This window comes from Mauremys mutica, chromosome 1 (genome assembly GCF_020497125.1).
Source record: "Mauremys mutica isolate MM-2020 ecotype Southern chromosome 1, ASM2049712v1, whole genome shotgun sequence".
NCBI classification, from domain to species: Eukaryota; Metazoa; Chordata; order Testudines; family Geoemydidae; genus Mauremys; species Mauremys mutica.
In genome coordinates this window covers 308,339,101-308,471,423 of record NC_059072.1, presented here as the reverse complement: position 1 = coordinate 308,471,423, position 132,323 = coordinate 308,339,101, and the positions used below count along the sequence as shown (strand labels likewise).

Below are 132,323 nucleotides of genomic sequence, written 5' to 3'. Positions count from 1 at the left end.
CTTGTAATGTAAGATTGGTATATTATGGTATGAGCAAACCTTTGTAGGAAAAAAAAATCTCTACAAAAACTTAACAAAGTTGTATAATTGACTAGAAAGGGGCCCAAACACCCTTAAACCCCAGGACAATTCAGAACTGAGTCATAAAGTCACCAAATGGCAGTCATTTTCATGACTTTCTCATCTCTTCCTTATGCAGGTTCCTATACAGCACCCATCATCCTAAAGCTCAAACCCTTGAGCCACACAGCCCTTGGGGACAAGTTTGGATCCAGATTCAAACTTTGCATCTCCACTCTTAGTCACTGCTTATGACCCAGTCCTGCTGCCAGTGAAGTCAATGGCAAAACGTTCATTGTTTTCAGTGGAAGCAGAAAAGGGGCCTTTAAGGATCAGCTGACACCTCATGGAAAAGCTCTGAATAATGGTCTATTTAATAACAATCCTGCTGGTGTCATATTTTGTGCAGTTTAGGGGAGAGGGTGAGCAAGGCTCTTCTTTCTTCTTTTATTACTAGGTCAGTTTACGTCAAAGCAGGGTCTTTATTCTTTAGGAGCTGATCTGTTCCTGAAGCTTAGACCCCACTTGAAGTCATAATCCTTTGTTGGTGACATCACAGTCATTGCCACAGTGACCAAAGTGATGTCACAAAAAGAAGATTACAACTTTAAATGCGGAATAAGCCTCAAGAGGAGACAAACTCCTAAGGAACTAATATCCTGTTATTATATAAATGTCCCTAATAATTATATAATTGTATTAGGAATAAAAAAAGAAGAAAAGATGTACAATATAATGGTATTGGCAGAGATGTTTCTAAATGTTCAAAGTTTTCCATGAGAATCAGAGTTTAACTCAGAGTTTTCTTATATCTAAAATTCTATATAGTTTTTCAAAGTTTTATATTACTATTTAGCTTGTTTAATCAATTGCAAAATCTCTTCAAATTTTAAAATTATTACATTTTAAATCAAAAGGAAAACACAAGTTCTGTACAATCCTTAACTTGCTATATCCACTAGAGAATTACATAGCAACACATAAGTAAAATATACCTTTTATCATTAGGGACTTGTTACAGAATTTGCACATATGTATGTATAAAACTATTCTCTAAAGGAAAATATGCAAAAAGAAACAATCATTGCAGCTTTTTATGAGCTTTTATGAGCATACAAAGATATGTATATAGAAAATACAATCCCATTCCACAGGCAGTACCAGAGACTGATTGTATAAGCTATCTGATTATTACATTGTTTTATTTGTATAGTAAATAGGAACCATAATAATGGAAAATTAGGACAAGAATAGCCAAGATGAAGCTTCTCAGAAAGATATTAATTGCAATAATAATAGAATAATTTAGACATCGCTATATAGTTTAACAAGCCCAGGATAATTTCAGAATCTTTACTAAGAACATTCTTTGCAGATGCCCCAATACACTGGATGGTGTCAAAGCATGGTTATCCATGCTCAAATAATTATTATAAGTTTCTACTTGGGAATTTTAAAATTGATTTTTTTTTGCTTTGTAATGATAAGATTAACTTTAAAAAGATTTTACACCAACACTTCTAACCACATAGTCTGCATCTCCAGTAGCTTTTTACATTATGCAAGTAGACATTTAAGGTACTTAATACTTTCTAACCTCTAGTGCCCTATTTACACAGAGACAGGCAGTCAGCATGGATTAATCTGATCCTAATTAACCTCAAACTCTTCTGATATTTGGTCATTGCACAGTAGCGTGCTGCCAGGTACGCAGAGGTAAACTGAGCTGGATTATCTGCCAGTGCATGTGCTTCATGGAGGGAGGTCTAACACTTGGTATTGTGAATGAGTTATGTGCACAGATGGTTTTAAATCGAGAGCATGGAAATTGCTGTGCAAGGTTGGAGCCACAATAAACTGGAAACAACTGCTTGTCTGGCCTCTGCCTAAAGTCCTTTTATCTTTCTAGGTTACATTTTTATGTGTGGCATCTATCACTGAAACAACTAAACACAGCACAAAATCAAGAGCACAAAAGCTCACAAAAAAGGCATTTTCTTTCCATTTCTTGGGGGAAAGGAATGTGATTTTGTATGGGTATAATTTTTCCTTCCTTTTTGCCTTCTTTCTTTAAGTGTGTGTGTGTGTGTGAGACATGCTTTGATCTGAACTCTGCCAGGCTTCACTTTTGTCTGATTTCTTCTGGCGAGGAGTTCTACAGCCAGGATCACAGGCAATGTGAATGATATCTTTCTTACAAATGGAATATATCTCTGTATATTTTATGCTAACAGAATGGCACTCTCTCTATATACATATATATACTGTGTGTGTGTGCGTGTGCGTGTGTGTGTAGACCCAGTATATAGATAATGGGTGCATTAAAGATAGCATATTAGATCTATGGCCAAACTGCACTTCATGGCAATAGCAGGGATAGATCTCACATCCTCCTGCTTCAAAGGACTTGAGCTAAAGGAGAATCTCTGCAAGATTAAACAAAGTCAGGACTATTCGGGTCTATGATAAAGTAAAATTCTAGCTACATTGTTGCTCAGCACAATCTTCAGTTTCAAACCACAGGTTTACAGGAGAATTTCCCTGACGTGTCAGCAATACGTGTCTCCCACATCCCAGGCCAGTGCTTACCCACAAGGCCTCTCTTGCCTTGTTGTCAGGCCTTTTGACACCTCTTCCTGAATGTAAAACCTCAGGTTTTCAATTCGAATGCTGACATTTTGACACCATTCTATTTTCATGAAAATGTTCAAAAGATTTTGTTTTTCATTCCGGAACAAAAACAAATGTCAGAACCTTGGAAGTTGCTGTGAAACGGAATTGTCCTCCTCCAACCAACTCGAATCATAACAGCCTGAGGTGACCCGTCCTGAGGGCTCAGACAAACAGTTCTGAAGAGGAAATTTCTGCCTATGTAATGGACCTGGATTGCATCAATGGCAGGTATCTTCAAAACATTTCCTGGGGCGGGAGAGACTTCCCCGGAAGCAGACCCTACATTGTAACTACATATTTGGTAACCAGCTAGAACTTTCTGAGGAAAACACTATAGAGAGGCTAGATTCAGGCATCACTAAAAGAAGAGGAACAGGGCTCCTGTGCTCTATGCCTGACTCTCATGTTAACATTGTGTCTGGCCTTGGGCAACTTAGAGACTGGAACCCATAACTATAGGCTATATAAGTGATTTAGAGAAGCAATAAATACAAAATACATGCAGTACTTAGAATGAAAACACATATAATATTTGCATTTGCACACAGCTTTCTTATGCCATATTCATACAAAAACTGGTTGTTACCTACAAGGAATAATTATAAGCAGGGGCAAAATACAAGCTACAATGCAAGCTAAGGCCCAATCCTGCAAAGACTTCCACACATGCTTAACTTTAGACACCATGAGTAGTCGCATTGACTGTTGACTTCATTGGGAATACTCACAGTTAGGGTGACCATCTTTTCAAAAGGCAAAAGCGGGACAAATGCAGGAGCCCTGCCCTCTCTGTGGCCCTGCTCCCTCCTGCTCCGCATCCCCAGCCCCCCGTGTCCCTCCTCTTTCCCCAAGGCCTCATCCTCCTTCCCTGCTCCTCCTGTTCCCCCAGCGGCCCCGCACCCTGGCCAGACTGGAATCTGGACCCCGCCCATGGTAAGAGCTGCCCAAGGAGTCCAGGCCACTATGGGGAACCCCGGATCCTTTACCTGCCCTGGGCAGGGAGCCAGGGTGCCTGTGTCCCCCTCCTTGAGACATGCTGCCCAGGGCAGGTGGAGGGTCCGGGGCTTCCCACAGTGGTCTGGGCTCCCCGGGCAGCTCTTACTACTGCCTGGCTCTGGCTTCTGGCCTGGCCAGGGGCAGAGGAGGAGCAGAGGGTGGGGCCTCGTGGCAAGTGGGGGCTAAAGCCCACCTCAGCCTCCCCCACTGGGAAGAGGCTGGCGCTGCTCCTGAGCCTTGGGCAGGCGTGGAGTGGCAGCACAGGGAATCCAGGACAAATGCTGTCCTGGAGTCGTTCAGCCTGGGACTATCCCGCCAAATTCAGGACAGGTGGTCACTCCACTCACAGTGTGTAAAGTTAAGCATGTGAATGTCTTTGCAGGATTGGGGTCTAACACTGTTGTTAAATCTGTTCCAAACAGGAAAGTCAAAGACTGACTCATGCATCAGAAGTATGTGGTCACAAACCTTCATAAATAAAACGTACATTTCCATCTACTAAAGTTTACTCAAGTTCATGCTCTTTTTATGATCATCACTTAAAAATAGGGATTGTTGAGAAATACTTAAGTATTAGGAGAACAGCAGAAGTAAAACAATGTCCAAAGTTGCAATAACTCAACCATTTTCTGTCTCTCTTATTTGCATGCATTTGGGCTAATTTCCAGATATGAAATTCCTTTAGAAACAGCTGCATTTCCTTCACATTTCCATAGGAGCAAAGCCTAAATCCAGCCTGTTCTTCTGCAAGTGCCACTTCCATGTACCTCTTCATTCTCTTCTGCAATGTCTTGGTGAATGCTTTTTCCAGCACACTCAATGAGCTGATTCCTCTATAGTTCTTACATTCACTCTTATTTCCTTTCTTATTTATTGGTACTATTATCATTTTACCCCATTCACTTAGCACTTGCTCTTGCTTGTAAATCTTGTTGAATAGCTTGTGCACTGCCTTTACAATGTGTTTCTCGCTTGTTTGCAACAGCTCTGAGGTTTTGTCACTTTCTGGTGCCCTTTTCCTTTTCACACTTTCTATTGAAATCTTTACTTCTTCTAAAAATTTTAGCATCTGCTCTCCCTCATTTGTACTGGGAAGCTTCTCTAGGACCATTTCATCTACTGTGTTCTGCATGTCATGAAGCTCTTCAGAATATTCCTTACATCATTTATTTTTTCTTTTTCATCATCAATTATTTGCCCGTGCTTCTTTCACTGCCAACGTTTTCAACTTCTGTGTCCCACTCAGTTCTCTAATCTTGCAATACAGTATTGCATTTATCTTTCCATAGTCTTCTGCTTATTTACATTTTTCATTTATCCAATTGTTATTCGCTGTCTTCACTTTCTGTTTTCTAGTCATACTGTTATACTCAGTTCTTAGACTTGCATCTTCCTTTTTATTCTCCTGCCGTTTCCTATTCTTGTCACTCAACTGCAGCACTTCATTCTTTGATTGCTTTGATTCGGACTGTAGCCCAACACTAGTTCAGCTGCTCTTGTAATCCAGTTTTTTACACTCACTATTCCATGGCTCTTCAGCGTTTGGTTCTTCTTTCACCGGAGAGCTGATATTTTTCCATATGGCTTCCTTGTATTCTTTCCTGGTATCTGGCTCTTTCAATTTGTCCACATCATAGATCTTGTTCTCAGTACTTTTTCAGTTTTTCTCAGGCTCAACCTCATTGATGACAACAGTAACTTATTATCTGATCTGTTATTGGCCTCAAATGATCTGCATGACAACACACCTGATTTCCATTTGCAATTCACAAGTACAAAATCTATCATGATCTTCGTTTGCCCATCAGGTCAGTGGCGGATTACTGCACAGGTCCATAGGACCCAGGCCCAGGGACCCCAGCCAATCTGGGGGCCCTCGTAGGAGTGCTGGAGCTCTGGCACCGCCCCCGCTCCTCCTCTTCCCACCCGGGGCCCTGCCACCCTGCTCCTCCTCTTCCCCCCGAGGCCCTGCCCGTTGGCTAGCCAGAAGCTTGAGCCTGGCAGTAGTAGGGTGAGCATTTCCCCCCGCTCCCTCATGTGCCGAGCTGGCCTGAACTCCTCCCTCCCCCTTCATGTGGAGCTGGCCTGAGCCTCTCCCTCCCCCGCTTGCCCCACCGCTCCCCACTGAGCCCCTTTTTGGCAAGACTGGGCATTTGTCCTGTTTGTTCTTGCCAACTGAGGATCAGCAAATGGGCAGGGGCCCAGGGGGCCTGAGAGCAGCCCCTGGTCCATGTCCTTACCCACTCCCAGGGCAGGTGGAGGGACCAGGGCTCCCCTTAGCAGCCTGGGCTCCCTGGGCATCTCTTACCCCGGCCCTGGCTTCTGACCAGGCCAAGAGGCGGAACCTTGGGGGGAAGGGGAGGAGCAGGGGATGGGGCCCCCAGGCTGGGATTGTTTGTGTGCATGCGGGAGCCCAAATGTTCGTTGTGCCGAAGGCCCCAATATATCTTGATCCGCATCTGCATCAGGTGATACCCAAATCCATTTCTTCTGCAGTTTTCTTTGTTGAAATAGCCTATTTGTTATCACCAGGTTGTTAGGCTACTAAATTTCTGCCTTTCTCTTCTTTCAATTTCTTCACCAAGCCCAAATCTGCCTATTGCTCCAGCTCAGGAATTCCACATCGATCTTTCGTGTTAAAATCTCCTATCGCCAATACCATGTCTTGTCCATAAGCTTCTTGTATTGTTTTCTGTAGATTGTTATAAAATTAACCAATTTCTTCCTTGTGCCCCCACTGAGGTTGGTGCATTGTGAGTGCATTGGATTTGATTCTGAATTCCACCTTCGGCATATCAGGTTAAATGCCGTAAGAGCCTGGCTGGCCTTTGGCTTTAGCACCAATGTGACTCTGTCCTGGTGTCCATCATCTTTTCTTCCTGATGTGCGCACACACGTACATGGCCAGTTCCGAATGGGATTTTACATGCCATAAGCTGCTCACAACAGAAAGGAAGAGTTCTTCAGCATGTTTTTGTTTCCCATTCAAGGAAAATGTTTATCTTGTTGCCTGAGAGGATTCCCCCCGGGATTGAGATACAATAGTCTGGTAATGTACTATATACAGTGTACAGGATATGATTCCCTTTCTTCTTTCCAAATTCCTCATGTAGTTCTCTAAAATGAACATTTCCTGCTCTTTGTGACACATCACAATTCCTGATGCGTCTGACGAAGTGGGTATTCACCCACGAAAGCTTATGCTCTAATACATCTGATAGTCTTTAAGGTGCCAAAGGACTCTTTGTTGCTTTTTACAGATCCAGACTAACACGGCTACCCCTCTGATACTTGATCACAATTCCTGTTGTGCGTATGCTTATTATTCCAGCTTACACAAATCTATTATTTGTTGCCCTGAGTGGTCTCAGTTTCTGAAGTCTCCTGTTTTCTTTCTTATTTACTTTGCCTGTTGTATGCCACACTTGAAGCCATAACACGTCTCTGATATTTTAAAGTATCATTCATCACTGATATTGCTGAGGTATCATGGATCATGTTGATGGACAGAGCTGGGCATACGTACTTGATATATTTCACTGCTTAAAAAACGATGGTTGATCTGGCCCTCTGTGTTGTCTACTGATAGAGTATTTCCTCTTGTGTTTTCCAAATGCTGTCTTTTGTACCCATTTCTTTAGAACTTCAGCTTCAGTTTGATTTCCACTGTTAATATTTCATTTTCCCTCTGCAATGAGTTCTGGAAACTAATGTTTATATCTGGGTTGCTGCTGAAAGGGAGTAAGACAGCCAGCCAGCAATAAGCCATTTAAACATCAAAGTGTGCAGATTCTGATCCAATCTACATCTTACTGAATCGTGTGCTATGATAAATTGCAGGAAAGAAACTCAGTGGACAGTCCTATCTTTCAGTACCTCTTCTCATTAGTTAAAGAGACTAATAATGCTAGTATTTAAAAACCAAGGTCCCACAGAGTCACACATGGATATAATAACTGAGTGAGCCATAAAAAATGTTTTATGCTCCAACTCCCTTCTGCCCCTTCCTTCATCTCCACCTCACTCCACACTTTCCCTCTCACCCTCCTCTTTCTTCCCCTCCCCCCTTCCTTTGTCTTCCTGTTTAGCTTATCCCTGCCTAACAAAATTCAAGCAAAAAACAAGGTGGGGCAAACATGCCATTTGCTGCCATCACCTAGATCACTCTGCATGTATGTTATACTCCTTTTCCCTAACCTGCTGCGATTGTCTCATCTATTCAGATGGGGTAGGGACTTTTTCACAGTTTGTTACAGTGCCTCACACAATGGGGCACAATATTGGTTGGTCCCTCAGTGTTACTGTAATAAACATGACAATAATAACAACATTAAACTGTTACTGTTCTAGATTATAGTTATGTATATTTTCATTTGTTGCATAGTCACGTTGGAATTGCAAATCTTATCACTTTTCATTCTACTCTCAGTGTAGTGCAGGGATCAGCAACCTTTCAGAAGTGGTGTGCAGAGTCTTTATTTATTCACTCTAATTTAAGGTCTCGCGTGCCAGTAACACATTTTAACGTTTTTAGAAGGTCTCTTTCTATAAGTCTATAATATATAACTAAACTATTGTTGTATGTAAAGTAAATAAAGTTTTTAAAATGTTTAAGAAGCTCCATTTAAAAATTAAATTAAAGTGCAGCGCCCCCCCGGACCGGTGGCCAGGATCCTGGCAGTGAGAGTACCACTGAAAATCAGCTTCTGTGCCGCCTTTGGCACATGTGCCATAGGTTGCCTACCCCTGGTGTAGTGTAAAGACCAGAGGGTAATCGGCTTTGGGATGTGAAGTATTTCCGTTGTGAAAACCATGGCTTACTGTCATCACAACTGCATCTCTATAGTGGCCTGATCCAAACCCACTGGAATTAATGAAATGATTCCCATTAACTTCAACGGACTTTAGAACAGATCTTTTCCTCCTTATTTGTACAATTTTGTACTAATAGTTCTTAGACTGCAAGGTCTCAGTTCTGCAAACCCTCGAATAAGGGTCTGTAATCAGACTACCTGTGAGAGAAAGGATTTCTCTTGTGAGTAAGGACATGCAGGACTAGATCTTGAAACTGTAATTCCATCTAGATGTTCTAGTGCCATAACGAACAACAAGAAAGAGGGCTTCAGTTGTTCGTGCTTATCACCAAAATGCCATGAAGGGTTACATTTAATATATTCAGATTTGTATTGATACATTAACATGTCACTCAGTGAAAAATCTTCACTCCTGCACCAGTTCTTGTGCTCCCCTTTACATCCCCTCCCCCCCTTAAGCATCTCAGAGCTTCCTTCTCTCATTCTCAACTTTAGCATATTCCATTGGATTTTTTAAATTATTTACATTCCCAAATGTAAGGAGACTTGTCCCCTTACTAAAACTCAGTGGGGGTGTTTTGGTTGGCTAGCTCCCAGTACCAAAACAAAGGGGAGGGGTCGAGGGGAAATCAGGACCCTGAGACTGACAGCCACCAAGAACAATGGGGAGAGGCCAATGCTCCAGGTCAGCCTGATTGACAGGGTGGGGAGGCTAATCAGGGAGTCAGGAGGCCAGGGGTCCAGTCGTCCATGTGAGCTGGAATTGCCTGGGTCAGCCAGAGTGGGGCCGAGCTAAAGAGAAAGCAGGGGCCTGAGCTGAGCTGGGGAGCAGAGCTGTGCCAGCCAGAGAGGCCAGAAAAGCAGCCCAGGAAGCAGGTCAGTGCTGGGAGCAAAGTCACAGAAGCAACCCACAGAGCAGACTGTGCTGGGAGCAGAGCTGTAGCAACCAGAGCCAGAGGAGCCAGGGAAGCTGCCCAGAGAAGCAGCCCAGGGAGCTGGAGGCAGAGCAGCAGCAGCAGCCGTGCTGAGGCAGAGTGGAGCAGGAGCTGATGCAGAGCGGTGGGGCTGGGGCTGGGGCTGGGGCTGGAGCAGTCCGGAGCCAAGGGCAGTGGGCAGCTGGGAAGAGTGAGGGGGACCCTGGCCAGTGGGCCAAGCACAGGGAGACGCCCCCAGCCAAGAGGCCCTGCAGGCCAGACTTGGAGTGGGATCGTAACCCGACGGGGCAGGAGCGACGCTGGGAAGAAGGGTGCTGCCACCCAGAGCCTGAGGGCGTGTGGCCACCGCCAGAGTGAGTGTCTGACCCGCAGCGTCCCTGCACCACAGCCAGGGCCTGAGAAGGGGCCTGGGACTTGTGAGGAACAGACTAAACTTCCCTTACATCCCAGAGACGCTGGTTGTGATGTTCCCGTGCCACAGAGCAGGGTTATGTGTTTTCCTTTAACCTTTCCCATTATTTCCTTATTTTTTTAAACTGATTGTTGTTTAATAAATTGTATTTGCTTTGAACTGTATGTACTGATCAGTGGGGCAGGGAAGCATCCAGCACAGAGAGAGCACCCTGGAGTGGGGACACCCTAGTCCCTGCCCTAAGTGACCATGACAAGGTTGGGGGTCGAGCCCCCCCAGGAATCTTGGGCCCAGTCTTGTTAGAGTTATGAGGACTCTGCCACACAGCAGAGTGGAACGGGTCAGGGAGGCCTCTGGGTAAAGGAAGTGGGAGCGAGGACTCAGATCCGTTCGCTAGCCCATTTCACCGGCGTCGTGTATAAGCCAGGAAAGTTCCCCACAATAGCGGGACCAGTCCCTCGCTTACACAAAGGTACATTGATGGTTATTATGTCCATTTCTGATGCCATTTGCTTTTCACTTCAAATAATAAATATGGATTCACACACCCATTTCTATGGGTCACCTTATATAATAAGATCAATTCCATTTTTTTCACCAAACGATGCTGCTGGACTTCCTGATAAACATACCAGCGGAGATGGCCTTGGACAACAATCTGTCTCAATTCTGCTACACTATTCAGTTTTGTCAAGCTGAAGGCTAGCAGGCATTACAGAGTATATATCTATGCTTCCTGTTTGCTATCCAGCAATGAGTCTGTATTGTTCAGGCAGCAAGCAGAGTCAGGCAATTGTCCTAGAAATAACACAGGTGTGCAGCAAAAGAGACGGTTTAAGTATCGTTTTCTGATTAACAACAACAACAAGCAGTAAAGAGAGTCAATAGAGTAGCACATGCAACAGGGGAAATTTTCCATAGTGGTGAGCTAGGATGTCACTGTGTGATGCTCATTATTGTTAAAATGCAAAGTCTTGTGTATTGTTCAGCATGTTAGACCTAAGTTATGTGGCAAGCTCCCTCGTGTTTAGTTCAATGGTGCCTAGGGACTAACTAAGGATGGGGCCTCATTGTGCTAGGTGCTGTACAAACACATAGTAAGAGACAGTCCCTGTCCCCAAGGGCTCACAATCTAAATAGACAAGACAGCCACCGGATGGGAAAAGGGGCAGAACATGCAAAGAGAATGATCAGTGTGATGGTGGCAAATTGTATTTTAGTGCCTCGGGGGGGCGGGGCTAATTTTGGGGGGTTGGTTTTGTTGAAAGAGGATCAGCTAACTGAGAAGACATGGGAAGGGAGATGGGACAGGAAAGGGGGAGGAGAAGGAAGAGGGTATGAAGGGCAGGTAAGACACTGAGGTGAAGAAACTGAGGGAGTAGGCGGAAGTAGTGAACGGTCAATCAGTACAGGGCAGAAAATGTCCAGTCAAAACTGCAGAAGATGCTTTATGGACATCATCCATGTCCAGCAACTCTTGTTATAAATCCAGCTTTTGTTCTTGCTGACTTCAATTTCTTTAGCCCCTGGGCTAGCTCCTCCCTACTAATTTCTTCTTCCCCCAGCTCACATGGCTCGGGGGTGGAGGGCCCAGCTTGGGTCCTAGTGTGTCTGGAAGGAGGAGGAGAGGTATCTCCCATGCACAATTCTGGGTCCAGGAGTGTTGAGGTTGAGGGGTGGTCCGGGCTGGACCCCGTCTCTGGCCCCCATGGTACAAAATCTGCCAAAGCTGTGCTTGTGCTTCTACTGGCTTCAGATGATTTCAGCGTCAAAGCTGCACTGAATTATGTTTCATTTGGGGAGAAGGGGAGAGTTTAGGAGCCACCTCTTTCTGCAAGACTCCCCCATGCCCGCAAGAGCTGTAGCACCTTCTGCTGTTGGCTACCCGCTACCCTGCTCCTGCAAAGCTGCAGGAGAAGAGTAGCTTGCTGCATGCTTCATACCTTCCCTGGTCTCAGTGATGACAAATCCCACCCTGCCACCTATGTGCCCTTGGAGAGAAAATCTGGCTAAGCTCCTGAGCATATCTGTCCTTGTTGCTGCCTTTACTGTGGAAGGATCTTCCTCTTGTTGACCTCCACTTTATAAGTAGAGCAGCCTGGGAGCTAGCACATGAAATTAATCCCCAACCCCCCTTGTGGAGAAACCACAGAACAACAACAATAAAAAGATGGGAAGGAGGCAGAGAGGCAAAATGGCAGATAGAGAAGGTCAAGAGCAGATGTAGCATTTTTGTGGATTTATGGGGCACCAGCAGGGAATTGTGGCAACTGGACAAAAACATAAATGTATGCAACTGCTCAGCCACAAAATCATTACTTTAAGCTGGGCTTTGTCCTGTCTAAACAAAACAAAACCAGCCCTAGAAAAGTCACAAGTATGTTATGAGAACACTAGTACTTGTGGCACCGTAGAAACTAACAAATTTATTTGAGCATAAGCTTTCGTGGGCTACAGCCCACTTCATCGGATGCATAGACTGGAACATACAGCAAGAAGATATTTATACATACAGAGAACATGAAAAGGTGGAAGTAGCCATACCAACTGTAAGAGGCCAATCAATTGAGATGAGCTATTATCAGCAGGAGAAAACAAACTTTTGAAGTGATAATCAAGATGACCCATAGAAGGTGTGAGGATACTTAACATGGGGAAATAGATTCAATTAGTGTAATGGCCCAACCGTTCCCAGTCTCTGTTTAAACCTAAGTTAATTGTATCTAATTTGCATATTAATTCAAGTTCAGCAGTCTCTCTTTGGAGTCTGTTTTTGAAGTTTTTTTGCTGTAAAAGTGCCACCTTCAAGTCTGTCACTGGTTAGAGAGGTTGAAATGTTCTCCCACTGGTTTTTGAATGTTATGATTCCTGATGTCAGATTTGTGTCCATTTATTCTTTTGCGTAGAGACTGTCTGGTTTGGCCAACGTATATGGCAGAGGGGCATTGCTGGCACATGATGGCATATATCACACTGGTAGATGTGCAGGTGAACGAGCCCCTGATGGCGTGGCTGATGTGATTAGGTCCTATGATGGTGTCACTAGAATAGATATGTGGACAGAGTTGGCATTGGGCTTTGTTGCAAGGATAGGTTCCTGGGTTAGTGTTTATGTTGTATGGTGTGCGGTTGCTGTTGAGTATTTGATTCAGGTTAGGGTGCTGTCTGTAAGTGAGGACTGGCCTGTCTCCCAAGATCTGGTCTCCCAAGATCTGTGAGAGTGAGGGATCATGTGTGTTATGTATGAAGTATGTTATGTTAGGTGGTCGTCCAGCTCTGTACCTGGGGCAGCAGAGTTGCCCGGCAGCATCCCAGGCGTCTGAGCAGCCCTCTTCAGGACAGCACTGCTCACCCTAGTAAGGGAGGGGCCTAGAAAAGGTGGCCTAAAAATTGCCTGCCCTACAACAACTGGCCAGCAAGCCGCGGCTGGCAGTTTAACCCAACCTGTGGCCAAAACCAAAAGAAAAAATTGAGGAAACTTACCACTGGTGTATGGAATGTTCATACCCTCATGGATCGAGAAGCTGTTGCAAGACCTGAGAGAAGGACAGCTCTCATTGCTCGAGAACTAGCCCGCTACAACATCGATATAGCGGCATTAAGTGAAACAAGATTGCCTGGGGAAGGTTCCTTGAGCGAACCAAGTGGTTACACCTTCTTCTGGAAGGGTAAGACTGAGACAGAGGACAGAATACATGGAGTTGTTCTGGCAATAAAAACCTCATTGATGCATCAACTCCCAGACCTTCCAGTGGATATCAATGAAAGATTGCTGAAACTACGCTTCCCACTAAATGCCAAACGTCATGCCACCATCATCAGTGCATATGCACCCACTCTAACATGCTCTGACAACTCAAAGGAACAATACTATGAAGCTCTCGACAGACTGATCAAGGCCACACCTGTAACAGACAAACTACTCCTACTTGGAGATTTCAATGCCCGAGTCGGAGCTGACAGCGAGAACTGGAAAGGAGTAACCGGGCCACATGGTGTAGGCAAAATGAACAGCAATGGACTACTCCTTTTGAGCCTTTGTTCTGAAAATGACCTGACCATTACCAACACTCTGTTCCAACAAGCAGACAAATACAAAACTACGTGGATGCACCCTAGGTCCAAACAGTGGCATCTGATAGATTATGCCATTGTCAGAAGGCGAGACATTCGAGACGTACTGATCACCAGAGTAATGCGAGGTGCAGAGTGCTGGACAGATCACAGATTAGTCAGGATATCTCTTCAACTTCACATCGCTCCTTCTCGGCACAAACGCCCTAAGCATGTGCGACCTGCTTTCAACATAGCCAAACTGAAGGATGCTCAATGTTTCAACAATTTCCAAAAGAGTCTTGATGACAAACTGACATCCCACAGACAATTGATCGGTACTGTAACTGAAAAGTGGGACCAGTTTAAGCAGATAGTTACTGACACAGCAATAACATCTCTTGGACCAAAGAAAAGAACACATCAGGATTGGTTTGATGAGAACCAAGAAGAAATATGCTCAGCACTGGAAGTAAAGAGAAAAGCCTTTATCGAATGGCAGAATGACCCCTCCTCAGTGTCTAAACGGGACCATTTCAAGTACCTTCAGAGCAAAACACAGAAAGACCTCCGTCAGATACAAGACAACTGGTGGGAGAGCAAAGCCAAAGAAATTGAGCACTATACTGAGACTCATATCTCAAGAACATATCTCAAAGATGTTCTTCAGTGCTATTAAGACTGTCTATGGATCTTCTAAACCAAGGACCAACCCATTGCTCTCATCAGACAACACAACGCTGATTAAAGATAAAGAAGGCATCAACGAAAGATGGCGAGAACACTTTAGCAACCTTCTCAATAGACCATCAACCGTGAATAATAATGTCCACAATGAAATACCACAACAACCTGCTCTGACAGATCTTGACTTTCTGCCCACTATAGATGAGATTAAGAAAGCTGTTAGCCAGATGAGTTCAGGAAAAGCTCCTGGAAAAGATGGGATACCAGCAGAGATATACAAAGCAGCAGGTCCAGCAGCACTAGCAGCGTTCCACAGCGTGATCATCAGCATCTGGGAGGATAAAAACATACCACAGGACCTCCGCGACGCTACTATTGTCTCTCTTTTCAAGAACAAAGGCAGCAAAGCAGAATGTGGAAACTATAGAGGCATATCCCTCCTCTCCGTTGGTGGGAAGATCATCGCCCGCATCATCTTGAACCGCCTAATAGCCAGTATTTCCGAGGCAAATCTACCTGAAAGTCAATGTGGTTTCCGACCTGGCCGGAGCACAGTTGACATGGTGTTTGCTGTCAGACAAATACAAGAGAAGTGCATTGAACAGAATATGCACCTGTATGCTGTCTTCATAGATCTGACAAAGGTGTCTGATACCATCAACAGGGAAGCCCTTTGGACCATTCTAACACGACTTGGCTGCCCAAGAAAATTTGTCCAGATTATACGCCTTTTTCATGACAGCATGACAGGTGAAGTATTGTCTGATGGAGCCACATCAGCCCCCTTCAACATTACCAATGGCGTGAAACAAGGATGTGTTCTCGCTCCTGTCCTATTTAACCTGTTCTTTGCATGCGTCCTTAACCATGCAATGAAAGATCTGGACCAAGGTATATACTTGAAATACTGGCATGATGGTTCACTTTTTGACCTCTGTTGCCTGAATGCAAAGACTAAGACAGTGCAGAAACTCCTTCTTGAGGCACTCTTTGCCGATGACTGTGCCCTCATGGCTCACACTGAAAATGATCTTCAGCACATTGTCAACAAGTTTGCTGAGGCCTCGCAATTTTTCGGACTATCTATCAGCCTCGGAAAGACAGAAGTTCTTCATCAACCTGCACCTGGATCAAATGCTTCTGTCCCGAGTATCTCCATTGACGGCACTCAGCTTAAAGTGGTGGAGAACTTTAAATACCTGGATAGTGTCATATCCAGTGATGGATCACTGGATAATAAGATCAACGCACGAATATCCAAAGCAAGCCAGGCACTTGGCTGTCTGCGTGTCAAAGTTTTAAACCACCACAACATCCGGATGTCAACAAAACTGCTTGTGTACAGAGCTGTTGTTCTCTCATCTCTTTTGTACGGGTGCGAAACATGGACACTATATAGATGTCACATCAAGCAGCTCGAAGCATTCCACATGTGCTGCCTCTGCAACATCATGAAGATCCGCTGGCAAGACAAAGTGCCCAATCTCGAGGTCCTTGAGACAGCCCAGATGACAAGCATCGAAATGATGATCATGAAGTCACAGCTACGTTGGACTGGTCATGTCAGCCGCATGGATGCCAACAGAATCCCCCGCCAGCTTCTGTATGGTGAGCTCTCCCAGGGCATCCGGCATATAGGTTGTCCGCAGAAACGTTACAAGGACACCATCAAAGCCAATCTGCAGTACATCAGTATCAAACCTAGGGACCTTGAGGATGCCGCCAGCGACAGAACACAGTGGCGTGCAACAGTTAGAAATACCTGCATCGCCTTTGACTGCATCCACTGACCGGCAACTTCCCATGTACCATCTGCAGCAAAATGTGCACCTCTAGAATTGACTTGTACAGTCATCAGAGGGCACACCATGAGACCAACAATAGATGATCTGCTCAGATTTGTCATCATCGGATCGATGGACTACCAAGAAGATGTTATGGAGAACAATGGGGGGAGAGGGAAAACCCACCAAACCCTCCCCCAGAATTTTAGCAGAAAACATGCCCAAGTCAGAGAGTCAGAGCACATATTAGTTGCAAATATATTGTGTGGTTCTGATTTTATTTTTAAGACAAGTTGAAACCAAATTAAATCCATCCAATTCACCTGTAAGACACAAAATAACAAATAAGTTCTTATAAAACGGGTACTAGACCTTGTTTTCTTTCCTAAATTACTTGTTTTTAGATTTCCTCTCATCTCACATCACATCTTTATATAAAGCGAAGGAACACCTTGTACAAGTACTGTTTGTTGGTAGGACATAGGAAGACAGCACTACATCGGTTACATTTGGGTCACATTTGGGAGATTATCTTTGTACAAGGAGGGCTAAAATTTCCATTAAAAATGACAGTTAAAGATGTTCAGAGGGTTATTGAGCTGCCAGTACTTTTATTTTTTAATTGCAAAAATTGTGGAATTTGTGACAACCTGCCAGCGTTATGCATGATACGCAAGGCTCTGTTAATAGCAGATGTGCAGTTAAATCCCAAGACACAGCTTTGAAAATTGACCGCACTTAACGTAATATTGTACACATATTACAATAATGTGGTATGTTAGCAAGATAAATATTTTTTTATGTTCTGTTGTAAAAACTATGACGCAGACCAGTTTGGTTTGAAAACCAATCCGGTTGCCCTGTCTATGTTTTGGTAGTTAAAGGGTGACCAATAAAACATAATGACAATACGTGCGCTTGTCTCCAAATCTGCTAGCAAAGAAAAATGAAATGCAGAACTAATACAGCATCAGGGCAGACAGATCTGTTTTGTAAATCAGTGAAATGTTCTCCATTGCTCTTTTGAGAGAATATCACCTCGCAGCACTTATTTTGAATAGGTCAGCAATTGTTGTGACACTTAATAGGGAGTGTGCTGAGCTTTCAATAGAGAAAACAATGATCATCAAATGAAACTACTAAGGAAAGCTAGGACCTTGTCTTCATTCGGGATCAGGTATATCAAAAGAACCTACTAGTGGATAGTTTGGAGGGATGTCACTATTTTTTTTCCTATTACAGCTTCACCTTGCAGTGTTATATTTTTTAAAACAACCACAAGATGGCACTGGCAGCTTTCACAGACCATATTCAGTTGCTTCCTGCTCAGGTTCCATAAGGCAGAGTAGCACAGTCCGCAGAAACCCTTATATCATCACAGAACAGTACTGAAACATTCTGCGGTCTTTGAGATACCTGAACTCCCAGAGCTAATTCCTAACCTACAATAAGACTGGGAATTTTCCTAGTTGTCACTATGACTCTACTGAGTGATCAGTCAGTTCTAATAGATTGGAATAGGTTTGCCAAAGCAAAACAATTCTAATTGGACTCAGTATTAATGGTCAGAAATTTTCATTTATGACAACCACATTAGATTTTAAATGCCTCCATTGAGCAAGATATTTCGTATTTCATGCATTATATATTCAGGAGAAATTTAATTAAAATGGACAATTAACTTTAGTTTGAGTCATATATAATTCAAGCGACTCAAAAGAGGAGAAGGAAGGAGCCAGTATAATTTTGGAATTGTCTAGAGCTCCAGCTGTCCTCTCTGTGGCCTGATTTGCAAATGACAAGTGCATGGGTGGCACGTAATGGAGCTGAGGGGAGAGGGAGAAAGGGGATTTGGGTCTCCCAGAAAAATCTCCCTGCGCCACAGCCCCAGGGATGGAGGAGCTATTGCTCCCCGCTGTGGCCTTGCAGCCACAGTCATAGGCGCCGACTCCATGAGTGCTCCGGGGCTGAAGAACCCACGGGGGAAAATTAGTGGGTGCTCTGCACCCACAGGTAGCCAAGCTCCCTGCCCTGCCCTGCCCCCCTGACTCACCTCTTCCTCCACCTCCTCCCAGCGCACCACGTCTCTGCTCCTCCCTCCCTGCCTCCCTCCCAGTGCTTGCTGCCACCAAACATCTGTAGCAAGCACTGGGAGGGAGGGGGGAGGAGTGGAAACGTGGTGCGCTCAGGGGAGGAGACGGGTCCGGGGCAGGGATTTGGGGAAGGAGTCGAATAAGGGCAGGGAGGGAGTGGAGTTGGGGCGGGGACTTTGGGGAAGGGGTTGGAATGGGGGCAGGAGGAGGCTGGGGGCAGAGGGGGGTCGAGCACCCATCGTTGCCAGAAGAAGTCGGCGCCTATGGCCACAGTGAGGGCACAGAGCTTTTCCGGTCTCGGGGCCGCAGTGGGGGTGTAGGAGTGAGTAGGAGGGTGGGGCCTCAGGGGAAGAGGCAGAGTGGAGGAGGAATGGGGGAAGGGGAGGGAGGAAAGGAGTGGAGCCATGGCGGGGCTGTGGATGGAAGGAGGTGGAATGGGGAAGGAGCTCGGAGCTCCGTGCTCAGAGCTCCAGCCAGGGCAGAGAGCTCTGCTGCTGTCCCAGCCAAAGCTGAGAGCTCAACCCTAGCCAGGGCCAAGCTCTCAACCCCCCCCCCCATCGTGGCACCTACTGAGCTCTTCGCTTTCCCCCCTGCCCCAGCTGGGGCCATGAGCGGGGAAGGTTGAGCTCTGTCCTCGCTGCCCTGCCCAGGGTCACGGGCGGAGAAGGTGCTGAGAGCAGCGAGCAGGGGCAGGGCCTTGGCCAGAAGAGGCCGGGCAGGGGGCTAGTGTCCCAAGGGGAAATTTCACCTGCTACCCATAGACAAGTTTTTTTTCAAATCATGAGGCTGACGTGTAAAAGCAGTCAGATACCTCACCACCCTGTGCACATGAAGGATGTTGCTTTCTAGGGCCTGGTCTACACTACGCGTTTAAACCGAATTTAGCAGAGTTAAACCGATTTAACCCTGCACCCGTCCACACAACGAGGCCTTTTATATCGATATAAAGGGCTCTTTAAACTGATTTCTGTACTCCTCCCCGACGAGAGGAGTAGCGCTGAAATCGGTATTGCCATGTCAGATTAGGGTTAGTGTGGCCGCAAATCAACGGTCTTGGCCTCTGGGCGGTATCCCACAGTGCACCATTGTGACCGCTCTGGAAAGCAATCTGAACTCGGATGCACTGGCAGGTAGACAGGAAAAGCTCCGCGAACTTTTGAATTTCATTTCCTGTTTGCCCAGCGTGGAGCGCTGATCAGCACGGGTGGCGATGCAGTCCCAAATCCAAAAAGAGCTCCAGCATGGACCGTACGGGAGATACTGGATCTGATCGCTGTATGGGGAGACAAATCTGTTCTATCGGCGCTCCGTTACAGAAGATGAAATGACAAAGCATTTGAAAAAATCTCCAGGCTATGATAGACAGAGGCCACAGCACAGTGCTGTGTGACAAGCATAATGGAAAGCCAAAGAATCAAATGGACGCTCATGGAGGGAGGGAGGGGGGACTTGTTGGGTTTGGTCCTGCTTTGAGCAGGGGGTTGGACTAGATGACCTCCTGAGGTCCCTTCCAACCCTGAGATTCTATGATTCTATGACTGAGGACTCCAGCTATCCCACAGTCCCTGCAGTCTCCGAAAAGCATTTGCATTCTTGGCTGAGCTCCCAATACCTGAAGGGTCAAAAACATTTTCCCGGGTGTTTCAGGGTGTATGTCGTCAATTTACACCCTTCCCCCCCCCGAAAGAAAAGGGAAAAAAACGTTTCTCACCTTTTTTCAATGTCACCCTATGTCTACTGCATGCTGCTGGTAGATGGGGTGCTGCAGCGCTGAACACCAACATCCCCTTCCCGGTGGCAGACGGTACAACATGACTGCTATCCATCGTCATCATCAGCCCGTGAGTGCTCCTGGCTGGCCTCGGTGAGGTCGGCCGGGGGCGCCTGGGTAAAAATGGGAATGACTCCCGGTCATTCCCGGCAGATGGTACAGAACAGCTGGTAACCGTCTTCATCATAGCAACTAGAGGCTGAGCTCCATCAGCCCCCCCAACTTTCATGTCTAAAGAAAAGATTCTGTACTGCCTGGATTATCATAGCAGCGGGAGGCTGGGCTCCTCGCCCCACCCCCTTTAATGTCCTGCCTGGACTATCATAGCAGCTGGAGGCTTCCTCTCCCTCATTTTATCTCACTAAAAAGTCAGTGTTTCTTATTCCTGCATTCTTTATTACTTCATCACACAAATGGGGGGACACTGCCACGGTAGCCCAGGAGTGTTGGGGGAGGAGGGAAGCAACGGGTGGGGTTGTTGCAGGGGTACCCCCTAGAATGGCATGCAGCTCATCATTTCTGCATGATCTCTGGGGCTCTGACACGGAGCGGCTGTGCTCTCTGGTTCTCTAGTACACTTGCCCCATATTCTAGGCAGGACTGACTCTATTTTTAGACAAAACATAAAGAAGGGAATGACCCGGGGAGTCATTCCCATTTTTGTCCATGCGCCCCCGGCCGACCTCAGCGAGGCCAGTCAGGAGCACCCATGACAGCAGCAGACGGTACAGAACGACTGATAACCGTCATCTCATCCCCAATTTACAATGGCATGGCAGACAGTGCAATACTGATGGTAACCGTCTCTGCTACCTTGCAAAGGCAAATGAATGCTGCTGTGTAGCACTGCAGTACTGTGTCTGTCAGCAGCATCTAGTACACATACGGTGACAGTGACAAAAGGCAAAACGGGCTCCATGGTTGCCATGCTATGGCGTCTGCCAGGGCAATCCAGGGAAAAAGGGCGCGAAATGATTGCCGTTGCTTTCACGGAGGAAGGATTGAGTGACAACATTTACCCAGAATCACCTGCAACACTGTTTTTGCATTGGGATCTCAACCCAGAATTCCAATGGGCAGGGGAAACTGCGGGAACTATGGGATAGCTACGGGATAGCTACCCACAGTGCAACGCTCCGGAAATCGACGCTAGCCTCGGTACATGGACGCACACTGCCGAATTAATGTGCTTAGTGTGGCCACGTGCACTTGACTTTATACAATCTGTTTTACAAAACCGGTTTATGTAAAATCGGAATAATCCCGTAGCATAGACATACCCTAGGTGTCTCTTGAGCCATTTTTTCCTGGCAGAATGACAGAAATTTTACAAGATCCTGAGCTAATGCAGTACAGCATACTATATTCATTGCAGAGGCAAATATGCATCTAGTGTTTAGTTTATTATAATAATTTCTGTCTCCAGTGTCCGAAATAGATTGCGGTTCAATCAGCTTTATATTGGGAGAGGAAAATCAGGCAGGACCAGAATAAGGTGCAAAGCCAAGTGGCTGCGTTTATTTGGGGGAAAGTTACAACCTGGGCCAAGGGAGAGAGGCAATTTTTTAGCTGGGATGTTGTTAGGCAATATAAACAACCCAAAAATCATTAACAGTACAATTCTATACTGCTCACTGCACCACACTGGATAGGCAGACACACCAATCACACAAGATGGGAATTGGGTTCGTCAGGGCGGTGCCCGGTGCAACACAGGAAAGAGACCCACAGGCCACTGCCTCAACTGCCCTTGCTTTCATACTAAGGGTAAACCCAGAGTGTGGTGCGGTTGCAGTTGGGCAGATTCCACTCACACAGACCGCGGGGACAGGAACCCCTTGGTCAGCTAATCCCCAGGTGGAGACAGCTCCCAGACACAAACACTCCGGACAAAGACAGAGCAGTGACTCACACACTTAAAACAGTTTACAATAAACAATTTATTAAAACCTTAGAACAACTATACACCTAGGCAATTGTGCAATTATGAGCTCAATACTTTAATCCTTAACACTGTGTACACACTTGGTACTGAGTTAGGAAGGGGGAAAAAAGGGGAAGCTAGGTAAGCAAAATGTCAGAAATTAGCAAGCAAATACCACACTCCAGGCGCAGCTGACCAGCAGAGCAGACACCAGAAGCATGACAAGCTGATAGAAATAGATCCAAAACGATAAATCCAAAGCGATAATGAATCCAAAACGACACGACACGAGCTAGCTATACCGGGAGGAGACCCTGGCTGAAAGGTTGATCAGGCCCTTCAGCTGACACGCGGATACTCCACGACAGATTTTGGGGGGAAACCTAGTTTTATAGAAAGGGTCTCACTCACTCGTGTCAACATCTGATTGGTCCCTGGTTCCCCCTCCCTCCAGGCTTCGAGCTGTTGCCCCCCACGCCGGCAGGATTTGCACACGGCACACTGGGGTTGCTGGGCAGAATTAGGTCTCTGCATACAGTACTCTGGAGTTGCTGGGCAGAACTAGCCTGACCTCCAGACGACCGGGCCCAAAAAGAGCGGGAAAATGCATACTATGGAGTTGCTGGGCAGAATCAGGTCTTTGCACACTGCACTAGCCTGACCTTTAGACGGCCCAACAGAAAAAAAAAACAGGAAAGTACACACAGCACTTTAGTGTTGCTGGGCAGGATTAGGTCTCTGCCCTTTCCTATGCAACAAGAACCTGGTCCAAGATGGAGGCTGCCTTGTCCTTTTAACAGGACAAGATGGCCGTGGACCGACAATTGGCCATACAGAGCCATAACTGCGTATCAGGTTGCGACATCCAGCACACCTTGTTTTATCAGAGCAGATATGCCACAATGCAGGAATTCTAATTAGGGCTGTCAGGCGATTAAAAAAGTAACCGTGATTAATCGTGCGATTAAAAAAATTAATTGTGATTAATCGCACTGTTAAACAATAATAAAATACCATTTATATAATTTTTTTGATGTTTTCTACATTTTAAAATATATTGATTTCAATTACAGCACAGAATACAAAGTGTACAGTGCTCAGTTTATTATAATAAATATTTGTATTGTAAAAATAAAAGAAATAGTATTTTTCAGTTCACTTAATACAAGTACTGCAGTGCCATCTCTTTATCATGAAAGTTGAACTTACAAATGTAGAATTATGTACAAAAAAACCTGCATTCAAACATAAAACAAGTCCACTCAGACCTATTTCTTGTTCAGCCAATCGCTCAGACAAACAAGTTTATTTACATTTGCAGGAGATAATGCTGCCTGCTTCTTGTTCACAAAGTCACCTGAAAGTGAGAACAAGTGTTTGCATGGCACTGTTGTAGCCAGTGTTGCAAGATATTTACCTGCCAGATGCGCTAAAGATTCGTATGTCCATTCATGCTTCAACCACTATTCCAGGGGACATGCATCTGTGTTGATGACGGGTTTTGCTCAATAACAATCCAAAGTAGTGTGGACCAACGCATGTTCATTTTCATTATCTGAGTCAGATGCCACCAGCAAAAGGTTGATTTTCTTTTTTGGTGGTTTGGGTTCTGTAGTTTCCGCACTGGAGTGTTGCTCTTTTAAGACTTCTGAAAGCATGCGCCACACCCTGTCCTGATCAGATTTTGAAAGGCACTTCAGATTCTTAAACCTTGGGTTGTGTGCTGTAGCTATCTTTAGAACTCTTACATTGGTACGTTCTTTGTGTTTTGTCAGATCTGCAGTGAAAGTGTTCTTAAAATGAAGAACATGCTAGGTTATCATCTGAGACTGCTATAACATGAAATATATGGCAGAATGCAGGTAAAACACAGAGCAGGAGACATACAATTCTCCCCCAAGGAGTTGAGTCATAAATTTAATTAACGCATTAGTTTTTTAAGGTGCGTCATCAGCATGGAAGCATGTCTTCTGGAATGGTGGCCAAAGCATGAAGGGGCATACGAATATTTAGCATATCTGGCACGTAAATACCTTACAATGCTGGCTACAAACGTTCCACACAAATGTCTGTTCTTTCAGGTGATATTGTGAATAAGAAGTGGGCAGCACTATCTCCCGTAAATGTAAACAAACTTGTTTCTCTGAGTGATTGGCTGAACAAGAAGTAGGACTGAGTGGACTTGTAGGCTCTAAAGTTTTACATTGTTTTGTTTTTGAGTGCAGTTATGTTAAAAAACCCAACATTTGTAAATTGCACTTTCACGACAAAGAGACTGCACTACATACTGCACTATATACTGCCGTGTATGAGGTGAATTGAAAAACACTCTTTCTTTTATCATTTTTACAGTGTAAATACTTGTAATAAAAATAATATAAACTGAATACCGTACACCTTGTATTCTGTGTTGTAATTGAAAGCAATACATGTAGAAAAACATCCAAAATATTTAATAAATTTTGATTGGTATTCTATTGTTTAACAGTGTGATTAATTGCAATTAATTTTTTTAATTATTAATTTTTTTGAGTTAATGACATGAGTTAACTGCAATCAATTGACAGCCCTAATTCTAATCTAACAACAGTACTAACGTAGTGTAAATAGTATTGAAAAAGTGATAGTAACATACAATATTATCCATATCTACAATTGCAGGGAATGTTTTTATATTGTTGTAAATCAGAGCTATTGCAGTCAATTAAAGATTGCACACATCCTGTGAAACCCCCTAATTATGGCCCATCCCCCAGAAACTCATGGACCTAGTCAGATTACAAAACATCTGTGCAGGTAAATCCGCCCTACCAAAGGTCATGGAATAGAAAACCCAGTTAGAGTCTGATCCTGCTCCCATTGAGATCAATGACAAAACTCCCACTGGCTGGAATGGAGTTGGATCAAGCCCTTAGTCACCATAACCTCTCACTAACCATAGCCATCCGCACCCTGACACAGGTGTCAGTAACGTTTCCGTGGTAAAAATGTTGAGGTCCGTGGTAATTTTTCAGAAAACCGAATGACTGAACGGCATAACTCCTCTCACCGCCAATGTCTATCACTAAGTACAGTAATTTTGTCATATGTCTATCATGCAACATGGTGGTGCCAATCCCTGTTTTGACACCAAAGTGTCCACTCCCTCCAGACTGCCACCACAGAACTCTATGTCTCTGATGAACTGTGTAAAAACAGGAAGGAAAAAAAATTTGAGTCGGCAGGAGGAAAGAATCAGGCATGAGGAATTCTTGAGAGCCTATGCCCTGGTGATGAAAGAAGCAAAGAAATCCTATCTTTCCTCCACCATAGCAGCAGCCACTAATTATGCCCCACTGAACTATTCAAAACCATGCGTGCAGGGGACTGGACTAGATGACCTCTCGAGGTTCCTTCCAGTCCTATTATTCTATGATCACAACAGCCACATTCCTCTGGACCAATGTCAGGTTCAAGAGTGCAGGACACTGGATCTGAAAAATCAATCCCAAGAGATCAGGATGACCATGAACCTCAGCACCTTCAGAGCAGAATGCAAAACATCTACAGTGGCACAATGTTAAACTATAAAATACAGTAAAACTCCCTAGATATCTTTGTGTATACTGTGGAATTCTGGGATGCACTCAGATCCCACGATGATGAGTGGCTATAGACAGATAGAAAGACTGTCATAGTGTAATTGTGGGACAAAGACCAAAAAATGAAGGCCATATAAAAGAAAATGTCATCACTCTGACCAACAGGGAGGAATTGGTTGCAAATCTGAAGGTTGAAGTCAGTTTAGGTGAAAGTGATCATGAAATGACAGATTTCATGATTCTAAGGAAGGTGCGAGCACAGCAGAATAAGGACAATGGACTTAAAAAAAGATTAGCTGAAATTACTGCAAAGTGGGTGCAAAACCAGTTGAAAGACTGTACTGAAAGAGTAGTTATGAATGGTTCATTGTCAAACTGGAGGTATGCATCTAGAGGGGGCCTGCACTGGGTCTATTCTAGGTTCAGTACTATTCAATATTTTCATTAATGATCTAGACAATGGAGTAGAGTTTATTCTTATAAAATGCTTATAAAATCTGCAGATAACACCAAGCTCAGAGGGGCTGCACGCACTCTGGTAGACAGGATTAGAATTTAAAATGAGCTTGACAAATTTGAGAATTGGTCTGAAAACAACAAGATGAAATTCAATATAGACAATATAGACCTCTCAAGGTCCCTTCCAGCCCTAAATTTCTATGATTCTAATACAGGAGACAAAATTAAGTTGGATTCATGTATGTAGAATTTTTCATATCCTCTGTTAGTCATTTAGCTTTACTGGGATAAATACTACTCTTAGGAAGGAAAACATCAAACACGTAGCTACAAAATGTGGAATAACTGCCTAGGTGGTAGTACTGCTGGAAAGGATCTGGGGGTTATGGTGGCACACAAACTGAATATGAGTGAACAATGTGACAAAAAAAGGCTAATATCATTCTGGTGTGTATTAACAGGAGTGTCATCTGTAAGACATGGCAGGTAATTGTCCCACTCTGCTCAGCAATGGTGAGGCTTCAGCTAAAGTATTGTGTCCCATTCTGGACACCACACTTTGGGACAAACTGGTGAGCCTTCAGAAGAGAGCGACAAAAATGATAAAAGATTTAGAAAACCTGACCTATGAGGAAAGGTTAAAAAACCTGGGCATGCTCAGTCTTGAGAAAAGAAATGTGTGTGTGTGGGAGGACCACTGCAGATATATTAATGGCTGGTATAAAGGGGACAGTGATCAATTATTCTCCAAATCCACTGAAAGCAGGACAAGAAATAATGGGGTTAATTTACAGAAAGTGCGATTTAGTTTAGATAATAGGAAAAAATTCTAACTGTAAGGCTAGGTAAGCACTGGAATAGGCTTGTAAGGGAGTTTGTGGAATCCCCATCACTGGAGGTTTTTCCGAACAGGTTAGACAAACACCTGTCAGGGATGGACTAGGTTTACTTGGGCCTGTCTCAACACAGTGGACTGGACCTGATGACCTCTCAAGGTCCCTTCTAGCCCTACATTTCTGTGATTCTAATACACGAGACAAAGTTAAGTTGGATTCATGTATGTAGAATTTTTCATATCCTTTGTTAGTCATTTAGCTTTACTGGGATAAATAATTTGCAATAAGAAAAGAGAAATAAGACCTGTTTGCAGAGGTAAAACTGAGTCTAAAATAAGAGACATCTCTTGTATTTAGGGCTGTGTTTATTTTATATTTGCTCTATTGATCAACATTGCCCAGAAGTGATGTGCTTAGGTCTGATACAGTGATCTTTTGAAATCTGAGGAAGGCCTCACTAAAGTAACCAATAGGATGCCACTGTGTTTAATAAATGAATACACAGAAGTTTAAATACAATTAACTTTCTGTCTCTATTTTATTTGATAAAAGCAATACATGCTGGCATGGGAGAAGAGAGGAAGTTAAGGAGAAATCTGCAATTTTCTACTGATTCTGTTCATAATATAACAAGTTATATGATACATAAGCAAAATGCCATAGCATGAACCTTGTGCATCTCCAGTCATCCGGATAAGTTCAACTCCATTTTAAATTATAGAAAAGGGAACTAATGAAACTTATTTTAATTGAAACACTTCAAAAAGCTGGCTTTTATTTTTGTAACATAAAAGGTTTCAGTACAATAATATTATTCCGTTTCCTCTCAGTGGAGCATTTTGTGATTCCAAAATTTTGTTACACACCCCATGAATTATTCATACAGAACTTAAAAAATTAGAACATTATTTTCCAGTTAAATATCAGTAAACAGAGTAGAAGTACTTGGAAGAACAGAACCATCTGAGACAATATAAATTCTCTCTTCTGAGTCTGTTAAAATTAATTTGGCTTCCTTCCTGTATTGGTTTACGTGATACAGTCTGGAGTTTAGATGTTCCCATTCCCGTATATTAACATTAGTTGCTACTTGGTAATTTGCTATCTTGTGCTAATTTGCAGCCTTTCAACATCAACAATACTTCTGATAAAGCCAGGCTATTGCATTCAGCTATGCTGAACTCCAGTCATAAGGCACGCTGTAGATTGACAGATATTTCCAAGTCTTCCTTCCAGCTTCCATCAGGAGTCTGAACACTGACATGGTTCCAGGAACAAATAGACATGTCAGCTGAAGTCAGTTCTCTGAAGATCTTTTGATTCCATGTTCTGATGACTTTTTGTAAGTATTATAAATATTTTGAATATGCTTTTTCCCAAGTAATGAATGATAAAACACTTTTTTTTACAAGATTGAACCAATTCGTTCCTGTTTATTGTCATATCTGAAAGTAGCTAGTGTTGGCAAAATGGCTTCACAATGTTATTTCATCATTTATCTTTGTGCCACCACAAATTTTAGAGAAGAATATTGTGCCATTAGTCTAAACCAGAGGTGGGCCTGAGGGCCACATCGGGGAATAGAAATTGTAGGGTGAGCCATGAATATTCACAAAATTGGGGTTGGGGTTGGGGTGTGGGAGGGGGTGAGGGCTCTGGTTGGGAGGGCAGGCTGGGGCTGGGGCTGCGGATAAGGAGTTTGGGGTGCAGGAGGGTGCTCTGGGCTGGGGTTGAGAGGTTTGGAGAGTGGGAGGGGGATCAGGGCTGGGGCGGGGGCATGGGGAGAGGCTCAGGGGTACAGGCTCTGAGTGGCGCTTACCTCAAGCAGCTGCTGGAAGCAGTGGCATATCTCTTCTCCGGCTCCTACGTGGAGCCAGGCGCGGCCAGGCGGCTGTGCATGCTGCCCCATCCGCAGGCACTGCCCCTGCAGCTCCCATTGGAGCACTTAGAAACCGGAGCGGGGTCATGGCGCAGCTTCCAGGAGCCATGTGGAGTGGCCCCCGAGCCAGCACCTCAGCCATAGCAGGTCCGAGCACCAGAGTGGGGCAAGTCCCAGACCCCGCTCCCCAGTGGGAGCTCGCAGGCCGGCTTAAAACGGCTCCGGCCCGTAGTTTGCCCCCCGCCCCCCCCGTCTAAACCTATTGGGCCTGATTCTTCACTGCCTTGCACCTTGCATAGTCATTTGCCAAGTGAGTGCAAAATGCTACCATTCTGATCTGGTAGTGTTCTACACATATTTTGCCCAGCTGTAAATAATTACATATAGCCCATGACAGTGTTGAATCACAGGCCTACTGTGCTCCAACAGTTCTGAGACCCTGCAAAGGATCCTGCAGCATCGAGTCGCAGAGCTTGGGCTCCAGCTGAAGTCTGAATGTTTACACTGCAATTTTTAGCTCCACAGTCCGAGTCAGCTGACTCAGCCTCTGAGACTCGATGTTGCAGGTTTTTTAGACATACCCTAAAGTCTGACCTAAACCCCAAGACTCCCATTGACTTTGATGGGCTTTGGAGCAGGCTGATAGTTGGTAAACATTCAAACACCATGTTAAATCCCTCATTCATGCTGTTTCTGCTTCCAAGCATCTCTGAACTGGGTCGTTTATCAAAAGTTGGAGTGAACCCAAACAGCTCTGGGTGGTAGTGGTGGGGAAAGTGCTGATATTCAACTGGGTGTCCAGATCTGGAATAAAATCCTATTTTTATAGTTAATACAGAAGACAAGGTTTCCACACAGTTCATGTTGTCTCAGTAGCTGACTACAGGCAGGAAACTCATAGATGAGGCAGATGCCCCATTCTCTATCACTGTGGGGGGAAAAAAAGGCAAAAAATGCCAAACAGCATAAAGGAGGGTCAGTGAATTGACTGCCAATTCCTTCAAGCCTTTACTGTCAATTTCCTGCCTTTTGTGGATTTGGGTTACAACTTTAATGGTGTTTAAACAGAATGATTTTATATTTATTTCTTCCAGACTGCATTTTTTTTAAGGATGGTTTGTAGAATGGTATAAACTGTATATTTAGTTGGGGGTTAGAATGGAGGTTTCTGGAGCTGTTCCACTCTCTTATGTAACTATTTATTTAGGCTGTTTTAAAATGAATAGTATTGTTCTGAGTAACGCTGCTGAGTAATACACACAAGATCATTTTTCCTCCCTAGTTTTATTTACTGACTGATCAGAGTGGATCTTCTGCAGCTGTACCTGTCTATTGATTAAATACAGATTTGTATACACTACTTTAAACCAGATAATGTTCTAAGTGCCTAGACCAGAACAGCATTCAGTGTCAGTAGTGTTTAACATAGAGATATATTGTCAGAAAAATTTGAAATAGATGGTAAAAATCCTTATAAAGGTACTTAGCCATTTCTCAGACTAATGGCTTCTCCATGTAAACACTTTTCCAAAATATCAAAAGTAATTACACCATAACAGCTTGCCACATTATACTGTACCAACTTACCAAAAAATGTAACTTGATAAAAAGGCCAGTACAATTCTACATGTTTTTCCCTTTAGATAAATTAAAAATTCAGACAACTTTGGCAAGAAATTTGTTTTACACAGAAATTGGGCTGGGACCACCAATACTATGTTTATGTAAGAGGTGAATTTTTTACAACCAAAATAACAAACCCCTAAAAATAGGGAGCTGCAGTGCATTTTTAACAGTGGATCACCCTGCTCCCTTCCCATATGATGAAAAACACTTTTGACTTGGGGGGAGGAGGGGAGATGGGGAGAAAAGGTCCTCAAAATTCCCCTCATGGCATTTTCCCAAAACCAGTCCATTAGATTGGGGATGTGGTGTGGGTTCCTTCTTCCCCATGGGGAGAGAATGTCCTGTTTGTTCCAAGTCTGCAGATTCTCAAAGATCAGCTGGAGGCCTGTGTCTCTACACTGGTTCTGGGGCCCTCAGCATCCTTGTCTGGCTCCACTGGAGTCATGCTGCTAGGGTCTGCCCTTTTCATAGCTGCCTCTGGAACCTCATAAAGGAGGTGGGGAAGGGTTTGTCAGCATGGAGAGAGCTTCTCAGAAAAGTTAATGCAGCTTGAGGTTGTATTTTCTTTTCAGCATCTTTACAGATACTTGTCAGGGAAAGGAGGGTTACCATGTGCATCCCTGGGCACTTCCTGCTCTACACGCTAAGGGTCAGTCTCCCAAACCCCCTTCTCCAGAGCTGAAGGACACTGAGCACAAACCCCCCACCTGCACAGCTATGGACAGATCTACACATTGAGGATCCCCTCCGCATGAATCCAGTGGACACAGTCTCACCTGATATTATAGGCACCCATTACAGTGGTGTGTGAGAACCTTTTACAACATTTAGCACACAGTGATGTAACACCCTCCCCTCAGGAAGGAGCAAGGAACTTGCCAGCCCAGATGGCTCAGATGGTGGAAATGCACTGCTGTAATTCACATATGCAGAAATTTACATTAAAAGGTTCAGCATGGAGAAAGCTCAGATGTAGAATTCCTCCTCGTTGGCTGGAGAGCCTGGATGAATGCTGCCAGGTGTTTTCCTATTATTCAGAGAACGAGGGGTTGCTCTTGGTGACTGTCTGAGTTGGCAGTGAGATGCTAAGGGGGATGCTGAAGATGACAAGAAAGAGCTGGAAGACCACTCGGAGAGAGATGGAAGTGAACCACTAGGGAGCTCAAGGGTACTGCACATGGCTGACAACGGCCTTCCCCTAGAGACAGCCTGTTTAGATCTACTGACACTTTGCCTTTGTGAGGGAAGAGTAGCTTCCAACTCACTGCAAAATCCATTAAAGGTAGAGTAGGCTGAGACCACGGACAGATCTGAGAAGGACAGCTTCATCCCTGTGTCGACATCAGTCTCCTGTGAACCCTCCAAGTCCTCAATGTTAAGCTTGGGGCTGCATTTCCATGTTTTTAACCTGTTCACAGGTGACTCAGTATTTAAATTGTGGAACGGTTCACTAAAGTTAAAGGAGTCAGATGCCAGAGAGGAGCTTGTTGTGGGCAAGCAGAACAGAGACTTGCTTCGCTGAAATGACCATGAAATGCTGGAGGCACTACTGGATCTTCGGGTGAAGTCTCCTCGGTCACCATTTCTCAAGTCCTGCTGGGAGATGCCAAGGTACTGACCAAGGCCATTTGCCCGATGCAGCTTGATTTGACCAGCTGAGTTCAGATGCTCACTAGTTTGATCGGGGGCAGGTCCGTGACTGTGAGGAATGTAGCTTGGTGAAGGAGTGAAACAGGAATCCCTTGAAGATGGGAAATGAAGCTTGTTCTGCTTAGCAGACTTCCTATACCAAATACGTGTCTGCTGTGGGAGGGGGAAAGAAAAGAGGAAAGACCACATTAACACAGACTTGGCAATTTTACAACTGTAAGTCTCCGTTGTTGAACCGTTACTGCATGTAACTATAAAGCAGACTGTCACTCAGTACAGTCACAGTAAATATTTCACTTTAATAATAAAGAGAAAGCTCTGTGCCAAAATCCAAATATTTATATAAGGGGTCCTTGGAGGAAAACAAAAGTGAATTGGCCTGGAGCTTTAAAACTGTCCTGCCTCAGAGGGTGAATTCCATGAAACAGTGAGATCCTGAGAAAGACACTCATCTCTTGGAAGACAGGTGAAATTTTAAGACTCTAGGACTGTAGCAAAATTTTCAGGTGAGCTCTGAGAATTCTCTATGTAATAGTCTAGATGAGATTTCAAAATGCTGAGCTCAGAAAGACCCTTTGGAAAGGCATCTAATTTTATTCCAATTTAAAAAAACCTGGCTCTTTACTTGTTTTTTATGTCTCATCGGACAGTCAGTAAAAGCCTGGATTGATTGATTGATTGATTACATACTTAGTATGTGAAAAAACAAAACTATAGGAAATTGACATAAAAAAATCTCTGAAGCTTGTGTGTTGACGCTCAGGGCAAAATTGGATGGGTGAGAGGAGCAAGCTACTCCAGCTCACTAGGTTTTCCTTTTTATCACAAAATCCCAGAGTTTTTCTCATTCTGAATTTTAATATATTGATTGGGTTTTACTTAAAAGGTTAAATAAATCAAAGAAAAACTGTTTATTGGTATTTACAAATTCAACCAGCATGGACTTTTTAACTAATACAGATTATTATACGACTTCATTCATACTCTACTTCCAGCATTTCTTCTTTTAGTAAAGGTAGTTGAAGATGAATAGTGTAAATGCCAACCACTGTTACTGTTCTTTCTCCATTCATTTCTTCTCTAAGGGTGCTGAGAAATTTGCTACATTCTTCCTTTTGATTTTGACCGCTGACGTAAACCCAGAAATCTCATTCTCCCTCTTTTTCTCTGGAACTCACCAACGCTTCTGCTTCTCTCTCCATCCAACTAATCCCCTCCCTTATATTTTCTAGGAATGAAAAGGGCAGGTTACTTACCTGTAACTAGAGGTTCTTTGAGATGCGTGATCCATATCTGTATTCCACTGAGGGGATTCAAAATCTGTGCTTCCTGCGTAGCTTTTGTCACTCTTCTGAGCCTTGGAACAACTCATTCCTCCATGGCTGGAACTCGTTGACAGGGCAACGTCCTTCTTGGACTTGGAGGAAGACTTATGGCCATGCTTATGCGCATGCTTCCATGACTCATGGCTAGGTCCTTGCATTGGGTCTATAGCACTGGTACTGGCGGAGCCAGATGGAGTTTCCGTGGTAGGGGGGGCACTCTAAGGTTGCTCAGGCTGATGGACAGGGGGGATTCCCTGGCCAGGATCTGATTTTGGCCCCATTGCAGCCTCCATGAGGTGATTTTTGAGGCAAAGAGCTCAGCTTTCCCATGTACGGACAGGGAAGGAGAGGAAGATACTGCACCTGGATGTGATGTGGGATTTCCCCAAACAGTACAAACAGCACCGGTGCTCGTCACTGATGGAAAACAAACGAGGGCAGGAAGCCTAGATTTTGAATCCCCTCGGTGGAATACAATAGGGACCATCACTTGAAGAAGAACTTCATGGCCATCAACAGCCCTTTCTCCCCAGCCTTCAACCTCAATTCTAATGATAGAAGGGCACCAATGCCACCACTGTCATCTTTAGCCTTGCCCTCATATCATTACCCTGAAACACTCCAATTCTTAGTGTCAGTCAAAACCAGTATCTCCCACTCTTTGAAAAACACTCACGTCACCCTTCTCTTTTAACATTGCCCTATCTCCAAGATCTATTGTCTGAGCAAGGGACCCTTCTCCCCCCACTCCCGCCCATCCCCCCGACTCCTAGCAAACCTTTTTTGAATGGTTAATTACTTCCTGGATCCTTCTCCTCATATTAGTTATTTCAATATGGCTTCAGCAGTTTGTATTTAAATCACTTCTTTTGAAAGCTTTACTGGAATTTCTCACATGATGCAAAATACCAAATTTTGCCCCCAGATATGCTTACATGCAATTCCCACAGACTGCAGCAGGAGCTTCACACACATCCAAAGTGAGAATTAGGCCCAAATAAGCCAATACTTTATTTATTGTCCTCCACCTCATGACTTAACACAGCCTGGTTCAAATACTGTACCGCACAGATAGTGTATCAGAACTGAGAAAGTATCTCACCTCTCAAGCTTCCACATCCATTACTAGACAGCTTGCAGACTTATTCAGCAAATACCTTAGTTGTTTATACTTTAAATGATATTACTAGATACATTTTAAGAATTTTAAGACGGTAACAACTGGAATTTAGTGTAGATAGCAACTTACTGTTACTTTAATGCCTAGACAACCTCCAAGCATGGTTGTTGCTCATTGCTCACTACTGCACACCCCAATGGTCTTAGAGGCAAAGATGTGCTGTTTAAATCTTTCATTATCTATTACATTGATTTTAGAGGTAACAAGGTACTTTCACATCTGCAAAAAATTGTTTGCTCATTTGTAACTGTCCATGCCAAGGGTGCGTTATGGGACATAAACCCTGTTGAGTTCTTTTATGTATTGTAGATGAATACACTAACACATGAAGCTATGGTAATTCATAATCCATCTTTTCATCCATCATAATCCATAATCCATCCATCCATAATGTAATAGGCTATTCTTCTTAATGCCATACAGAACTAACAATCTTTGACTAAAATTAGCTATGGTACTGTACCAGCTTCATTAATAGATAAGGGATCAAGATTTCAAAAGAGTCAAACAGAATGGCTCAAATTGAATGGTAGTCAATGAAGTTTTACCAGAGATGAATTTGGAGCTATATTATTTTTATTCATGCAGAAGCAAGCTAAATTTTAGAAATTATGCAGATGCTCTTAATAGGTGTATATTGATGAAAAAAACATCAATTTGTATTTGAAGACATTTCTGGATAGCCTACCGAATGCAGTATTTCATTTTCAAGGACACAAACAAATTATCTCATCACTTCCTGTGTTTGTGCAGGAAATTATTTTGTTATATTGTTGTCCAGTATATGAATACAGTTTACACTCACTAATGGTTCTGATTTTCTCTGCAGAATTGTTCTACTGTGAGATAAACTGCATGGCAAACAGATTAAGTAATTAAAAATTAAATAGGTGATAAATATTTAGACAAAACATGCACTGGTAGAAACTGAAGCAAGGCTCAATGGGACTCCCCGCAGGTGTTAAGAGTCCTTATTTGTGGATTCCTGGACTGGGGCCTTTGAAATATTAGATCACAAATACAGTTATCAAGTCAAATGACTTGTACTAGAAGATCTAAAAAATGCTTTGGGGGACAGATCTAACATTGGCAAAGAGGATGGTCTTATCGATAATGCAAAGGACTGGAAATCTAAAGGACATATGGATTCTACTCTTGCACTGTGACGTCTTTGGCAAGTTACTATATCCCTGGCACCACAGTTTCTTTATGTAAAAATATTTGTAATAAGATGACCTATAATTTATGGGTCACATTTTCAAATACCCTCTTAAATTATACGGGCAAGTGCAATATTTACTAGAACACTTTCAGAAGCCCTTTATCCCACATCATGGAAAACCATCCTAACAATGAGATTTATTATTAGACTGTATAATAATCTCCCAAGTGAAGTAGTGGAAATTCCATCTCTTGGCACATTTTATACCAGACCGGAGAAAACACTAGCAAATGTAGATTAGAGGATACTCCTCTATTGGTAGAGAGCTGGATTAGATAAATGAATAGGACTTTTCCATCTCTAAATTCTGATTTGCTGGAGATCACAGAGGGAAACCATATTTTAGCCTGGATTAAAACTCAGGGGAAATTGGCTCTCACTCCTGTGTTGAGGTCACTACACCATGCCTCTACTTACTAGCCAACTACTGTATACAGAGAGCTAGGCAATTTGCTGTTCCTCTTTGCTTTTACCAATTAAATGTATATAAAAAATTTAAAAAATAATAAAAGAATTGGAACCCATTTTCAGAATGTGATGGACCAAAATGATACATGAAACATGAACAAGAGAGACTCATCTTCCTCTGCTGTTCTGACCTTGGAGAGATGAAAATAGAAAAACACTTGTTTTTATCTGTTAAAGTAAATGACATGGACATCTCAGATGTTCTTTTTAGCATAATGCCTTTATATTCTCCACGTGGGGCAGATCTTTTGTCTGACTTCAGAAGCAAAATCTCATACTTTTTTTTTCCTTCAGCCTCCTTACAGTTTGCTTTTTGCAATGCCCATTACCTCACTGCAGACTGACAAAGCACTGTCTGGTATATCTGTGCTGCTTGTATTAGAAACAAAAGCTCCAGCTACATTGGAAAAGGATCAGCCATCTGACAGAACAAAAACTCTGTGTACAAACTGACACGCCACTTGTGCAGCCCCTAGAATACCAAAAAAGGTTGATTTTGATTGAAATTCCAAATAGAGAGGATGATATATCTGTCCACACCATCTAAGCCTTTGCATGAATACCCATAAGAGAACAATTGTTGATTGAACAGATTAGCTTTATAGTAAAAAGTAATGTATTTTTTAAACCTAATGCTTGGTTGGTTACCCATGCTCACTGTAGTCTTCACAAATCTTCATGAAGTCTATGGGAAATTACAATCTCTCCACATCAAAACAGAATTTTTGAAGGATATTCAGTCAAACATTCAGAAATCAAGGAAACAAGTTTTAGTGAAAGTTACAGAGATCTACAGAGTCTATGTTATTAGGGCCTCCTACATCTGATGAGAGAAGAATCCAGGGCTGCTAGTTAACGTTTTGCATGTTGACAGAAGAAAGGAAATTTTCACCTTTAAAAAAAAAAAGATTTCTCTTATTAGTCATTTTTATTTCAGTAGTTCCTACAGGCCTCAACTGAGACCAGGGCCCTGTACAAACACAGAATAAGGGACAGTCCCAACTACAAAGATCTAAGGGGATTTGATAGCTGCTTTCAACTATCTGAAAGGGGGTTCCAAAGAGGATGGATCTAGACTGTTCTCAGTGGTAGAAGATGACAGAACAAGGAGTAATGGTCTCAAGTTGCAGAGGGGGAGGTTTAGGTTGGATATTAGGAAAAACTTTTTCACTAGGAGGGTGGTGAAGAACTGGAATGGGTTACCTAGGGAGGTGGTGGAATCTCCTTCCTTAGAGGTTTTTAAGGTCAGGCTTGACAAAGCCCTGGCTGGGATGATTTAGTTGGGTTTGGTCCTGCTTTGAGCAGGGGGTTGGACTAGATGACCTCCTGAGGTCCCTTCCAACCCTGAGATTCTATGATTCTATGAAGGGCCAGATTTTGACACCCTTCCTCACACCAATTAGTATCTTACTCCGTTAGATGGGCTGTTGTATTAACTTCGATGGAATATATGGACCCAAAGAGTCAAAGGTGTTAAAATGACTTTGTCAGCGATCTCTGCCTGCTTAGTACCATGGCGCAAACATTATTACAAATCTGTTAAATCCTTTATTAAAGATACAGAAAAGAAGGAAACAGTTCAGCATTTGACATGTAAAGTATTAAAGATAGTAATAACTGTCCTTTGGGGGGGGCGGGGAGAGGGAGGAATAAGAGGTTAGCTGAGATAAACTAGAGATGTTACTGCTGTTGTTGTTGGAAGTCTGATCAAGTTTCCTAGAAGACAAAACAAGGCAAATACACACAAAAGGGGAGAGAAAAGAACAGCAAATATAGAAAATGCAGCTTCGGTCTCTGGTTGACTTTCACGTGCAACCTCACTGATGGCAAAACACAGGCATGGCATTTAGTCTTATTAGCCTCTCTGAGATCTGACAAACTCGTATCAGCACTAAGGTACTTAGAGCATTGCTTTTAGTTTCCTCTCTGGTCAGAGAGTTTCATCAATGTTGCAAAATGTCCAGTCTTGGCTGGCTAAGGCAGACTCTTATTAGACAAGAAGAAAACAAGAGAGGGATATGAAAAAGAACAAAGTGAAGGAAAAGGACACACATGGGCAGGGATGACAAAATCTCACATCCCAGCTGATGGTTGGGATTTAGCCAGAGCCAGTGGAGGAGGTGATATCATCAGGATCCCACTCTCTCTCTCTGACCCAGTCCGGTCAGGACATCTCTCAGGATCAGGGCAACTGAGGCTGAACAGTGTCATGGTAGATCCCGGGGTTCCAGGAAATGGCAGGGTGGCAGCCATGATGGTGAAGCTCGCTCCTTCCTTGTCTTTCAGTCAGCCAGTATCCACATCCGTCCGCAATCCCCCCAAAGTCTTTTCTTTTCAAGAACCCCAAAAAGCAGTGGTGTGTGTGTGTGTGATGGAATAGCCCATCCCCTCATTATTTTGTTTACTAATTAGGCTTAATTCCCAACACACCAATATTGGTCCATTGATTTTTGATCCCACACTCTTCTTGTTTACCAGGCATGATCCTTGAGTTATATTAGTAGGCCTCTTTGTTTGGACTAATTCAATGTCTGTCTCCCTTTTGCACCTTTCCCCATCAACATTTGTTACAGATTATTATGACATTTTAGAAACTTTCACTCACTTTTTACAGCTGAGCTCACAATTACAGTAAATTTGTAGTCCCAGTCATCATAATAGGAATCTTATAACATTATATATGTACACTGGCTTCTTTTGACTATATGTTATGTTTAAAATGGCATTCGATATATTGATATTCTATTTAAGGTAATTTTTTAAATAAAAAGATATAAAAGAGGTTGTCTCTCACTCATGGTGAAGGACAAAATGGCTGAAAGATCACTTCCTGTTTTACTTAGCTTCCAAGACCTCCGTTTAGGATTGTGTGTTTCTATTAAAACCATCACTGATACTAGAGAACCCACAAACATCTAAGGCAGAAAAGGCAGAGCACATCTTGCAGGAGAAACACTGAGAGGACAACATTTTTTAAAACAGGAGGCAAAAGTTAGGTTCTTATATCTGTAATTAGACGTGTCTTATTGAGTCCACTGTTATACAAATGGTCTGTCGTTTTCAGCAACATGTCCAACACATGCCTATCACAAGATGTGGTGTACCTCATCCAGTGCACTAAATTCCCCAATAAAAATGATGTGGGTGAAACCAGACAATCACTACGCTCTCGAATGAACTCACACAGAAAAACGATAAAAGATAAAAATACCACATCACCTATAGGGGAACACTTTTCACAAAATGATCACTCCATATATGACCTCTCAGTCCTTGTCCTCAAAGGAAACCTACACAAAAGATGAGGCTAGAAGCTTAAATTCATAACTTTACTAGATACTAAAAATCTAAAGACACTAGATTTATGGCTTAGAACAACGATCAATAAGCCACTAATCCCCTTTTTTGTCTTATGAGTGCAGGAGTGTTAAGAGGACACTTCACCCTCAATGGTCCCTTGAAATATGTGTTAGCTATTTATGCTAAACAATCTGTTCCACCTTGTATTTAGCTGTGATGCTCTGAGTACCTTTCTTAGACCTGAAGAAGAGCCCTGCGTAGCTTCAAAGCTTGTCTTTTTAACCAGCAGAAGTTGGTCCAATAAAAGATATGACTTCACCTACCTTGTTTCTTTAATTTTTAGCACACTAAGAAAATAAAGGAAACTTTTGTAAAGGCTATTCTTTTTGTCCTTCTGTCCAGTCAAAATCCCTCCTTGCCTTCCTTTCCTTTTACTGTTCATCAAATTTGTTCTATCCACTTGCACCATTAATTTAAGGTGTCTCATACTTTTCTTTAATCACCATCCTTTAGTTTTGTTCTGCAGAAGTCGTACTTCCCCACCTTTTTTGGCAGCTGTCCTTGACTTTCTATTTCCTTTACACCTCCTTTGATTTCTAGTTAGTTTGTTCCCCTCTCTTCCCTTTTGTTCTTTTAACTGCAATTGCTCAGACTTTGAAAATAGAAATGCACTCTGCTATTTATCTCAAAGTGTTTGTAGCTATACTGGTTTTGAAGAACACAGGCAAGATAGATAAAGGCAAACATTTTACTGGATTAACAAATAAATTGTCATATACAAGCTTCTGATCCCTTTTTATATAGTACAACTTATTTGATATTCATTTAGCTCAGTAACCTTAATTCTTCTTGTCTTTAAATATTTTGTACTGTACATATTTATCATGGCCATACAGAATGCCTTCATTTACATAGGTGGAATACCTCTGCACTCACAGATTGACTTTTGGGAGTTACACTGAAATGCTTGACAGTTATTTACTGAACTACTACATACATTGTAAAAATTCAACACATGAAAATAATGACAGAACCAGTACTGATCATAGACAATCTTGCTCACACTAAATCCAACAACATATCTACCTTTGACTTCAGCTGGAATAAGATCAGGCTGTTTGAGTTAATTTGAGGAAGCAGACAAAGCAAACATGCCACAACAAAACATTTTTGGAGGGTGTTATCTTCGCAAACAAAGGATATCAAATGCCAGACTCATCCATTAATACTTTTTTTTCTTGCTCTTACTTAATCTAAGCTTCCCAATAATTGCATTTGCAGAATGGGTTATGAGGATGGATCAATCTTACTGGTTGGCAGGAGTCCCAACCCCTGTAAGTATACTACAAGATACACATAGGTCACATTGCTGAAGTATATTAAAATCTCAGTCACATTAAATACTTTCTTATTATTCTGAAGTATAGATTTATGATTGGTGTGTATAAGTGATACTTTTGGCATGTGGAGATAATCAATTGAGTATGTAGCAATCAAAAAATATTCTTGTTATTAATAACACAAACCTATATGCAAGCTGAAAAATATTAGAATGTCATTCTGATGGGAGGTGAAAATTAATATGGATACTGTGGCAATAGCCATGGAATGTTTAAACCCCTGTACAGTACCCTAAGCAAAGACATTACAATTTTTTTCATTCAGTGTCATTGTGCTGTAAATTATTGTAGTTGGAAGATTCACTATTAAAAACTGGAATCGGAGAGAATTTCACTGTTCAAGAGATTACTAATGGGATATGGACCCTTTAATCTATAGAAGAAAAGCAGTAAGTGAAGGTGATCACAAGTGGTTACCACATCAAGGTGGTTCGTGGCCATTCTGAAATGAACTGGTTATCCCAACCTAGTGCCTAACCAGTCCAAATCACAAAAACCAGTCCAACAACTAAAATGAGTGTCAGTCTCAGCAGAAAGGCCAAGGACTGGATGGTCAGGAAGAGCGAATTGCCTTCTCAGCTGCAGTCCGACTTGAGGCACCTATGTGGGGCAGTGCCGTTGCTGCCAGTGGAGCAAGGGGTAGAGCTACCGCATAAGTGGGATCTGCAATAGCGAGGTGCACGGGTGTGGTGATCTTGCCAGTGAGAAGAGCTACGGGCACACAGCCGCTACATTGCAGAGATGGTCTGCGCACACTCAACTCTGCAGAAGTGTGCAGAGGACAGAAGGAGATATGGGTGCTCAGCAAGTTCAAGCAGAACTTCCCACAACTGTCCGCATCCTGAGCTCCACGAAGCAAAAGGATCAAACCTATGGTGCCTGTTCTGTAGATAGAGAACTTCAGTAGCAAGGGCACCTTTCACAAAGAAAATTCACTGTAAACCTCCCCGCTTTAAAATCGGAATGATTACATTCTTCTAAATGTAAAGGTCTAACTTTCCTTGATCTGTCCCATGGATTTTTAAAAATAAAGTGAAAATTAATAGTGCATGAGGGCTATTTTTATTGAGCAGAAATATAAATCAGAAAATATTTAAGAATAAAAGGTTAAGCGTCAGGAAACCTCTTTAGTGAAGCAGTGGCTTTGAGGCACATGGTTAAGCAAAAAGCCACAATGTACATTAATGTAACTGTGAAGCTACATACCTCTGTTCAAGCTGTTGTATGTACAGTAACTCCTCACTTAACGTTGTAGTTATGTTCCTGAAAAATGTGACTTTAAGCAAAATGATGGTAAGCGAATCCAATCTCCCCATAAGAATTAATGTAAATAGGGAGGGGGTTAGGTTCCAGGGAAATTTTTTTCACCAGACAAAAAACTATATATTATATAGATATACACATAGTATAAGTTTTAAACAAAATGTAATACTGTTCACAGTTATGATGATTGTGAAGCTTGGTTGAGGTGGTGAAGTTAGAGGGTGGAAGAGGGTGCGATATTTCCCAGGGAATGAACTAGCACTTGGGCTGAGCCCTCACAGGTTAACACATTGTTGTTAATGTAGCCTCTCACACTCTACAAGGTAGCAGGAATGGAGGGGAGGGGAGAAAGCATAGCAGACAGAGACAGACACACACCTTGTGTGTGGGAGAGAGAGAGAGATGCACACTTCCCCTTTAAGTAAACTGACCCACTCTTAAGTGCAATGTCTTTTTAAATGGATCAGGAAGTTGAGACAGCCAGCTGCTGCCCCAAGCTCTCTCTGTCTCTCTCCGTCTGTGTCCCCTCCCTGCTCTATATGGAGAAGGGGTAAGTGGGGTGCAGGAGCAGGGGGACACCCTGACATTAGCCGCCCCCCCTTTCGCCCTCCCCCGCACAGCAAGCAGGAGGCTCGGGGAGCAGCTCCAAGGCAGAGGGCAGGAGCAGCACATGGCAGGGCTGGTTTTATGCCAATTCCACCGATTCCCCGGAATCTGGCCCGCGCTGAAGAGGGCCCCGCGCCTAAGGGGGCCCCACTCCGGGGGTCTTCGGCGGCATTTTGGCGGTGGGGGGACCTTCGGTGCCACGCAAGACCCGGAGCGGACTCCACGCCACCGAAATGCTGCCGAAGTCCCGGACCGCCGCTGAGTATTCCAATCGGGCCCCGCGGGTCATAAAGCTGGCCCTGATGGCAGTGTGGGGAGGGACAGATGAACTGCTGATTGCTAGCCTGCTGGGTGGCTGTAGCACAGGGAACTTAGGGGAATGGGGAACTGATAGTGGGGCTGCCGCTCCACCCTGGTTCCAAGCCCCCACCAGCTAGTGCAACGGGCCGCTCTTCCTGCAAGCAGTGGACAAAGCAGGGGGTTGCCAAACGAAGTTAGAAGGGAGCATTGCACAACTTTAAACGAGCATGTTCCCTAATTGATCAGCAAGGTAACAATGTTAACCGGGACGACTTTAAGTGAGGAGTTACTGTATCTTGATGAAGAGTGCAGTTTTGGAAAGCTTGTTATTTGTTATTCTATTTAACTCAAGTGACTCGAACCAGCCTTATAGTATGGGTACTGTGCCTTTCATGACCTTTCCCCTCCGAGTGACCAAACTCTCCACAGAATCTGTCTATGAGCACATGCAGCTTGAGATGAGATTGAGAAGGCAGATGGCACGGAGCATGTCTCCTAAACAGCTCAGATTGCTTCTCTGCTTCTTTCTCCTTTTTTCTGGGTCTGATAGCTATGCTGCAGAAAAAGAAGATTCCTGGGCCATCTATTGAGGTGCAGTTGGTCACCCAGTATTTTAATATATATGTAAGAAAATAATTTGTACCATCAAAAATTCTGTTTACCTCTAATAAAGAGCTAGTCACTAATAGCTATTTTATAAAGATGTGTGGTCTGGGTATTCATGTTTCTTATAAAAATTGCAAAAACGTGCACCTTTAGCTATCACTTCACAATCTTTCCCTGTTCCACACTTGGCTTATCTCAGTCTCTTCTTTGCCTAACATGGGGCTAAGGGATATATGAACATCATGGTATCACCTGCAGCTGCATTGATTTATATATTTTTACATCCATAAAGATTTTATAAACTCTCTTTTTAGCAGTATTTTCTTGGGCCTGCCTACCAGGATATTGTTATGGAAGCCCCGCCCTTTATTTGCTGTTCTGGGACAAATTAACATTCTTGTATAAATTAACAAATATGTTTCTGTTTCATCATATACAAAATTAGAGATGTTGGAGAATACCTGCAAAAGGATCTTATTCCCATCATGGTCTTCTGTTTGCCACCTGCCTTCACTGATTGGGCTACAAGGATTGGGCAAGAGAGGAATAAGCTGTCCAACATCTACTCGGAATTCCAGCACCGCTGACTCTGTAGGGGTTGGAATCTGGCCCTTAGGGAGTCTTTTTAAAGAGAACTGAATGTCTATATCCATGTTAGAATAGACAGGAAAGACACAAAAGTCCGCCTTTTTCTGACACACCGGTCTTTTCAGGATTAACTGGTACAGTTTCATAATGTCAATAAAGTTTTCATTCCTGCAGTATATGGCAAAGCGGATAATTTCTCTCCCATAATGCACTGGTCGGATGGCCCACAAAGGGGTCCCATGGGCCAAAGTGAAGAAGTCCTGACTGCATGGCATGTAAGGGAGGAACTTGCCATGCACTCGTTCTGTATGGTGGTAATGCCAAGGTGGTCTCTGAAAGGTTTCATGGAGCTGTAAGATTGGTTCTTCTCCATATTCCTCCTGCAGAAACAGAATGACTGCAAGGGCTGGCTGAGAAACAGCAGCCTTACCAGACTTCCTGTGCTTCCTTGAGACCCGTCTTTCTGAGACTCGGAACAACTGGAGGTCTGGATGGATCCATGCTAACAGTTTATCAATGGCTTGCTGGAGAACTTTGGATTCACCAGGGTCTGCGATGATATGTATACTAACAAGGAAAGGGTCCTGATTGTCTTCCACAGAAAGTTCACCTGATAGTATAAAAACAAAATCTGTATTAGGTTTTAAAAATTATTTAGCAATTCCCTGTATTGTGTCATGATTTATGTAGGTTTTGAAGGAGGAATACATTATTCAGTCATTGCCCAATCTCGGGTGGCTGAACACCACTTGTCCCTCGAAGACAGTCGGTTACAGTTACAGTGATTTTTCTATATCAAGCTTGCCTACAATAGTCAGTAATATCTAGAGGTAAATATAGCCATAAATAAAAGAACCTAACAGAAAACAAACTAGTATTTATACTACTCAAAATGGGCTAGGCACTGTACATTCCTGTGTAGAAAGAGACAGCACCTGCCCCAAAGAGTTTACAGTCTGAAGGGCAAAAAACAAAGAATTGGGAGAAAGTGATACAACCAACAAACAAAATGGTCAGGATCAAAATGGATATCTGGCTTGTTCATTCCATGTTTTTGTTTTAATTTGTGCCACCTGGCTTTGTGCATGGAATTTACACAATGGAATTCTATCATCTTGCAATTAGCGTTTCCCACCAAGTTAGAGTATTCAAGGGGCCTGACGGTAAGTATCAGAAGATTTTATATACTTAGTGAAGATGTATCTGCTTAGTAATAGGAAGTAATACAAACATCATGGTATTCAAAAGCTGAACATCATTCAGGCAAAAATTACTTGTTACCACTCAAGCACATGAGGGAATCTCTATGATGTGGTCCCTGAAATCTCCCTGATTACATAGAAACAGGTTGGGCTAATACCAAGTGACAGCTGGTTGGAGGTCAGTGGAGACATTGCCAATTTCACTCTGTTGAAGTTGTGTGTGAAGAGAGGTGTATGTAAGCAGAGACCCCAGACAGCTCAATAAATCACTTGGCTAATTTAGCTATTTAGTTGAAATTAGGGCTGTCGAGCGATTAAAAAAAAATCAATCACAATCACGATTAAGAAAATGGAACACGATTAATCGTGTTATTAATTGCACTGTTAAACAATAGAATACCATTTATTTAAATATTTTTGGATATTTTCTACATTTTCAAATATATTGATTTCAATTGCAACGCAGAATACACAGTGTACAGTGCTCATTTTACATTTATTTTTATTACAAATATTTGTACTGTAGAAAACAAAAGAAATAGTATTTTTCAATTCACCTAATACAAGTACTATAGTGCAATCTCTTTATCATGCAAGTTGAACTTACAACTGTAGAATTATGTACCAAAAAACTGCATTCAAAAACAACAATGTAAAACTTTAGAGCTTACAAGTCCAATCAATCCTACTTCTTGTTCAGCTAATCGCTCAGAAAACATTTTCAGAAGATAGTGCTGCCTGCTTCTTGTTTACAATGTCACCTGAAAGTGAGAACAGGCGTTCGCATGGCACTGTTGTAGCCAGCGTCACAAGATAGTTACATGCCAGATGTGCTAAAGATTCATATGTCCCTTCATGATTCAACCACCTTTCCAGAGGACGTGCCTCCATGTTGATGACAAGTTCTGCTCGATAACGATCCAAAGTAGTGCGGACTGACACATGTTCATTTCCTTCATCTGAGTCACATGCCACCAGCAGAAGGTGGTTTGGGTTCTGTAGTTTCTGCATCAGAGTGTTGCTCCTTTAAGACTTCTGAAAACATGCTCCACACCTCATCCCTCTCAGATTTTGGAAGGCACTTCAGCTTCTTAGGTTGAGTGCTGTAGCTATCTTTAGAAATTTCACACTGGTACCTTTTTTGCATTCTGTCAAATTTGCAGTGAAAGCGTTCTTAAAATGAACAGCATGTGCTGGGTCATCATCCTAGACTGGTATAACATGAAATATATGGCAGAATGCGGGTAAAACACAGAGCAGGAGACATACAATTCTCCCCCAAGGAATTCAGTCATAAATTTAATTAATGCATTTTAACAAGCGTCATCAGCATGGACGCATGTCCTCTGGAATGGTGGCCGAAGCATGAAGAGGCATATGAATTTTTAGTGCATCTGGCATGTAAATATACCGTGATGCCGGCTACAACAGTGCCATGCGAACACCTGTTCTCACTTTCAGGTGACATTGTAAATAAGCGGGCAGCATTATCTCCCGCAAATGTAAACAAACTTATTTGTCTTAGTGATTGGCTGAACAAGCAGTAGGACTGAGTGAACTTGTAGGCTCTAAAGTTTTACATTGTTATGTTTTTGAGTGCAGTTATGTAACAAAAATAATCTATATTTGTAAATTGCACTTTCATGATAAGGAGATCACACTACAGTACTTGCATGAGGTGAACTGAAAAAATTTTTTGTTTATAATTTTTACAGTGCAAATATTTGAAATAAAAATTATATAGTGAGTACTGTCCACTTTGTATTCTGTGTTGTAATTGAAATCGATATATTTGAAAATGTAAAAAAAATCCAAAAATATTTAATAAATTTCAATTTCTATTGTTTAACAGTACAATTAAAACTGCGATTAATCATGATTAATTTTTTTAATTTTGTGATTTTTTTTAATCGTATGAGTTAATTGTGGTTAATTGACAGCCCTAGTTGAAATGGTTCTCTTTATTTGTTACTCTGATATTACCTATACGCATGAGACTGAAGTGGAGGCATAATGCCTACATATGGTGGATTGACCAATAGTTCCTAAGCTTTTAACTGTGTGTACCACATTTTAATAGCAAGATTAGTTTATGGACTGTCTCCCCGTCTATTGGCGACTGTGTGAACTCCTTCCCTGCAGACTGGTAACTGGTATGTACAGCATATACCAGTCATGCATTAACCTACAGGAGATTTGGGCAAGTTAAGCTGATGATCAGAAATATAGTGGCAGCAAAGTTCTCGTATCTCTGTCATGAAATGGGTGATGAGAAGTGACTGTGCCAAGTGGTTAATGGAAGAGAACAATAAAATCAATCACGGTCATAATAATGTAGAAGGGCTCTCCTGCAGAGAACACTGCAAGTGCTATTGCTCCAAGGTATCTATTGCTGATGTCCCTCTACAGGGTAGGGGGAACAGTGACTTTGAAACAAGAAATGGGAATGGGGACAGAGGGGGAAGGAAATCTAATAAAACCAAAAAGAAAATAAATGTGGATTAGTTATACAATCACACTTTTTTCTAAGAGCGGAATGCAAGATGTTCAAATCTGTTCTCCCTCCATTTCCTTTGACAGCATTTATGTAACGAAGACTGCAACAAGGGACAGGCCTGATATTTATGCAAATAGATGGCTACAGCTTTGTAAGAAGCCTGGGCAGAAGGATGTGAAGCAAAGAGCCACCGTTCCTGTGGGCTGCTTACTTTGCATAAAAAAAATTACTGAGCATGGCCTTTCTGCCCTCTTGCCGCTCAGCGTGGTAGAGGGGTACTGAATGGTCTAAAGCATTTTTCAAAAGCCAAGCTTTGTGAGAACCAGCAGTAGCATTAGTATTCCAAAGCCATCATCAAATGTACCCGTCAGCACAAGATGCTAAAACAAACAGCCTCAGAGGACCACCAGTGTACAGCAGAAAGCCATCATTAGGAGCTAAAGCTACGTATACACCAGAGAAAATCATCTTTTGTTGGACTAGAAGAAACCATAAACTAAGCCAAAGGGGGAAATGAGTGTAACTAATAAAAGCTGAAAGAGCTTCCGTATCAACTTTACATTAGCAGGGACACTTCTACTGCAGTACTGGTCCTACCTTTATACCTGCAAAAGACAGTCTTTTCATTAAGGTAAGAAAAAACAGTAATATGAGGACAGGAGTTTGATGAAACCTCTCCTAAGCTGATTACATGGTGTGAACTTCTGTGCTATTAGCAAGGCCTTCTACTTCAGCTTGCACCTATCAAGAAAGGGGCAGGGAAAGTGCCACCACTTCTCAAGTTAGTGCAATTCAATTTGCCCTCTGGTAAATTGTCATAGAAGCAAATTAAAGTTCTGCATATATATTAGGCTCTCTGTGCAACTGATTAAACCCACCAACAACAAAATGCTGAAACATTTATTTGAACCTAAACCATACAGTTCTCACAACTGTTCTATTTTTTCCCCATGGCAGATGGGAATTGTTTCCTTTTGGGGTGGCAGAAACATTAAAATTGCTAAAAGGGAAATAGTATCAAGATTTAAATAATATTTATATATGTTTTAACTTATCTGTTAACTTGTGTTACTACCATCAGCTGGAAGACTTTGAACTGAGATAAGTTAGCAAACCGAGAGCCTGATCCCACAGGGGCTGAACACCCTCAATGCCCATTAGCTTCAATGGGAGTTCAGGGTGCTCAGCATACTGCAGAACTGGATCCAGAATTTTTCTTTTTCCACATGTACAGCTTGATATTCTGTTGCTGTTTGCTTTGTTTAAACTATAGATGTTTGTTTATTTCCTGGGCAGAGAAACCGGAGGTCTCATAATGGTAAGGCAGCAGTCCAATCTTCCCTATATTATTTCATCAGATATTACAAGTATATCTGGTGAGGAATTTTCAGCTGGAATGATTTTCTGACAGAAAATGCAGTTTCCACAAAAATCAAAACTTTCTATAGAAAATTTTTGATTTGGCTGAAAATTCTTGATTTTTCCATCAGGAAAATTGAAATGAAATATTTCATTTGGGGTCAGTTCAACATGAACATGAATATTGTGTTGTTTAAACTGTCCCCATTTTTTTCATTGAGACACAGGTCAATAAAACATTGAATTGCATTTTCCTATTAGTTTAGTTCTGGGCCCCCTTCTCTCCTATGGGCTGGGCTCCCTGGAGAAGTATGAGTCCCATAAGGTGAAGTGTTCATTTCAGTCATGTGAATCAGATGATTCTGGGTGCATTATGGGAGATGCAGGCCAACCTGGAGAGCCTGGTATATAGCAGGGGAAAGGGCGCATCATGCTCCAGAATTACAAATCCCGTAAGGCAATGTGCCACCATAAGAAAATGCAGTTTAATGGTGAAATGTCTTGAAACTGCATTTTGGGAATGTTGACATGTTTCACTTGGATCAAAAATATTTCCAAAAAAAAAAAAATTTTGGAATTTCCGTTCCACAGGAAATTTTGTCTTTTCATCCCATTTTGGAACACAAACAAATCCTGACAAGTTGAAATTTCCCCTGATCCCACAGGGGCTGAGCGCCCTCAATGTCCATTAGCTTCAATGGGAGTTCAGGATTCTCAGCATACTGCAGAACTGGATCCAAAATTCCAAGTTTTGCTCAACCCTAGTTACGATATTGACACTTTGTTGGAGTGTTTCTTGAAAGATGTACAGTTAGGCACAGGTAGAAAAGTTATTTTATCAACAAATTGCATCGTGTTATGGATCGCTGTGAGAGAAGTGGTCAATGGTCATCTTTGGCAGTGGCATTACATTGTCCTTTGATAAATCACACACTACTAATAAAGCAAGCAAGAGGGGATTCACCAGCTCCTCCTTCTCCCTCTCCAGGTTAATGGCTTCTGACAAATGAAGTGTGAGCAGTGAGCAGTAATCTGTTCCTCATCAGGCTATCCTGTGTCTGACTCTTTATATAGCCTCAAAGGGGTATATATAAATATGTGACCTGACCTGGCCACAAGGCTGAGTCACAAGAAAGGGGCAGACCATTGCAGGAATGCCTGTTAGCAGGCATGCCAGGAAAGAAGTGAGCCTGCCACACCTAGGTTCAGCCACCAAGGGCACCTGTGGTGAGTGAACTCCTTCACACAGGCCTTTATCATTTTTGCCTTGACTGCAATATCCTGCTCTTGTTTTTCTGGCACTAACCTCAGCCCACTCAAATCCCTTCAATAGGCTACTGCCAAGATCATCTTCTTGGCTTGATATCCTAACCACATCACCCCCTTTTCCAAGTCCCTGCCCCTTCTCCATCACGTCAAATACAAGCTTTATGGCCTTACCTTTAAGGCCATTCACAATGTAACTGCTCCCTACATATCCATTTTTGTATCTCATCTGGTCATGCTCTCTCCCTTCTTCTTCCGCTTTGCCAACAATGCCAGCCTTGACTGCCCAATCGACTGCTTCACCAGCTAACAACATCACACTTTCTTTCATGCCATGCATTCTGTGAGGAACACCCTTCCTGAGCTAAGGGCTACCCCACCGTCCTTCAAATCCCTTCAGTTCCACTTCTGTCATTCCGTTGCTAAATTGCTAACTCAATTGCAAGGCAGAGAGCCAGTAGGGATTGTCCAGATCATTATATCTTAAAAATAAACGAAAACAAAACAAAAAAACCCCAAACAAAAGAACCCCCCAAACTCAACCTTCAAATTTTGTGCATAGGTCTCCTATTATTATCCAGGGTTCAAAAAAGAACTACATACATTTATGGCCAGGATGGGCTGGGATGGTGTCCCTAGCCTCTGTTTGCCAGAAGCTGGGAATGGGTGACAGGGAATGGATCACTTGATGATTAACTGTTCTGTTCATTCCCTCTGGGGCACCTGGCATTGGCCACTGTCAGAAGACAGGATACTGAGCTAGAGGGACCATTGGTCTGACCCAGTACGGCTGTTCTTATCCTCATCTTTTATCCCCCACTCCCTGTTACACCCTCTCGTTACATCTTCTCTTTACAATCTAAGTTAATTCCATGAGGAAAGAACAACATTTTACTTGGTGTCTGGATAGCACAATGAGGCTCTGACCCTCTCTGGGGCCTCCTGTAATAAGAATAAAATTAAGGAGTGGGGGCTTGTGCTCTTGCACAGTGGCAGAAGGTGAGCAGTCAAAATATTTTGTAGCCTCCAGTACACACCTCCTTGTGGAGCGCTTCCAGCTCCCTCTCCTGATGCAGAGTCAAAGATTCTTCGTCTGCACTGTGACCTCCTCCTTCAGTTCTTACTCCTGAGACAATGAGCTCGCTCACTCCCTAGTGCAACAAATCACCATCCTCAAGCCTGCTGCTCTCCCTGCCCAGACAGCCACACCTCCTTGGTTATCCTCCACACCAATATGCTGCTGCTGCAGCACTCTGTACTGCCAACCATGAGTGTTAAAAAAGAATATATGAATAAAGTCCCTAAAATTACGAGATTGGCATAAAAATAACGAGATTTAAATAAATACATAAATATGGCTTCTTTTTTATTTGTCTCTTTGTTTTTGATCCTTTAGAGCACAAAGGAGGCACAAGAATGAGGACTAGGAACTTAGTTTAAAAAAAATAAACCAGAGGATCCTCACAAGGCTCCAGCTGCTGGGGCTTTAAGAAAAATAATAATGATTTCAAAATTCACAATAGCAACACTAGCTCTGAGGTAACACTGTTTGCTTCCCCATACACCTTTATGCTTATGCTACATATTTGTTTTGGGCTGAACTTCAGGGTAATGGTTCTCAAGGTGTTTTGATAAACTTGTGGTACTCATCTTCTGCTCACCTGTTGCTCAGGATTGGAAGGAGGTGCAGCATGTTGCACATGTGTGTGCATACCTTTTTGCACTACATAAACCCAAATTTGGGACATGTTTCATTCTGACTGGCTACACCAATTTTCCAACCTCCTATACATCCCCAATCCCTCCCTCCACAGCTCATTTCTGTCTGTGCTAGACACACCAACAGTGAACTGCAAAATTATAGAACTCCCAGATTGTGTCTACAGTTTCACAAAGAACCCCCATCAATGGGAGGTTGATGGGATTCTGAGTTTCTGCAGGTGTTACATGTTTACAATTCAAAGCTTGCAAATCAGTCCGGTGCAAAAGTTAATGGAAACTATGTAAACTGGAATTGTGACAATTACCACAGGGGATTAGTAATGGGATTTAGAGCCTTTCACCCCTAGGCTGCCAGTTTGAATCCCCCTAAAGTCAATAATGACTGAAGTTTGCTAAAATATGAGGATAGTTTAGGAGTCTCTGTCCAATTCCCTTTGTATAGGTGCCCATTTCACAAAACGGAGAAATCAAAAAACATAGAATCTCTCTTTCCTAACAGATGTCAGAACTTGATGTCCAGGTTCCATAACGACAGCATGGCCTCTTTATCAAGACAGGCTAGATGTTTTAGACCAGAGGTCGGCAACCTCTAGCATGTGGCTCGCCAGGATAAGCACCCTGGTGGGCCGGGCCAGTTTGTTTACCTGCCGCATTGGCAGGTTTGCCAGACCGCGGCTCCCACTGGCCGCGGTTCACCGTCCCAGGCCAATGGGGGAGGCGGGAAGCCACGGCCAGCACATCCCTCGCCCGTTCCGGCCAAGGGAGCGCGATCGGCCAAACCTGCTGATGCAGCAGGTAAACAAACTGGCCTGGCCTGCCAGGGTGCTTACTTTGGCGAGCCGCGTGCCAGAGGTTGCCGACCCCTGTTTTAGACTGTCCTCCAGATGTTGGGTTGGACACTCTTCCACCACGATTTACTGTCTGCTATGGTTCTCCTCAGTCACAGAATGGGGAGGAAACCAGCCCAAGCTACTGCATGCTTGTGGTAACTCTGGTTCAGTCAGCAAGTAATCTGTTGAGTCGAGTCCAGGATCTACAATCAAGTGAAGGCAGGTGCAGCAATGGACTCCTGAATTTACTTAGTGTGTTATACTCTCTTTCCTACTGATGCTTCTAAGGGCGCAATTTTTGGCTACCTGGTGATACTGATCATCCGTTCATGGTAAAGGATCAGCAGCTCTTTTGTCCAAGAGTGCATGAGCTGCTGTAACAAAGGGGAGCTGACAGCTCATCCATGGTGCCATATCCCAGACCACAGGAATGGGAGTCATCCTCTGAATATATCTGAGATTGGGGCACTAGCCAACTGGAGATGTAATAGGCTGGTTTCGCAGCTCTCCAAGCAGGCTTAACAGGAACAACATCTCACTGCCAGTCTGTCAGAGCTATGTGTGCTAGCACATACAGACCGCAGGTTTGTGTGTAATTCCAACAGCCATTAATGACACGAGTGGCCAAACTCAGCTCTGTGTCGACAAGCTGAATCTGGCGGCTGCAGCCCCAGACTGCAAAACAGTATTCAGCTGGAGCAAACATCAGTGCCAATACATAAGTATGAAAGACCACAGGATCTGCTCCCCAGGAGGTTCCCAAAAGTTTTCATATCAAGGTGATATGGAAAGAGATCTTCATTTTCAAGCGTTCCAGGCCGTTTGACAGGCTATGGTGGAGTTTTACTCCCAAGTAGGTGACAACTGGATGGAATGGCAGAGGCCACCCATGGACATGGATCAAGACGGGTTGATTGGCAAAATAATTGTTTAGAAGACAAGTAATTGCCACTGTCACAACCTGCTTTAATTGGTGACTTTGTTAGCAGTCTGCCCGCAAAAGCCAAGAATTGGCTCTCTTTCTCTCCATCTGGATACTAAAATGACCTCATTACCTGTGGGCAGTTCCCATGTGAGAGCTGAGTGTGACAGCTGGGGTAAACTGGAGAAGCTTGAGAAACTTGCCCTGCCACCCTTCATACTATACCTTTTCTGTGGAGAAATAGGGGAGCTGTCAATTCAGCATCTTTCATAAGCACTGAAGTCACACAAATGAAAAGAGAGATGGAGTACTCAAACAGATCCTGTTTCTGCAACCTTTTTCACACTGGTGAACAGTGTGTTCAACGGGACTACTTCTATGAGTAATTCCACATCAACATGAGTGACAGTAGAACAATTAGGCCTTAAAATAGCAGCTTGTCTTGTTTTTAGTTAAGGGTTTTGCAAAAATGTAGAGAAGTCTGTTAATTAAGTAGTAATTTATAATTAGTATATTTGTTTTGATTATTAGGTAACATATTTATTTTAGAATTGACTAGAGTTGCATCATTTTTAGTGGGGAATAAAAAAAGCTGAAAGACAATGAAGTCTGGATTCTGACCAACTCCAGATTTCCACTTCAGAAGATTTAAGGTTTGCAAAAATGTAAGTCCCTTCCAGTCATAAAATTTTTCCAAATAAAAATATGAATTGCTATACTTGGCAGAAACCCAGGATACTGATCTTTGTTATATTCCAGTTCTCTATTTCAAGTTCGCAAGGCATACTAATTCAGCAAAAAAAAAATCCATTAATAATCTCTCAATAAATTCAAAACTGTACAATTTATATGAGCTTTCAAAATGCATCCAAAGAGTTAATCAGAGTCCTTGCACGCTTGCCTTCAGTTGTTTGATTTAATATGTGTGTGTACTTTACTAAAATCTAGTTCACAAGTGAAACAGAGTTTTTCAAAATTATGATTAAAAAAAGGATAGAAAGTACATTGCCTTTTAAAAAATAGTTTGGAGCTGTGCACACTTACGTTATTGCTCAATTTGGCCCAAGAGCTAACTCTGTACACTGCATAATGTCATCAAATTGGCCAAGACATGGTCCCATGCCATAAAATATGTTTGTGGTAGTGCCTGCATAGGTAATCAATAGTTTGTTTACAAAAAACAACAAACTTCTTAGAAGGAATAATAATGGAAAACTATTCTGGGGCACATAAACCTCTCAGCTAATAGGACTATGCCATGAAATAGACACACACGCACCTTAGCTGATGGGAAAGGAAAGCAGTAACAGAAAGCATGCTTTGTGACTGAGGGCCTAATTCTCAGCCCTCCGACCGAGTCTCATACATAGTCTGTATGTGGAAAAAAAACAGACCCTTTCCAGGGTATACAGTCCAACTGGACCTATCCCAGTACCCTGCCATTGGTATCTCTGTAGCCCTCCCCGGGCTCAGTCTTTAAGTAATCCTAATCCTGGAATTGAGACGTGCCCCCGGGGGCTTCCTCCTGGGGGAGACACTCTTCACCTGCTCTGGGCCCTTCTGGTCCCAGCTCTCTAGCTCGGCCACTAAACCATCCAATCCCCTTCTGGGGGTTTTTCACAGTTCAATAATCAGCCCCTTCTCTGGGCCTTCTCAACTCCCTTCCTCAGGACTTAAGCCACTTCCCTAGTGGCTGGTAGTGGGGACCCAGAGCTGCCCACTACTCCAGGCCCCAGCACAGGGACCCTATGAATGGCAGCTACGTACTGCTGCATTCCCCTTAACTAGTCACCATGCTGCTACAATAGCCTGGGACACTTCCCCGCAGCCCCAGCACCTTCACAAATGCTTCACCCTTACCATAGGGCTGAAGTCTTTTACTCTGGCCCAGCAGCCAGCCAGAAGCTCTCTCTTCCTCCCCCGGTCCCTGCCAGCAACTGATCTGTTCATGGTCCTGCCAGACAGAAAGACAGTGCTCATTCCTCCAGCTCCAGTCACCAACTGACTGACTCCTCGGGCCCTGCAGCTCCTTTTATGTGAGCCTGTTGGGCTCTGAATGGGTGCTCTCTGCAGCCTCTCTCATTGGCTGCTTCCCCCGCAGCTAGTCTAGGCAGCGTGGAGAACTTCTCTACTGCTCCTTTCTGGGGCAGGGTGTGGTAGGATCCTGAGGCCTCCAGCCAGGGGCCTGTGGGCCTAATATACCCTCTCTCACAGGGGAAATCTAAAAAATCATACGTGTTTATCACGTATACTAATTCCATTTCAGCTAATATCCCGGGTGACAATTCAAAACAGAAAGGCTCTCCTTGTTTACAAAGTAAAGTTATTTTATGGCTTAGTTCCTAAAAGACTCTAGTTGCTGTACTGGAAACAGATGATGAATATAAATATACACTCTGCAATTTGCAAGCATTATTCTTTAAAAGCTAGTAATACACTTTTAAAAAATGGAATATTACATTTCTAAAATAATCATTAATTCAGCTATTAATTTAAATCTTTTTTCCTGTTTCCATTCAAGAATGGATAATTTATTTTAAAAAAATGTTTAAAATGTGAACTGGTTCTGAGACTCTAAAAAAAGTCTTGTTCTCAGAAACAGAATGACAAAATGAGGGAAGCTGGCTAATACAGATTGAGTACACACAATATTTAAATAAAATTAAATCCCACATTGCTTAACATAAGCTCTGTTTTTAATGGTGGTGGTGCTGAATACATTTACTTCATCATCTATTAGAATCAAGGCATTTTGAACAGTTATTGCATTTTAATTAATTAAATTAGACCAGATAACCCAGATACAACAAAGGGCAAGGAAAGAAATGGATAAGTTAGCAGCTAAAATTTGTTTAAATCTCAATTATACACTATTACTTCACTGTGTTTCAGTCTTCTCATCCATAAAAAACCCAGAGGAACAAGGATTCTTCGAGTGCTTGCTCATATAGATTCCAATTAGGTGCGCACGTGCCGCGTGCACAATCATCGGAAGACTTTTACCCTAGCAACACTCGGTGGGTCGGCTGAGGTGCCCCCTGGAGTGGCGCCCTTATGGCGCCAAATATATGCCCCTGCTGACCCAGTGCCTCCTCAGTTCCTTCTTACCGCCCGTGACGGTCGTTGGAACTGTGGAGCGTGGCTTAGCTGATCTCCACTTCCCTAGCTCTTAGTTCGTTTATACCGGTAGATAGTTGTTATAGAGTAGTAGTTAGTACTTTCTAGTTGTAGTTAACAGTAGTTATTGTCTTTAGTGTACATAGTACATAGTAATTGGAGGTAAGCGGTTTCTCTCCTTCCCTCCTTCCTGGTACCCAGGCTCATGCCTAAGTCTCCGGGTTTCAAACCGTGCTCGGCCTGCCTTAAGCCGATGCCTATGGGAGACCTCCACGACTCCTGTTTGAAGTGCCTGGGGGAATCCCATCAATCAGATAAGTGCTGCATTTGTAAGGCATTCAAGCCCAGGACCAAAAAGGAGTGGGACTTTCGCTTGAAGCAGCTCCTCATGGAAGCAGCACTTAGCCCGATGTCCTTGGCCCCGCACCGAGACCCGGCGCCGTTGGTCTGAAGCACGCCTCCGGCACCGGAAACAACAGCTTCGCGACCTGGCACTGGCAAAGACTCCCGGCACTGGACGTCTCCAGCACTGCTACCAATGAGGCACCGCTCGCTGTCTCCGGGACCCAAGAAGCAACACAAGCCGCCTGCTGCACCTGTACAGTTGCTGGCACTGCCTGTGACCACCTCGGAGCAGCGTCCTGTGCTGGATCGCCCCGTGAAGGCTCCAGTTCAGGCACTATTGAGTCCGGTGCACATAAGCTCCCCAGTGCGCACCACGGTCGAGCTCGGCCTGCCTTCTACCCTGAAGACTTTCTCCACAGCACGCGACCTGATTGTGCTTACTGAGCCGGGACCGTCACAACCTTCGGTACCACTGGTGCGGGCTGTTCCCTCTATAGGGAAGCCCTCCATGATGCGCCCTCCATCGCAGAGCGAGATGGCTACGTTGCTCCCGTTCAGTGCAGCATGTACTCTTGGGTAGCAGAAAACCCTCTACTAGGTCCATGTATCTGGCCAAGTGGAAGCGTTTCTCCTGCTGGTCTGCCCTGAGCAATACTGTCCCTCTGGAGGTGCCAGTACCTACCATCTTAGACTATCTCTTGTCCTTGAAACAGCACGGCCTGGTGATTTCATTCATCAGAGTACACCTAGCAGCAATTTCGGCCTTCCACCCGGGAGAAGATGGGCGCTCGGTTTTCTCCAATCCCATGGTCAGCAGGTTCCTCAAGGGACTAGAACGTCTGTACCCACAAATTCGGCATCTGACCCCTACGTGGGACCTCAACCTGGTCCTATCCAGACTCATGGGTGCCCCGTTCAAGCCGATGGCCACTTGCTCGCTCCTGTACCTTTCCTGGAAAACAGCTTTCCTCGTTGCCATCACTTTGGTGAGATGTGTGTTGGAACTTCGAGCCCTCACGCTGGATCCACCGTATACAGTGTTTTATAAGGACAAGGTACAGCTGCGACCCCACCCCGCCTTCCTTCCTAAGGTGGTGTCTGCCTTCCATGTCAACCAAGACATCTTCCTTCTGGTCTTCTACCTGAAGCTGCATGCTTCTCAACAAGAACAACAGCTGCATTCCCTAGACATTGGCAGGGCCCTTGCCTTTTACATCGAACGAACAAAACCTTTCAGGACGACGACCCAGCTGTTTGTAGCTGTGGCAGACCGGATGAAGGGCCTCCTGGTCTCCACACAGTGCATCTCATCCTGGATTACATCATGCATCCGTGTGTGCTATGACTTGGCTAGTGTCCCAACTATGCACCTTACCGCCCACTGCACTCAGGCTCAAGCTTCCTCCTCCGCCTTCCTGGCTCATGTACTCATACAGGAAATCTGTAGGGCAGCAACTTGGTCATTAACTTTGCTTCCCACTACGCGATAGTGCAGCAGTCCAGGGGTGATGCTGCATTTGGTTCAGCGGTCCTTCACTCCGCGACATCTCACTCCAACCCCACTGCCTAGGTAAGGCTTGGGAGCCACCTAATTGGAATTGATATGAGCAAGCACTCGAAGAAGAAAAGACGGTTACTCACCTTTGTAACTGTTGTTCTTCGAGATGTGTCGCTCATATCCATTCCAAACCCGCTCTCCTTCCCTTCTGTTGGAGTAGCCGGCAAGAAGGAACTGAGGGGGTGCTGGGTCGGCAGGAGCATATATCCGGCGCCATAAGGGCGCCACTCCAGGGAGCGCCTCAGCTGACCCACCGAGTGTTGCTAGGGTAAAAGTCTTCCGATGATAGTGCACGCAGCGTGCGCACACCTAATTGGAATGGATATGAGCAACACATCTCGAAGAACAACAGTTACAAAGGTGAGTAACCGTCTTTACCAGCTGCAAGGATTAGTCTTGCTAATGGTATGTATGTAGCGTTTTACAAACAAGTATTTTTCCCAAACCCTAAAACTATAAGTAAATTCTAGATGTCCTCAAAATGGTGTAATACAAGAGAAATCCTTAAAAGACAGTAAAAAATCTCTTAATAGAATAGTTATTTTTGATAGCATGGAATATATTAAATTACAAGACAGCCAAAGTTAATTAACAGGAATTCTGTAAGGAGGATGAGAAATCTGATGAATATATAACCTGAAAGAGCAGAATGACAAATAACTTAATTCAAAGATACATTTTTACATGCACTTCAGGATGGACATTCTGTATCTGCAGAATGGCTCACGTGATAGAGAATCTGTGTGCCTTCCAATGGTCAATTCTGGATAAAATAAGTGTGGTAAATTGAAATGAGATTGATATGTAACAAATATGCCACTTATTTGCCTGATGGAAATAAAAGATTTCTCCATGGTCCATTAATATGACCAGGCAAATGACAAGGTGACATTGTCCTTGGTGCACAGCAATATTAAAAATCCTATTGACTGCCCCTCTACATGGAAAGAAAAATGCAAGTGGAAATAATAAAATTATTTATTTTTATGGGACTAAGATTGAATTGATACATTGGTAAGTTACATAAGTGCTTTCTCTGACCTAACTAATTTATCCTTTTAAACAACAATAAAAAAATTGTACAGTTGCCTTTAGAGACAAGTCAAAGCTTCTACACATACCCCTCACCTGCAAAGAAGTGTATGGTCTGATTTCGGTAGTTCTGAACATTCAGAAAATTCCGCGGAACTCAACTGATGCTGCAGAAGTTTAGCACCTTAAAAAAATCACTCACGAAAGTCCAACATCCTTGCCTTTAGCATGTTGGTAACCGGGCAAATATATTACAAAGCTCTTAGAAGCTACAGATCAAAAAAATACTTATTCAAGTCCATTCACCTGCAAGGGCAAACTATGCTCCCAACAAAAAATGTGTCAGGTATTAAACTTCTACTACATTGTGTGTTTTAACTGTGTGTCATTTTATACAGCTTGTACATACCCACATGAACACAATTTATTGGAGCAAACAGGATTTGACACACACCTACTTTGTGTTCACTTGGAAAAAAAGGTGTATTCTTAACTCAAGTTAGCGAACTTGAGGTAAAATCCTAGTGATAACAAGGCAGTTTGCAGTTTTCACACATTAGCAGGCCGAATGAAACCGAATAAATGAAATTAGCAGGCCGAATGAAACTACAAGCTGCCTTGTCTTCACTAGGATTTTATCTTGAATGATTTAAGGATATGTTCTTAACTTGAGTTTATTCCTAATGAATACACTACCATACAGGTCAACCCACAGAATACAGCAGAAGAGAGGAAGTATGGTACTACAGTGATGAGTGCAACAGAAAAGCCTGTAAGTAATGAGATCATCAGATCAGAATAAGAATTTATACTACCTATGTAACTCAAGCCAGTCCCACACCCCTCAGCCTCCTCACCTCATATCTTCTAAATAAGAAATTACTAAAGATAAATTAATGTAAGATTTCTATTTGTGTATAGGTGCTCAGGTCAGTGGAATACTTCAGAACATTTACTCCAATCAAGCACAGTGTAAAAAGTAATATTAATCTACTTGAAGAACATGCATTTACATGTGGGTTCTGCTCTCTTGATGTACGGAGTGTGATGCATGTACATCACATATGGGAAAAATAAATCTCTCTCTTTAATGTAGACTTCAATGCTACTTTGGGAAACTAACTTCAGAAATCTGGCATTGTCAAACACTGGACTAACTTAATGGAAACTGTCTTAAGAACCTCTATTTTCAGAGATCTTCTGTCATTGGCACAGCTCTGTCCACTTTATTATAAATAGTGCATGTGGGTAAGCAGTTAGCATGGGACCAGATTAACCTTCCTTGCTTCATTCCTTGGCTTTAACCATTTGGACAGCTGTCACAAGCTTTTAAAATAATTTTCAGCATGATTTCAGCTGAATTTGGATTTTCAAGGAAGACCTTTTCTGTAACCCTTAATTCAATGACAATCTTTCTACCTACTTACTCGCAGTATTTTGGAAGCTGCAGCAATGATACTTTCATATAAGAAAACGTAAACCAGGAGACTTAAATATACAATTTTCTTCTGCAAGACATTTTTATCATCTTTCTTGCGATAACATTAGAGTGGCATTCAGTATCCTTACTGTAGTTAGGGGGTTTCTTACAAGCCAAATTTTGATTGTTGGCGAGGAAGAGGAGCAATTTGCTTACTTGTTTTTGATTTACAGCATGGGTTCTCAATGCGGACGCTGCAAAAAAAAATACAGGGGGTGGGTCACAGTTAGCCTTCCATTCTTTATGGTTAGATGGGAGGGGAGCCTTACCAGCATTTTGTCTGTTGTAACATGGCATGAGGGTATGGAAAAGGTTGAGAACCACTCATTTAGAGATCAGATATACAACTTGTGACGCTCTCTCTGGGTGCCCAGGGCTCGTTATTCCCCTATCTCCAGTGAGAGGAAGACATGCTGATACTTAACTGGGTGTCAGCTCCCTGACACCACTAGTCTGTTAACCACCCAAACAATCTCCTCAGGGCTCTGCCAACCTTTACTTTACCCTGCAGGATAACAACAGGTGGGCCACAACTCCCAATCCCCTCTGAAAGCATCCCTTACCATGTCCAGTCCTTACCCACTGGACAGTCACAGAAATTCCCAGACAATCTGTCTCCCAGGAATAGTGCACACACCAACTTGTTTGGTTCAACTGAGGCTCATCTCAAATATAACATCACAGCACTGAGATACATTTATAGTGAAAACAATGATAAGTGTATTATCAAGAGCTAATATTTAAGAGTCAGTGAATAAGGATAATAGAAACATATAGATCAAAATCATAAAACACAAAGCTGGGTCTACACTAATCAATGGTTACCCTTCCTATATAACAAAGGAGTTTCCCCCCCAAGGATTCAGTCTTTTGCAGAGCTCACTGGTTTTCTGGCAAACCAGGATCCAATCATTCATGAACATCCCTGCTGTTCATGCCTCCTTGCATTCTATTTATATTTTTCAAAGTTCACACCTGCCGCACAACCATGGTATAGTCTCCAGTGTCTTCCCATCCCCCTGTTTACTATGTATGCAGATTTGGCTTCCATTGTGTTGGCTCACAACTAGGGCTGTTGATTAATCGTAGTTAACTCATGCAAATAATTTTTAAAAAATAATTAAAAAAATTAATCATGATTAATCACACTGTTAAACAATAGAATACCAATTGAAATGTAGTAATTATTTTTGGATTTTTTTCTACATTTTCAAATATATTGATTTCTAGTACAATACAGAATACAACGTGTACAGTGCTCACTTTAAATTATTGTTGTTACAAATATTTGCACTATAAAAATGATAAACAAAAGAAACAGTATTTTTCAATTCATTCATACAAGTACAGTAGTGTAGTACTCTTTTATTGTGAAAGCACAAGGTAAAATGTAGACTTTTTTTGTTACATAACTGCACTCAAAAACAAAACAATGTACAACTTTAGAGCCTACAAGTCCACTCAGTCTTACTTCTTGTTCAGCCAATCACTAAGACAAACAAATTTGTTTTACATTTACAGGAGATACTGCTGCCTGCTTCTTTTTTACAATGTCACCTGAAAGTGAGAACAGGCATTTGCATGACATTTTGTAGCCGCATTGCAAGGTATTTATGTGCCAGATATGCTAAACATTCATATACCCCTTCATGCTTTGGCCCCATTCCAGAGGACATGCTTCCATGCTGATGATGCTCATTATAAAATAAGGCGTTAATTACATTTATTACTGATCTCCCTGGGGGAGAACTGTATGTCTCCTGTTCTGCTCTATCCACATTCTGCCATATATTTCATGTTATAGCAGTCTCGGATGATGACCAGCAGATGTTCATTTTAAGAATACTTTCACAACAGATTTGACAAAACACAAAGAACAGGGTTTCTCAAACAGGGGTCGTCGCTTGTGTAGGGAAAGCCCCTGACGGGCCGGGCTGGTTTGTTTACCTGCCCTGTCCACAGGTCTGGCTGATCGCGGCTCTCACTGGCCGTGGATAGCTGCTCCGGGCCAATGCTGAAACAGCGATCCGCGGCCAGTGGGAGCCGCGATCAGCCGGACCTGCGGACAAGGCAGGTAAACAAACCAGCCCGGCCCGCCAGGGGCTTTCCCTACTCAAGCGGCGACCCCTGTTTGAGAAACCCTGGCAAAGAAGGTACCAATATAAGAGTTCTAAAGATAGCTATACCATTCAACCCAAGGTTTAAGAATCTGAAGTGCTATCCAAAATCTGAGAGAGATGAGGTGTGGAGCACGTTTTCAGAAGTCTTAAAAGAGCAACACTCAGATGCGGAAACTACAGAACCCAAACCACCAAAAAAGAAAATCAACCGTCTGCTGGTGGCATCTGACACAGATGATGAAAATGAACATGTGTAGGTCCTCTCTGATTTGGAGCATTATCAAGCAGAACCCATCATCAGCATGGACATGTCCTCCGGAACAGTGGTTGAAGCATGAAGGGACATATGAATCTTTAGCGCATCTGGCATGTAAATATCTTGCAACGCTGGCTACAACAGTGCCATGAGAACACCTGTTCTCACTTTCAGGTGAGATTGTAAACAAGAAGCGGACAGCATTATCTCCTGCAAATTTTAACCAAACTTGTTTGTCTGAGTGATTGGTTGAAGTAGGACTGAGTGGACTTGTAGGGTCTAAAGTTTTACATTCTTTTATTTTTGAATGCAGGTTTTTTTGTACATAATTCTATATTTGTAAGTTCAACTGTCAAGATAAAGAGGTTGCACTAAAGTACTTGTGAATTGAAAAATACTATCTCTTTTGTTTTTACAGTGCAAAATTTGTAATAAAAATAAATATAAATTGAGTACTGTACACTTTGTATTCTGTGTTGTAACTGAAATCAATATATTTGAAAATCTGGAAAACTTGAAAAAATACTTAAATAAATGATATTCTATTATTAACAGCGTGATTAATTGCAATTAATTTTTTTATTGCATGATTAATCACGATTAATTTTTTTTAAGTCGCTTGACAGCCCTACTCACTATGTTTAATATACATAGCCAACAGCAAGACAGGTGAATCGTTTCCTTTGTCTGGCAAAACCTGTTTGACAACCCTGCCTGGGACACACTTTTCTAAAACTTTTTTTCAGTACATACACATGACTTCTTAAATATCATTCAGACATACATCTCACAACAATTAAGAGCTTCAGTATGACATAAGCTTTTATTAGATACTTCACTTGACCCTCTCTGGATAAATTCGGTGTAGTGAGTTTGTCAGCACTGTCAAGAGTTATTGTTACAGAACAGTGATCCCTTTGCGCCTGTTGGCACTGAGGGGTTCTTACAGTCACACAATTATCAAGGTATGAGACATTTAAACAAAACATTGGTGTTTTTCATAGCCACATGCTTAACTTTAAGCAAGTGAATACAGCATGTACTTAAACTCTTTGCTCAAGCAGGGACTTTTGTACTCATCTTAGAATAAGTCAGTGATAGAGCTTGGAATTGAACCTAGACTTCCTACACCCCACATTACAGCCTTAACTACAAGGCCATCATTCCTCTATGACCTGGAGTCAGTCACTTCATGTGTCCATGCCTCAATTCTTTCCTCTCACTCACCGTCTGTCTTGTCTAGTTAGATCATAAGTTCTTTGGGACATATCTGCACATACAAAAATAATTAAAGACAGTCATTTCATCTCTAATTCCCAGGAGTCTATATTACCACACACTATGACCTATCTCAGGGTCCCTAGCACAATGGGGACCTCATCTTGGTTGGGGACTCTAGAGGCTTGTAATACAAATAATCAATAACAACAACACAATAGCTTAGGAGATGTTTCCAGGCATTCTATGCCGAGCAGTGGTGCAGCTTTCCATGCTGTATATGACAGACAGGGCTTCATATACATCTTCTGATGACTGGGAACGGTCAATAGGAAGGATGCTGGAACCAGTGGGTGAGACGTGCTGCTGCTGGGAGTAAAAGAGGTGGAGAGCTTGCAGGCTGCAAATGGTCAGAAACCACAGCCAAACCTGGAAGGAGTTGGGAAAAGATGTACAGCTGGGACGGCAAATCAAGGGCTGAGTTGAAACGAGTGATGCTGACATTGCTTGGGGCAGTGGAGCCAAAACTAGACACTTTCTTCCTGTATGCAACCATGAGTTCTTCCACTTCCAGCCTGGTGGAATTTGATGAGCAGAAACATGGTTTTAGCATAGCTGCATACTGCTAGTGGGTGAGTAGCAACGACGCGTCTGTAAGTCACACAGCCCGTGAGAGGTTATGGTGCCCTTTACCCCTAGCAGTATGTCACAGACCAGGATACAGGTGAAGAAGATACCTTCCTCACATTTTCCACAGAGTTGAAACCTTCACTCTCAGCCTTTTGCTGCAACTTTATAAACATATTCTGTGAGTTCTTAATGTTGACAGAGGCTGCAGACAGACTTTCAGATTACTTGGTTCCAATTTCCTCTCCCCACATTTTAATTAGTTTTCTTTTTATAGTAACAACTTTGGGAAGTATCAGAGGGGTAGCCGTGTTAGTCTGGATCTGTAAAAAGTGACAAAGAGTCCTGTGGCACCTTATAGACTAAGTGGGTATTCACTCACGAAAGCTTATGCTCCAATACATCTGTTAATCTATAAGGTGCCACAGGACTCTTTGTAACTTTGGGAAATGCATCATGCTACCGTAAAGCCCACCGTGAAATTATTTTTACAATAGTATTTAGCACAGCTTCTCACTAGCCATTCTTAAAAGATGTGTGGAAAAATTAGAAACAATATGGAAAGAGATTTCTGCTTATTGTAGAAAAAGGAGGGTGAAATCTGCAGAGATCTCTTCATTTGCAGCAGGAAAAAAAATCCATAAAGTTATTCCTTTACATGTCTGCTGAGACATCAGATGCAGGTATATACATATTTAATACAGAATTTAATGCATTTGACAGCTGGTTTGAACCAACTGAGCTTACAGTGGCAGCTATCTTAGGGAGGTTATTTTTTTGACATGGGTCCTTAAAGGCCAAGTCAAAACCATGCCCCACTGTCTCAGCTTGGTTTTCATCACTGTTAGCAGTTATGTAAAGATAGCCAGGCTTTGAAGTGACACAAGAGGAGGAAGGCCATCTCTCTCTGTATGCTATCGTTTCTGTCTGCCTATAAATACATGCACTACTGCAGCTCCTCGAGCCTGTCACCACACTGTAGGTTATCTCTGCAACCAGAAGGGCTAAAGCTTTGTCTTTTAGTGAAAAGATCTAATTCTGGAGAATACACAGAAATCTGCTGAGATTTTGCTGTGCTGTATGTATATTTATTGTCTCAATATAGTGCAAACTCCAAGGAATTAGAGGTGAAAGAACTTGTGAGGACAGTGACTCCATCCTCCAGTAAGTAAAGGGCATAGTTCTCAGATACTAAACTGATCGTACACTTTCTTTTCCAAAAAGAAAGAAAAGGCCTCCTTTTCTTTCTACTTTTTCTTTTGGCAATGGATGCTGAACAGAATAGAATTTCTCTTAGCTGGCAATATAGAAACCATCTGGTCTGGCCTATCAAAGTGAAGGGGAGAAAAGGGAGGCAGAGAAAGAGACAAAATCAGAGAGCAGAAAAGAGAGAAACTATGTTTGCAAGTGAATCATTAAAAAAAAAATATGACAACCTCTCTCTTCTAACTAGTGGTGTGGGCGTGTCCTCCCTGGATGATCGGAGCCACAAGGAGGCCTGGTCTACACTACAAACTTAGGTCAACAATTTAGGTAAGCCATGTTAAGTTGATCTAATAATGTATGTGTCTACACTACCGAATCCCTTCCGCCGACCTAAGTGGCCTGTAAAGTCGACTTCTGTACTCCACCTCCATGAGAGGCATAGCGCTTGATTCGACATCCGGGGTTGACATGGGGATAGCGTAGACACTGTGTTGCGTAATGTGAATGAATTGGCCTCCAGGAAGCGTCCCACAGTGTAGCACAGTGACCGCTCTGGAGAGCACTCCACTGCATGTCAGCCAGGTACACAGTAAACAGCCGCTCCCCTGTTAAAGCCCCAAGAACTTTTGAGTTTTCATTTCCTGTTTGACCAGCATGGAGAGCTTGACAGCACAGCTGATCATGGAGACTCAAGGCTGCACACGCGCTTCAGCCTGGAGTACACAGGAGATGGTGGATCTTATTGCTGTGTGGGGAGAAGAGTCTGTGCAGGCAGAGCTTCTATCCAGCAGAAGAAATGCTGACATCTATGCCAAGACTGTGCAGGGCATGGGGGAGAAAGGCTACACCAAGGACACACAGCAGTGCCACATGAAAATAAAGGTGCTTCGGCAAGCGTACAAGAAGACAAGGGTGGCGAACAGTCGTTCTGGTTCTGCTCCACAGATATGCCACTTCTATGAGGACCTGCATGCGATTCTCAGCAGCAACCCCACCACTGTCCCAAAACGCTTCGTGGATAACTCCCAGGAACCCCACACGACCTCGAGCAACAATAAGGAGGACATTGTTGATGAGAAAGAGGAGGAGGAGAATGTGAGGCAGGCAAGTGGAGGATCCATTCTCCCTGACAGCCAAGAACTGTTTTTAACCCTGGAGCCCATCCCTTCACAAGAACAGTTGGTGGCGGAGCGTGATGCTGGGGAAGGTACCTCTGGTGAGTACAGCAAGTACCTATCTCCTAAAAAGGCTGTTTATGTGCATGGGGATAGCCCGTGAATTCTCCATGGAGATCTCTAGGAAGCTTTCATGGACGTACTCTGCAATCCTTTGCAGATGACTTTTGGGAAGGGCTGCAGTAGGACACTTTCCCATGCTACTCCAGTATTAACTCTGCTGGCATCATTGCAGCACACAGCATTGCTGCATAAGACCAGGTCTGTACCCAGATGCTTACAGCATCTACTCCCTTGTCGCCTCTGTTACCCTCAGGAGAGTGATATCACATAGGGTCAGTTAGGGAAAATGGGGCACATTTTCAATGCTAGCCCTTAAATCACAAATAATTCACCCTTTGGTGAAATCTGGGTCACAAAACCATGCTTTCCCAAACATGCCATGGTTTTGATTGGAAGGGATCACCATGTATTGCAAGCAGCATTGAAAAAGTGGGGGAGGTGTCGGTTGCCTGTTTGTCTCCCTTCCCCCACAAGCCAGTGCTGGGGGGCTTTACACTGGTGTCTATCCTCAAGCACCATCCAGGTTGCTAGGGGAAACGGGGCTTTTCTCAAGTTCCAACCTGTGATCCCAAGGATGTCTTCACAAAAGCAGCAGCACAAAACTGCTTGCCTATGCCTCATGGACTTACTCACCATGGCTGGAGCAGCAAACCGACTCTTGCAATAGCCAGTGCTTGTGATTACATTGTGGCTTGCAGTGAAGTGTATTGAGGGATGGTTTTTTTTATAAAAAAAAAAAATTAACCTTGCACCAGAAACAATGTATGCATTGTCAGTGCTACCCTTGTGCTTTGCAAACCTTGTCTGTAGGCGCCTCCTCCACACCAGGACAGAGACGTTCCCAGATTAGAAGGCAGAAAAAGAAGACTCAGGAAGATATGTTCAATGAGTTAATGCACATCTTTGAGAGTGACAAGACAGAGCTCAGAGCATGGAGGATTACACTGTCCGAGAATCTGGACAGGGAAGACAGGAGAGCATGCAGGGAACAAGAGCATGCCACGCAGGAAGAGAGGCTGCGGATTATGAAGGGGCAATCAGACATGTTGAGGTGTCTGGTTGATGTTCAAGAAAGGCAGCTGGATGCTAGAGTCCCTCTGCAGCCTATACTGCTGCCATCATTGCCAAGTTCTACATCCTTCTCCCCCAAACACCCTAAGAGCCAGGAGGGAAGGAGGGGGGAGAGGTCAGTATCCCTTGCACACAACACCAGGGGAGGGTACAAGGACCAGAAGGCACCCATTCCCACACCTTTGACTGTTATTGCAGTGCATCTGTAAGCAAGCTTTCCTTGTTTCCCCCTCCTCCCCAATGTTATCAGCCTTTTGCCTCAGGTTATCTTACTTTTCTTTGCTGTCCCTGTGTATTTGTGTGCATAATAAAACTTAACGTATTGAGGAGAAAAGGCTCTTTATTCATTCAACACACGGAGGTTGGTGGGGTTGGAGTTTACAGGGGATAAAATGCAATGGAGGGGACAGTTTGGTAAGGAACAACAGAGATAAGTGTCACATTACTCTCGCTCATTGCTGAAATTGTTTTTCAAAGCCTCACAGAGACACAGAGCCCTTTGATGTGCTCTTATTGCCCTGGTGTCTGGCTGCTCAAAACTGTCTGCCAGGCAATCTGCCTCAACACCCCACCCCGGCGGAAACTTTTCTCCCTTTGTTTCACAGATATTATGGAGCACATAGCAGGCAGCAGTAACAATGGGGACATTGCTTTCACTGAGGTCTAACTTAGTAAACAAACAACGCCAGCGACCTTTTAAACATCCAAAGGAACACTCCACCACCATTCTGCACTTGCTCAGTCTATGACTGAACCGGTCCTTACTGCTGTCCAAGCTGCCAGTGTATGGCTTCATGAGCCATGGGAGCAAGGGGTAGGCTGGGTCTCACAGGATCACGATTGGCATTTCAACATCACCAATGGTTATTTTGTACTCTGCAAAGAAAGCCCCTGCTTGCAGCTTTCTGAACAGACCTGTGTTCCAAAAGACGAGTGCGTCATGCTCCTTTCCCGACCATCCCATCTTGATGTCAGTGAAATGGCCCCTGTGATCCACCAGCACTTGCAAAACCATTGATAAGTGCCCCATCGCAGTTAGGGAACCCTATCACGGCAAAACCATCCACTATGTTCTGCACATTTCCCATAGTCACTATCCATCTTAGCAGAAGTCTGTTAATGGCCCGGCAAACTTGGATCACAAGAGCTCCCACGGTAGATTTACCCATTCCAAATTGATGCCTCACAGACTGGTAGTAGTGTGGTGTTGCAAGCCTCCACAGAGCTATCGCCACTTACTTCTCCGCTGTCAGAGTAGCTCTCATTTGAGTATTGCTGCACTTCAGGGCAGAGGAAAGCTCTTCACACAGTTCCTGGAAAGTGGCCTTACACATTCAAACGTTCTGCAGCCACTGATTGTCATCCCATAGCTGCATAATGATGCAGTCCCACCAGTCAGTGCTTGTTTCCCGGGCCCAGAAACGGCGCTCAACTGTGTCAAGGTGATGCATGAACGCTGCCAGCAACTACGAATTGCTCCGGTCTAAGTCTTCCAGCAGGGCTGCTTGCGTGACATCACATTGTTCTGCATGGTTGCTCTTGTATCAGCTGTGTAAATACTGCAGGATAAGATGCAAAGTGTTTGTAATGCTCACAACAATAGTGTACAGCTGAGTGGGGTCCCTGTTTATCGTGCTATGGCATCCGCGTGGATAACCCAGGCTTATGAAAAAAGACACCAAAAAGGCTTAGCTTGTTTGCCATTGATTTCAGGAAGAGAGGGAGGGAGGTAAGTGCATCATGGGAGGCTAACGCCATATTCCCATAACCACCCATGGCAATGTTTTGATCCCATAAGGCATTGCAAGCCCAACCCAAAATTCCACTCAGCTATGTGCACTGTGGGATAGCTACCCACAGTGCAGTGCTCTGTGCGTTGATGCAAGCCTTGATAGCGAGGATGCACTCCGCCGACACAATGAGCACAGTGTGGACATGCAAGATTGACTTGCTTAAATTGGAGGCTTGTAGTGTAGACATGACTGGAGATACAAACACCACACGATTAGGAGTAATCTCAAATGTATTGAGACTTTTACTGTTCCTTTGAGAATGGATGTTGTAAACTACTGCAGTGAAGTGTTGAGATGGTGGTATCAGCTATGACTAATGAGAAACCTTTAAACAAATACAAAAGGTCCCTCTCCCACATGTTGGGTAACCTAAAAACAATTTATTTTCATTAGTTAACTGACTGCAAGAATTTATGGGTCTTGAACCATGGGCCACAGGTCACACTTCCATGCCACCACCGGACAGCTTCAGCAGAGCCACTGTCAACACACCAGATGTACTGGTAGACCAGTCACTGCAGGACTGGTTCTGAGTCTCAGTTCAGATTCATGGCTCTGACTCTGGTTTGACCCTCGGCTCTGGCATCCAGCTTCTGACTCTGGTTCTGACACTTGTTTTCGTTTACTAGTTCCTGACTCCTGCCCTGACTGCTAGGCCTGACTCCTGCTCCAACCACAGGACCTGATCACCCTCAGCCTGGTTCCTGACACCGACAATTTAGATCATGTTTCATGGGTCTCAACTGTGATGCTGGCAAACCAGGTGCCAGCTCCTGTCAAGGCACTCGTGTTTCAACTGAACACTGACAAATATATAGGTATTATTAAAATATGTTGAGTTATAAATATGTGCTTTATGTTTAGACTTTATGAAATGCTTGTAAGATGTTGTATGCATTAATCTCACATATCTGTATCCCATGTTATAACGTAATATTTAAGTGTTTGCATTGTAATTCTCTGCAACTGTGTAAATCACTAGACTTTTTCTAGTTAGTAAATCTTTAGATAGTTATAGCCAATTCTATAATAAACTAAGGGTAAGATTTTTGTCATGGTTATTTTTAGTAAAAGCCATGGACAGGTCACAGGCAATAAACAAAAAATCATGGAAGCCGTGACCTGTCTGTGATTTTTGCTGCTGGAGCGCCATGATTATGCCCCCCCGCCCCCACCACCACCCTGGTGGCTGGGATAGGAAGCTGCAGGGTTCTCTCCCTCCCACTCCGCACAAGGCTGTCCCTGGTTGCTGGAACACTAAGGAAGGCCCCCGGAGGAGGCTGTCACCTGTCGCTGGAAACCTGCAGGGGGACCCTGAGGAGGCTGTTGCCTGACCCGGAATTCTTGCCGGGGCCCCACTGGCTGCCAGCTCCAGGCCCGCGGACCCAGGGGCTGAAACAGAAAACGTCACAGAGGTCTCTGGAAGTCACGGCTTCCATGACCTCCATGACATAAACGTAGCCTTAGCTATAAACATTGTCTTTGGTGTGAGATCTGAGGTGCAACTGACCTGGGGTCAGTGACTGGTCCTTTGCAACTCGAAGTAACTTGAATAGTGTTAAGAATCCTGTGGCACCTTATAGACTAACAGACGTTTTGCAGCATGAGCTTTCGTGGGTGAATACCCACTTCTTCAGATGCAAGTATTCACCCACGAAAGCTCATGCTGCAAAACGTCTGTTAGTCTATAAGGTGCCACAGGATTCTTTGCTGCTTTTACAGATCCAGACTAACACGGCTACCCCTCTGATACTTGAATAGTGTTGTGATTTTTGGTGTAAGAGACCATTTATCACAAAGGCAATCTTACCTGGCTGGCAAGACAGATTGGCGTACCTAAGGGAACTGTCTGTGACTCCATGTTAAGGCTGCTATAGAGAGTCTGAGGAGTTTACACTTGATACTTGGTTGGTGATATCTAAGTATCGAATTCACAACCAATTTGGGGTTTATGTCCTCAGGGGCAGCTCCAGGCCCCAGCATGCCAAGCGTGTGCTTGGGGCGGAAAGCCACGGGGGGCGCTCTGCTGGCGCCACGAGGGCGGCAGGCAGGCTGCCTCCGGCGGCTTGCCTGCGGAGAGTCCGCTGGTCCCACGGCTTCGGTGGACCTCCCGCAGGCGTGCCACCGAATCCGCGGGACCAGCGGACCCTCCGCAGGCAAATGGCCGGAGGCAGCCTGCCTGACGTGTTTGGGGCGGCAAAATCCCTAGAGCCGCCCCTGTGTGTCCTGCTTCTTAACAGTCTGCTTTGAGGTTGGTACTCACGTTCTTGAGCCACTGCCTGCCAGCTTGACACTAGACAACTGGAGGTTTGGGGTGTGGAAGCAGGTCTTACCCCCCTTTCAAGGATCTGTCCCCATCAGAGCACTCTCTTTGGATGTTACTTGGAAAATGCACTTGCACAATCCCGTCCGTCTAGCAGGAGCTCTGAGCCCTCTGGACAAAGCCTTCTGGCCCTCCTTTTGGGCTCTCAGGTGAAACAAACAAACAATCCAGTCAGCAAAAGAAGTTAAACAAAGGGGCAAAGAAAACCACTAGCCGGAATATGGGTCTCTCCTTTCTCAGAGTCCCCTGGGACTCCAGCACAAGTTATAGTATACAGTCTCTTCCCCCTCTTAGCAGACGGGATCTGTTTTCCTTTTTGTGAGGGCAAAGGTGCTGTTGGTTATCAGACCTCTTCCAGGGAGCTGGGAAACTTAACAACCAGCTCCCCTCCAGGGCTGCTCACTGATGAGTGGTGCTCCCTTCATCTAAGCTCCCTCTTTATGCCTGGCATGACTCGTAGGTGCAGCAGGGCATGGCTACTCAAGCCTACAGCAGCTCCTTACCCCTTCCATATTGATGCAGGATTTATACTGCTTGTTTCCCATCCACTCACCCCTAAAAAAGTAGGGATTGCATTAATAAGGGAAACACTGAGTTTGGAAAAGCAGCTAGTTTATCTCACTTGATTAAAAGGGGACAAATTTAGTCATGGTACAAAACCACCCATTAAAAAGAGATTCAACAGCTAGTATTTTTACACTCTAGCGCATGAATGCGCACTCCCTCCCCTGTCCCAAAAACATTGTCTATACCCGTGTTTTTATTTTCCCAAACCTAATTCCTGATTAAAAGCAAGGTTTGGGGTCACCCTGCTGCTGCTGCTATCTGGGCCACAACAGAGCAGGCTGCATGCAGGTAATATTCCAGCTCCAATGCTGTCACATTGTGTCAGGTAAGAGTAAATTCCACTCTCTATCTCCTGTAGTACAGCTCCAGCTAAGAAGATATGGGGGGAAGGGGAGACCTCAGACTTACCAGTGAGATCTAGGGGCAGATTTTCAAAGGTATTTGGGCAACTAAATATGCTGCTAGGCACCTGGTAGTATTTTCAAAAGTGCCTAAGCAGGTTAGGCACCTAATTTCCATTGACTTCAATGGGAGTTACGTATCTAACCTGCTTAGGCACTTTTATAAATCCTACTAGGCACCTATCTTCATGTTTAAGCACCTAAATACCCTTTGAAAATCTGTCCCTTAGAGGACAGTGCACTATATGTGATTTGGGATGCTTGTTTTCTGTTCCTGACACACACCTGCTGTGTGACCTTGGGCAAAGCAGATCACCTATCTGTGCCTCTGTTCCCCCCTCGCACCGTTCGTTTTCTCTATTTAGATCAGGGGTCTCAAACTCAAATGACCCCGAGGGCCGCATGAGGACTAGTGCATTGGCCCGAGGGCCGCATCACTGACACGCCCCCTTGCTGCCCCTGGCCCCACCCCCAATCCACCCCTTCCATGAGGCCCTGCCCCTGCCCTGTCTCTTCTCCACCTCCTCCCCTAAGCGCGCGCAGTTTTAATAAATATATACACTCAGTAATGCACCTCACTCAAAGGACAAAACACGCACTTAGATTTACTGCCTAAGGCTCTGGGAGGGAGTTTGGGTGGGGGAGGGGGTCTGGATGCAGGCTCTGTGCTCGATGCAGGCTCCAGGCTGCGGCAGGGGGTGGGGGTGCAGGCTTTGGGACGGAGTTTGGGGATAGGAGGGAGTGCAGGGGTGAGGGCTGTGGGGCTGAGGGTGAGGGGTACATGATGCAGGAGGGGGCTCAGGGCTAGGGAAGAGGGTTGGGCTGTGGGGTGAGGGCTGTGGATGAGGGGTTCATGATGCGAGGGGGCTCAGGGCTAGGGAAGAGGGTTGGAGTGTGGGGTGAGGGCTGTGGATGAGGGGTTCATGATGTGGGGGCGCTCAGGGCTGGGGCAGAGGATTAGGGTGCGGGGGGATGAGGGGTTCATGATGTGGGGGCGCTCAGGGCTGGGGCAGAGGATTAGGGTGCGGGGGGATGAGGGCTCTGGCTGGGGCTGAGGATTAGGGTGCAGGGGGATGAGGGGTTCATGATGTGGGGGTGCTCAGGGCTGGGGCTGAGGATTAGGGTGCGGGGGGAATGAGGGCTCTGGCTGGGGCTGAGGGTTTGGAGAGGCTCAGGGTAAGGGCAGCCTGCCTTGCCAGTACTGGCGGAGGGCAGGCACTAGGACCCTGCGGCAGCAGACAGCAAATCTGCTGGGAGCTCTCCGGGCAGCAGGCAGGGGAGAGGCGCGCTGCGTTCTGTCAGGCAGGGACGCAACACAACGCGGCGGAGGGGGGGGAACACGCGGAGGGGGGGTGGCAGGCGGGGGCTGGGACCTACTCCAGGCAGGGTCGCGGCGGCGGGGGGAGACCTGTGGTGGCCGGGGCCGATCCAGGCAGGACCGGGGGGGGGGGGGGCCGGAAGAGACCCAGCTCCAACTATTGCTGGAGCAGGGCGCCCAGCCCTGAATATTGCTGGGGCCCGGGCCCCACACAAATATATAACCTGCCGCCCATGCCCCCCGGCGGGTCTCGCTTCCCTTCCCGCCCCCCCAGCCCGGCCCCGGCGGGTCCCGCTTCCCTTCCCCCGGCCCGACCCGGCGGGTCTCGCTTCCCTTCCCCCCCCCCCCACGGCCCGGCCCCGGCGGGTCCCGCTTCCCTTCCCCCGGCCCGGCCCCAGCGGGTTCCGCTTCCCTCCCCCACCCCCCGGCCCGGGCCCGGCGGGTCTCGCTTCCCTTCCCCCCCCCACGGCCCGGGCCCGGCGGGTCCCGCTTTCCCCCCCCTTACCCGAGCGCGTCTCCGGCGAGGCCTGAGCTCCGTCCCGCTCAGAGCCGCGTGGTGAGGGGGCGGGGCTGTGAGCTCCACGCCGAGCGCAGCGCTCAGCCCAGAGCTCCCAGCCCCGCCCCCTCCCCACGCAGCTCGGATCGGGGCGGGGCTCAGGCGCTCGGACGGAGACTCGGCGCTCTATGCGCCGAGGCTCCAGGAGAGGGGCTTTTCTCTTGGGGGCCCCTGCGGAGCTCCCCTGGGGAGCTCCGCGGGCTGCAGGGAAGAGCTCCGCGGGCCGCATGCGGCCCACGGGCCACATGTTTGAGACCCCTGATTTAGATTGTAAGCTCTTTGAGGCAGGAGCTGTCCCTTACTATGTGTTTGTACAGTGCCTAGCACAATAGGGTCCTGATCTTTATTGAGTCCTTGAGGTGCTATTATAATACAAAAAATAATAATTTAAACAACCCTGCTTACACAAGGGGACAAGAAACTTTGCTTTCTGGTGGTGGTGAACAGAAACAAGACTGAAGGAGAAAGGGAGAGGGTCACTGACAAGTATGTAGGCAGGGGAGCCATTTGCCATGACTGAAAGATTTGAAAATTGAAGGATAATTGCACCACAAACAATTCTGTGCACTGATGGGACAGGTGGCCTTAAGCTGACTCATAATAATCTATATGACTGACTATCAACATCCAAGCTTGTGGCTGTTCTTTAGAATGCAAGTATGCATGTAAAAATACTGAATTTCTGTTTCAGATTTTGAAACTGGAAGCCACAGAGCCTCAAACCAACAGCTGGGCTTGAAAGTGAAAACAGTGATTCAGTAGAAAAGCTAACCAGTTTAGGAACTAATCAGCAAAGAAATGCAACTCTGCTCCAAGAAACCACAAACGTTTTACCTCAAATTCAATCCATGCACATGTTCTGCAGTAGAATTAGAGGATATCATTACATTTTTGAAAGAATTATTTCCTATTTGAATAGTGTTACTTTGCATAAACACCGTTAATTTATTATGACTGCACTTAATGAGAACTGCCAGCTGTCAAAATAAGCTTAGGCCTTAAAGATCTTAAAGAGAAAGAAAACGGATTTACACACACACTATTCAAACCATTTTTTCTTTTATATACGCCTGGTACTGTAGTGCTGGCTGTCATCTCTAGGCCATACTGTTCTTTGCAGTGGAGCAGGCCATGGGGAAGAGAGCCAGCAGAGGGAAGCCATTAGAAGAGAAGGTAACTGGAAGGAGGAATTGCAATGGGAATATTGCTCAATCCCTGCAGCCTTGTTTATCAATGAAGTTTCAGACTGATTATATAAAATAATTAGAAAAAAATAAGTCTTGTGGATCTTCCCTGACAAAGAAACCACTGGAGAAATGAAATTCACTACCCACCCTAACAGTAAAATAGCAGTATTCAATCCATCTTACTAGGTGGCTCCAGCTTTAACAGTCCCACTATACTACCTGGAACCAAAAACCAATAAAACTTCTACACGTACAGTTCTGCAAACAAGTGTTACACCTGCATAGACACAAGCCCAATAATGGCTGCAGAGCAGTATTAGGATGTTACTCTCCTAATGAATATGCAAAAAAGAACATTTCGTTTTGGGTGGCATCCTGACCAAAGCAACACATACTTTTGCTGCTACAAAAGATCTATCCCCTGTGCTATGTATATATATACAATGGCAGCTATCTGTATATGAATGCAGCCACAGATCACTGCATTTGGACTGCCAACTCTCCCAAGACAGAAGGTAAAAAAGGAAGGTTTATGCTTTATAAAATACAAGTTTTAGAATATGACAAATTTTAAAATGTACTCAACTGTAGTTACACTTTAGGCTTTTCAAGTCAGATATAGGAAACATGGGATTTTTTGATGCACAAAGGAATTCTTGAATAGTCGTTCTTTCTCTGGGAATAAACACACTTAAAAGTGCACCTTTCTATTTTATTGAGGCTAAAGTCATAGTGACTTGAGTTTGGATCCTGTTCTTCCAATGAAGCTCATATAAAGTGTCATCATTTTATAGACTGTAAGACCAGAAAGGACCATTGTGATCATCTAGTCTGATCTCTTGTATAACACAGGCCATAGGACTTCCCTGAATTAGTTCCTCTTTATCCTAGAGCATATCTTTCAGAAAAAAATCAAATCTTGATTTAAAAATTTCCAGTGAGAAAATATCGATCACAACCTTTGGTGATTTAATATACGTATCTATCTCAAACTACTTTGTTTTCTGAGCACCATTTTGGTTGTAAGATAGTACTGTCCCTTTCCTGTTGCCTTTTTGCCTTCATCTTTGACTGAAATTCCAAGAGAAGTTGTGAGGACCAACAATGCAAAGCAATCAAGGGTCATAAACCCAGAGGGTCTCCTGTTCAAACACAAGCTCTCTTGAACAATGAGCCAGCTACCACTCAGAGAAACCCATCCTTCCAGGTGAACTAGTAACCAAGCAACTGATTATCTAATGGGGACTCCAGTCACCCGAGGAAGGCCTCAATGCTGACCAGGACAGCCACCTTACAGAGGGGACTGAAAGTTTATAAAAGGAAGACTCTCTCACCAGCCATTTTTTTTGGAGGGGGAGGGGGTGATCAGAAGCAGGCTAGAAGGAGCAGGAGGACCTTGGAACCCTGAAAGGGCACTGACCAAATCCCAAGGGGTTCTTGGAGTGGTGAGGATGCTGAAGGGAAGCTTGTGTGTGCAAGTTTTGTTCTTTCTGCATGGATCTGTAAGTCTCTATGCTTGGTCTAGGAATAAAGTGTGTGTGAGTGTTTACGAAGCTACTTTGTAAAGCCTCTGGGTTCCTTGCTGTAACTATCACATGTCCCTAATGGGTTAAACTGTAAACTGGAGTACCCACAAGGGTGGTGCTCTGGCAAAGGGTGTGTTTAAGCTACTGAAAAGACGGGGGAGGGAGGAGGCAGCACTGGTCCTTGGGGAGCCCAGGACAGCTGGACTGCGGGGTCCCTACAGCTGAGGGGGAGTATCAGATGGAGTCTGCACCCAGGAGTGAACCAGAGCGGCCAGAGCCAGTACCGGGATGCTGCTCAGACTCAGTTGGTTTAGAATGCAAGAGTCAGTATTTGGGTCCAAACCCAGCAACCAGATGGTGCTCAGCAACAAGGTGAGTTGCACAGTGAAGGACTTTCCAAGCAAAATACATGAATGTTAATTTTTTTAAACAAAGTATAAAACAGTTTAATACGTTCAAACACTATATTAAAAAAACCTCAGTCCCTTCATACTTGACCCTCAATAGAAATAAGGCTTCCAGAGATGCCTTGCCTGATTTTTGTGCAACAATACAATGACAAAATGGAAAATTGGATAAACTGAGCACTATGAAATTTTACTGTGGTCTTCGCAAGAGAACCTTATTTTGTGAGGTTATCCTATCTGCTCTGTGCAGACCTTAAAGTTCCCACTACACTTTTCACAAGATTTGGTGTTTGCCTTGGTGTCGTAACAAAAATATCCTCTTTCCTCTTGCTCACTGACATCTGCCAAGTTGTGAATTGGTTAACTGCCCCTCTCTATCCCGGATGTGGCTGTATTTCAATGGTGTTTTATGTACATTATTTGTGAAGCTCTCTTGGATTCTCCTAGATAAAAAGGATTTATATATAAATGTAAAATTATTACTCCTACTACAGTAAATTTCTACAAAAAATTGCAGTGACTTGGTCTGAAATAGAACCATATCCTTTAGGATATTTTAAAAGAAATATTCAATCAAAGATTACTGATGACTATGATGAGCATCGTACTACTAGTAGTATTTTATTTTTTTAAATAAAAAGAACATTGAGGCATTATCTAATAAGTACACCTGGAGAATTACTGGAACTTTGCGAATGAATATGAAAACAGTAGGTTGGTTTCTCAGCATACTGATCTTGACAGTGGACATGTGTCCTTTTGCACCTTTTATTAGGCCTACATTTTCTCAATAAAAATTATGCATGTTTTTCAAAGGGTGTTCTGAGGGTGAAAAATTAGCACCTCTGCACTAGATTAATGCCATTTGGGCACAGAGTAAGAACCGGCAGAGCCACAGGGAGCTAGTCTATGTTACAGAGGAAGACGGCCTCCCTGAATTCTCCTACGCACAGGAGAAGTACACTCACTACTACACCCCTTATGGGGCGCAGGCTATTCCACTCTGCGTGCCAGATTGGTGTGAGGAGGGGGGAGGAACAGCCCGGCTTCCTCCCCATCCTCTTGTGGGGGAAATAGGGAGAGAGACGTTTTTACATTCCCTGGAGCTCAGTGTATCTGTCAGCACAATTTACAGTAAGCGCCTAGGAAAAACAACTCAGTCAGTCTGCAATCTGACCAGTAGCACTGAATGTTAGAAGACTTGTTTATTTAGATAATCTTCTTCTTCCCTTTCTGTAGGGTGCTGCAACTTCAGGAGCACAGAGGGGTTGTGTATGTGTCTAGGAGACGAGATCATCGGGGTATATATTTAGAGTGGTTCTTCTAAAGCAACATTTTTATTGGTTAAAAATAAAAGTTTTAAAAATGCCTAAATCCAATTGACTTGGGCAGTTTTGAAAATTCTACACCAAAATTATATGTATGCTTTAAAGCAAAGTGAAATAATTAACTCTGAGCACTGATTCAAACCGTGAACTCCAAGCAGGAGGCTAGAACAACACTTAGCATTTAGGCTCCTTGTCACTAATGACTCCAGCAACTTTGGAGCTGACCATAAGAGGTGGTGCTTTAAATAGGTTTATAATCATGTCACAGCTGATCGCAGCGGCCCAGGAGCTGGCCAACAGGGCCGCTAACAGGGGAGCTTGAGTGGGAGTTCCCATTGGAGGAGCCAGGTATTTTGTGTTTGCGTCTGTCTTTGGGGTGCTTGTGTCTCTCTCTGTTGGGGCAGACTGCTGAGCCCTGATTAGGGGGCGGAGCTAGGCGGAGGAGGGGGCCTATAAAAGCGGCCGCCCAGCCAGGCAGCGGCACAGCTGATCGCAGCGGCCCAGGAGCCGGCCAACAGGGCCGCTAACAGGGGAGCTTGAGTGGGAGTTTACAGGGGGAGGCGGAAGGGGGCGGCACCGGGCTTTCCGTGTTCCCCAGGTAAGAACGCCGAGTGAGGCTGAGACAGCAGCAGCCATGAGCCAAGCAGTGGAGGATGCACCGAGGATGAGAGCATGCAGCAGCTGCGGTATGTACATGGTTTTAGCGGGGGACCCAGAACAGTACTATGTATGCATGAAGTACCGCCTAATAGAGCTGCTGGAGGAAAAGATCCAAGGCCTAGAGCTGCAGGTAGAAACCCTGGTAGAGCATAGAAGGGGGTTCGAGCAGCTGATGGAGCAATGGCAAGCAGTGACCGAGGGGGAATGCCCAGAGGTACAGGGGGAAGCAGGGGCTAAGGCCAGTGAGGGGGGACCGCCGGATGAGGAAGATGGGCGGTGGAAGCATGTGACTGTGAGAAGCAGGCCGAGAAAAAGGAGAGCCAGTGAGGGAGAAATAGAGCTAAGGAACAGGTTCGAAGGTCTGGAGAATGAGGAAGGGGTAAAGCAGGTGGTAGCTGATGGTGGGAGGCCAAGGAAAAAGAGAAGAGCGGCTAGTCCGGTAGAAAGAGGGGAGGAGTCTATGGAGGCAGCACCAAGTGTGGGCCCAGGGAGGATGCAGGATGGCTTAACGGGAACCACAAGGAATGATAGGAATGGAAGGAGCTTGCAACCAGGGGGGACGGAGGATAGGTTAGAGGACCGCACTGTCCCCAGGCAAAGGCAGGTCTACGTGATTGGGGATTCCATACTGAGAAGGTTGGACAGGCCTGTGACCAGGGCCGATCCGGAGAACAGAAGGGTGTGCTGTCTACCGGGCGCTAAAATTCGGGATGTGGACCTGAGGTTGAAAAGGATCCTAAGAGGAGCAGGTAAGAACCCTTTGATCATCCTTCATGTAGGAACGAATGACACGGCTAGATTCTCGCTAGAGAAGATCAAGGGAGACTATGCCAGGTTGGGTAAGACGCTCAAGGAAATTGAGGCTCAGGTGATCTTCAGTGGGCTCCTACCTGTCCCTAGGGAAGGGCGCCAAAGGGGTGACAGGATCGTGACGATTAATAGTTGGCTGAGGGAGTGGTGTTACAAGGAGGGCTTTGGGATGTATGGGCACTGGGAGGCTTTTGGGGACAGACAACTGTTCTCACGGGATGGACTCCACCTAAGTAGGGATGGAAGTAGACTTCTAGGAGGGAGGCTGGCTCATCTGATTAAAAGAGCTTTAAACTAGACACTGGGGGGAGACGGTTGGGAGAGGTCCAGGTGCTCTCCACACCAAATTTATACATTGGGAGTGAGAACAACAGGATAACAACAGATATAGCCAGAGGGGGACGGTTAGGTGTAAGGAAGAGGGGGGGGGACGGATACTAGATCGACAGGTCATACTGGTAGTACTGTGTCCCTACCAAGTTGGGTGAAAAGGGTGAGAGGAGCCAAACAGCAAAAATTAGGATGTTTGTTCACCAATGCGAGAAGCTTAGGTAACAAAATGGAGGAACTGGAGCTCCTGGTCCGGGAATTGAAACCGGATATCGTAGGAATAACCGAAACATGGTGGAACGGTAGCCATGACTGGAGTACAGGTATGGAAGGGTATGTGCTGTTTAGGAAAGACCGATGCAAACGTAAAGGTGGAGGAGTAGCATTGTATATCAATAATGAGGTGAAATGTAACGAAATAACTAGCAATGCAATGGATAATACGGAGTTTGTTTGGGCAATGGTCACATTGGGGAAGAAAACTACTAGAGCCTCCCCTGGGATAGTGATTGGGGTGTGCTATAGACCGCCAGGATCTAGCCTGGATATGGATAGAGAGCTCTTTAATGTTTTTAAGGAGGTAAATACTAATAGGAACTGTTTGATCATGGGGGACTTTAACTTCCCGGATATAGATTGGGAAACAAATGCTAGTAATAATAATAGGGCTCAGCTTTTCCTAGACATGATAGCTGATGAATTCCTTCATCAAGTAGTTGCTGAACCGACGAGGGGGGATGCCATTTTATATCTGATTTTGGTGAGTAACGAGGACCTTGTTGAGGAAATAGTTGTAGGGGACAACCTTGGCTCGAGTGATCATGAGCTAATTCGTTTCAAAATAAATGGGAGGATAATCAAAATTGCATCTGAGACTAAGGTATACAATTTCAAAAGGGCTAACTTTACTAAATTAAGGCGACTAGTTAGGGAAGTGGATTGGACTAACATATTTAGGGATCTAAAGGCAGATGACGCCTGGGGTTACTTCAGGTTGAAGTTGCAGGAGTTGTCAGAGGCATGTATCCCGAGAAAGGGAAAACGGCTCGTAGGCAGCAGTTTTAGACCGAGCTGGATGAGCAAGCATCTTAGAGGGGTGATTAAGAAAAAACAGAAAGCGTACAAGGAGTGGAAAATGGGAGGGATCAGCAAAGAAACCTACCTTATTGAGGTCAGAGGGTGTAGGGAAGCAGTGAGAAAGGCAAAGAGCCAGGTGGAAATGGACCTAGCGAAGGGGATTAAAACCAATAGCAAAAAGTTTTTTAGCCATACAAATAGGAAGAAAACCAAGAAGGAAGAAGTGGGACCGCTTAAAACTTTAAACGGAGTGGAGATTAGGGATAATCTTGGAATGGCACAATATCTGAACGAATATTTTGCCTCGGTCTTTAATGAGGCTAATGAAGGGCTAAGGAATAGTGATAGAGGGACTGATGGGAATGAAGATATGGGGGTAGACATTACGGTATCTGAGGTAGAAGCCAAACTTGAACAGCTAAATGGAAGTAAATCGGGGGGCCCGGATAATCTTCATCCTAGAATATTAAGGGAATTGGCGAGTGAAATTGCAAGCCCGTTAGCGATGATTTTTAATAAATCTCTAAACTCGGGGGTTGTACCGTTTGACTGGAGATTAGCTAATATAGTTCCTATATTCAAGAAGGGGAAAAAAAGTGACCCGGGTAACTACAGGCCTGTAGTTACCCATCTGTAGTGTGCAAAGTCATGGAAAAATTTTTAAAGGAGAGAGTGGTTACGGAGCATGAGGCCGATGGCAACTGGGACAATTACAGCATGGATTTACGAAAGGTAGATCGTGCCAAACCAACCTGATCTCCTTCTTTGAGAAAGTAACAGATTTTTTAGACAAGGGAAATGCGGTGGATCTAATATATCTTGATTTCAGTAAGGCATTTGATACGGTACCGCATGAGGAATTACTGGTTAAATTGGAAAAGATGGGGATCGAAATGAAAATCCAGAGGTGGATAAGGAGCTGGTTAAAGGGGAGACTGCAGAGGGTCGTATTGAAGGGGGAACTGTCGGGTTGGAGGGGGGTTACCAGTGGAGTTCCTCAAGGTTCGGTTTTGGGTCCGATTTTATTCAATCTATTTATTGCTGACCTGGGAACCAAGAGTAGGAGTGGGCTGATAAAGTTTGCGGATGACACCAAGTTGGGAGGTATTGCAAATTCGGAAAAGGATCGGGATATCCTCCAGGGAGATTTGGATGACCTTGTAAACTGGAGTATTAGTAACAGGATGAAATTCAATAGTGAGAAGTGTAAGGTTATGCATTTAGGGATGACTAACAAGAACTTTAGTTATAAGCTGGGGACGCACCAGTTGGAAGTAACGGAGGAGGAGAAGGACCTAGGAGTCCTGGTTGATCGTAGGATGACTATGAGTAGGCAATGTGATGTGGCCGTTAAAAAAGCTAATGCAGTCTTGGGATGCATTAGGCGAGGTATTTCTAGTAGGGATAAGGAGGTGCTAGTCCCGTTATATAAGGCGTTGGTAAGACCTCATTTGGAGTATTGTGTGCAGTTTTGGTCTCCCATGTTTAAGAAGGATGAATTCAAACTGGAACGGGTACAAAGAAAGGCCACTAGAATGATCCGAGGAATGGAAAGCCTGTCGTATGAAAGGAGACTTGAGGAGCTCGGTTTGTTTTCCTTAACCAAAAGAAGGATAAGAGGAGATATGATTGCACTCTTTAAATATATCAGAGGGTTAAATACCAGGGAAGGAGAGGAATTATTTCAGCTCAGTGCTAATGTGGACACGAGGACAAACGGATATAAATTGTCAGTCAGGAAATTTAGGCTTGAAATTAGACGAAGGTTTCTAACCATCAGAGGAGTGCAATTCTGGAACAGCCTACCGAAGGAAACAGTGGGGGCGAAGGACCTCCATGACTTTAAGATTAAGCTAGATAAGTTTATGGAGGAGATGGTATGATAGGATAACGGGCTTAGTCAATAGGTCAATTAAGTGCCACACTGGTAATTAGTACAATGGGTCAATGATAGGATATTGTTAGCCTTTTTCCAGAGGGTATAGCTGGAGAGTCTTGCCCGCATGCTCGGGGTTCAGCTGACCGCCATATTTGGGGTCGGGAAGGAATTTTCCTCCAGGGTAGATTGGCAGTGGCCCTGGAGGTTTTTCGCCTTCCTCCGAAGCATGGGGCAGGGGTCGCTTGCTTAAGGAGTGGGTGGATCGGCTTATGTGGCCTGCATCTTGCAGGAGGTCAGACTAGATGATCATAATGGTCCCTTCTGATCTTGAATTCTATGATTCTATGTCACAACCACTCCATTTTCTTATAACTTTTTCAGAGTGCAGTTCCCCAGACATCCCTTCTGTGCCTCTGTTTAAGAAGCCGTGTCTCTGAAAGGCAGCACTAAATATAGACTATTTATTGTCTTAACTAGTTGACATATTGATTGTAAATTAAGTAAACAAAATGAATGTATTTATACTAATGAAGGAACAGATTATAAACAGAAAGCAATATGCACGCTTTACAATAATACTAGCTAGTTTCAGAAGAAATATGGGACTAGATTCTGCTCTCAGCAACTTACACCAGTATAAATGCGCCTTGGAGAAATTATATTGCACTTTAAAAAGAAATACAAAAAAAAAAATCAGAGCATGGAAGAAACTTCCAGGCTTCAATGACGTATACAACATGAGTATAATTCTAATCCTAACCATGAAGGTCACAGTCAAGGAATACATACAGCCTAAAAATGCCCTAAAAGTATTATGTCATTTTCCAGTTAGAGTCAGTCATCAGCTATTAACTGCAAAGCAGGCGGGTGACATGCCTTTCACTTAATTGAGAACCAGAGCACAAAATCACAATATGCCATACATCCTCTCTGTCTTTATTTAAGCTATTTCTATCTAAGAATGACCTCTCACCCACTGAGTTTTGAACTGAAGAGTATTAGTGTCATATTGGTTTCTGGTTAAAACAGATTGTTGCTTTCTGTAGTGCAAGTTCCCCACACTCGGTCACAAATACACATCCTATCCCATAGGGGTAGATATACATTTTGCTCATTGATTTAGCTGAAAGTCTAGTAAAATATATGCGTCCAGACAGTTCCTATTGGTTGAATACCTGAAAAATGCCAAGAGCAAAAGTTATTCCTTAAAAAGCCATTGGTAACTGGCTCCAGATCTAAGTACTACATATTTCAAATGATACAAGGCAAATCAAGGCTTTGTTTAAAAATGCCCAGTTTTGGAGAAAGCCATTGGGAGAATGGATATCCAGAGCTGTGCAAATGACCCTTTTTCAGTTTGCTGACAGTTCTGAAAAATTTAAAGAAAGTTCAGTTTAGGTCAAACCAAAACCAATTTTTTTTTTGGAAATTTTGGCGAATCAAAAAAAGAGTCAGAAAATTTTCTTTCTGGTTGAAAAAAAAAAAACCCTTTTCTTTGGCATTTTTAACCCTTTAAATAAAAGCAAAGGAAATAAAGGGCTAGATTCACAAAATGATGGGAGTGCCCTCTCTTATGCCCAATCACCAGGGCACTCATCCAGCATATGGAAGACCCAGTTCAACTATCGGCTCTGCAGTAAAGACTATGAATCTGCATCTCTCCCCCACCAAGATGAATTTCTAATCACCAGGCTATAGAGTCAGTCTCATGCTTTCTTTGAGCCAATAACTAATCGAGTATTTTATACAAAGTGAACCAATTTCACAGGAGAGACTGAGCCCTGGTCTACACTACGGGGTTAGGTCAAATTTAACCACGTTGTGTAGACGCATTGCTTATAAAAAAAAAATCGACCTAACCAACCCCGTTCCATTGACCTAAAGGGCTCTTAAAATAGACTTCTGTACTCCTCCCCGGCAAGGGGAGTAGCGCTAAAAATCAACCTTGCTGGGTTGAATTTGGGATAGTGCAGACACAATTTGAAGGTATTGGCCTCTAGGAGCTATCCCAGAGTGCTCCAATGTGACTGCTCTGGACAGCGCTTTGAACTCTGATGCACTAGCCAGGTACACAGGAAAAACCCCGGGAAATTTTGAATTTCATTTCCTGTTTGTTCAGCATAGTGAGCTCAGCAGCACAGGTAACTATGCAGTCTCCCCAGAATCACAAACAAGCTCCAGCATGGACCGAAAAGGAGACATCCGATTGCTGTTTGGGGAGAAGAATCTATGCAGGCAGAACTCAGATCACAAAGAAGAAATGCTTTTAAACATCCAAAGGCACATTCTACCACCATTCTGCATTTGCTCAGCCTATGGCTGAATTGCTCCTTACTACTGTCCAGGCTGCCTGTATAAGGCTTCATGAGCCATGGGAGCAAGGGGTAGGCTGGGTTCTCAAGGATAACTATTGGCATTTCAACATCCCCAACGCTAATTTTCTGGTCTGGAAAGTGAATCCCATCTTGCAACTGCTCAAACAGCCCAGAGTTCCTAAATATGCGAGTGTCACGCACCTTTCCAAGCCATCCCATGTTGTTGTTGGTGAAATGTCCCTTGTGATCCACCAGTGCTTGCAGCACCATTGAGAAGTACCCCTTGCGGTTTACGTACAGGTTGGCAAGGTGGTCTGGTGCCAAGATAGGGATATGGGTTCCATCTATTGCCCCACCACAGTTAGGGAACCCCATTGCAGCAAAGCCATCCAGTATGACCTGCACATTTCCCAGAGTCACTACCCTTGATAACAGAACATCAGTGATTGCATTGGCTATTTGGATCACAGAAGTCCCCACAGTAGACTTGCCCACTCCAAATTGATTCCCAACTGACCAGTAGCAGTCAGGCATTGCAAGCTTCCCCAGGGCTATCACCACTCGCTTCTCAACTGTCAGGGCAGCTCTCATCTTGGTATTCCTGCGCTTCAGGGCAGGGGAAAGCAACTCAGAGTTCCAGAAAAGGGAACTTACGCATGCGAACGTTTCGCAGCCACTGTGAATCATCCCAGACCTGCAACACTATGTGGTCCCACCAATCTGTGCTTGTTCGCCAGACCCAGAATCAGCGTTCCACTGTATCAACCAGCCCCACTGCCGCCATGATGTCCCAGTTGCCACAGCCCGTGCTTTCAGGAATGTCTGCGTCCACATCCTCATCACAATGATCCTTGAGCTGGCATCTCTTATCCGGTTCTGCATATACTCCAGGATAATGCACAAGGTGTTTACAATGCTGACAACAGCAGCATAACTTGACAAAAACCTTCACAATGGTTGGTAGGCTGAGACCACTGCCTACCATATTGACCAACACTGTCTTTAGTACTCCCCTGCCTGTAGCTATCTTTTGTCTTTGTGTGTTGTGTGAAAAAATTACTTTGTTTTAAACCTGCTGCCTATTAATTTCATTTGGTGACCCCTAGTTCTTGTGTTATGAGAAGGAGTAAACACTTCCTTATTTACTTTCTCCACACCAGTCATGATTTTATAGACCTCTATCATATCCGCCCCTTAGTAATCTCTTTTCCAAGCTGAAAAGTCCCAGTCTTATTAATCTGTCTTCATATGGAAGCCATTCCATACCTCTAATCATTTTTGTTGCCCTTTTCTGAACCTTTTCCAAATCCAATATATCTTTTTTGAGATGAGGCAGCCATATCTGCATGCAGTATTCAAGATGTGGGTGTACCAGGGATTTATACAGAGGCGATATTTTGTCTTATTAGCTATCCCTTTTTTTAAATGATTCCCAACATTCTGTCTGCTTTTTTGACTGCTGCTGCACATTGAGTGGATGTTTTCAGAGAATTATCCACAATGACTCCAAGATCTTTTTCTTGAGTGGTAACAGCTAATTTAGACCCCATCATTTTAGATGGGTAGTGGGGATTATGCTTTCCAATGTGCATTACTTTGCATTTATCAACATTAAATTTAATCTGCCATTTTGTTGCCCAGTCACCCCGTTTTGTAAGATCCTTTTGTAGTTCTTCGCTGTCTGCATGAGACTTAACTATCTTGAGTAGTTTTGATTCATCTGCAAATTTTGCCACCTCAGTTTGCCCCTTTTTCCAGATCATTTATGGATATATTGAATAGGACTAGTCCCCATACAGACCCCTGGGAAACACCACTATTTATACTTCTCTCCATTCTGGGAGCTGACCATTTATTCCTACCCTTTGTTTCCTATCTTTTAACCAGTTACTGATCCATGAGAGGACTTTCCCTCTTATCCCATGACAGCTTACTTTGCTGAAGAGCCTTTGGTGAGGGATCTCGTCAAAGACCTTCTGAAAATTTAAGTACACTATATCCACTGGATCCCCCTTGTCCACATGCTTGACGACACCCCAAAAGAATTCTATTAGATTGGGGAGGCATGAGTTCCCTTTAGAAAAACCATGTTGACTCTTTCCCAACAAATTATGTTCATCTATGTGTCTAACAATTTTGTTCTTTACTATAGTTTCAACTAGTCTGCCCCATACTGAAGTCTGGCTTACTGGCCTGTAATGCTGGGATCACCTCTGTATCCCTTTTTAAAAAATTGGCATCACATTAGCTATCCTCTAGTCATTTAGTACAGAAGCTGATTTAAATAATAGGTTACAGACTACAGTTAGTAGTTCTGCAATTTCACATTTGAGTTCCTTCAGAACTCTTGGGTAAATATCATCTAGTCGTGGTGACTTATTACTGTTTAGTTTATCAATTTGCTCCAAAACCTCCTCTAATGACACCTCAATCTGGGAGAGTTCCTCAGATTTGTCACCTAAAAAGAATGGCTCAGGTCTAGGAATCTCCCTCTCACTCATGAAGACCGATGCAAAGAATTCATTTAGTTTCTCCACAATGGTCTTATTGTTCTTGAGTGCGCCTTTAACATCGCCAATGTCCAGTGGCCCCACTTGTTGTTTAGCAGGATTCCTGCTTCTGGTGTACTTTTTTGGGGGGTTATTTGCCATTACTTGTAGAGTCTGTGACTAGCTGTTCTTTTATGGTGTTTCTAATCATATTTTTACACTTCCTCTCAGGCCTCTGGCTTTCTTATGCTTTTGTATTGGCAGAGTAGCCTACAAAACTTTTGCAGTCTTCTCTGCAGCAGAGTTTAACAGTCTTCACAAATGCAAGGAAGTCACCTGTCACGTTCTTTCCTAGTCTCTTCTTTGGCATCTCTGCAGTAAACTCTTGCCCAGCTGACTTGATTGAAATTTGCCAGAAAGAATGGCTTACTAGTTTAAGATTCAAATTTGAAATCCAACACTCCACAGAACCACAGATTACAATCCTGGCAGGACCAACAAAGCTTTTTATCCTTCTGGGTTAGAAAACTGCCATTCATAGGAAACGGGTCTTTCAGAAGAGACATTTGCAGATCAGACAAAAATTAAAATTGACAGAGAATCTTTAGTAAGAGTAGGGGTTTGCCCTAGTGTGTCTGCCCCAAATTTCTTTTCTTCCCTTCTCCAAACTGTTTTGCAGTCTCTGTGTTGGCTAGTTGCTATCCTCAACCTTGGCAATTCAGTTTAGGGGATCTCTATAGTATGCACATAATTTGTGAAGTCCTTTGGGATGAAAGCAACAATATAAAAGTAAACATTACTCCATTGTTTTTATGCTTTACTGGGGACATGGAAATCATTGCTGTCAAGTGATTTAATATCAGGATGTTGAGCAATGAGTTTACATGTGGACTTGTAAAGTCAAGAGCTAACCTCCACTCTTTTTTCTAAAGAGTTTTAAAACAAGCTATTACAATTTATTATTTGTAATTCAGTGGCAACTAGCGACCCCAATCAGATTTGGTGCCTACTTACAGTAGGTGCGCTGTAGAGAATAGAAAGGTAGTCCCTGCCCTGAAGAGTTCACAGTCTGATCTACTCAAATATTATTCCTCTTGTGCTTTCTGAACAGCCTGATCACACAATGCCTATGAAATACAAAACTAAATCCCTTGATTTGTGGTGCTACATCAGCCTCATTTGTCTTGGAAGCAGAAAAGAGACTAACACATTTTTAAGTTTGTATGTAAAAAGGCTGTCCTGTCTCCTGAACTTTTCTGTCTCTGCTGGAATGATAATACTTCCCAGTACTGACAAAGGACGAGTGTTAAAATACTATTGTAATCCCCACCACATCCTGGACTGCCTTGGTCAGCACAACATCTAGGTCACCACATTTAATGTGACAAACTGCAGCTGGCATGTAACTAAAATCACTTGTATGTACAAATCTATTACGAGTAAGAATTACCAAGATGAGTTTGCTCCTATTGTTTTTACAAAACACAGCAGTAATACAAATAAATAAATGATTACAAGTCATGTCTAGACGAGAAATACTTTGCTTTAAACCTCAGTGAATTCATTTGTCAAAATTATTATTATTGGGCCCATAATCTGGGTCACTGCCCAGGGCACTAACAGGGCCTAGTAGTATACACTCTAATACATGGCCAAAAACTGGGTTAGTGGAAGGAAATGAACAGGAACAGCACATCAGAAAAAAATTCTTTTAATAAAAATGCAAAGACCTGATTTATTAGATGTTGCGCCCCCGCGCCAATCATATAAAGAATGATCCCTGCCAGTAGGAAACCAGGAATATATTCATAAGAACATTCTTCGGTTAAAGGCCTGAACTGCTAGCGGGAGACATACATCCAGCACACAGACAGAACAGACAGCTAGCCCTTTGTCAGTCATATAAGCTCAGGATTCAGACACGCAGATAAATTTATTCTTTAAAGGGCCTGATACAACTCAGTGAATTGGAATTCAATTGAAATTAATGAAAATACTCCCGCTGACTTCAACAGGAGATAGATAAAAATCTCAAATTATTCCTTCTGGCTAGGTGATACCTTGTGGAATTAGTCTGAGAGCTGGACACATGTTTGGAACTGTCCAGAGAAAGCCTATTTCACCCAGAATCATGTGCATGGAGGACATTTGACAGCTTTCTTCTGATTATAAGAGAATTAGGGCCGCAGGGTGGGAAAATCATCTTTGTGAATTTCTGTAGTTTTCACTTTGAGTAACAGCTTGCATCTATGAGGAGAAAATCAGGAGGGAATTAGCAGGAAAGATGCCATCTTACATTGATAAGAGGGCTTTATTTGCAGTTTTGCTTGAACAACCATTTCCGGGATTCAGAGAGTAGCAGATACAGTTCTTCCAATAAGTGACAGAATATTTTTGGGAAGATAAAGTAATTATTGTAGAAGACAGAAAAGCAACCATGTGAAATTCCTTTTGGCGAAAGCAGAAAAATTTGCCATATCACATCACTGGAAAAAAGAAACCAGATACTGTATTTCATCTTTTATCACTTAGTTAACCTGAAATCTAGTCTGTTCATAAGAAATATTTGGAAAGGCTGGAAAACATTCAGTTCACTTTTTCACTTCTTTAAAACTCAAACAAAGAAATGCCTTACAGAACTCTCTCCCCTTATGTTTTCTTGGCACCACTTTATAATAGGCACTCACTTGTTTCTAATTCCTGTGCCTTTACTGAAATGACATCAATCATTACAAAGACTGAGGCCCTAGTCACACTGAGTAGCCAAACCATGTTTCAGAATTGTGCTCTCACTCTACCCTATCTTATGATTTTAATGTTTATATCTTTAAGCATGGTTGTAACTCAGTCTGGCCCTCGCCACACTGGCCAACCAATCCGTTAATTGAGCTACTGTTTCCAAACAGAGTATGGATGGGGTCCTTACCTTGCAGATGGCATATATAATTCCCTGGGAACTCAGCTATCTCCCTGCTAACAGCTTTGAAATAGAGCTGTCACTTTGCAGTGGAATATGGGACCAATCTAGGACACCAGTCACATACTGATCAGGGCCACTCCCTCCTGTGACCTTTGATGACTTTTTCCTCTTCTGATTGTAGTTTGGGGACTCATATCAGGGTACGTCTATACTACCGGCCAGATCGGCGGGTAGTGTTCGATGTATCGGGGATCAATTTATCGCGTCTCATCTGGACGTGATAAATCAATCCGTGAATCGAAACCCGTACACCTTGGCAGGAGGAGTAAGCAGAGTTGACAGGGGAGCCATAGCAGTCGACTCACCGCCATGAGGATGGCCAGGTAAGTTGAACTAAGATACTTTGACTTCAGCTACGTGTATCTTGGTTTGAAAACCACCCCCCCCACCCAGTGTATCCCAGGCCCCTCTTTTTCACTTGCAACAGCTCTGCATGGGTTACGGAAGCCCCACAGCCTACTGCAGTGAACGTCACAGGCCCAGTGAGAGGCTAGAGATGAAGATCTGCTTGGTAGTGGAAAGAGATGGTGAGAGGAAATATTTAAATGATCATTTGCATGAGCCCTCTCTACACCCGGCCAGATCACACAAGGATCAGTTGAGCCAGTGCAACCTGGGCATAAGTGGTTAAGCGTGTTTGGTGCTGCTGTGTAAAGCAGGACCAAGATTTAGGGAGTTTTACTATTGATCTTAATGGGAGCACAGTTAATCTAGTGCCAAGTGTTTTTGCAAATCCCGCCCATACACTGAAGAACTGTTTTCAGTAAACATAATAGCCAAGAGAATTTTTAAATTGTTTATAGGGTTTGTGTAAAAGATCTGTCAATCAAAACTTGTCTTTTTATTTCTCCTTTTATATTATTCTGGTGATCTTTATTCTCCATCACTAGCAGCGACGAGTTTAATGTAGATAGATCCAACACATATTATAATGTAATTTGAAAACCTGGAGATTTCTTTATTTGCATTAAGCAGACATTAACAGGTAGTAAATGAGAAAGGGTGAGATTTTATTTTTAAAAGGTCTTAAAATTATACTCACTGCTTGTAGAGGACATGTGGCTGTACTCAGATCTGCAAGACAAAAATCTTAGTTCAGCAGGGCTGTAATATGTTTAAATCTTTAAAGATCATACACAAATTTGGCAAAGGAAACTACTGACAATTTAATTTGCTTTAAACCAGTGGTTCTTAACCTTTACTGCAGCCTGCAACCCTTTGATTCTCAAAATGTTCTCACACCCCTTCTCAAAAATCGTTGAAGTAGGTCAGTTCTTTAAACCTAGGTATTTTCTTTGTTTGTATATTACAGTAATCGTTAAAAAATGTATAATGTTAATACATAGGTTTGACGAAACAAAATAGTTGTACTTACGTGCCTGTGCTTAATTTGTGTTTTCGATGATTTACCTTTTAAATTTAAAAAAAAAAAAAAAAAGGTCTGACGTCTCACCGCCCTCACCCCCAAAGGGCATCTTGCACCCCCAGGGGGTGCATGCACCCCAGGTTAAGAACCACTGCTTTAAACTGTCAAACGGCTTAAAACCGACAGTTATTTTTATAGTAAAATAGCTCACTATGGAAATTATTTTGAACGTGCCCTCAGGATATCTGACATTCTGCAGGAATGTTAAAAATATTCCTAGAGACTACACAACTATGGAAGAAACTCTTTTTGAGGCTGTAACTAGTTTTCCAAAACTGCTGGATTTTGACCCTTCTCCCCATCCAAATGTCTCTATCGCCAAAAATGCTTTGCACTTGAAATTTTTGATGTGCATTCTGTAGACAGAGGAGAAACTGAATTGTACTTTGTGCAAAGTTTGAAGGAAACCATAAAATTGATCTTAGAGATATGATTCATTGAAAGAATGAGGTTACCACCTTTTGGAGAAGTCTTTTCTGTCTCTTTTTTTCCTTCTTTATAATGTCATCTCAGAGACCCAGTCTAGAAGTTCCACATTAGTTTTATTCAATTTATTATCCACAACAAGAACTAGTGCTGTTCAGAATTTTGAAGAAGGCTAGGTAGTGAATTTTGCAGCTGTTCACTATATAACTCTGAACCTTTGAAAATTTTATTCATTCCTGAAGGAGCTAATAAACTTTTATGGTCACCAATTAATCTGAGATTTCATTTTACAAATAAAAATATAAGCCCTTTTTATTGTGAGCTGAACGTTTGTCAAAAGAGATTTTTAATAGAAATCACAGGTTATTCACAATGTGTTGACAACTCTCAATTCTGTGATATTTTATGCTTTTCTTAAAGCTCCAGATTTTGGAGACAAGTGAGTACGAGACACTCAGCTTTTTTATTTTTCAAAGTAAGTAAATTCCTAGCCCTCACGTCTGCAGAGAAAAGCTTAAAAAGTTAATCAAAAGACTCAGAAATGAGAAGACATATGACATCCACTGATAACTTGCTCACGGAACAAACAAAAAAGCCCAAAACAGTATGTTGCTGTCTTTTTCTAATAATGATAGCTAGCTGGAGTACTTGAGTTCTGGAGGTCTTGCAAATATTTTAAGCATTCTAGGTACTATACAAAATGAACAATCACTTTGACAGGTCATACATTTAAATATGTTAAATATAGTCATAAAGTTAAATATAGAAGTAAAAATATCCTAAGTCATTTAGCCCAGCTTCCTGGAATGTCATTTTGTTCCTGCTAGTTCGTGTTCTGATGCTGTTCTCATCCCCATTTCAAATGTTCCAAGAAATGGGACTTCTACCAATTCCGTTGGGAAAGTGTTCTGTGGTCTGTGTTCTGAACATAGATTGGGGGAGGGATTCAAGAAGCAACTAGTGGAGCAGTAGCATCTGTTATAGGGCTTTATCCTATGTTCATTGAAGCCAGTGGCAAAGCTATCGTTGACTTTAATGGTGAAGTATCAGGGCCAGTCTTGGGCAGTACCAGGGACAGAGAGAGGGCTTTGTAGCAGCATTACTTCTGCATTTTTTAAATGAAGGATGTTACCTTTTAAAGGTGAAATGGAAGGGGAAATTCAGGCAAGAATGGGTAAGGAGGACGCATCTCCTATACAGAATCATTTTCAGACCCTCCAGGTATCTTAGGGTATGTCTACACTACCAGAGTAGTTCGATTTAACTTAAGTAGAATTTGTGGAATCAACCTTACAAAGTCGAACATGTGTATCCACACTAAGGACAGTAATTCGACTTTGTGAGTCCACACTAACGGGGCAAGCGTCGACATTGGAAGCAGTGCACTGTGGGCAGCTATCCCACAGTTCCCGCAGTCCCCGCTGCCCATTGGAATTCTGGGGCAAGCCCCCAATGCCTGCTGGGGCAAAAAAAAAAAAATGTGTCGAGGGTGGTTTTGGGTAACTGTCGTCATTCAACCGTCACTCCCGCCAGCGGGCAATCAGTTCGCGCACTTTTCTGGTGAGTGACAGCGCGGACGCCACAGCACTGCGAGCATGGAGCCTGCTGCGATCATCGCTGCACTTATGGCCGTTGTCAACTCATCGCACCTTATCGTCCACCTCTTCCACAGTCAGCTGCTGAGAAATCGGGCGAGGAGGCTCCGGCAGCGCGGTGAGGACATGAAGTGTGAGAGTGGCACAGACCTCTCACAAAGCACGGGACCCCATACCGTGGACATCATGGTGGCAATGGGTCATATGTTCATGCTGTGGAACGGCGATTCTGGGCCAGGGAAACAAGCACGGACTGGTGGGACCACATAGTGCTGCGGGTCTGGGATGAATCACAGTGGCTGCGAAACTTTCGCATGCGTAAGGGCACTTTCCTTGAACTCTGTGAGTTGCTGTCCCCTGCCCTGAAGCGCAAGGACACCCAGATGCGAGCAGCCCTGAGTGTGCAGAAGCGAGTGGCCATAGCCCTCTGGAAACTTGCAATGCCAGACAGCTACCGGTCAGTAGCGAACCACTTTGGCATGGGCAAATCTACTGTGGGGGTTGCTGTGATGCAAGTAGCCCACGCAAATCGTTGAGCTACTGCTCTCAAAAGGTAGTGACCCTGGGAAACGTCCAGGTCATCAGATGGCTTCGCCGCGATGGGATTCCCAAACTGCGGTGGGGCTATAGATGGAACTCACATCCCTATCCCGGGACCGGACCACCAGGCCAGCCAGTATATTAACAGAAAGGGCTACTTTTCAATGGTGCTGCAAGCACTGGTGGACCATAGGGGACGTTTTACCAACATCAAACGTCAGGTGGCCGGGCAAGTTTCACGACGTGCGTGTTTTCAGGAACTCTGGTCTGTTTAGACGCCTGCAGGAAGGTACTTTCTTCCCGGACAGTTGTTGGGGATGTGCAGATGCCTATAGTGATCCTCGGGGACCCAGCCTACCCGCTAATGCCCTGGCTCATGAAGCCCTATACAGGCGCCTTGGACAGCGACAAGGAACTCTTCAACTACCGACTGAGCAAGTGCAGAATGGTGGTGGAGTGTGCTTTCGGACGTCTCAAGGGGAGATGGCGAAGCTTACTGACTCGCTCGGATCTCAGCGAAACCAATATCCCCATTGTTATTGCAGCTTGCTGTGTGCTCCACAATCTCTGTGAGAGCAAGGGGGAGACCTTTATGGCGGGATGGGAGGTTGAGGCAAATCGCCTGGCTGCTGATTACGCTCAGCCAGACAGCCGTGCGATTAGAAGAGCCCAGCGGGAAGCGCTGTGCATCCGGGAGGCTTTGAAAGCTAGGTTCCTCAGTGAGCAGCGTGACCTGTGACTGTTCTGTTTCTTTACAGAGAAGCTGAACCTGCCCCTGTTTCTTTACCCAGTTACTGTTGACTATCCTCTGCAGTTACATACCCCGTTCACCCTGTTTCCCCCCTTCCAACACACGTTTAAAAATAAAATACATGGAACATTGTTAATTAACAACGTTTTCTCTATTAATGACTTTGCATTAAAGGGTTGAAACTGGGACGCAGACTGTGCTGGGTAGGGTGTGTAGTGATGTAAAGACCGCTTCTAAACTCGAGGAATGACAGGCTCCTGCTCCTAGAGTAGTCTGCAGTGCCGGTCTGGTTGTTTCAACGGAGCCTGCCATCCCTCCTTTTCGGGACTCTGTGTGCGGGGGCTGTGTGACCTTGTGGCAGGGTGAAAACAGTTACAGAGTCCCCTGCTGCGTGGCTCTGTGGTCCAGGACAAGGACCGCTGCATAAGATCTGTAACCGCCCTCCCCTGGCACAAAGTCACGTACCCCGCACCCACACAGAACATGAAAACCATCTCCCAGACCAACCAGGGTGCTTACTGACTGCACTCTGTGTGTGACCTGCTGCTGATCCTGCCCCCATGTCTGTACCCTGGTAAAGGTGACTGTCCTATGCAATTACCAACCCCCTCCCCCCCGCCTTCAAACACAGTCTTCTGTACAAGAACATGACGGAAACAGTAATTAACAGCAAAGTATTTTTAATAATCAACTAGACAGTTAAGGGATGAAACTGGGATTGGGGCTTGGGTGAGTCAAGAAGGGAAGGACCTGTCAAAATTTAGGGAATGAGAGCTTTTTGGTAATTGAGCACTCTGCAGGGGTGGAGTGACAGTTTTCACGGCCCCTGGCGCCCCTCCTTCTTGTTACTTTGGGTGAGGGGGGAATGGGACTTTGTGGCGGGGGAGGGCAGTTGCAGATACACTGCAGGGGGGCTCTGTCCTCCTGCCTGCGGTCCTGCAGAACATCCACAAGGCGCCGGAGCGTGTCCGTTTGCTCCCTCATTAGTCCAAGCAGCATTTGAGTCGCCTGCGGGTCTTCTTGATGCCACCTGTCCTCCCGTTCGCTGTGTGAGCACTGGTACTGAGAGAGGTTCTCCCTCCACTGGCTCTGCTGGGCCGCCTCGGCTCGGGAGCAGCCCATAAGTTCAGCGAACATCTCGTCCCGTGTCCTTTTCTTTCGCCGCCTAATCTGCGCCAGCCTCTGTGAGGGGGGTGCTGGGGCAGGTCGGGAGACAGTCGCAGCTGTGTGATGGGAAAAAGGGAGTGAATTCCTTACAAAGATACATTTTTGTCAACAATGAACATAGACTCGTCTGTCTCTGTGAACAAGACCATGCACAGCACCTCTCACATGCGCACTCAGGACAAGTTCGAATTTCCGGCCTTCGCATTCATTGCCTGGGGTCTTGCACTGGAGATCAGACAAGCGGGGCAGGACAGCAGAATCCGTGGAGCAGGCACACATGGTAAGCCGTAGACTTTTGGCTGCTTAAAACTTAATGTATAGCAGTGCCCTCCTGCTGCAGGCAATCCGGAAAGCATGAACTCTGCCCCGTTCCACCGCCTCGCAGCTGTCCCCGGGAAAGATCCCTGTATGCTGCCCCTCTGCAGCCTCCACCACGTGGCTGTAAACCGCCGCTTATTGTTATGCAAAGGAACAGTGAAGCATTCCCAATACTAACATTACCCTAATTCAATGCAGGAGTCGCCGAGCAAGATCACCCTGAGGAGGATCACTGAGAGAGATAGAGAGTGCATGCGGCGTGAAAGCCAGCACAAACCAGGGGCCTATGCTGCCATGCTCGTGGAGGCAATGCTCCCAGAGTACCTGATGATAGCCTGGCGCAGAAAAGTGTCCTACCACGGAGCACCCAACAAGGCAGCTCTCCCCAGGAACCTCATGCGTAGGCTTTTCGATTACCTCCAGGAGAGCTTCGTGGAGATCTCCCAGGAGGATTTCTGTTCTATCCCCATATACATTGACCTTTTCGCATAGTTAATATTCCTGTTCTGTTAGAAATAAATGTTTACATGTTTAAAGCACTTACCGACTGATCCTTCCCCTGATTCAGGGTCCGGGTTAACGGGCGGGGATCTCCGTGAGGGTGATGAAGAGATCCTGGCTGTCAGGGAAATCAGTGCTGTAAGCGCTGTCGACTGCCTCGTCCTCCTCATCTTCCCTGTCCGCGAACATCTCCGAGGAACCGGCCGTCGACACTATCCCATCGTCAGAGTCCACGGTCACTGGTGGGGCAGTGGTGGCAGACCCACCGAGAATGGCATGAAGTGCCTCGTAGAAGCGGCATGTCTGGGGCTGGGATCCGGAGCTTCCATTTGCCGCTTTGATTTTTTGGTAGCCTTGTCTCAGGTTCTTGATTTTCACGCGGCACTGCGTTGTATCCCGGCTGTATCCTCTGTCTGCCATGGCTTTGGAGACCTTCTCATAGGTCTTTGCATTCCGTGCAAAGGAATATGATGTGAAAGTTACAAAAAACCTAAAGGTAAAAACAGTCCTTAAAAAATAGGTTACAGCAGCAATAGTTTCTTCTCTTGAGACTTCCATCATATATTGCATCCATTTATGTGTGAGACTGACATCCGAGGAATGAACCAGATCTGCTAGAGGGAAGAATTTAATCAGAAAAATGTGAATTGGGAATCATTTATGAACATCCTACAGATGCCAAAAAATGCCACAATCAAGGAAGAAGGCCATACTGGTTTAAAAAAAGTGACCTGGTTATGAGGGGCAGCTATAAATATGCAACAAATGGAAGAAGGTGGAAGTTGATAGTAATTAATGTAAAAATCAAGTAGGAATTGTAGAAAATTGATAGATGAAGCAAAGGGACACAAAAAGAGAAATCTATGGCCAGCACAGTTAAGGACAATTAAGAAAAACAAAACAAAAACAAAAAAAACACACCACACACAAAAACACAACCTCTTTCTTAAATAGATTAGGAACAAAGAATCCTGACAATGGTATTAGTCCATGACTAGATGAAAATGGTAGACTTAATAATAATGCAGAAAAGGCAGAAGTGTGCAATAAATATTTCTGTTCTGTATTTGGGGAAACAGTATTCTTATCACCATATGATAAGACTATATCATCTGGTGATAAGAATATTCTTTCCATTCCACTAGTATTTATGGAGGATGTTAAATAGGAGCTACTAAAGTTAAACATTTTTAAAATCAGCAACTCCAGAACACTTGCATTCAAGAGTTAAAAAAAAAAAAAAAAGAGCTGCCTAATGAGCTTGCTGGACCATTAATGTTGATATAAAATACTTGGGATTACATGACATTGTGATAAGAAAACTAGAATTGACCCAGTCTCTGAGACTCTTTGCTGTGGGTTTCCCCCCCCCCCCGTGTAGATGTATCTTAACACACAAATGTACAAATTCATAAGTGAGTATCTGTAAACTGAGCTGTGTGGCACCAAAAATAAATAGTTTCATGAGTTTATTTATTTTTATTTTAAGCATCAAGGCCTGTCTAAAGATTAACAAGACAGATTTTAATTCGGTTTCAAAATAGTTAATATTTTAGATGTCTAGTCTTTTTTCTGTTTGCTGCTTTACATTCCACTAACAAAAAATACTTTGCACTTAACCAGCACCATTTAATTTTAGAATCTCATACTACTTTATAGCTCCCCACCCACCACAACAAGACAGGTAAGTATTTCACACCCATTTTACAGCTAGGTAAACCAAGGCACAGAGGGATTAAAATGATTTATCCATAGTTATGTAGTGAGCCAGTGACAGAGCCACAAGTAGCACCACTACAGAATGGTAGCATGGTCAAGAAGTTCACATATACCATGTAGTGATCAACTTTGAGAACACAATGATGATGAGGGATGTTTAAGGAAACATTTAATATAAAAAAAAAACACAACAAGTAACAATGCAGCCAAGTGAAAAAAGTGTTCATAATTTGTCAAATATGCATCATATATCAGATATTTTAAAAAGTATAAGAAAAAAAGACACCACATAGCTTGTGTTTCTCCATGTTTGACACAAGCATTGCACAAGTATGATTCAGCAATTGCTTGTTACTAAAGAAATATCACTGTTTTCCCACCTCCCAAAATTAGACAAGTGCTTTACAATTTAACAAGCAATTCAATTTGAAATATAACCATGAAGACATATATAAGTGGAAAACTTATAATTTGTCCATACAATAAGTTATAACCGCCTTTCTTCTTATGTTCTACATGGGTGTTTTTCATAAGTTTCACTAAAAGGATTAATAATATTTTGAAATCTAAGTGGAAAAGCTCCTTTAATTAGAAGTTATTTGAAACTGTGACTTTAAGGGGAAAATTAGAGCTTTGAATACATTAGGAAATTAATATCCCAAGTTGTTAACTCTTTAAAGCTTTTCACATGCATTAAAAAAACCTTACTACAGACCTCAATCCTGCTCTCACTGAATTCAATTGAAGTTTTATCATTGATTTCAAAGACAGCAAGAATTAGGTCTTGGGCATGAAAAAGTAGATGTACAACAAAATCTAAAAATTTTAGAAGATTATAGTTTTGGATCAAAATACCAAAACAAAATTGTGTTGCACAGAAAACTATGCCTTATGATTCATATAAAAGGTCATGAATCATAAAAATCCATGTGGATTAATTTTAGTAAAAAGACAAAAAACATTATTGCGAGTCACTCTCAGACTGTTTAGTATTAATTTTTTATTTGCATACATATATGTCATCCCCCTTAGTTGTTGCTTTTCCTCCATTCCTTCTTTCTAATTGAAGGAGAGGCTTAAAAAAAAAAAAAAAAGGCCATGTATATTTCTCTCTAAACATGCAGGTTTCCTCAATATCAATGGGTGTTCTGCCACAGATTGCAGCTGTATGCAGCAGCCCTTAGTTTTGGGGGCAGAGAAGTGTTCAATAACAACTGGAAAAAGGCAGTGACTTTCAAAATCCAGAATTACATTGTTCTGAGAAAGATACATTTAGTTTAGCCAAAGGTGATGCTGGAACTCTTTCAAATCTCATTAATAAAACAGCCAATACAAACTAATTGGTTTAGATGTTCTATTCTCTTTATTTAGGTACTTGGCAACTCAGCCCAATCCAGTCTTATTGGATTCAGTAACTTAAAATACACTATTTTTGATCTGCTTTCCAACTTGATTAACTGAAGAACATACAAATAGCACAAAGATATCTTGAATATCCACAAATATTCAAGTGGATTTGTAATATGATGGTTAAAAACTGGACTCAAACTCTGCTGTAGAATAGGGGTTTGCCTACTATTGTGGCTAACAGCAACATCAGCTCAAGAAAATACGTTTTATGGAACTATTTCATGAATTATAGTGGTAGTTGCTATACAACACTTTTAGCAATACATATATAAAGCTCATGCTTGAATAGAGATAAAAAATGCTTCACAGAGCCTGGATTTGCTAGTGTGTCACACTATTGTTCACTGAATGATAGAAAGAGACCACTCAATATATTATAATAAAACTGCTACTGAATTATTTTGACAGTTCTATGAATAATTTCATAGTATGATTGCTGAGCTTAAAAATAGGTGTCAATTGACTATCACTGAAATAGCTACATAACAAGGAAACCAGCTGAGTTTTTGCAATACTATGAAGATGCAGAAAACCCTATTTCTGCTTTAAGAGTAATGAGCAAACAATATAAGTAGCCTTGATAGAATTCAGCTTTTTAATACAATTGACACATAATATTGATATTTTTAAACATTTTTCAATTTATCATCAATTTAAAATTTTACAGTTGAGGGAAATCATGGGTGAGTCAGCCAATAATTATTTAATGACAGCCGTTGAGATTAAAAATGTTAAAACTTTACTCAAATTGTAAAGTCACATGTCAAAATATACAAAGTAAATAGCTTTCAATCAAACTAATTGGCAAAGTAGGAACTGCTTGAGAACTTCTGTAAATTTCTATTATCAGTTTGTGTGTGGTGAAATCAACATTTCTCGATAAAAAACTCATCCATCCAAGCCTAAATATGAGCAGTTGATTTGGTGAGTAAACAAAAATACAAATATAGTTGCATATGCCTCTTTCACATGTTTATCATAGACTAACGTCTGCTAAACATAGTAAGATAATGAAAATGCAATGACCTATTTCTTTTGAAGACATTTTAGTGTCAAGCAGTCTAGTTGATAATTACCATGTGTCATGGTTAAAATTCTGCAAAACAGCACGTTCTGCTAAAGCTACATGTTCCAGTGTCAGAATTGTGTCTTGTCCCTGTCACACAATCATCAATATTAACAGCTCATCAACACCAGACATAAGCAGCTGCCACACTGATCACTAAGGTCTAAAGGCTAATGTCACCATCTGGGGAAAATCCTTCCAAGTGCCCCTTCCAACAAAAGACAGGTTTTTCTGTTTTGGAAGAGCACGGTAAATTAAAAGTGACTTGACATGTCAAGGATTTTCTGAACTTTGACCCCGCTATGAATTAGCTGATTATGTTGTTTTCCCTTTATTCACATTCCAGATTCCCATAGGGTGAGATGAAAAGCCTGTTGCCCCACAAATAGAAAAAAAAAAAAGTGGATTTTTTCCTTTATGCTGAAGACATAAAAAAACATTAACCTTCAGGGATTAGTCATGTCCACAATATTGTACCTATTTAAGCTGAAAAGAAAAATAGCCCACAATCTCTCATGATTACAGAAATGTGCAGAAAAAAAAAAGTGTAATTTATAACAAAGGTATTTCATTTTGCTCATTTGATTATGACGAATATAAAACAAAATGATAAACCTAATCCCATTTTCAGCTGAATTTTTTTTAAACCTGTAATTATTTTGAAATTGTTTACTCAGCATCTGACAACACTGGTGGCAGAATCAGTTTCACTGTTTTGTCACACTTCCTGTCTCATACACTAACATAATGACATGGCTCTCATATGTTGCAGAGGGTATAATCCACAAGCACCAGTTGGAGGTCATAAGAATGGCCATACTGGGTCAGACCAAAGGTCCATCAAGCCCCAGTATCCTGTCCTTTGACAGCGGCCAATGGCAGGTGCCCCAAGGGGAATGAACAGACAGGTTATCATCAAATGATCCATGCCCTGTCACCCAATCCCAGCTTCTGGCAAACAGAAGATAGGGACACCATTACTGCCCATTCTGGCTAATAGTTATTGATGGATCTCTCCTTCATGAATTTATCTAGTTCTTTTTTTGAACCCTGTTATAGTCTTGGCCTTCACAACATCCTCTGGTAAAGAGTTCCACAGGTTGACTTTATGTTGCAAAAAAATACTTCCTTTTATTTGTTTTAAACCTGCTGCTTATTAATTTCATTTGGTGGCCCCTTGTTCTTGTATTATGAGAAGGAGTAAATAACACTTCCTTATTTACTTTCTCCACATCAGTCATGATTTTATAGACCATCATATCCCTCTTAGTCGCTTCTTCAGCCCAGAAAGAAGTCCCAGTCTTATTAATCTCTTCTCATACAGAAGCCGTTCCATACCCCTAATCATTTTTGTTGCCCCTTTCTGAACCTTTTCCAATATATATATTTTTTGAGATGGGGCAACCACATCTGCATGCAGTATTCAAGGTGTGGGCATGCCATGGATTTATATAGAGGCAATATGATATTTTCTGTCTTATTATCTATCCCTTTCTTGATGAGTCCCAACAGACTGTTTGCTTTTTTGACTGCCGCTGCGCATTGAGTAGATGTTTCAGAGAACTATCTACAATGATTCCAAGATCTCTTTCTTGAGTGGTAACATACAATGATGGGATCTAAATTATCAATGTATAGTTAGGATTATGTTTTCCAATATGCATTACTTTGCATTTATCAACATTAAATTTCATCTGCCATTTTGTTGCTCAGTCCTTGTGAGATCCTTTTGTAGCTCTTCGCAGTCTGCCTGGGACTTAACTATCTTGAGTAGTTTTGCATCATGGGCAAATTTTGCCATCTCACGGTTTACCCCTTTTTCCAGATCGTTTATGAATATGTTAAATAGGACTGGGCCCAATACAGATCCTCAGGGGACGCCACTATTTACCTCTCTCTCCATTCTGAAAATGGACCATTTATTCCTACCCTTTGTTTCCTATCTTTTAACCAGTTACCAGTCCATGAGAGAACCTTCCCTCTTACCCCATAACTGCTTATTTTGCTTAAGAGTCTTTGGTGAGGGACCTTGTCAAAGGCTTTCTGAAAATCTAAATACACTATACCCACTGGATCTCCTTTGTCTGAATGCTTGTTGAATCCCCTCAAAGAATTCCAGTAGACTAGTGAGGCATGATTTCCCTTTACAAAAACCATGTTGACCATTTCCCAACAAATTATATTGATCTATATGTCTGACAATTTTGTTCTTTACGATGGTTTCAACCAATTTGCCTGGTTCTGAAGTGAGGCTTACTGGCCTTTAGTTGCCTCTGGAGCTCTTTTTAAAAATTGGCATCATATTAGCTAGCCTCCAGTCATTTGGTACAGTAGCTGATTTAAGTGATAGGTTACAGATGACAGTTAGTAGTCCTGCAATTTCAGATTTGAGTTCCTTTGGAACTCTTGGGTGAATACCATTAGGTCCTGGAGGCTGATTAAATAATAAGTAACAAATTAAACAGTAGTTTAGGTCAGGGTGCCTCCTCTTTCCTTGAATCTCACCATGGGACTCAGAAGCAATTTGAACCCATGACTGCTATGGGAAAGGGAAGAGAGAAAGCCCCCTTTACTCCCCAGACTTCTGCATGAGGCCAGGGACCAAGGTGACAAATAGGAATGCGCTTGACTCCTCTGACTCCTTCATAGCTGGAAAGGAAGCACCTGTTGTACACATGCACAACCCTATGTCTCTCTGTGGACCCAAGCTAGAGAGAAAGAGTCCAGGCAAGAAGTGAGGAAGTACTGACCTGGGAGCGAAGGATGGCAGAAGACCTTCAAGCCCCTTTGTAGGACCCAGAAAGGATCTAGAGCAACTGGGACAAGATGGAGAGGGGGCAGCCTCCTCTGATCCTGCTGGAGCCAGAGGATGAGCAGAGCCAAGAGGCAGCAAAGGCCAAAGGAGCCCCTCCATGCTCTCACTCCCTCCCCCTAAAGACAGGAGAAGGGAGGGAGATGAGACCAAGAGGTAACGTTCCCTAAAAACAGGAGAAAGGAGAGAGAGACCGAGACCGAGACCACCAAGGGGTAAGAGGGCTGCAAGTCCCTTGTCCATGGCCCCCTCCACAGAAGTCCTACTCAAGGACTCAGCCTCCCTCCCCACAGGAAGCCAGGTGACAGGAGAAGGCAGCAGCAGCTGAGATAGGGCTGCAGGGGAAATACTCTGTCTCTGCCATAGGGAGGGGCAGAAGGTTGCGACAACTGTAGATGGGAGTGAGAACAGAAGGGGGCTTGGAAAAGAGTACTGTCTTGTGGTCAAAACACTGGACCAATCCTCAAGAGATTTGGGATCTGTTCCTGGCTCTTCCACAGTCTTCCTGTGTGACCTTGGCCAAGTCATTTGCTATGCCTTGGCCCCCCATCTGTAAAATGAGGATGACGATAAGACTTTCCTGCCTCAGTTGGATGTTGAGAGAGTCAATTCATTAAGATTGTGAGGCACTCTGATACGGAGATAGAAATATTTCTTGCTTCTCCATGGCACTAAACAGGAGGATCAATAGGTGGGGAGCAGGCTAAGAGACCCCCTCCTCCCCAAGGCCTTTGTGGAGCTGGGCAGGAGGCAGCAGCTGGAAGGAGACAGCCTCTTGCCTGCAGCTGTCCCAGTCTGGTGCACAGCAGTATATTTCAGCTCCTGTGCATGTCCCCTGAGAGCCCCTGCTGTGGGCTTGCACATTCCCTTGTTTGTATGGGCCTTTCTGGAATACAACATAACAGCCAGGAAAACTGAGTCGAAATCAAAGGGGCACTCTGGCGCAGGCCAGCTGCACCAACATGCAATGATTATTTGTGACTGTTATTATAGATACATCTTGTGTGTGCTCTGACCTAAACCCAAACCTAGGGAGCAAATGCCCTGAGCATTATGACCCAGTCCAGAGTCAGCTCAGCGTTTTCCCAATCAGCAACCTAACACTGACAGTACAAAGCTTTAACTTAACTCACAGAATTTTTTTTTGGGAGCTGCGGACCCGCTGCTGCCTCTTGGAGCAGGAGCAAAAGAAAAGCAGAGAAAAGCAACAAGTGCAGCAGCGTCTCTGTCCGTCTCGCTGCGAGATCGGGGGGGCGGGGAGGGGGAAGGAAACAAACCAGCAAGACGCAGGAGCTGAGCCAGCCAATCCCCCCACTCGAGCTGCCGCCAGCCGGGCGAGCGAACTGCGGGTAGAAGGGGGAAGCCGCCCCGGGCTGGACAAGCTGCCTTCACTTCTGCGGAGCTGCTGCAGTCCCCGCGCTCTCCCGGGAGAGCCGAGATGCCCAGACACTTTCTAGCGCCCCAGGCAGGTGTCCCTAGAGCGGGGGTTGGGGGTAGCGCCTGGCTCCCCAGGGCAGGGCAGGGGAAAGTACCGCGCACCCCGCCCCACCATGCGAGCTCATTGCTGGGGACCGCTCCCGGCCAGGCTACCCCGGCTCAGCGCTTCAGCGCCCCGCCGCCCCGGACCCCGCGCCCCGCCGCAGAGCTGGGGGCCCTTCCCCCGGATCCGGGCCCCACCAGCCTCCTCTCCCGTCCCCAGCCCCTGCGCCGCCCGCTCCCCTGCCCGGGACTCACCCTCCTGTCTCGGCTCCCGAGTCCACGCAGTCATCCTCGCCGCCCGCCTTCCTCTCCATGGCGGCGTCAGGGCTCCATCCCCGCGGCCGGCGGCCCCCGCCTCCTCCCCCGGCTGGCGGCGGCCGCCTCCCGCCGCGCGCTCCCCCAGCGCAGGCCGCCGGGCTCCCCTCTCCCTGGGCAGCGAGAGCGTGTGCGGGAGCCTCCCCGCCCCCAGCCAGCTCCGCCGGGGGCTCTGGGTGTCAGCGCCGCTCCTCTGGCCCGGCCTCCTCCCCGCCTTCGTGCGCGGCTCCTGCCTCTCCCCCGCCCCCCCAGCGGCCTGCCCGCCCCGCAGCGGCGGCTCTCTCGCCGAGAAGGGGGGGCAGCCCTCCCCCCACGCTTTGGAAGTGGGTCTGGCCCACAGGTGACATCTCCATTGAGTAAAGCTCCCCAGCCGGGCCCTATTAGTTATTACAAACACGTGCTTGGGAGCACGTGACACAAACTCCAAGGAACCAACCCTGCTTGGTTCAGTGGCTCTGCCTTCTCCCCTCCCTTTGCTGGTTACAAGGGGCTACCTTTCAGGGGCCCTGGTAGTGTATAGTCTGAGACCTACTTTGAGTTCTGCTGAGATGAAATTGAAAGGATTATTGCCTGGGCTTTCCAAAGGGGCCTGAGGGTTTGTCTACACTCGGAAGTTTTGCCAATGTCACCACACTAGTAGTTAAAGGGGCAACCCACTCCCCTGTCGTGGGCATAGTTAGGTAGCTATAAAGGTGCTTACACTGGCTGGTAGAGCTGATTCTGGTTCAGGGAATGAAATAAATTATGTGGGAATAAGGCCGCTTATACCCCTTTATAACTGCATACAGTTTCAGGTGTATAGGAGTATAATGATTTTGGTTAAAAAAAACACCACAACTATTAACCAACATATACCTTTTCTAGTAGACCAGGCTGAAGAGAGTTGTGTGCCCAACACCCATTGAAAGTCACACTCTGATTTCCTTCCCCAGACCCGAAGAGATCTGTGTAGCTCAAACGTTGAACCTTCCACCAACAGAAGTTGGTCTAATAAAAGACATTACTGCACTCTCTCACACAATATTAGGGTTAGAAAGGACCTCAGGAAGTCATCTAGTCTAACCTGCTGCTCAAAGCAGGCCTAATCCCCAGACAGATTTTTACCCCCACTCCCTAAATGGCCCCCTCAAAGATTGAGCTGATAACCCTCAGTTTACCAGGCCAATGCTCAAACCACTGAGCTATTCCTCCCACCATATAGAGAGCTATATAGAGCTTTCTCCCTTCTCACCCACTATCAATTTGTGCTTGATATTCCAGCAAAGTTAAATACAATTACTTTTTAAATTATATCATCCCAATCTGCAGACAATCAGCACACAATTCCTTCTGACTCAAAAGAACCATACAAATAATTCTAATTTCCTGCAGTCCATATTATTACCTCACTATGACCAAAGAAAGTGGTGAAAGTCTCAGCATTTGTGACATTTAAAACTAGATTGGACAAGATATTAACTACCCGGTAATATACTGAGGGAAACAAGCCTATATTGGCAAAAGGTGGACTAGATGCTTTAATACCATATGTATTTTCCATCTCTGATTTCCATAGCTGTGTCTACTTTGCCATAGATTTGGGGAAATTTCCCATTATTGTACTATAACCAGTTCACCTTCACTGGTGGCAGCATGCTGTAGAGTAAGTACAGACAAGGCATAGGTTAACATCCTGTTGTCTAGACCTGTTCTAAGCAAGTCTATTATAGACACAGGTAGGTGGCATCATATTAAAAAACAACACCTTGTGGTCTGTTTGCATCCTATCTCTTCCAGGCAGTGGAACTTGTTTAGAAGTAATGCAACAGTGAATGATTCCTAAAGACCCAAAACCAAAGGTCCCCAAACTCTGGGGCATGGCCCCCTAGGGTTTTGTTTTAAAAAATGCCCTAGAGAGTGTGCAGAAAACAAGGGGGACATGGAGGAATGTCCGTGGGGGCACGGCGGGGCCCAGGCCTGCCCCCATGGAGGGGTGGGGAGTGAGTGCCACCCCTTCATGTCCCCAGCTCTGCTCTGGTCCCATCCCCAGCCTTGGTGTGGTTCCGCTCCTAGCCTCAGACCCACTCTAACTGTGGCCCCAGCCTTGGCTCCCTTACCCGTGTCTGTGTTCCCCCCTCCTGAACTTCATCCCTGCTCCAGGAGGACAGGGGGGCATTGACAGGGGTGAGGGAGGACGCAACCCTCAAAAGTTTGGGGACCGCTGCCTACTAGGCAGCGTGAACAATGGTGGCAGATTAACTAAACCAGTTAATCCTCAAAACACCCTGTGAGATAAGAGGTATTTGTGACCTTCTCCTCTGGCATTATCTGGATCGGTGATCTGCTAGGTCACTCCAATCCTTGACTCTAGGAGCCAGCCTTACCCTGCACTGCTGTGAGAACCCCCACTCCTGGGCTGTTCATGCACAGCCTCTGGCATGTAAGCTGCTCCTTGGATTGTGCAACTGAACAACACTAGTCAATATCTCTGGTCCCAGACACAACCCTAGGAACCTCTGTCTTGCAGTGTCCAGTTATGCCTGCTGGACTCTGTAAGCTTATATGAGTTCGTCAATTTAACAAAGAAATTGATATGTACTGGGCTTTTTATCCCAAGGGGAGTCTCTGACACGCTTCAAACCAAATGCACTGCTTCAGGTAGAATAAACAAACAGATTTATTAACTACAAATATAGATTTTAAGTGATTATAAGTGAAAGCATAACAAGTCAGATTTGGTCAAATGAAATAAAAGCAAAATGCATTCTAAGCTGACCTTAACACTTTCAATGCCCTTACAAACTTAGATGCTTGTAACCACAGGCTGGCTGGTTGCTCTTCAGCCAGGCTCTCCCCTTTGATCAGCGCTTCATTCGCTTGGTGGTGGTGTCTGTAGATGTAGGTGAAAGAGAGAGGAAGATCATGGCAAACGTCTCTCCCTTTTATCATGTTCTTTCTTCCCCCCTTGGCTTTGCCCCCCCCCCTTTCCTTCAGAGTCAGGTGAGCATTACCTCATCACAGTCCCAAACTGACCAAAGGAAGGGGGGTGACTCACTTGATAGTCCAACAGATCCTTTGTTGTTGACTAGGTCAGTGTCCTTTGTTCCTGTGAGGCTGGGCTGGGTTTGTCCCATATATGCCCTGATGAGGTATGAACTACCCCTCTGCTTTTGGAGAGTATTTGCCTGGGCTTACTTTAAGCCATGAGGATATATTTTCAGCCTCATAACTATATACATGAAATTATAACCTATAACATTACTATAACAACAATTACTATAACATCACTAGAACAACAATGCTCAGTGCATCATGAGCCTTCCAGAGACACCCGACATGACAAACTTTGCATTTGATACCACACAATCATTTTACCAGGATGAACATGGGCGTGCTGGGTGTTCCCCCGAGGTACAGAGCGTCACAGTATTATCCCATGTTACAGCTGATGTGATTAAGTGATTTGCCCGAGGCTACAGAAAGAATTAGTGGCAAAAACCAGGATTAGAATTCAGTTCTTGGCTCCTAACCTGGGCCCCAATACTGTGAGGCATTGAATGTATAACTCCCAGTGATGTCAATATCAGTTGAGGGCATTGAGCATCTCTCAGTAAGTATTCAGCACTTTGTAGGACACGGACTCTGGTGTTCAAATCACTAGTCCTCACTGCCTCTCTTCGATCTAGTCTACACACAGAAATCATATCTAGTTAACTAAATCAATTTATAAATTAATTTAATTACATCAGTGCAATTGCATTTAAATCAGTTCATTTTAAATTGGTTATAAGTTTGATTTCAAACCAAATTTGAACTAAATCAGTTTAAGAGTGGCTAAAACTCATGTAAGAGTGTCTGCACAAAGGAATTGTACTGCTTTTACTAAACCAATATAAAAACAGATGTAGTTAAATTGGTGCAATTTCTTTAAGTAGACTTTTAGATGAGCAACTAACAGATCGTTTCCATCTCTGACTTTTACTATTCTAATTAGTAATGTATAAGCATTGGCATTGGAGAGGATCTGGAATAGATTTTATGCTGCATTTAAGATTAGTTTGCTCCATCTATCCCAGGGGAAAACCTCCACAAGCTTAAAGGAAATATATAATTAAGGTAGTATAAGTAAAACTACCACAAACTAGAAGCTCTCTTTATTTATATATTTGCCTCATTTAACCCTGTTTAATTCTGGTCTTTCAGGTAATTAGGCTGAAAAGAGCTCTACTCAGTAATAAATTCCAAGCATGTCAGAGATTCTAGTGAATGAGATGCTAAGCCATCTCTTTCACTTAGCTGTTTCTTATTTACTGGTACCTCATATGAACTCTTTTGTGGTATGTTGAAAAGGAAAGTTAATATATTTTTTCCCCCTATATTTGGAAGATCATGTTGGTACTTATAAAGATTAGACTAATGTTAGTGCAACTATTCCTGCGTAAATTTCCCCACTTTCTAGCCCTTCAGTTGTGTAACAACAATGCTTATAAAAACCATGAGAGACAAAGCACCAATATGAGAGGCAATCTTGCAAGAACCCTGAAAAATAAACTATTCTTATTGAATGGTTTTGTACAAAATAAGTCCAGCTAGCACTTAATACAGGAAATTAACATCAGCGCTTCATGCAAATCCCTTTTGCTAGTTGCTTTGTTCTCAAGATGCTGGTTTTCTCAATGGATGTTGATGAAGTCAGCAGGATAAGGCCCTGTTAAAGTGCAGTACTAAACTCAGGACATGCATGTTGGATTTTGGATACAAAATCCAGGACAGTTGCATTTTTGGAAGGCAGAGGAGGGTTACATTTTGGCATACCGTTCAATCTTCAAGCTAGATCAGCCCTAAAATGATGGCTTTCATACAGGTGAATATTGCCAAAATAGTTGTGGCAGTTTCTCACAAAGAGTGGGCTTTTTTAAAGGGTTAAGATGAGGTCACATTTCATTGGTGGTGAGTCTCAAGCCATGCACCCAACCTCCTATAATATTTGTTAACAAATATGTATGCAATAAAAAGTTGATCATTCAGAGTATTAAGGCTGGGATTTACTACGGAGTTTAAGGGAGTTTGGTTCCCAACTCCCCTTGTCCTTACGCTTTGAAAATCTCAGCATACACACATCCACATACAGCGAATGGTGTACTGCATTAGATATATATATTTATAAGCAAATGACTTGTACTATTAAGAAAATCTAGCAATCAATAACAGTTGTTATAAAATCTTGAGTATTTAGATTCTGATCCTGTACCACTGAAGTCAATGGGAGTTTTGTCATTGATTTAAAGGGGAAGAGGATTGAACCCCTATTTTTCCATGTGTAAAGTTAGAGTCTTACTAGGTTAGGCAATGAAATATGCTAGTCATGCTTGGAAATCTGAGATAACTCAGCACTGTGTACTTGAAAAAAATCCAGTGTGCATTTAGGCTCCAATCCTGTAAAATGAGCCAGCTGGACAGGGCTTTACATCCACACAGAACCCTATGCAGGTGCAAGAATCCAGCTTGAAGGACTACAGCCTTTGGGTGAAATTCACACCAGTGAAGAGACTGTGCAAGGCCCTCTACACCATTTAAGCAGTTAGGGCCAGATCCTCCATTGGTGTAAACTGGGCACACTCCATTTGACTTCAATAGAGCTAAGCTGATTTATACCAGCTGAAGATCTGGCCCTTAGGTCCAAATCCTGATTCAGTCTTATGATAGAGTGAGGGCTGCACAGGGCCCTTACTCCCGTGTAGGGGAGTTCAGTGCCCTGAAGATGTTCAGGCGGATGTAGAAGGGCCAAGTCCTGCAAAAATTTGGAAGGGTGTGTGTAGATCATGCAAATGAGCTCCCCACCTCTTCTGCCACTAGCTGCTGGGAGGTGGGTAAAGGAGGGGAACTGGGGCTAAGGCAACACAGTGTTCCACTGTATTTATGTGGACTTGGGGCATTGTCAGAAGGGTACGTACAATCAGATTACCTGAAGGAAAGAAGTCTTCTGTCCATCTGAAAGGGTCCATTTTGGAACTGTCAGCTTGGACTATTTGGGCTGTACTGCCCTTTTAGAGGCCTCCAAGTATGACAGGGGACTCCTGGAGACACAGGCCTGCACTGAGTTAAGGATGCCTTGTGTATCAAGTCATGGATTCTGCCCCTTGGGCAGAGGGTGGAGAGCTGCTGTAAAATGGCTATGTGCTGCCCCAAAGTCGGGGGATTGCTTCTCAGGAATCCGATTACATTCCGTGGGCCTGCAGAGCTCAGTGAAGCAGGATTTGATCCACAACTGAGGCCTTTAATGATGCACAGGGCCTTGTGGGTTCTCCTGGACTGGGGTGAATTTCACTCTTGCAAATCAGGCTTCTGGGGAGCTCAGATGGCATGGAGATCTGCACTCCCCTAGACAGGCAGAAACAGTTTTCATACTATTTTACAGAGGATGTCACCACATGCTTGGGAGTGTTAGAGGTTATTAACATGTATTGGGTATCCACAAGAATTTAAGGAGAACTAGGGGTTAACAAGTGTTATGGAGTTGTTTGCCCCACTACTCCTATTGGGAGGCTGTTCCAGATCCTCACCTCTGATGGTTAGAAACCTTCTTCTAATTGCCAGCCTGAATCTGTTCATGGTCAGTTTATATCCATTTGTTCTTGTGCCGACACTGTCCTTTAGATTAAATAGTTCTTCACCCTCCCTTAATGTATTTGTAGAGAGCAATCGTATCCCCTCTCAGCCTTCTTTTTGCTAGGCTAAACAAGCCAACCTCCTCCCGTTGCTGCCCATTACTGCAGTATCTGAATGCATTCCATGGCAATAGTGAAGTCCCTAGAGGGCTCCCTGGAATCTCTGGCTCTTCACTCTTTGGAGGTTACAACAGGCTCTTCTGGGGTAGTTATTTTATGGGACAGGGGAGGCACATTATAGAAGTGGTAGCTAATGTTACTGTGAATGCCATTTAGGTTATGGTAGGAAAAGCTTTATCTCAAAGAAGCAAGTTTTCCTGAAAGTGGTCAGGCTATGGATTGATCACCTCTGGAAATTTATTCCACAGCCAGATCCCTTCAACTGAGAATACTTTGGGCTCAGCTGTCATGTACTTCATTCTGGACTTTACAATCTGTCCTAGGTCTTTCAGGGTATGTCTACAAGCAATTAGACACCCACGGCTGGCCCAGGCTTGTGGGGCTCAGGCTAAGAGGCTGTTCAGTTGTGGGGTAGGCATTTGAGCCTGGTCTCTAGGACCCTGTGAAGTGGGAGGGTCCCAGAACTCAGGCTGCAGCCCATGCCCAAATGTCTACACCTCAATAGGTTTTTAATTGCAATGTAAACATACCCTCAGTAAGTCTGCATAGAGATCCATGCTAACAGCAGGCAAGGCTACTGTGATTAAATTGGATCTGCTCTGTAATAATGTATGAATATTGGATGTTGACCTGGTTACTGTATGAATATATAGGTTTATCTTAATAGGGAGGGTTGTCAGGAAAAGAAAAACAAGCAGGAAGGGACACTGTGGCTCAAGATAAGATTTAAAGGGACTCTCTCACAAGAGAGGAAGGATTTCGGGGGAACCAGACTGAAATACAGGCACACGCTGGGGATGGTATGGCTCTAGGTAATATAGGCATGTGTGCAGACAGTTGTTTTAAAATCTTTTTCCTCTATATGCTTTGCTCCTACTGTTAAAATAAACAATACTTTGGTCTAAGAAGGCTGTCTAATCACTTTGTTCACTAAGGTCACTGACTTCCGGAGTGAAGAATCGCAGTTGCCTAACCTAGTTGGAGCTGCTAGGTAAACACAGTTGATACATGAGGTACTGTAACCCAAGGGCCAGTCTAAGGGTAGGAGAATTATGGAATTCCACCCCAAGAGAGGTAAAGGCCCAAGGCCTGACAGCTGTGGGGATGCAGTCAGAGATCAGGAAGCGGGCAGCGGTGCAATTAGCCCTGTAACCATGACAGCGACTATCACAGATCCACTGGGAAGATAGTCACTTCCACAGAATAATGGGTAAGGGACGTCTGTCTGATGGTCTAGCCATTACAATTCAAACAGACGCATTAATTCAAGTCAATTTCAATGAGACAAATTGAAACGGAAATGGAACTAACAAATGTCTGCACTTTGTTGACTGTTGGATCTTTCCCCAGGCCTTGGCCTATCTAGCCCACAAGTAGTATGTCCCTGACAGACCTTCAAGAGCACAGCAACAGGCAGTGGAAGGATGTCTTGAGAAAAAGGATTGCAAAAGCTACACTCAAAGCATCTAATACGTAGCAGCTAAAAAGAAAGACAACAACACGTACAGGATGCTCTTAATCCAAATCCCAGTAATCGAATTACATGATAGGCTACAGCTTCTTGTCTCTTAATTTATAAAGGGATCAGGCAGTATTAGAATAGGGCTGCTACACACCATGAAGTGCTCATCCTAGCATGACAGCACATACAAAAACAACACTTATCATGAGGGAGCATGAGAAATGAATTCAGCAGCCATTCTGTACCTAGAAATTCAAGAAATGGGATCTTCATGTCCTTGTTTTTCTCTTCAGTAACTGAAAGATGCTATTTGTGTTCAATGCAAGTGTGTGACTTTCATGAAATGTGAGTTACACACAAATATCCAGGGCAGAACAGAAATATGAGCATGCAGACAATTAAATAATAAGGCTCATTGACAATTTATGGCTAATCTGAAGATGTATTATTATTGTGTAGCGAGGCTTTTAAAATGTACATTTTGTTTCAAATATATTTATTTATTGTAATGAAGGACCAGATCCTTAGTCAGTTATGTGGTCCCATTGACATTACTGGGACTGCTTGCATTGGTATGTAAAGACTGCTCACACAGATAAAGGTTTGGAGGACTGGCCAATAAATTGTTATATTTCAACTTTTTTCCCCCCTGTTATTAGTACAGCTATAAAAACTACATAGAAAGAAGAGCAAAACTGAAAAGCAAAGCAAAATACAGACTGTGTAAAAACTCGCCAAATTTATAACACAAAGTTACCAAAAGAAGACGCAAAGTATTACTAGCCTTCAGGATGAAGTACTTAGTGTCAACTAAAGGGACTCAGCAGCAAAGATTCTGATTATGTTTGAGTCCCTTTATCAGAGGGGTAGCCGTGTTAATCTGGTTCTGTAAAAGCAGCAAAGAATCCTGTGGCACCTTATAGACTAACAGACGTTTTGCAGCATGAGCTTTCGTGGGTGAATACCCACTTCTTCGGATGCAAGTGGTGGAAATTCGAAGAAGTGGGTATTCACCCACGAAAGCTCATGCTGCAAAACGTCTGTTAGTCTATAAGGTGCCACAGGATTCTTTGCTGCTTTTACAGAACCAGACTAACACGGCTACCCCTCTGATAAAGGGACTCAAACATAATCAGAATTTGCCCCCCATTCCATTTCAGCTTGTTTTGTGTATGGGGAGATTAGGTCAGATTCAAAGTTATTCAGCTAAGATTTATCAAATAAACCTTGCTATACGATTAGACCAAAATTTTCAAAATGTAGACTCCCAAATGAAAGTGGCTTGATTTTCAGAGGTGCTGAGCACCCACAAATCCCACTGCTGGGAACGGCATTGCCTTTTACTGCCTAACTATGAATTTAGAAGCTTAACTATCAGCACTCAGTTTTGAAAATATTAGCGCAAGAATAATAAAATCTTCAAAAATAAAACCAAGAAAAATGGAGTGATTGATATATAGATAGGTAGGATACTCACTGCAATTTATCAGCTCCACAAGCTAGTGTCAAACTGCATCTCTGGTTTCAGCATCTGTTTTGCTTTCATTTTCACAGAGTCAGTTTGCCTCTTCTTTCTCCCTTGACTCCCACGGATGACTTTTTAGAGCTGACAGTTTTAAGACTATCATGGTCTGACTTCCCTGAGCTCTTCTGCCAGACCCCTACCCTGTATACATTTATGTCGCACTCAGTGCTTAATTTGTAATGAATGAGGTGACAGGACTCAAGCAATTGGATGCTGGGGCTCAAGCAATATTTGTACATTCATAACTGATGCAGCAAACCCAGAGTTGCTGGGGCCATGAACTGCCAAGCCTAGAGGTGCTGGGGCTCAGTACTGGCAAGCCCTGGCACGGGTTCCACTTAAAGACTCTGCCATGCTGCTTGCAGTGAATCAAAGTGACCTGCGTATAAATTGCCTGTTGTTGTTCTTTCTCCTTGACTTCTGTCTACCTGCCTGACATTCAGCTGTGAGCTAACATTTGGAGAGCACTCAGCACATCATGGGCACTGCAGCTTATAAATAATAATAATAATATTCTACATCTAAAACAAGACTCTATAATCTATAACAGAGCTGCTTCTATGTACTGTTTTGAGTGACTGTGGTTGATGCTGTAAAGCCACAGTTCCTGCCCCACGGAGCTTACAGTTAAGTGTAGATTCAGGCAGAACAATTCAGCCATGTCATATGCCAGGTTGCAATACAAGCCTGTGGTAGTGGAGAACTCTTGAAGTGCTCACTGAAAAGTTTCAAGGAAGAGAAGGGTTTTAAAGGGTAGTTTGAAGGATAAAAGGAAGGTTGTATGATGCATGAAAATGGGGTGAGTTCAATGGAAAAAGGGGTGCACACAACTTTATTTTACACTACGAAGGAGCTACAGCTACCCCAAACAGATACAGCTCCTAAACTGAACTGCTCCCCCCTCCAGGCAGGCTCCCTCAAATTCCTAGTCTTGGAAGAATCTTCTGAATACCTGCTAACTTATTGTTGTTAATATGACTACTTTAACTTATCAATCCTAGATTAATATTTCTTGTGGGATAGAACATTTCTCCATGGAGAAATAGTTCTTTTAAGTAACTATTTTAGTTACTGCGGTTGCTGTATTGTGAGATCACCCCCATGAAGACTGCTAAGAAAATGTTTATTGTTGGAGTGATTGCTTCCACTCTTCCTTTTTGGCAAAGCTTTGGGCACTTGGAGAAGTACATGGAACAAGGAACCCTCACTCACTTTCCCCACCCACAATGTATCTAAAAAAAAGTGCAGCCATAATATAACACCATATGTTTAAACATTTACTATGTATACAAGAATGCTGAAGTGTGGTAATGTTGGAGGTTTACAGGATAGTTTTGCAACAGTAATAGCTGCAAGAAGGGTATTAGATGGCTCAGAGGACTGGCAAAAGGCTGGGGATCCTTTCACCTCTGTGTGGCTGGTTCAATTCAGCCTCTAAAGATCAGCTATGATTTAAAGTCCAGAAACAAGATAGTGGCGCATGTGCAATGAATTAGAGTTTTCATTGTGGCAAACAGATGACCACATCCCCAAAATACCACCACATTTAGTAGCCTGACTTGAGAGGCAAAGGTATATAGAGTAAGCTATGCATCTCCCTGAGAATTCATCTCTTTAGGATAAAGAGGAGTCATACACAAAGAGCTTTGCTGTTCTGTACAGCAAGGACTCTGATATGAACTACCTACAATTTACACAGTTTTTGAAGATACCAAGTGCTGTTTATCTGCTAAGTTTATTATTATAGTTATATATTCTTGAAGAACTATTAATCCTGCTGTTAATCTGGTAAATAAAGAGATCAGGAATTCTCTCTACTTTCAATTGTCAATAACAGTGTATTTATTTAGTCAGAGATACTGATATTTAGCCTTTTCATTCTCACGCAGTTCTGGTTTTATGAGCTGCATTATTGCTGAACGAATTTTTGGACAGAACAATTCAGTAGTTTCTGTTTTGTTGCATCTGAGAAATTTACTAGGGGCCCCAATCCTCTCCTCTGCACAAAGTTCTAGTAAATAGCCTTTGTGCAGGGGCTCCCATAGCAGGCATATGCCCTCCCCCTCTCTCAATCTGCCCCCAAAGTACTTCTCTGCACTGCTACAGATGGAGATCCTATGGAGCTGAGCTCTGCAGTATCTACCCCTCTGCAAGGGATCTCTGTGGTCTCCTGTGTAACGTGCCCTCCTGCATAGGGCACATGTGCTGCTTGCAGAGAGCAAGGCAAGTTATGCCCCTCGTTTTCCCACAAGGATAGATAAAATAATCAACAATGATGAGCGAATCAAGTGTTCAGTGGAAAGCTGATTTGGGAATGTCTGCAATATTACTGTGCATTATTCTACTGAGGTCATCAACCAGATCTGTCATCATAGATACAGGAGCCACAAGCCAACGCATAATTTGAGCTCACACTCACAATAACTCTTATTTCACAGGCTTTGTACCACCTCCCACATAGCCTCCTTGTAACATCTGTTTTTTCAATGATTATCAGTGGAAACAAATACTGAGATGTATGAAAAAGCAGATTGAGAGGTAAAGCTATAGGAAATCACCTACGTCAAGAGATGCCGTTAGCTGTTTATCTTTGTCTTATTGTCTGAACTCCCATTTAACCACAAAAACTATTCTAGGAGGCGTGTACCTCAGAATTGCTAGGACTCAAGACACAGTCCAGTCCCTGGTGTTCACACCTCAACTGCTAGAATAGGGCCTCATCCTCCCTGATTGAACTAACCTCGTTATCTCTAGACTGATTCTTGCCTGCATATTTATACCTGCCTCTGGAAATTTCCACCACATGCGTCTGATGAAGTGGGTATTCACCCACGAAAACTTATGCTCCAATACGTCTGTTAGTCTATAAGGTGCCACAGGACTCTTTGTCGCTTTTTACAGATCCAGACTAACACGGCTCCCCCTCTGATACTAGTCCAGTCCCTGGTAGCTTGGATTAAAAATTCCTGGTAATTTAAAATTTCTTTTGTAAGAAGGCGTCTCTTCAAATGCTAAAAATGACAGTTCCAATTCTGCATGACTCTCAAGCTGCTCAGACATAGAAGAGGGAGGCGGCTGCATGAAGAGCAGGAGCAGGCCTACGTTAACTTCTGTCACTGATGTAAATTCAGACTTTGTGCCAAATGAGGATCAGGAGCTCAGCTCCACTTCACCTCAGCCATGACCCTTTGTGCTGGGACTGGTGTAGGAGGTGACAAGTTCCCTATCACAAGGCGAATTCTTCACCAGCATGTCTGGCTGTTTTAAGGCCACTTTGTGCTGCTGACATGTTAATGGGCTAATGCAGCACAATGTACCGGTAGCTTTAGCTCACTGGAGAATTTAGCCCAAAATGGGAGGTAGGGAAAGAGCAGAATCTGCCACTTTCAGCACAGGGAAGAGCCAACTTGTTAATAGGAGTGTCCTGCCTTATCTATGCTGTGTCTTCCAAGCCCTCCCAATCTCACACCTTTCCTTGCTAAGGAGGAACTAGGTCAGATCTGCAAGTCTTTTTTTTTTTTTTTGTGAAAAGAAAAGAAAGCCAGGAACAGTCTATCAGTAGCTGCAATTCAACTACCCAAATAAAATGAAGCCTCTTGCTTCCTGATTAGCAGCACTCCTCAAATCCACAAGCAAACCCACTGCACAGCTGGCACTCCTAGGAGTGTCACATGGCTCACCCCATAGATGGCCAAAAGAAGACATTTGTGGGAGTAGACAAATGGGTTCTCCTGGCTGGCATCATTGGCAGAATGGAGGTAATTGGTAGAGTCCTTCATGGATACATAATTTGTATCCGCATCCGATTCACGATCCGCAAACATGGTCTGTGGATATCTGCAGATATAAAGCAGATATCTGCAGAATTGCAGGGCTCTAGTAATGGGGAGCAGAAGGAGAGAACTTGATTAGATCGGATATGTAGAGAAGAACAGAGGTATATAGGACTCTGAAGTTGAGAGCAAGAAACTCATTGAGTCCAAGAGGGAGGCTGTGATATGGACAGAACTAGTGTCAAAGATATAGTGCCTTTCATTCCAAAGGATCCCAAAGCACAGTACAACTGAAATGCAGCCACCTCTGGGGGCAGAGGGTTGTTAACCAGCCAGTGGATGATAATCTGCACAAAAGTGGAGGCAGGGGAAACGTTTGGCCTAGGACAGTGGAGAAAATGCCCACACTTAGGGAAAGTGCCATGAGCTCTTTAATGTGGAAGGGATCTTTCCAAAGGGCAATCTGAGCTATTGCAACCAACAGAAATTAGGTCTGATTCTGATCTCTCATATTTTCACAGTACTCTGTTGACTTTCTTGAAATTCCTCCTGGTAAGTCACCAGCATGAATGAGAAGAGAATCAGGCCAGTGGAGCACAGCATTTCACCTTTTGCATTAGGACTACTAGTTCACTTGCTGTGAAAACTTCTCTGTCAGCACTCAGAAAAGTCCACAGAAATACTGAGAAACTAGGAGCAATCTGAAGGACAGTTGCCCGAGGGCATGAGACTGCAATGCAAGACTGACAGTTTTTATTTCTGGAAAGACCCTTGCAGCCATTGTTGTCATTGGCAATTTTGTTCTGTTTGACAAGGGTGAATGTCATTACAGTTGTGACTCCTGGCAAAAGGAAGTCTGCTTGCCTCTGCACACCCTGTTGGCTTCATTCTGTTAATCTAATTGTGTAGGACACTGTAACTAGTACAAAGCTATCAGAGCCACCGTGAACAACACAGGCTGGTCAGACTACGTTAAAAATGGGACTTGCACGTCTGCTGTAGAAACCAGATGAGTGAGGTCATATCTTTGTTTGGACCAATTTCTGTAAGTTTTCGAGGTTACACACCAACAGAAGTTGGCCAGTAAAAGATATTACCTCAGTCACCTGGTACGGGTACAACACTCCATGTTTACTGTTGGCACTTTGTATCCATTTGTATCTGTTTGCGGGCAGATTGTGAATCTCTTACTCTCACAGTGGTGGGCTGTTCACATGAGTAGTCGCACTGACGTCCATGGGACTCTTTGTGCAACTACTTGCTTCGCAGCAGGAGTGAAGACTTTACAATTTGGCTCATAATTAGGGCTTCTGTTTCTTAGCATTTATTTTCATTTTGGGGGGGTTATTTTTAGCAATTTTTTAGTTTTATGTCAATGTCTTTCTTTCTGTATATACTGTAACAAATAATGTATATTGTATAAATTACTCATTCCAGTAGTATTTACTCTAATGAATAATCTCTTTGTAATGTTCCCTAGTGTGCTTTAACCTAGTACTTTCCCCCTGCTGAACGGCAACAACCAACCAAACAAACCCTGAAACAAACAACCTAAACACACAAAAGTAAGATAAAATAAAATCTAAAATATCAATATATAAATTTAAAAACCTATCACAAGCAGAGTTTTTGTCCCAAAAAGAGAGAAATGCCACAGATTTCATGAAGTCCACAAAAAACTTCATTATTGTTCTCTATTTTACATGCAAGGCACTCAAATACTACAGTGATGGGCGGCAGTATAAACCCCTAAGATAAAGATAAGATAAGGTAAGAACAGATACATGGAACAAATTCTTCTTTTACTAACTCATATCGTTCTGTACTATATTGGACCAAATCCTCATCCTCAGTGTAAAATGGCAGAGCTCCACTGATTTAATGGATTCACACCAGCTGAGGACCTGTCTCATTCTTCTGTACTTCGTGCACTCTGAGATTCCATCCTTTGTTTGGCACATACATTGTCTATTGTTCAACACTCTGTAGATTAGTGGTGCTACATAGATAAATAGCTGTAGTGTTGGATGTGAGAAAAATAACAGCAATAAAGAGTGGGATTATATTAAACAACTGAGTTTCTAATCCATACATTAGCTCTCAAACAGGCAACAAACATTCTCTTTCTTTTAGCCTTATATGTGCAAGGACTAAGGACAGATGAACATTGAAAAATATTTTCAGTGAATAGTTCTTTGAATTTTGAAACTAATTTGTTTTGACTGTGTTCTCTGCAGTTCTGGTTTCGATTTTGTGAAAATTCTAACAAATGAATATACAGCTTGCCAAAACCATGAGATTTGAAGGGTCTCGTCCAGCACCCATGGAAAGACAAAGCTGCCACTGACTTGAATAAAACAGGATCAGAACCAAAGCTGGTATTCACAGAAAGAAAATTCCAAGTTCATAATCACAAGTGTTCATAGCAGAAATCCAAGTCTAAGAGTTACTCACCGGTCAGGGGGTACACCCCATCAGTGTAACCTGTACTATGTGACCTATGTGTTCAATCAAAACAGCTTGCATTTCGAATATTTAACACTTGCAGTTAATTGCTCATGAACAAGCTATGGAGAATTATTGACAGGAAGTGATAGGTGAATTATTTCTAATAATGAATAAATAGGAGAAAAACACTATCAGTCCGTGCTCAATAAAATGTCAGGAGATCCAGACAGCACAGCTATTGTGCCACATTGGATACGTCATGGGGTGAGCTCCCTGCTGCTCCCTTTGGAGAGTCTAATGCTGCTAAGGGCAGCAGTCTGGCATAGTCTTTGTGATCCCTGAGTGTAAAGTATGATCACCGTGCCTGACCCCTGTGCTGGGACACAGGAATGGGGATGTTCCTGTTCCTTGCATCCTCTCCTCTCCATCTATGCAGGACCACACCCAGTCTAGCTCTATATTTGTAGTAGGGCAGTTGATTAATTGCAGTTAACGCATACGATTAACTAAAAAAAATTAATTGCCATTAAAAAAATTAATCGCGATTAATCACAGTTTTAATTGCAGTGTTAATAGAATACCAATTGAAATTGTTACATATTTTGGATGTTTTTCTACATTTTCATATATATTGTATTTTGTGTTGTAATTGAAATCAAAGTGTATATTATTTTTGATTATGAATATTTGCACTGTAAAAATGATAAACAAAAGAAAGAGTATTTTTCAATTCACCTCATACAAGTACTGTAGTGCAATCTCTTTGTCATGAAAGTGCAACATACAAATGTAGATTTTTTTGTTAATAACTGCACTCAAAACCAAAACAAAGTAAAACTTCAGAGTCTACAAGTCCACTCAGTCCTACTTCTTGTTCAGCCAATTGCTAAGACAAACAAGTTAGTTTACATTTACAGGAGATGCTGCTGCCTGCTTCTTATTTACAATATCACCTGAAAGAACAGACGTTTGTGTGGCACATTTGTAGCCAGCATTGCAAGGTATTTACGTGCCAGATATGCTGAACATTTGTATGCCCCTTCATGCTTTGGCCACCATTCCAGAGAACATGCTTCCATGCTGATGATGTTTGTTAAAAAAAATGCATTAATTAAATTTGTGACTGAACTCCTTGGGGAAGAATTGTATGTTCCCTGCTCTGTTTTACCCGCATTCTGCCATATATTTCATGTTACAGCAGTCTTGGATGATAACCCAGCACATGTTGTTCATTTTAAGAACACTTTCACTGCAGATTTGATAAAATGCAAAGAAGGTACCAATGTGAGATTTCTAAAGATAGCTACAGCACTCAACCTAAGGTTTAAGAATCAGAAGTGCCTTCCAAAATCTGAGAGAGATGAGGTGTGGAGCATACTTTCAGAAGTCTTAAAAGAGCAACATTCCAATGCGGAAACTACAGAACCCGAACCACCAAAAAAAGCATCTGACTCAGATAATGAAAATGAACATGCATTGGTCTGCACTGCTTTGGATGGTTATCAAGCAGAACCCGTCATCAGCATGGACACATGTCCCCTGGAATGATGGTTGAAGCATGAAGGGACATATGAATTTTTAGCGCATCTGGCACGTAAATATCTTGTAACGCCGGCTACAACAGTGCCATGAGAACGCCTGTTCTCACTTTCGGATGATGGAAACAAGAAGTGGGCAGCATAATCTCCTGCAGATGTAAACAAACTTGGTTGTCTGAGCGATTGACTGAACAAGAAGTAGGACTGAATGAACTTGTAGGTGCTAAAATTTTACATTGTTTTATTTTTGAATGCAGAGTTTTTTTGTACATAATTCTACATTTGTAAGTTCAGCTTTCATGATAAAGAGATTGCACTACAGGACTTCTGTTAGGTGACTTGAAAAATACTATTTCTTTTGTTTTTTTACAGTGCAAATATTTGTAATAAAAAGTAAATATAAAGTGAGCTCTGTACACTTTGTATTCTGTGTTGTAATTGAAATCAATATATTTGAAAATGTAGAAAACATCCAAAAATTTTAAAATAAATGGTATCTTATTATTGTTTAACAGTGCGATTAATCGTGTGGTTAATCACAATTAATTTTTATAATCGCTTGACAGCCCTAATTTATAGTACATATTTGTAACTTTACTATAATTAATTTGGGAATGTATCTTGGAGGTTGGAAAGTGCAATGCTTTGTAAGAATTGGAGGGCAACAATGAATGTCCTAGTACAGTCAATGCCTATATTAATGTCTGATTAGATACAGTCCACCCGTTCTCCAAGAAACATCTATGTAATCTTAAATTATTAGATGTCTCATGCAGTAACTCTGGAGGTCAAGGCTCCCATCTAGTGGTGAAATGTAAAGGTGCAAAGGTAGCTACTAGCTGGAATTCGAATGGCTGAAACTCTTGTAGTCATATATAGTGCATCATCTTCCAAGGGCAAGGAAGAGAGAGTCTTAGATGAGTATGTTCTCAGGACAGCTAACCCCTTGCACTGCCGCTGTAGCTACAGTCCATTTTTAGTGTACTTGTTTGATCAGAGCTAGCTGGGGTATGTCTCCCTGAGCTGGGAATTATACCCCAGCTCAATGGTTAGACATATGCTTCGAGCCCTTCAGGGCTGCACTGTCAGTGCTGCTGCTGGTAGGCACCCAACTGGGAAAGAACTTTTAGATTGATATATTCTAGGACTGGAAGGGACCTCTAGAGGTCATTGAGTCCAGTCCCCCGCCCTCATGGCAGGACCAAATACTGTCTAGACCATCCCTGATAGACATTTAATAAAGACAAATGCAAAGTGCTCCACTTAGGAAGGAACAATCAGTTTCACACATACAGAATGGGAAGAGACTGCCTAGGAAGGAGTACGGCAGAAAGGGATCTAGAGGTTATAATAGACCACAAGCTAAATATGAGTCAACAGTGTGATGCTGTTGCAAAAAAAGCAAACATGATTCTGGGATGCATTAACAGGTGTGCAGTCATAGGCCTGGTCTACACTAAGGGGGGGGGGGTCGAACTAGGGTACGCAAGTCGAAGTACCCTAGTTCGACTTACTTACCCGTCCAGATGCGGCGGGGTCGAACTCTGCGGCTCCAAGGTCGACTCCGCCACTGCCGTTCGCGGTGGAGGAGTTCTGGAGTCGACCGGAGCACGCGGGGAGTTCGAACTATCGCGTCTTGATTAGACAAGATAGTTCGAACTCAGAGAAGTCGAACTCACCGCGTCGACACGCGCGGTGAGTATGGACCTGCCCCTAGATTTGAGCAGTCCCCATACTGTTGTGTTTGGGTATCTGTCACTGAACTGGAAATCCCTTAATTACAATTCCTCTGCTGATTCATGGTTGTTGAACACTGTCCTCGGCAGGGGTCACTAGCAAAATTATAGCATATTTCAGTAACAACCATACAGCAAAATACATAACTTCACACACCCTAATGCTATACATATTCAGGGCCGCCCAGAGGGGGGGCAAAGGGGGCAATTTGCCCCGGGCCCCGGGCTCCGCAGGGGCCCTCAAGAGAAGAGCGGAGGCTCCCGCCTCCGCCCCTCTCCTGGAGCCAGACTCCGGCCGAGCCCCTGAGCCCCGCTCCGATCTGCGTGGTGAGGGGGCGGGGGCTGGGAGCTCCAACGGGGCCTGAGCCCCGTCCCCCTCAGAGCGCCGTGGGGAGGGGGCGGGGCAGCTGCCTCCGCTCGGCGTGGAGCTCACAGCCCCGCCCCCTCACCACGCGGCTCTGAGCGGGACGGAGCTCAGGCCCTGCCGGCGACGCGCTCGGTAAGAGGCCGGGGCCGGGGAGAAGCCGGGGCCGAGGCCGAGGCCGGGGGGGGGAGAAGTGGGGGCCGAGGCCGAGGCCAAGGCCGGGGCCGGGGGGGGGGGAAGAAGCCGGGGCCGGGGCCGCGGGGGGGGGAGAAGCAGCAGCCGGGGCCGGGCGGGGGGGGAGAGAAGCGGCAGCCGGGGCCGGGCGGGGGGGGGGAGAAGCGGCAGCCGGGGCCGGGCGGGGGGGGGGAGAAGCGGCAGCCGGGGCCGGGCGGGGGGGGGAGAAGCGGCAGCCGGGGCCGTCGAAGCGCAGCCCGGTCTTCGGCGGCGGGGGGCCCCTTCTGTTCCAGGACCCGCCGCCGAAGTGCCCCGAAGGCCCGCAGCGGGGCCCCCCCCCCGCCACTGAATTACCGCCGAAGACCGGGCGGCGGGTCCCGCTTCGGCGGTAATTCGGCGGCGGGGGGCTCCCGCCGCGGGTCTTCGGGGCACTTTGGAGGCGGGTCCCGGAACGGAAGGGCCCCCTGCCGCTGAAGACCCCGGGCCCCCGGAATCCTCTGGACGGCCCTGTACATATTTGGACAGAATGACGGATTTCAGGAGAGCATGACTTTTCATATGATAACTTACATGGAATGCTTTGTATGAAATATCACAACCATATATGAATGATGAATATGTGGGCTACAGGGGACTATTTTAAGGTACATCATGTCACAAAAGCCTCTAGAGACTGGTCTTTGGGAAGAGCTGGCTGAAGAGTCTTCCTAGTAACTGAGAGATCCTGGCTTGGCCTGCCAGTTTGTCCTTGTGAACGAAACTTGTCTGTTGGGCTCCCTTTTTTGTATATCTTTCACATAAAAAGAAAAGAAGTTCTTGGATAAGCACTTTCAAGGATTGGCCAAGACACAGAGTGCCTCTGCGCTGGGGCAGGGGGTAGGGATGCAGGAGGGGATCAGGGGAGTGGCGCTTACCTTGGGCAGCGCGGCTCCCAAAGTGACTGGCACACGCTCCCCTCTGGCAGTGGCTCCTGGGTGGGAATAACTTGGGGGAGGCAGCTGCGGAGTTTGCACTCGGGGCCGCAGGGCTATGTCGGCCACTCCAGGAGCAGCGTGGCATGGAGGGAGGGGGGCAGAGTGGGTAGGGAGCCACCTTAGGGCTGCTGGCACATCTCCGTGCGTCGCTTGGGGAGGCATCAGGTCTCTGTGGGCTGCCTGGGATGGGGCAGTTCCAGAGGGGGCTCGAGCCACCCCTTTGCCTTCTCTCTCCAGACTCCCGGCTTATCTTGCTGGCCAAGAGGGATTTTAGGGTGCAGCAGCGCAGGGAGCGGGAAGGGCGAACCACAGTGGCTGCCTCCCCCACATGTGGGAAAATGGCTTGACCTGCTGGCCCTGCGGACTAAGTCATCAGGCCTCCAGCTTGCCCCATTCGACCCAACAGGTTGATCTTGTGGCCAGAATTATTTGCAGTTGGGATTTCCCCCCCCATCAGTACCCCACAGGGGTTCAGGGTCATCTCCAGCACAGGCCACACAGGAAGGCTTAATTCTTGAGCTGCAGCACATGCTGGGTAGGCTTAAGACTTGGCTCCTCAAGGCAGGAGAGAAGAAGACTTGGCCTCTGGAGGGGCAGGCTGGGGCTTCCTGGATCCCATTTGCTCACAGCCAGTGCCCGACCCCACTCCCAAGTCATCAATGGCGCACGCAGGTTGACCAGAAAGGAGCAGCAGTTTTCACTGCACCAAGTCCACTTATGGCTTGCAGGCAACTCCCAAACCTACTACAGCACATCATCTTGGCCAGAAAGGATCCCACTCAGCCTCACCATTGCTTCCTTTCCTTCCACCCAGAATCCCTCTTCTCCTGGGCTGCAAGTAGCCATCCCTGGGATGCCAAGAGGCAGGCACAGGATTCTACCTCCCAGCAGCCAACTCCACCTCCCCAGGCTTTGGCAGAACAAATGGTGGCACTCTACTATCCCCGCTTTGTAGCAGAGCTTCTTCCCTGCCTTCCTCAGCTTTACTTTCCTCTTTTGCCCCATTCCTGTCTTAGTTCCTCCTTTTGCAAGTCACGCAAAGTAGGCTAGCAGGAAGTGACGGCCTCTATAGGCCAATCTCCAAGGGCAGAGAAGGCCAAGCCACAAGCCTCCAAAAGGTGACATGCCTAACTCCTCTAGGGTCTCCAGACTGACACCAAGGCGCTTTCTCCGTTGATGTCACCACCCTCTGTCATGTGAGGGTTGGAGTAATCCCAGGGATGGGCCAATATCAGAAGAAGGAGCAAGGGGACAGCAAGGGGATCCGGGAAAAGGAAGCCAGCATGTTTCTACCTGGTTTTAAACCAGGGGCCTTTCGTGTGTTAGGCAAATATAATAACCCCTACGCTACAGAAACTCACTTATAGTGCTCTGCCCCTCCCTTCAACTTCCATCCACTTGGCTGGCGCCTGACTTGGCACACACCAATGGGAACACCTAGAGAAAGTGGTGGCAGCCCTGTGACAGGTCAGCTGGTAGAGCAGAGGACTGGAGCCAGTGCTCAGGAAGTCGTCCTTACGTAGCCCTTGTGACTCTTGCTTGAAGGGGAGCTTCTTTTTCTTCCCCTTGCTGACAAAGAGCAAGAGAAGAATGAAAGGTCAGGTGGGCCCACTCCATGCAGAAGCCCGTGCTGTCTTTTCCTGCTGCCTAGCCCAAAGTGAGGGACTCGTGGCAGTTAAAGGAATTGCTGCACTTTCAGAAAACAGCCCACTCCTGCACAAAGGAGGGGTGGAAGAGCATGCCTAAGCCTGGGATTGAACCAGGGACCTTGAGAGCTTCAGTTTTGCACTCTCCCAACTGAGCTCTTTCAACAGTTTCCATATTGCTTTTTGGCCTATTGCTTTTCTGTCTGGAATGTTTTTGTCAGCTGTGGCACAGAAAAAGGACATCATTGCGAGCGGCCCATGAAGGCAAGGTTAACTTTTGCCTTCCTTGCTCAGCTTTACTTGCTTCCTCACCCTATTCCTGCCTCAGTTCCTGGGTTTTCTGGAGGCGACTGGTGCCCAGTGGAACAAGGAGGAAGTTGGGCAGCTAGACCCTAATGGCAAAAGTCCTGCCACTACTTGCCACCCCACTCTCTTCTCCCAGCTTCACATACTGGCCACCAGGGACTTGGTGCCCAGAAGCACAACGGAAGGCAGTGGACAGAGCCACCCTCGCCTTGAAGCTCTGGCTCATTAAACCATATCTTCAAACGATGATGGCCAATGAGAGATCAACATCGCTTGCTATTTTAGCACTTGAAAATGCCATTGGCCAATCTTTGGATCTCTCTAATGCTGCGCTTCAGTTCATGAGGGCAAAGATGAGAAAAGCGACCTTTGAACTAAAGCACTAGGGTTAACATTCTAACGCTGTCTCTTATTGTAACTCTATTTAATACTGGTCCACCCTGTGTTGGTGACAGTTCGATTTCTAGAAATCAGTACATTTCAGTTACTGTTAAAATTAAAAAAGTTTCTATATGCTTAGAGGAAATGAATTTGTTTGGTCAGTGGACCTTCACCGCACGCTTTCAAATTAAACATATGCTT

General features: G+C 44.0%; 1 protein-coding gene across 8 annotated transcripts; it reads right to left on the bottom strand.

Moving 5' to 3' along the window:
- Window positions 1-28,850: 28,850 nt before the first annotated feature.
- Window positions 28,851-110,355, bottom strand: FAM124A (family with sequence similarity 124 member A). Of its 8 annotated transcripts, none has more exons than XM_045014479.1 (4): window positions 110,308-110,355; window positions 94,546-94,577; window positions 44,365-45,101; window positions 28,851-32,386 (listed from the first exon to the last, which is right to left on the bottom strand). In XM_045014479.1, the coding sequence occupies exons 2-4, from the start codon at window positions 94,559-94,561 to the stop codon at window positions 31,550-31,552; spliced, it is 1,590 nt and encodes a 529-aa protein (XP_044870414.1). In that variant the 5' UTR covers window positions 94,562-94,577; window positions 110,308-110,355; the 3' UTR covers window positions 28,851-31,549. The 8 variants fall into 8 exon arrangements, with proteins under 8 accessions (XP_044870414.1, XP_044870394.1, XP_044870400.1 ...); XM_045014459.1 differs by lacking the exon at window positions 110,308-110,355 and adding an exon at window positions 108,969-109,207; XM_045014465.1 differs by lacking the exon at window positions 110,308-110,355 and adding an exon at window positions 108,969-109,207 and having other exon boundaries at window positions 28,851-32,383.
- Window positions 110,356-132,323: the final 21,968 nt, after the last annotated feature.

Excerpts from the sequence above, each read along its gene's own strand:
- FAM124A (XM_045014459.1), bottom strand. The coding sequence starts at position 109,027 with ATGGAGAGGAAGGCGGGCGGCGAGGATGACTGCGTGGACTCGGGAGCC. Across the intron at positions 45,102-94,545 it reads CCACATGTCCTCTACAAGCA|GTGAACTTTCTGTGGAAGAC; the intron begins GTGAGTATAATT and ends TTATACTATCAG. Across the intron at positions 32,387-44,364 it reads GGAATAAGATCCTTTTGCAG|CAGACACGTATTTGGTATAG; the intron begins GTATTCTCCAAC and ends CCCCTCCCACAG.